Source organism: Seriola dumerili, unplaced genomic scaffold, assembly GCF_002260705.1.
Source record: "Seriola dumerili isolate Sdu_G_001 unplaced genomic scaffold, Sdu_1.0 BDQW01000104.1, whole genome shotgun sequence".
Lineage (NCBI taxonomy): Eukaryota > Metazoa > Chordata > Actinopteri > Carangiformes > Carangidae > Seriola > Seriola dumerili.
The window spans coordinates 1,074,380-1,180,376 of record NW_019174359.1 but is presented as its reverse complement, the minus strand read 5'-3'; the positions used below and the strand labels follow the sequence as shown (position 1 = coordinate 1,180,376).

General features: G+C 40.7%; 7 protein-coding genes across 9 annotated transcripts; 3 read left to right on the top strand and 4 right to left on the bottom strand.

Annotated features, from left to right (window-relative positions):
* Nucleotides 1-4,359: 4,359 nt before the first annotated feature.
* Nucleotides 4,360-5,310, bottom strand: LOC111222594 (transcription factor HES-5-like). Its single transcript, XM_022746387.1, has 3 exons — nt 5,266-5,310; nt 4,995-5,081; nt 4,360-4,890 (listed from the first exon to the last, which is right to left on the bottom strand). Exons 1-3 carry the CDS (start codon nt 5,308-5,310, stop codon nt 4,360-4,362), a joined length of 663 nt encoding a protein of 220 aa, XP_022602108.1.
* Nucleotides 5,311-10,247: 4,937 nt separating this feature from the next.
* On the bottom strand, nt 10,248-11,988 carry LOC111222593 (transcription factor HES-2-like). Its single transcript, XM_022746386.1, has 5 exons — nt 11,935-11,988; nt 11,634-11,729; nt 10,930-11,386; nt 10,413-10,548; nt 10,248-10,278 (listed from the first exon to the last, which is right to left on the bottom strand). The coding sequence occupies exons 1-5, from the start codon at nt 11,977-11,979 to the stop codon at nt 10,248-10,250; spliced, it is 765 nt and encodes a 254-aa protein (XP_022602107.1). The 5' UTR covers nt 11,980-11,988.
* A 2,657-nt stretch (nt 11,989-14,645) lies between these two features.
* On the bottom strand, nt 14,646-21,444 carry LOC111222587 (pre-B-cell leukemia transcription factor 1-like). Its single transcript, XM_022746378.1, has 8 exons — nt 21,079-21,444; nt 20,352-20,425; nt 18,675-18,919; nt 17,640-17,830; nt 17,198-17,333; nt 16,821-16,962; nt 16,326-16,420; nt 14,646-15,411 (listed from the first exon to the last, which is right to left on the bottom strand). The coding sequence occupies exons 1-8, from the start codon at nt 21,318-21,320 to the stop codon at nt 15,331-15,333; spliced, it is 1,206 nt and encodes a 401-aa protein (XP_022602099.1). The 5' UTR covers nt 21,321-21,444; the 3' UTR covers nt 14,646-15,330.
* Nucleotides 21,445-22,107: 663 nt separating this feature from the next.
* LOC111222618 (G-protein-signaling modulator 1-like) lies at nt 22,108-25,014 on the top strand. The gene is made up of 5 exons (XM_022746409.1): nt 22,108-22,294; nt 22,743-23,279; nt 23,518-23,683; nt 23,929-24,158; nt 24,317-25,014. Exons 2-5 carry the CDS (start codon nt 22,761-22,763, stop codon nt 24,455-24,457), a joined length of 1,056 nt encoding a protein of 351 aa, XP_022602130.1. The 5' UTR covers nt 22,108-22,294; nt 22,743-22,760; the 3' UTR covers nt 24,458-25,014.
* Nucleotides 25,015-27,009: 1,995 nt separating this feature from the next.
* dnase2 (deoxyribonuclease 2, lysosomal) lies at nt 27,010-37,127 on the top strand. 3 transcript variants are annotated; one of them, XM_022746363.1, is made up of 7 exons: nt 27,010-27,184; nt 28,711-28,808; nt 28,992-29,163; nt 30,037-30,142; nt 31,225-31,389; nt 34,225-34,443; nt 34,666-37,127. In XM_022746363.1, exons 2-7 carry the CDS (start codon nt 28,711-28,713, stop codon nt 35,034-35,036), a joined length of 1,131 nt encoding a protein of 376 aa, XP_022602084.1. In that variant the 5' UTR covers nt 27,010-27,184; the 3' UTR covers nt 35,037-37,127. The 3 variants fall into 3 exon arrangements, with proteins under 3 accessions (XP_022602084.1, XP_022602083.1, XP_022602082.1); XM_022746362.1 differs by having other exon boundaries at nt 27,010-27,190; XM_022746361.1 differs by having other exon boundaries at nt 27,010-27,273.
* Nucleotides 37,048-67,947, bottom strand: LOC111222575 (ral guanine nucleotide dissociation stimulator-like 2). Its single transcript, XM_022746360.1, has 20 exons — nt 67,775-67,947; nt 65,696-65,865; nt 55,462-55,509; nt 55,007-55,090; nt 54,747-54,913; nt 52,976-53,032; nt 51,208-51,404; nt 50,664-50,773; nt 50,002-50,217; nt 48,798-48,901; nt 47,393-47,477; nt 43,742-43,801; nt 42,567-42,653; nt 42,435-42,467; nt 41,831-41,952; nt 41,621-41,707; nt 40,853-40,946; nt 40,430-40,654; nt 40,080-40,194; nt 37,048-39,476 (listed from the first exon to the last, which is right to left on the bottom strand). Exons 2-20 carry the CDS (start codon nt 65,852-65,854, stop codon nt 39,295-39,297), a joined length of 2,232 nt encoding a protein of 743 aa, XP_022602081.1. The 5' UTR covers nt 65,855-65,865; nt 67,775-67,947; the 3' UTR covers nt 37,048-39,294.
* A 7,089-nt stretch (nt 67,948-75,036) lies between these two features.
* Nucleotides 75,037-90,094, top strand: LOC111222638 (PHD finger protein 1-like). Its single transcript, XM_022746433.1, has 15 exons — nt 75,037-75,114; nt 75,327-75,408; nt 76,124-76,210; nt 77,260-77,354; nt 77,864-78,012; nt 78,505-78,600; nt 80,506-80,574; nt 80,975-81,098; nt 82,463-82,530; nt 83,107-83,238; nt 85,219-85,297; nt 86,889-87,004; nt 87,601-87,687; nt 89,268-89,551; nt 89,612-90,094. The coding sequence occupies exons 1-15, from the start codon at nt 75,037-75,039 to the stop codon at nt 89,734-89,736; spliced, it is 1,671 nt and encodes a 556-aa protein (XP_022602154.1). The 3' UTR covers nt 89,737-90,094.
* The last annotated feature ends 15,903 nt before the right edge of the window (nt 90,095-105,997 follow it).

Below are 105,997 nucleotides of genomic sequence, written 5' to 3'. Positions count from 1 at the left end.
AAGACTGTCTTCTTACAGATGACCAACTGGGAGGCAGAAGCCAGGGAGGTTTTCAGGCTGAAGGTGGAGGCGAGTGTTCAGCTGTTTCCTCCGCTGGTGAGGCGATTAAAAAAAGAAAAGCAACCTGACAAAATGTTTGGCCTCCAACAATCTGATGTCAAGGAAAAATAAAAAAGTGAAAGTAACATTATCTGCTAATTCTGGCCATCACAAAGTCAATATTTATTTGACATGGAACAGTAGCAGTAACATTACTTTCCAACATTACCTAAAAAAGATAGTAAGGTAAAAAGGAAAAAATTACAACATAATCATTCTAAAGTGAATAGAACATGATAAAATCTCAGTACATAACCTTAGGTAGCTGAAGTTGGCCATCAAGTACAACAAGTCTATAAAATATAATATTTTCAATAACATTAGCTGCTAACTTTGGCCATCACAACTCTAATAAAACATAAACAGTAACAGTTACGTTGGATAAAATGAAAAGAAAAACCAAAGTTACATTAGCTTCTAAGCTTGGTCAGTGAACATCCATTTTCCTGTTAAAATTTTAAAAAATCTATACCTTAAGCTGCTAACTTTGGGTGTCACAGAGTTAAAATTAAGGTAATGCTGTATGCCGGTAAGATTGCATGACCACCATAACTCTCTCACCTGCACAGACATCCTTCTCCCTCAGCTGAGCAAGGACCTCTGTTTATATAATCCCTTTCTCTCCTGGACAATCAGACTGGGCAGAACCAAACTTCATTCATGGGTTTAAGTCTATCTCATTTATAAAGATTAACACACAAAATATTTCTACTATCTGTAAACACCAACAGTACAAAAAAGACGTACTTGTGATTTTGTAAACAAACTTTATAATCGCTCCAAATCAGACAAATATTCATTAACACGGTATATTAAACTTATTACCACCCCCACAGTCATGGTATAACCTGTGACATCATTGATGACATCAGCAAGAGAATAAAAGAGGGAAGTGTTTGGCCGCCACCCCCTATTTTAACTCCTGGAGTTCATGGTGAGTATGGATTACCAAGGTGCTCACATTTAAACCAAAGTCTTTTAGAAATGTATCTATTTAACCAAAAAATACTGTAACAAAACAGAATGCTAACCACAAACAAACCTGTTATACCAAGTGTTTCCACTATTAAAGATTAAGTGCTAAACAAAGCATGAGATTTGTGTTCTCAGAGTTGCTGTATACACACATAAATAACAAAGTTAGTAAGTTAGCTGCTAACTTTTGGACATTACAATTACAAAGATAGCTGCTGCTAACTTTTGTCTTCAAAAAGATAGTGGTAAGATAAAATAAGAATATGTCAGTAGCATTAGCTAGAAACCAAGGCTAGCATGAATATAAGCAGTGTCACTATCATAAATCAGATATTTTAAGGCTAGCATTAGTTGCTAACCTTCCAAAGTTTTGGGTAGCATTAGTTAACCTTTGGAGAGTAGGCTAACATAAGCTGCTAACTTTTGGACCTTACAATTACAAAGATAGTTTTAGCTCTTCCTAACCTCTGAATATTACAAGGCTAGCTTTAGCTACTAACTCTTGCACAAAGGCTAGCATTAAACTACATTACACAGTGCTAGTAACATTAGCTGCTAACATGTGGAATACAAGGCTAGCATAAACCTAATGCAGTGCTAATCAGACATCAGAGGTTAGCATTTGCTGCTATCATTACAAGGCCAGCATTAGCTGCATCCGTTGCAGTTCCAAACATATGTCCCTCAAACAGCCTATGTAAAGTTGGCAAAAAAATTCAGTCCTTGTGAATTTGTAAGGCAGGAGGGTTTTCATTGTCACATTACCATGATAAAAGAAAAGCTTAAATGTCTCTTTGTCTTGTCTCACTCTGCAAATATGTTACTTTTTAAATCATGAAACAGTTTTTAGTCCATTGTAGGATGTTACCACACTTCTTGTATTTTAATAGGTTACATAATCAACACACTTATAGGCACCAATCAACACCAGGGCTAGAAATACTGCTTCAGAAATATCATTGTTAAATGTAGTATATGATTTAAATGTTAATGCTCAACTTTTTTTGTTGCTAAAGATGATAGAGCTCTGAAGGTCCTGCAGCTCTACTTCCCCCATCTACCTATAAGGAAGAAGGAAAAGTTATCAGAGCCACCACTGAGGAGTCGCACATGTCATTTATTGGCATGCATCCTGTAAGTTTTGCTTTAGGTTTTCTACTTCAATAAGGGTTGATGTTTGTACTGCTTGATATGCTTGATAACTATGAAGGTGATTTAGTGGTAGAATGTTTGAAAGCAAAAGAATAAACTGTGAATGTAAAATTAAACCCATAAAATTAAATTAATGAGACAAAAAAAAAATTAAATAAGCAAACAAACAAAAAAAACTGTAAACAAAGAATAAAATCTATTTCAACTCTTACATTTAGTTGACAAAGACTGTATTTGAATACAAATTTAATGTGTTTGCCTTTCGCATGTTCGCATTTGGCCATATTTGGATATGTTTACTTAATGTTTGCAATCAGTAGTTTTTGGTGATCATACTTTTTACTTTTTTTGGGGGATTTTGATACTTTCAGGATAACTTAATTTCAGTTATATTGCAACACTATAAAAGTGACAGATGTGTAATTAACAGGTGGGGACCAACATGGTTGAGTATTTATCACATGCAGAGACCTATTAACCTTTCCTGCACATTTGTGCCTTGGAGATGAGATGATGATTTGCCAGGCCTTCATCATTATTTCAGGCCACGCCATCGAAACAGACTCTTCCCTGGTGGTTTTAGATGTTTGTTTTAAGGCTTTCTTCATGTTTGAAGTCAGTTACACAAGCCCCCTCCCACCTGGAAGTTTCTCTATAGCATGAGGTGTATTGTAGCCTATCATGTAATTTGTATTCTTGCAAAATAACTCGTTTTGGCAGAAAATGACATTCAATAATTGTTACATATTATTATTATTATTTTATTAATATAAAAATATGAAGGCAATGAGACAGGAAACGTAACTGAGGTTGAGGTTGTTATTTTTTTTAACCCAGCAGTTTTTTGAGTGTATGATAAGAGGCAAACTATATAACTATGTTATATTGATCTGTAAATCACGTGAATTGATTGCATGCAGTATGATTGTATACAAGTATCCAGAGCTTTGATCCACACGCGTGCAAGTGATTGTCAGGCACGCGCCGTTGTGGATCAAAGCTCTGCTCTGCATTTCAACCGTATGCTTCTTTAGCGCAGCTGACATTCAGTCTGTTTTTCCTTTGAAATTTCACACTCTACATTTCTTCTTCATGTAAATACGCGCACTGTACGTGGGGGGGTTACAACTCTTCCTCGTGGGAAAAGGGGAAATGGCGCTGCATTTACAACTTTACTACCTGTTAAAACTGATACATCAGTGGAAAGGACGACACAGGGAGGAGACACTTCCCACATTCCCACGCGCACTCACCTGCGATTGAGGTGCAAATGAGTCCCAGTGAAGGAAGAGTTCCGCAATATGAGCAAGTTTTTCTACTGACGCAATTCAGGGATAGGGGAGCGTGCGGCTTACTGTTTTACGCACGTCGAAAAATACCTCATTCTTTCTGCAGTAAATAGTGATTTTGTCCATAACAATGATTCTTATCCCCAATTTAATCTATTTAAACAGGTTAAACATTTCACATTCTTTTCACTCGATTTCAAAGCAGGAAGAAGTGACATTACGTACGGGAATGGCACTTTTTACGCACGGCCTTAACACCTTTATCAATGTGAAATTTAGTTAGTTCAAATTGAACCATAAATCTGGCTTTTGACAGCCAGTCAGTTACGTATAAATGTATGCATGTGTTTAGTGTTGCTGGATGTTTTGGCAACTTCGATGTATGTTATAATTTTTTCGAAGTGACGAAGAAAGGGTTAGCCTGCGTCAAACTGTGAAATGTCGCCACATGGTGCCTTTCATCCTCACGTGTGGCAGCACAAGTCCACACCTCGCTCCTTCAGACACGTGCCAGCAAACAATTAATGAACACACAGCCATTGTTTGGTGATTTTTTCCTTTTGTTTATTTACAAATGACAAATAAAATAAATTAAGGTGCAAAAATACTTAATAAATGACACAATTATCACGAGCCGGCCTGTGGAGGCAGTAGCAGCACTGGATGTGATCATAATAATTTTACAGTATCTACAAATGTGTCAGAATTTACAGGAAGCAGAAGGCCCGTGTTCAATACATTGCACTGAAAATGTCCTTGTAGAAAGACAAATGAGCAACACATGCTGTTGTATGAATCTGAATCAGCATGTTAGAGTCATTTAAAGTTCAGTTTCTTTAGTAACTCAGGGCCAGGGCCTCCACAAAGACTGGCTGACCGGGTGGCTTTGCGACGGACTCTGTTTGCTCGCTCTACTCGCCACTTTGTGGGGCTGTTGAGGAGTTGTGGGAGAACGACGTGATTCTCCCGGGGTCTGAACACAGCTGGCCACATTTGAGACGGGCGTGCACAGTCTGTGTCCGGACCTGTTTATCAGCAGCCGAAGAATAGATCTGGACGTCTTCCTGAGAAGCAGAGATCTGGTGGAGGAGCGGGCCTCAGTTCTCCGCTGGACGCCTGCAGAATCAGAGTCTGAACGGGCGAAGCGAGCAGCAAAAGATGCGTCCAGCGCTGCTCCGAGCCACAAGCCTTTCCCCTCAGGTCCCAGGAACTGAGCGGCTCTCTGCAGGCAGGTGGAGAAGCCGTCTTGGAAGGAGTGCTTCCGGCCTCCGCCTCCACCTCCAGCTCTCGTCTTGTCTCCTTTGGCAGTGTTCTGGAGGAAGAGGACTGTGTGTTCGAGTATCTCAGCTTTCTCCACCCTGCGCTGAGTCTCCTCCTAGGACACAAACAAAGAGTTAATAAGCAATTTCCCACCCCCACTAAAATCTCTTTAATCTTATAGGCTGGACCAACTGACCACCAGAGCCACGTGGCCTTTACCTGTCTCTGTAGCAGAAGAGTCTTCAGGCTCTCCAGGCTGCGGTTCATTCTCTCTCTTCGACGTCTCTCCACCTGAGGTTTGAGACTCTACAGAAACAGAAACGAGATAATAATATTAATGAATGAATGATACTGCAAGGTGAAACTGTTTCAGTCCTTTCCAAATGCATGCTTCTGTCCCACATACAGGGCGATGTGCATCTCAGGTGAGACAGCACTGTTAACAATAATAATCTGTAATATTCCATGAAGGCATAAATAATACAAGTACCTTCTTTTGGGCCTTTGCGTCCTGTGAATCCTGAAGTAATTTCATGGTTGTAGTCCAAGAACTATCCAGCAGTAACTGCAACTGTGTCGGTCTGTCAGTCTGGGCCGAAAGTGACCACACAGGCTTCAGTGAGGGATTTTAAAGCCGTGGGTGGGCGTAACTTTAGGCTCCTCCCACCACCCTGGTCGCATGCTTCATTTCACTGCAGCCACTAAACTCAATTTGTAGACGGTAACAAAGTCGTTAATGTTTGTAAAACATACAATATTGCAAGTGAACCCCCTCTCTGTTGTGATTCTTATTTTCCTATATTTTGATAGTCTTTCACAGTTTGATAGTTGGCGTGGAATCAGTGGAAAAACAGGTTAATATTATTAAAACATGATAAAATGAAGAATGTAAAACAAATATATTCATTGATTGTCCCTGAAATTCCTTTTCTTAATTATCTATTTAATACACATTTGACAAGAGTATGAAGATGAATGCAGAGGGAATGGCGCACCAACTAGGACCCTTCACTAATCCGCAGCCACGCGCAGCTGTCCAGCCGAGTGTCAGCGGCACGCGCCCGTGAAAGGTGTTGGCAGCTCGTGTGACCCTTATTTACACGTGTGAGAGAAAACAACAAACATCCGCCAACACAGCTGGAAGCGCAGACAAATGACTGTGGGTGACTCATGCCAATTATTATGGACGCTGAAACGAGTCTTGTCGGGTTTCAGGTTGCCCCAGGCGAATTGAGACAAAAAAGGAGTGTGGAAGAGGGAAAAAAAATCTGGTGAAATCGAAAACATTTTGAATAATCGCTCATTCAGCGATTCCTTGGTGCAGAAGTTCTGTAAAATCTACAAGAAGGAAAAATGTACGGCTTGCGTAAAATCCTTTATTTTATGCGAATCGTTGTAAATTGTTTTCCTTTGGTTGTTGATGTGAAAACACAACGCAATTCAGTTAATTGATTATTTCATTTCAAACGTGATTCTTAAACTCCAAAGAATCTGCAAAGTCCGCTGAACATTTCCACTGTGTGCCCCGCGTAAAAATATCTCTTACGCGCGTCTCCGCAAGTTGTTGTGAAATAATGACATTGAAACCAAATGGCGACATAGATTTGGTCTTGAGAGGCAAACGCGTGGGAACCCGAATTCCACCTCTCCTCCAAACACTCTTTGTTCCGATGTATCGATTCTAACAGGTAATAAAGTGTGAATAGAGCTCCCTGCTCGCTTTTCCCATGAGAGAGAGTTGGAGGAGCCGCTCCCACGTCTGTCTAAACGAGAGCTGCAAATACGCATCTCACAACAGAACCAAACTGGATCAACTTGCGCTGCGCTCAGCTACTATTTTACCACTTTCCAAGCAGCATAGAAAGCAGCACGTTTCTGTAAAACGACAGGTATTTTCAACGGACAAACGTCATCATTTTACAGGTGACTCATCAAATGACTGTATAAAGTTACACTGACTCTCGTCACAGCCTGTAACGATTAATCTGAACGTCTTACGTGTAGGCTGCGCGTGGGAACCCGCGAGCCACCTCTCGCCCAAGCACGCTTTGTAAACGGGGTATCGGTTTTAACAGGTAATAAAGTGAGGATGAAGCCTCCTGCTCCGCGATGAGAAAGAGCTGGAGGACACTGTCCCACTGTCACACGTTATTCGGCGTTTGTCTACACGTCGCTGTGTCAGACGGCAAATGTGCGTCCACTAAACCCCCATTTCTTTATTGCCATTCAATTTGGAAACGCGTAACCATTTGCCTCAGGCCCCCTGTTGCATCCTAACAGTTCATCTTCATGTATTCTTATGTGCTGGAGGAAATACTCATCCTTCACTTATTCCATTATAAATAAGTGTCCTGCATTTTAAACACTACTTAAAGGACAAGTTTACAGTTTTTGAAGTGCTGCCTGTGTGTGTGTTTTAGCTATCATCATTCCTCCTGTTCCCTCTGGGCATTAAAAATCCCAAAGCGCTTATAATATAAGTGATGGTTTTCATTTTGTCCATCCAAAGTAAATCTGAAGTGAATAAGACTTCAACACAGAGACACACTGTTCATTTCACCTGGAGCCTCATGTTAGCTCCACATGAACCTAATAGCTGTTTCAATGCACATGTGGGAAGCTGCCGATTGTTTTAAGACACACTTTAAAACAGTCGTGAGCCATGTGCTTTCTTACAGAAGTATTATAATACTCCTGCAGAAAAGTTGCCCCTGTCGCTGACAAATGATTATATCTGATATAGATTTTTTTTAATACTGATGCAACAGTGTGTGTGTGCAGCATTTTACTGTTGTAGAGCTAATTTTAACAACTTTATATATTTATTTAGTTAATTTAGTCCAGTCTGGTTCCCAAGCTTGGGGGTCAGGTCCCTCCAATGTGTCACAAGAGAAATCTGAGGGGTCATGAAATGATTAATGGCAGATGATTATTATTATTATCCTTTATTAAGTTTAAAGACTTTTCTCTTATATTTACTTATTTCGTAAAATAATAGATAATTTTATGCCTCTTTGTGTGTGAACAGTTATTTAAATGAAATCACTCTTGGGGGGAACTGCTAACATTTCTGAAACATGACGAGGACCTCAGGTCACAAGCCTAACGGCCGGAAACCACTGGTTTAATCCTAATAATGTGTAGTATTTTATCATCTTAAAATATTTATTAATCTGCAAAGTAATTAGTAATCTGGCCAACGAACGTAGTGAATTTAAAAGTAAAATATGTCCTTCTGAAATGTAATAAAGTATTAAAATATAAAGACAAAATGCTCCAATAAAATCAATAGTCTGACGTCATAATCACCTTCTGCTGCTGATGTTAGTGATTATCATTTTTCTAGAAAATGTCCGGATGATGTTTACTGTCTTTTCACAGATGCGCTCTACACACTCAGCATGGGGGGGGGGGGGGGGGGACCTTCAAAGCCTCTGATCGCCTCCACAGACACGCGCGGCGGCTCCAGCAGCACGCGACAGCATTTCGCACCTTACTCAAACGCGCGCCAGCTGAGAAAAGCTTAACAACTGACTGACTTTACCATACACACAATTATAGACGTCGGCTCTGTTTAAATATATATATTTTACATTAGAGGAAGTCCTACTTGTCAGCTCCGTCGGCATGGATTGGGTTACATATCTGCCAGAGACTGCTGAGTTAAGATGGATGTTTGTGTCCTGCTGATTTATTGTTGGAAAGATCCATAAAAAGTGTGGCACGCGCCAAACCTTAATTCAGACAGACACGTCACACACATTTCCTGGAAAAACTTAGAATATCCAACCATTGTCTGAGGGAGGATTGACTAAGTTCTTTAAACGTAATGCCCTGAAATCACTTTCATACCGCCTCACATCACTGAGATAAGTGAGTCCATCAATCCACAACCAGTGTTATCCTCACTGGAAGATATTTACAGCCTGTTGAACAGAAACCAAAAGAGAGCGGTGGGTGTAAAAGAAGTAAAATGACGGGGCAGGCCTGTTGCGTAATTTGCATTTGTGTGACAAGTGTGTGTGTGTGCGCGTGGGAACCTGAGAGTCCACTGTCCTCCACACACGTCTTTTCATGATGTACCAATTCTGACAGATAATAAAAGTGCAAATAGACTGTGGCTTTCCTTTTCCCACGGGAAAGAGCCAGAAAACGGTCTCCCATGCCGTTTCACTTCAGTTACATCAGATTCGCCCACTAATGTAAAACCGGGAAATGCAGGGGTGCAAAAAGTTTAAAAAATAATTAATTAAAAAATAATAACATTTCATACATATCAAATTAATAGTGGATCCTCCTCTGCAGTTCGGGTTTTACCTCGAAGTGTAATTTCTGCACAACCAAGTTACCCATTAATGAATTTAATGGTTTATCCATCATGTTGCTTCTCGGCTTTATAAAAATGTGTCTCTGAATTCCGGCCTCAAATAATCAATTTTGCAGTCTCATAATCCACAATCTATTTATTTATTTATTTCAGTCTATGATCAAACTGCCACGACAGGACAAACGACCTCGGACTCTCCACACAAGATGAAGAACTTCAAAGTGCAGGAGGCGTTAATAAGACACGTTTCGTTTCCTGCGGCCTGACACCGGACACGCGTAGAAAACAGATGGAGACTGAATACTAATCACAGTGAAAACAGAGGCGGACATGACTGCGCTGGTTGTCACGGACAAGCTATTTTTGACCTGATGTTGAAGGTTCTCATGAGAACAAAGAGTATTTAGAAGAAGTACAGTACTCGAGATAAACTTGAGAGTGACTCTGCTTAGACTTTACATGTAATGACAGAACATGGCCTAATGATGTAAGAAATGACTAAAGAACTGCACAGTTACAGTAATGAAATAATGTTGTCAGCTCAGTATAAGACCAGAATAGGTGATAGGAAACCTAGTTACGTTCTAAAACTAAACAAGACTTGTGAAATGGTTTAAAATAGTTTATTATTTAACATTTCCGCTGTAAATCTTTCCTGCTCTGGACTATATTATCTTTTTATTTTTTTCTTGGTTTAATCCAAAGGCTCTCAGGCTGAGTGAATGAGGTGTGAACAGGGCTATCTTTGATGTCTCTGAAGTGAGAGCTACTGCTGAACTCTTCCTCCTCATGGCCAGACTTCACACCTGGAGGATGTAGCTCTGCAGGAAGCCACGCTTCACACCTCAGACTCTAACTAAAGAGAGCTGTCAAAAGGCAGCACCATACAAAAGGCCAGCAGCGCTTTGCATCACATTTTAAAAGGATCGATGACACCACGCATTTTAATTTTAAGAACATTTTTTTATTATTTTTTTATATATAAAAAGGAATACAGCTCACCATAGGGAGACATCCAGAATAAATTAGTGTGCAAAATAGACAAGATATATATTTAAAGAGAATACAAGTTATATTGTACGCAAATGTCATTCAGGCCAGCAGACATCATGGCACACAGGTGAATGTGAGATGCTGTATGGGGCTCACCCAGCCTCGAGCCCTGACTTCCCACACCTGGAAACGTGACGGACGGACACTCAATCATTATCCACTTCAGTATCACACTCTTGAATCATGATAGCAGGTGTAGCAGAGGGTTGTAGCAGTGTGTGAAGGAGGAGGCAGACTCTTCTCTCCATAATACTCACCTCTGAACTCGCTCCTCTGCACAGCAGCAGTCCCGGCCGGACGGCCCCCGCTCAGCCACGTGATCCAGCTCACGTCTGTCCCAGTCTGGGAGAGTCCCTGTGCCTGTGTCAGCAGAATAGACGGCTGTCCCGCTGTCTGAGCTCATTCAGAAGCATTAAACAAGAGTCGTGAGTCAACCCTATCACACATACAGCACATGTACAAATGAGATTTTTTACATTATTTACAGACTTTGAGGCTGTGGGTGAACACCAACACTGTTATGAGTTATCAAAGACCGTGGTTTGCAAGACTACAATGCAGATATTCTTTAAGAAACAATACAGGTGGCACCAGTGAATATCATTATAGTAATAATAATATATATTATATTATTATTCATTTGTCAGAGTCATTAAAAGTTCAGTGTCAGAGGTGATGATCAGGGCCAGGGCCTCCACATAGTCTGGCTGAGCGGGCAGCTCTGGGACGGGCTCTGTTTGCTCGCTCGACTCGCCACCCTAAACTCAAGCTGACTTTGTTTCTGAGGCTGTTGGGGAACTCTGGGAAAGCCTTTCTGGACCGGACGTTGGTAGGGATGAACAACTGAACTGTTCACAGCGTAGGCTCGTGTATCCAGTCTGTGCTTAGACTTTTGCCGAAGCATCCGAAGAATGGACTTTGTCCGTGGCAGAGAGCTGGTGGAGGAGCGGGCCTCAGTTCTCCGCTGGACGCCTGCAGAATCAGAGTCTGAACGGGCGAAGCGAGCAGCAAAAGATGCGTCCAGCGCTGCTCCGAGCCACAAGCCTTTCCCCTCAGGTCCCAGGAACTGAGCGGCTCTCTGCAGGCAGGTGGAGAAGCCGTCTTGGAAGGAGTGCTTCCGGCCTCCGCCTCCACCTCCAGCTCTCGTCTTGTCTCCTTTGGCAGTGTTCTGGAGGAAGAGGACTGTGTGTTCGAGTATCTCAGCTTTCTCCACCCTGCGCTGAGCCCCACCCTGCAAGAAAACATCAGGATGAGTTAATGGAGTCTGCTGAGGCCTGAATGTTGCATAATGAACCGCTGTCTCAATCAGTTTTCATTTAAATCCAATGTCAAATATTATGGTAGGCCATTAGGAATCTTAACATGTTTTCATTGCCGTGATACAGTTTCCTACCTAAATGTAATTGTACCCAGATTTCTTCTATTTGTTACTATGTTCTCTCAAAATATCAAGTGCACTCAAAGCTTTTGTTTTTTACCAGTTGTTGTGGCTCCTGCAGCAACATGTTTCTCAGACACTCCAGACTGCGGTTCATCCTCTCCCTTCGACGTTTCTCCACCTGAGATTTTATGAACTAGAAGAGAAAAAAAAGAAAACATTGTGAAGTTGACTTAAGTCAGCTGTTCAATTTCATTCACTCTCATTAAAAGTTTTCTCTCCTAACATTGATTTTTGGGACAAGATGGTTCTTACTCAACTCTAAATTTTGCTAAACCATGTAATTTGAGCCATAGTTGTAGCTGAGTAAAAACAGCAGTTGTTGTTTAATCTTATTTTACCTTTCTGTCGTTTGTTGCATCCTCCGTTTCCTGTAACAGTTTCATAGTAGCCGATGGTCCAATGCTGTCTGTCCTCATCCAGTGGTCAGAGACGCTCCTTCTCAGTCTGCAGCTGATCAGGTAATGAGGCTCTAGTCCCACAATGCTTCTTTTACCGCCTCCCTGCCAGACCCTCAGACCCCTCCTACTCTACCACCCAGATGTTACACTACACCTCCTCCCCCTCCCAGCCACACCATCCGCTCCCACCCCCTCCCCGGTCCCGTCGTTTGTTATAGTCAGTAATAGAGACCATTTTAGATTTAATGTATTTATCGTAGACTACAGTTTATTTTGCTTGAGATACACACAAACACAGAAGAGTATGAAACCTTACACATTACGCACAGAAACCCCGTGCGTTAAAAACCCCCATACGTAAAATCACAGGAAAATACAGGAGTCGAAATGTTACCCTAAAATATTGAATATTTAAATTCATGGTTTCTGTTTTTAGGATGAGAAAGCATTTGCCCCCCCTGATGAAAACGCTTCTTTTTATCTTCGTTTAATTTGGATTTGGACTTGTAAGAACTTTGCAATTGCTTTTTGAATCATAAAAATAACACAAAATGGCTTTAGCTTACGTAAAACTAGACTCTTAACAAATCCAAACATGGACAGTTTGTTCGGTCCAATTGGAAAAACATTTTTTAATGATGATAATTTTCATTTTTCGTAGGTATCTCCTGCTCTAAAATGATGTTTTTATTGCATGTTAATTCTTTATTATAAAGCCTGCTGTTCTAGGGGGACTTTCAGTTTCCCTGTGGTATCAGTGACCTAATATAAGATTGGACAGAGCAGTAAAATCAGTACGTGCGCCACTGAGAGAACATGAACCATTTGTGTTGAACGCACCATTCGAGGTGCGAGTCACTGAAGGAGTTGACACTTCTATCCGTCTGTTCTGCTGGTTTATTAATGCCCCACAACTTGTGCCGCTCCCCTCCACGGCGAAACTTCTGCTGCCAAATTGATAAATTATAACCTACTTCGGTCTTCTCACAGTGTAATCACTTATTAGTTGTGTCTCAACAACGTCACTTTTGAATGTTTTTTTCTTCTTCTGCTTAATGCATCTTTCTTTTCGTTTCTCTTCACACCAAGCGTGCGCTCATTTACAGTGCCGACGCTCGCGTCCACACTTCGCCATCCACACTTGGCGCCTTTGCATTTGTTAGTCAGTCTGCGCGGTGGAGCTGTAACAATGGTTAACACTTTACATTCACACCTCTTTGACACAATAGGCCACGCGTGCCATTTGGGCCGCTGTCTCGTGCTGGCGGGCCTTTTTTCAGCGCCGCAGTTGTTTGACATTTGCTTGTGAAAGGTCTTTGATGCTTCCTGGCGACCGTGGGAAAGAAGAGTGACAGTGACGACGCGCAGCTTTTTTGTTTTATTAACATTTGAACCAGCGGCTCCCAAACTGGAGACCGCGGAGCCTCAGGGGTCCTCTGCTGGCGGCGATTAATTAGCAGCCTTTAACTACATTACAGCTGACGCACACGGTTATAATCCTATTGTATTTAACTCCACACGCCACAGCCCCGTATCTCAGCTTATCCGTGTGGTTAAAAGAGAGGCCTGTTCATTTTACTGCGTCCAACAGCTCCACGGAATATTAAAACAAACACGTTAAAGCAAAGAGACATACAAATAAAATGAATTCATCTTATCCCAGACTGACACCGTGATGCTGAGATCAGGGCTCTGTGGTGGTCAGACCGTCTGCTGCAGGACTCCTTGTTCTTCTTGTCTCTGAAGACGGTTCTCCATGACTCCGGCTGTGTGTTTGGGTTCATTGTCCTGCTGCAGAATGAACTTGGGACCGATCAGATGCCTCCTGATGGTAGACTGCAGAGAGAATGATCAGTTCATCCAAATACAACAGAGCTGTGTTCACAAAATTAAAAACTTACTTGTAAAAACACCAACATCTCCTTCCAGAAAAAAACATGTACATATTACATGGCCGGTTATGGCATCTTGGGGAAAAACCCTCTTTGGGTAATTGTTATATTGTGGCATGATTTATTAGTGAATGTCTACTGTTCTACTATGTTGTGCATATTTATTGTGTTGTTTGTATGGATGTCTTTTTATCCACAAGGAGAAAAGATAAATATTTACCTTTCAGGCTCTAACTTTGGCTCATTTACAACCCTATTAAAGAGTATGCCCCCATCAACATCAGCTCATTATTCAGAACATTTCTTGGTTGATATTTAGCTTATATTGATGTAAATTCAGTAACTGATTTAAAGTTAATTGAGTCTTTTGAGCTGTTGCCCAATTCATAGTCCAACCACACTGGACAGTACAATAGAATGCAGTTCAGTTTTAATTGGATCTACTTCTTCAGTAGAAGTGCTCTGTTCACAAGATTAATTGGCTGTTATTATGAGATATTACGTTATGATAAAGATGCATCACTGTTCATTTCTAGCACCGTAAATTAGATTCCATTCACCTCTGTTGCATTGGGGCAAAGAAAAACATCAAAACTTGAGTAAATAAAACCAAAAACTATTTTGATGGCTAGATACCGTTGTTGGTTCAATTATTTTGTAATTTGAGTGAACCAGCCCTTTAATGCAGCCCCTTTATATAAATCAAGCTTTTGTATTATGACCATGACTCAACATAAATCTGTCCCGATCACCAGCTGGTTGTGAATACAGAGAGTCTTTATTGTAAAAGAGGTAGAGAGAATACAGGTGTTTCACTGTACAGAAAAAAAGACAGCACTGTTGATATACTCATTCAAACCATTAATATGGACTCAGGCACACTTCATTCATTTTACAGGGACACATAAGCCCGGTAGAAAAAAAAACAAACAAAACAGAGAAACAAACACACAAAATCTTTGGATTTTTCTCTATTGCCCTCATTCACTAAATGCATTCTCTCTTTCTGAACTGTTAAAATGAAAATAGTTGTAGCACTAATAATAAAACAGCAATAATATTAATAATGATATAGTGTGCTAAAAACAATGATAATGCAGTCCCACCCCTCCCCATCCCCTTCCCAACCACAAACACACCTCAGTAACATGTCAAAAGTAGTGAACAAAACAAACCCCACAACCCCAATAATAAAACCACACTTGCATGCACACAACACACACACATTTTCACTCTACCATCCGTGCACTCAGCTAATCATACAAACATAATAATGACCAACGCTGAGCGGTAAGAAAAGAAAACAACGTACATTTAAAATAACCAAACCAAACAAACATACAAAAACAACTGCAGCCAAGTGGGAAGTATGATATCATTCTTTCTGTCTTTTTCCGTCATCAATCTTTCCGTCGCTGTCGTTCCGTTCCAGTGGGCGTGGCCATCAGTCAGAGTTTTCCGAGTGGTCGCTGTGGGGAGAGGTGCCAGACGGGGGCGAGTTTCGACCCTGCCAGTTCCCGTTTGCCTGAGAGATAGAAAGAAAAAGATGCGTGACTTATGTCTGCATTTTACTTTGCTCGACGTTAATGTGTCACTTATCTTATCTGTGATTTTAGCCCCTTGACCACAAATGGTGTAAAGTGTTACAGCTGACTATTTCACACACTCAAAATGATTCAGATTAATTTCCTTTCTTCTCTGCAGCTACCAGTAACAGAGTACATATGAATATAAACTTCAAAAGACTTTAATTTGATGTAGATAATACATAACAGTTAACACCACATAAGGTTTCGTTATGTTACATTTCAAAGTAATGCAGTTGACAGCGACTTGTCTTTGAAGGTGTGTTAAGGTGCTTTTCGGAAACATTACAGCCAAAGAATTCAACGTTCTGAAAAGCAAAATCTGGTTGTTTTATGATAAACGCGTTAGCTGTTAAGCAGCTGGCCGTCAATTCCGGGATGTCTGACTTTCCAAAATCTTCAACACATCTGCACCAAGAGAAAGCTGCAACAACAACTGCAGAGTGTGATGATGATGCTGACGAACTGTGATGATGATCACTCTGAGGCAAGTTTCAAGTCTCAGAGTTGATTTTCAAAAAGTTGATTTAAAAAAGAAAGTCAGACTTATGCACCCGAGAAATAAAAATAGATGAAATTTAATAAATGTAAAAAAAAAATTTAAACCCTAAATATTATTAGATTAAAATAAAAACAGATAAAAGACAGTGACATATAATAACATTTAAAAACATGAAAACAATAACATAAATGAATAAACATAATAAATAATGGCTGCAAAGTATTCTAGGCTAGAAGTAGGTTTTAAGTTTGTGTTTCATGGGATTTGTTGACAGAAAATAAAATACACAATATCACCAGTCTCATCATTTCAATGTGTGTTTAACTTCTTTCATAAGTGGTGTTACGTTACCTGCACTCCCATTGGGTAGGCGGACTGCTCGCCATTCACAGGTGGAACCCCAAGGAACAGGTCAGCTGACCCGGACAGAGAGAAGGACCCAGACCCTGAAGAAAGAAATAACAAGACGGCAACCTCAGTACTTGTGAGTTTTACATACAGACATTAACAGTCCTGTTTTTTGAGTAGGGTTCTCTGAAAACAGTATTGCATAACATATTGACTTGTGGAGGATTTAAAAAAAAAGTAATAATAAAAAAAAACTCCTGTGATTAAAAAAAACAAACTAACTAAAGTAAACGCAGCAGACCTGCTCAAAAACACACTAAGATTAAGATGAATCTTTCTGCTGCAAAATGACTCTGGTTCTTTACAAGCTCACAAAGCCTCGAGTTATACATTGAGCTCAACACGTGCTGGGTGGAGACAAATTGAATCAGAGAAGGGTGGAACTAACAACATATTTCACTGCCTCAAGGCAAATAGTTTTATATCGTCTGCGAGTACCTGTGGAGTTGGGAGTGTGCGGGGAATCGTCGCCCTGTCTGGCCCCCAAGGCTGTCTTCATGGCATAGAGGTTGGCCTCCTCTTGGAATTTGCCAATGTTTTTCTTATAGCGAATTCTCTTGTTGCCAAACCAGTTGGAGACCTGGTAGCAAAAGAAGAAAAATTCTCTGTGTTTATCTTTAAAACTGACATGTTTTTAACAGTGATCATCAGATTCAAATGCAGAGACTTGTTTTAACATTGTCACTGAGGAATTATAAATGGTTTGTCTTTAAGATTGCATAAGAACAGATACCAATTCTTCACTGGCACAAAAAAACTCAGTTATACACTCACAACTGCAAGTTCCTACAAGTGCAGTACACTCAGTGGTTTACCTGAGAGACGGTGATTCCACACTGTTTGGCAAGTTCCTCTTTGGCTTCTTCACTGGGGTACGGGTTGGACAGGTGGGAGTAGAAATACTCATTCAGGACCTCTGTGGCCTGTTTGCTGAAGTTACGCCTCTTGCGCCTGATGAAACAAAAACAGGTGATGAGTGTTGGGGGGAAAAAAAACAAAACTGACTTTATTTTGTTAGTAACATTTTTGTCACAGTTACTATTTGGTCAGGGTTCCACTCTCTTTCTGCACACTCTCACATACAGGTCTGCATGGCTGTTATGTTATTAGAATATCCTCCACAAAAACAAACACCTGGGAATGTGCACAAATATTTTCACTATCAGTCCACACCAATTATTTTTTTAACAATGATAAAAGAGACTTTTCGTAGTTTCCTTTTAAGCAAGAAAAAAAAATCCAACCCCACACACCCACCTGGCATCGAGGAAGCGGGACCTCAGTATCATGACTGCCTCACAAGTGCTCTGCTTCAGCTGGGTCTGGATGGAGCTGAACTTGCGGTGGATGATGGCCACCATGCGCTCTATCTCCCGCGGGGTCACGGGCCGTGTACGTGACTGTTCTCTCAGCAGGTTCATCACATGGGTGGTGAACTCAGTGCACGCCTGGGAGTGGCAGGCAGGAGAGGACAGACAGTGAAGGACAGAAATGTGCAAAGCAATGAAGCTGTGCAAATCATTTTATATTAGTTTCCTATGGTTGATTTTTTAAAAATTCAATAAACATGTAAACTCAGTGGCCACTTTAATGGGTTCACCTGTACAATCTAAATCAATCCAATACAACTGGTCTGCCAAAAATTCTACCTTTTCCTTTTCAAAGTTTATAATATTCAGGTTTAGTTGATTTCAGAAGTGAGTAAATTCCATGATACGTTTATTACTGAGGTCATAGTTACAGGTGGGGTTGTATTGGATTACATATTGAGATGTTTCTCATTTTTTTTCTCCCCATTTATATACAAAAAGGGGCAGAATATAATAAACAACTCTAAATAAACATTAACATGTTTAACTATAATTACTTAAGTGCTTTACATAATTTGTTTGTCCCACTGGTAAATTCAGCGTCTTAATGCTCCATAAAAAGGTTTAAGTATAGTACAATAATAATGATGATGTTGAGTATCATCACAATAGCGGATTTCAAAGCAGATTTGTATGGCATTTATTGAACAGCAGCACACATTAGAACTTAAGTGTAGACTGGAATATGTGTTCCTCTGATAATCTTTAAGACGCCTCCTCTCATACACAGATGTGGAACTTATACCTGATGTGTTTTGATCAGCAACATAAGGGGAAAAAGTGTATTCTCGGGCAGAGAAAAGTTATGTGCTGTGAACTCTAGACCTAACATGCCAATGGATTAGGCTTCTGGCGAGCAGCTTTAGTAGAAGCAAGCGTGCACAGGCAATGTCAGCGCTCATCTCCTGTTGCGACACGATACCTGCTCATACTTCTCCAGCTCAGTGTGGTAGATACTGCGAATCTGGCTCAACTTGCTTTTGTAGTCGGAGTGCTCGAGCGAGCTGTCAGGTGACATCCCTCCTGAGCTGGTGGCTGCAGACACGGCAGCAGCAGCCCCGCCACCCTTCTCCGGCCCCGCCACACCCTCTGCCAACAACATGTTGTCCAACCGCACCAGCTGAGGATCCTGGGGCTCCTCCTCCTGATTATTCCTCATTGACAGGCCTGTCAATAAGACAAATGTCAGTGTCTATTGGTTCTGTTTGGGAAATATTGACAGAAAAAACTAACACTTGCATCCTGCAAATACGTGAATTCCCTCTATCTACCATTTTCTTAAACTGAAGCCTGTAAAACTTATGAATTCAAGCATGCATTTCCTGTGATAGTGCAACTCCTGGGTTCACCTTTTAAACTTTCAGCCAATAAAAACACTGATGCACTGTGTTTGAAAATGGAGAGGTCCTTATTCTATTTGCCATTACCTTGTTTATTGAATCGCTCTCATACACTGTTTACGGTTTGTAATCGCTTTTCTCTATTTTTATTTAATACCCATATCAGAACATCCTGTTTTGGAGCAGAATGAGGGGCAGTTATGTCAAACTGAAAGTCTCCATTTAACAACATCTTTGCAGGAAGCAGTTTTTAAGTTTACGTTGTTAAAGAGTGGCTTGCCTTTTACAACAAAGTATAAACTAAAATTGTTTTTATATCATAAATGAAATCTGGATTTCTGCAGGGTGATTTTATTATGTCACTTTTTTCAGTACTTCCCAGCAGTGTGTAACAATAATTTCTCTCTACCGAGAACCAGAAAAGTGGAGGGAACTTGGTGGACGGTTTATCCAGTGAAAAAGGATTGGTTCATTTAATGTAAGCTTTTGCTAAATTCAACAATTGTTTATGAAATGATCTTCCTAGTTAGCAGCAGTAGTAGTCTGATAGTGCGGACTGAAACTATATGGAAAAAAACTGAGCAGCCTCCTGCAGTACAATCCATTATTTAATTAATCCCTCTTTTAGTTTATAATTGAGTAAAGTCTCCCACATTAAATACAAAAACATTTTATAAATAAACATTACTGCCTGTGCCATGCAAAAGAACATATCTAACTTTTGTAATTAAAATTTAAGACCTTCTAAGACATTTTTGAGGAAACTGAATCCAGTGCTTTGAGACATATCAGTAGCAGCATTGCTCACCACCCTCTTACTTTCCTGTAACATAAACTCTTGCAAGGAGTTAACTATGCTTAACTCTAGTGCTGCACAGCTATTAAACAACCTGTACATTGTGTTGTATTGTCCTGTAACCATTACATGTCTGTTTGGCCAGCTGTTGCCTTTTGTCTCTATTTTTATACCAAATTGAATTTTATAGCTGTCTAATCATGTTTATCTTCCTGGCAGTTTGTTTTTGACATAGCAAGGAATAATATTGAGAGTTACTGACAACCAGAATTATATTCATGTGTGTGTGTGTGTGTGTGTGTGTGTGTGTGTGTGTGTGTGTGTGTGTTTGCCCAGTAAAGTTGTTTATGATTTTATTGGCTTCTGATGACACAATGTCAACACAATCTAATAACGCTGTAATGATCCAGGAGCCAGCATGATGGCAAACATTAACAACTCTAACTAAATAATATTAACGTACCGGTTTTTTCCTTGATCTCGCACAAAACACTGAACAACGCAGGTTTCATTCGGTGACAGTTGAGTGCATGTTTCCTGTACATAAGAAAGCACAACAAGCTGCGTGTAAACAGAGGTACAGTGCTAATATGCAAATCGACCAAAACATAAACACAAATGAGTGACGGTCCAACTACCTTTGGCATGGCTAACTTAGCAAACGTTAGCTCCTGGCTAGCTATGAGCTACAAAGGCAACTGTTCACTGGTAAGATGCCCGTATACAGTAGCAAGCGAATTTTGTCGTATTTTCATTTGTTTACAATATATATAAAAAACTGACACATGCAAGAAAATGCTGTTTTAACGTTTGCATTAGCATTAGCTACCTGTTAGCTACCTATTGTAGCCTTAGCTAGTTAGCCTTGGTTAACGCAGCTTAGCAGGCTAACAATGGCTACGTTTAAGACCAAAGCTGCTAAAAGAAATATGTGTTTGTAACGAGAGTAAAGAAACATTAAGCACTGGCAAACGTAACAGCAAATGATTCTGAACTGGGTATTACATAAACAACTTTGTTTTCGTTAGCTACCATAAGCTAATTTGTTAGCTAGTGGCTAAATAATCTAAACAATAGATTGAAGTTCAGGAAACTTTGCGACTACGAGTCGGACTCGACAAAGGGGCAAAACAAAAAGCAGCTGCAGCATCAATAACCTTAAAAATAAAAAAAACAAAGTTGTCACTAACTTTGCTTGTGCCTCGTCCAAACTTTGGTCGGTGATGGTCATTATTTGCTGCAATATGTCACCAATATCTCTGCGGGTTTCATGTCCGTTTTCTGTGCCCTCGAGGCCCGAGTCCCCTCCGTCGGACCGGTGCTGGGAAGGTTGGTGAACCGAGTTGAGCGCATGCATCCCAGGGTGGCCGCTCATGCCGACTCCCCGGCCGTTGGAGGGCCCATTGCCTGTCAAAGGCTGCTGCTGCAACATCTTCAGCGACGCACAGTGGCGACGACTGCTGCCCAACTGTGCTCACAGACACGCAACACGACCAGACACGATGCATCGCACAAGGCACGGTCCCCTAGCGATTGACAGGAAAGGTACAAGCCATGTAAACACACTGCAGCATATAACAGACGGTGCTTTTGTGCTTATGAAACCACATCAACAAAACATCTGCACGCTCTGCATTTACACAATGCAGAAGTGTGTATGCGCGCGCATACACAAAGGCGCGTATGTGTGAATTACAAAGTAATAAGATCTAGCTAAATAAAATGGAGATTATGTGCTCTGTAGCCATCCTGCTTGTGCTAAGCCTGGTTACAAGCTCATAGACAGACGTTCCCATTCAAATATTTACTTCGTAATTTCTGAGGTTTAAAGTGATGATTCCACTTAAGACAGTTTCTCTCACTTGTTTGAGTCGACTTCTCCTTTTAGCTGCAAGTCAACAGGATGTGAGCCAAAACCACAACAGTGTCAGAAAACTGCGCCTGTTTCAACATGTTGCAGTTGGTTCTGACATAATCAAACGAGCAGCAGTTAAAGTAGCAGTTGCTTACAGCTGCTTTCACAGCTTTAACTTAATCTCAAATAATAATAATAAAAAAAAACAACCTTTGGCTGGGACCATACTTCGACTAAATAAATGAATGATGGGGGTTCCCTCTGCTTTTGACAGTAATATTTCACAATAGCATGACTTGTCAGATGTGGGCCAAATAAATAGGGGTGGGCTGTGGTAAGAGGAACAGGAAGAGAGGAGCCGAGAGAGAGAAGGTGGAAAGGCAGACAGCAAGAGCGAGAGCTTGTCACGTCGGCAAGTGAAACCCTTCATAGCAGTTTTTTTTTCTTCATAAAGATTTTGACAAGACAAGTGTCAAGCCAAAAATGCTGTGCTCTGTCTGTGGTGACTTCAGAGGATGATGCTTTGAAGGGACAAATTTCATAAGACAAAGGTAAGAATAAAATTACAGAATTTAGATTTACTGTATGACACACAAAGTTAGCGTCTGTGGGTAAAACAAGGAGAATTAGTGAAGCTTTTGGTAAAATATACAACAGAAACCACAAATCAGCAGCAAGAAGTTGACATCTCCGCTCAGGTTGTCAAACTCAATTACTGCCATTCAGCTAGGAGGAATATATTACTCACAGATGGATTTTGAGTTTAAACATCTGTAGTCAACATGCTGGAACCTGCCAAACTTGTTTCTCATACATTTCTTTGGAAGAGAGAGACACAGATTCTGTCTAGCTGTCTTCATGTTTATTCCAAGCCACTTCAGGGTTGATATGTGTGATGTTTGCTGATCATTCTTCTCAGAAGAATTAATAATGGGGTTCTCAATGTCTTTGACCTAAGATCTTTGACCTAGCCCCTGCCTCTGTGTATCTTCTTGTCAGGGTTTGACAGCGAGATTAATGGACTGCACAGAGATCAAAGCTGAAATGGCTGAAGAGGGGCTGCTGGAACCTCTCGTGATCACTGAAGAGGGAGACATAACTGAGGGTGTTGCTGAAAGAGGAGCAGCGAGCAGTTCGGCTATAATTGTACAGAGCTTCAGCGGAGAGTCGGCTCTGAGAAAGGAAGAGGAGCACACGGGAGAGGACAAGAATGAAAATGATATAGTGAGTAAAATGGGTTTAGAGGAGCAGCGCCTGGAAAAACAACACACCAGCACGGAGGACGACCAGAGAGGAGAGGTTGTTGTGGACAAAGAGGATAAAATGGAAGATGATAAACCAGTGGAAACTGAGAACATGAACGATGGACAGAACAGAGGTGATAGTAAGAGTCAAGGGGAGACAGTGATGAGGATTAATGAAAATCCTGAGAAACCCAGTGACACACAAGATGAAAAGGTTATGGACATAAAGAGGTTAAATTCATCTGAGCAACAACCTGAAGGGACGCAGAGCGAAGAGGAGGACTCAAAAAAGGTTTGTGTTTGTAATGTTCTTGACTTTACCTACCGGCCACCATGTTCTCTGTGAGAAAACACAGTCTAGTGATGGAAAAACAGCGGATATCATTTTGTTACTGAGCATGTGGGAGTACGTAGGAGTCAAGTGAATTCTTTTGCTGTGCCAACAAACAGTCTGTGCCACTTACTGAGAAACCTTTCCTACCTCCCTCATTTTTTTTTTTTTCTTCTGCCACCTACCCACGTTTTCCCAGGCTCACCGGTTAACCCCTGACTTCCCAGAGTCACTGTACGAGCTGCTCTGCACTCTTCAGGAGGGAAGGCGGCTCAATGATCAGCGCTGCTCCTTCAGGCTGGAGAGTGGGATGCGGAGGCGTAGGTGCCACTCTGAGCCCAATGCAAGCAAACCAGCCAACAGAGGTGAGAGCACTTTGAGCGGCTATATGTGCTTTCAAGTTGATGGAACTGATGCAGCTGTTGCAATTGTTTCCATGTAGTGTTGCTGACTCATGTTGATCAAGCTGAAACAACATGAAACTGCTAGTTCTTTGTGACTCAAGACTGTTTTGAAACGTGTGCGACTAGCATTTTTCCCTGACCACTGACCACTTGATGTCTCCTGCTATCTGACCATCAAAAGCTCTTTTTCTCTCATTTCTTCACAGTTGTTTTTTCCTCCATGACTTCACTGCAGAGAGAGGAGTTTTTTGAGCTGGTGGCCACCGCTCAAGCCCGCCGGCTGGATGACCAGAGGGCGCAGCTTGAAAGGTCACCACCACCAAAACCAAAAGCCAGAAGTTTCAGAGGCAGCATAAAGCAACTCTCTTTTGTGAAAAAGCCGACACCAGTTCCTGTGCCTAAAGAGGATCTCTATAATATGATTCTCACGACACAAGTAAGCAATCGCAACTAGTTTGTTTAGATGATTTGATTATGGTATAAAGCTATAAAACTGCTGAGAAAGGCACAGAAAACATCTTGCAAAACCTCAGTATCATGTCAACTTCAGGACAATTCCAGGCTTTCACTTACCCGCTTTCCTTCCACCCACAGGCCCAGGGCAGGCTGGAGGACCAGCGCAGCAGGGCTCCTGGTCCCATGGATGATGAGGACTTCTTCTCCCTGCTCCTGAGGGTCCAGGGGGGGCGGATGGATGAGCAGAGGACTGAACTACCGTGCCTCCTGCAAACCTGAGATGGAGAACAAAACAAAAAAACAGAACAAAAAAAACTGTGGGGCTACTGTGGAAGCCATTCCAGTATTGCAGCCTTTTTAGTTTGATTTCCTGCTAAAAGAGGGGTTGAGTTGACCCTGATGATGCTTTGTTTTAGGGAATTATTACCCCTCTTGATGGTGTTGGTCACTGTTAAAGCTGTTGAGATTGTAGCAAAAACGCTAATGTTTGAGCTTTTAACATGACTATAGCAATGTTCATGATGAGACTGAGAAGTTTACTTCTAGGTAGTTTGTATTTTCATTCATCCTAGTAAATAGGATGAGCAGATATTCTTTCTTATTGCCAAATGTTGCATTTTAGTGAATGTCTGCAATGAGTGGTTGAATGGTTTTGTGTGTGTTCCTGTTCTCAGTGTGGAGGAGGCGGGCTACCGATCTCTGTTGTTCTCCTTTTTTGTACAGTTGACATTAAACACACCAGGAATGGTGGTGGGGAGATAGAACCTCCAGGGCCACAGAGCGCTTGACTGTATATGGATTATTCTCCTCGAAAAATAAACAGAATGTCTGTCTGAGCTATTTGCATTTATCCATTCGTTCAATTTGTCCAAAGTCTTGTCAGGAAAAAAAATGAGCTTGAACACACACTCTAATGGGGGTGTCATTAGGCCACGTATTCTTTCACTCTTATTTAATTTTTGCACAGCGAACACAGTGGCGTGTATGTGCGAGCAGTGACACTAGCAAGGATGTGTAAAACCTGTTCTGTTATTTTCATTTTTATTCATCATTCGCTTGCTTAGGCACATTCCCACAAACTTGATAGTGTCTAATCTTTCTAAAACATCCTGTCGCACATACATCAAAATGTTCACACCCTAATAGACAAGCTTGTGACGTCCCATTTAGAGCAGGGAACAAATAAGACAAAGACTAAGGTGTTAATTTTTTACAGAATAGATTGACTGATAACAGATTTTATCTTGCTCCTAAATTTTGGTTTACATTACTGAATTCTTTTTATCGAAGGTCATGTCGACATAAAGGTAAACCTTCTAAGTGACAGAACAACTAATTTATCCATCTGAAAGCAGCTGTAAAAATGATTTCAAGTAAAATATTTAATGTGTGTGTCGTTATGAATATTAATATAGATAAAAGGACTTTATCAAACCACTGATAACAAATGTGGCAGTAACTGTGGAGTTAATCTGCCCTACAGTATCTGCTGCTAAATCGAAGGTGAGTGCTACTCATTAAAACCCATGATCCATCTCCTTGTCTCTAAAGGTCTAATGTACTTGCAGAAATTCACTAATCAGGGCCACTTTGTGTCACTAGCCAGAAGGGGCCTCCTGGAAACCTGTGACCTGCTCTGATGTAGTGTGTGTTTAGTCTACTCAGCTCAGGGGAAAGCTTTCTGAGGAAGTCCTGGTTGGTCTGCACAAGGGAGGTTAGAGGTGACAAGAGGACATTGTGTTACTTCCTCAAACACTACAATTATGGATATGTGATAGCAACACTAACCAACACTGCTGGGTAGGATTCACACTAGAAGAAGAAAACATATTGCAAGTCAAAAAGTAGAATAAAAAATGTTTCCTCAAAGGTAATTAGTTTTTTGTTGAATTATAAAAACAATAATTATTCTGTCACATGGCCTGCTTTTGAATGCCTTTGCTTCAAATCATCTAGTGATATAAAGGCAGATAAACAACTTAAAAAAAAGAAGAGGAACAGAGGAGGAGGAGAAGAAAAGCATGTAACAAAATAGAAATCATATTTTTACCAAAATTGTGAAAGAGTCAAACAGGAAGAAACAACAGCAGGGCGACTATTCAGGTTCAAGATCCACTTTTAGGATGGACATGTGCAATATATATTTATACTAGGTGTGGGTCAATATACTCTGTAGGCATTTTGTGTATGGCGTTTCAAAGACCAGATATTAACCAGGTCAGCACCTGTTTTCCGTTATTATTTGAATGACTAATTGATAGATCCTTCTAGTGTGATATTATGATATTTTACTCAGAGTTGTGAGTGTAAAACCTTTAGTTGTGTCTATGTTTATCTCAAGCCTATCAATGTCACTCCACAGTCAATACCTGTATTTTTATTATATTATATTGTATTGTATTTTTATTATATTATATTATATTATATTATATTGTATTGTATTGTATTGTATTGTATTGTATTGTATTGTATTGTATTATATTATTTTATACTATATTGTATTGTATTATATTGTATTGTATTATATTATTTTATATTATTTTTTATTATAATGTATTGTATTTTTTGGCTTTTCTCTCCAGCTCCGCCCGTCGTGTGACGTCACCGACCATCTGACTGAAACCTAGGACTTTCAAACAAGGATGAGACAGGAGCCTGGAAACTACGGAGTATTTAAATATGGGTTTCACCATATATTTCCTGAGTCATTGTTTCAAACATAGTTTACTCTTATAGAAAAACTACTTCGTTTATGTTTTTTTTGATGTGTTTAAATAAATTACAATTGTTATTTTTCTTTGGCGACATTGCCTGCCGTTGTTAGCTAGCTTGCAACGGCTGCGTAACGTCACGGTCTCGTCCCGCTCTTGTAGTCCCAGGCCGAAACAAGGATGTGTGTAGCTCGAGATGAAACTTAAGGTGTGGGAACTACAGCAGATCTTCATGCTTAAAACAACTTTACAGTCTTTTGAGGACATGAATGAGGACAAACACGCTCAGTGAGAGGTGAATGTAAGTGCTTCAATCGTGGTTTCAACGGTTGGTAACAAGCTCAGCCGTTGCGACGTGCAATTGGATTTACTGTGATTTCTATGGTCAGTGTAACTTAAAGTTATATGTTTTAAGTATATGTGTTGTTTCGTTCGTATGGCACGATCCCTCATGAATCCAGTGATGGGAATTCATGTATTTTTTAAATAAACCCATGTTTGTATGTACTGGACTATTGGAGGTGAATTTACTCAAGTACTGTATTTAAGTACATTTCTGAAGTACTTAGACTTTACTCGAGTACTTTATGTGCATGCATAGTATAGTGTGTGTGTGTGTGTTAGGGTTATATATATATTATTTGAAACAGAGCTTTTAACATGACCTGGCTGCTCCATTCCCTTTCCACTCGGCCCTGATCCCCCACATTATCATTGTTTTGTCATTTAATTAGTATTTTAGTTTATACTATTAATTTCTGAGGTTCAGTTATTCAGTGCATTGGTTGTGAGATGTGGTTGATCTTGATTTGTAGGTTTGGTGTGCTGGAAGGGTCAGCCCACTCTGAATATTTTCAGGTTTTTTTTCCTAGGTTAGTGGTGTTGATCAGCAGCTCAGTCAGGGGAAGGGCAAAGGTGTGTGTCATTAGGTCGTCTCAGCAGCGCTGAGGCAGGGGGCAGGGGTATGTGAGAGGGACAGAGCAGGTGGCAGTTCACTGTGAGGCTGCATGGGTTTATTTTTTGGAATTTCTCGCAGTTCACTTTTCTTCTGTTTGGTAATATTTTTGTTACACAAGTGTTGTACACAAGTTTACTGTGCATCACCTTGATATGTGCCTTACCTGGAGTTGGCTTCCAGTGTTGTTTTCCACATGTGCTTGTTCTTGATGAAGGTTATCAGTGTATTATTAACTTTGTACATTGCCAAGCACTCTGTATCCATGTGTGTGGCACTGAGTCCTAGGCCTTGTTGTGGTCCAGTCCAGGTGGTGCTCTGGTTGGTCTGCCTGGTCTTAGAGCCTTCAGTGATTGCTCCAATATCTTAACTCAACATGCTGACCACAGATTTCAGCTGAAATAAATTTGAAGCTTCATGTGTCTGAATTAAACAAACCAAGGAGGTATTTTCCCGAGTTACAGTGTTTTTAGTACCAAAGTCCCTCTTTTGTTACAATCCCTCCACGGCAGCTCAGCAACACTGTCCTTGGAAACACAAGGAGGGAATTTGTTACTAACAAGAGTGGACCTTGGAAGATTCCCACTTAATTTTTCTAACTGAGAATGCATTTTGCGCAGAACCAAGACTGTGGATTTTGTCCCTTATCACTCACATTAAATTGATTTAGGATGGGATCTCTCTGCAGCCAGTATGAACAGGAGAAACAATTACAGTGACCAATAACCCTTTCAATTTGCATACTGTATGGGCATGTCAGTACTGTTTCAAGATAGATTTCAAAAATATGCGAGTGTATCTTTTAATTTGCTAATGTCCCGAGTACCCTTGTAACTGCAAATGATTAATGTAAGTCTGTCTCTTAGATGGTTCTGTTCCTTTCCCTGCTGATCTCCTTTGTGCCACTAGGAGGTGGTAGCTCACCAATCAGCTGCTACAATGACCAAGGAGAGGCTGTTGATTGGTAATTCATCAGTTATATTCCTTAACATATGTTTTTTTGTTTGTTTTTTTTAAAATCCAAATAGGTGTCATAAGTCACATAATGTTCTCTAAAGCCGACATGGTAATTTGAAAATTAATTTAGTATGTCCAACAATGTAAATAGTTCTTAAACGTCTGCCTCTCTCTTTATTCTATTTGTTAGGTTCTATATGTACAAGCTGCCTAAAAAACATGGCAGTAAGTCTCCTGAGAAGGGTGAAATGTATTTACTTTTGGACAAAGGGAGCGAGGGATGGACTGAAGGGAAGGCAACAGTGAACGACACCACAGGAGCCTTGGGCAGGACGGTTGGACAACTGTACTCACAAGGAAAGGTCTGATCCTATTTGGTGTCTTTTTGTCTGTAACAAATTCAACAAACTCAGTTTTGTTTTACTGATGTTGGTTAAAATTATTACACAGTTTTCAGTTCCTTATTATTCATGCAATAAATATATGCAGGTTTAATGTGAAACGGTCAAGCCAAAGGCTTTTTTATGACAGCCAGGGATTTGTTGACATTTCTCTAAAATACAAATGATGTCCTTTAGAAATATTGATTTATCCAGTTGATCATCTTTTACAAACTAAGGACTCGACACTGCAATTACTCTAAAATTGATGCTATCTTCAAAGTCCAAAGGATAGAGTTTTTGTAATAAGATTGGATTGTTTTTGTCCTCACTTTAGTTTTATTATTTATGTATTTATTTGGATGCCCCTTTAGCTTTAGCCATAGAGTGGTGTTTACCTAAGCAACATCAGCATAAGTAGAATACCAAAAGCAGATGTCATTTATTTTTGTCTGCTTCTGCTTTTTCACTGCAGTCTCATGACTTCTCATTTCATAGACAGACTTATTAAATGCAGTTGTAAGCTTTTTTCCTGTTAGCACCACTCATCATAATTATATCAGAACAAGAAACTGAGAATGAGAACTGAAAACTGAAAACTTAGCTCGTCTATTTGTATGCAGTTTGTCTGTTTGTCCCACTGCAGCTGCTGGAGTCGCAACACAACAGGTTCAACTGCAAGATCCCTACATACAAAACATGTATAGGAATTACACTTAACTAATCCAAGTCCTGTTTTATTTTGGGTTTCAGCTTAAACGTGATGGTGCTTGTGGTTTTTGTGTTTTAATATGTGTCCAAATATGATGGTTTTTAACTTCAGCTAAAAAAAAACAACCTCTGCCCTCCTCACAGAGCAGAGAGGTAGCGTACATCCTGTACAATGACCAGAGGCCACCTGAGGACTTTGGTGACAGATGGGTTGTCAACACTGGAAGCAGCGGAGGGGGGCACACGAAAGGTGAACACCAGTCTAAAACTCCTATTGCCTAGACAGGCTGCAGAAGATTTGGCTTAATAGTCAAAATGTAATGTCTGTTGTAATGTATGAAATGATGGATTTCTTAAATCTTAATAAATCTTATATACTGGTTTCACCCAGCTAAAATGAATGTTGTCTAATACAACAGTCCTGAATGAAACCCCGCCTTCATGAAGGTTATAATGTTCAGTTTTAGAGGTGCTGATTCAACTGTGCGATCATTTCGGATGATGCAGTTTTCTGTTGAATTGTATTGTGTTACACTGACAAGTGTTCCTGTTTCTTTGTCCACCCCATTTACGTCAAGGAGTGTAGGCTAAATGCCAAGTTCTCAAATTCATAAGGCATTGATTGTCACATGTGAAGAAATTCTGAGGCTGCCCTACCAGAAGGAGGGAGGTGACATTTCAAAATAATAGATAATAATGATAGATTTAAATATTTTTTTACTATGACAATAATAATGATAATAATAATAATAACAGGAACACCTTAGCTGGTGACTGAGTGTATTGTTGACTTGTATGACCCTTTGTTACTTACTATGTGAATGTATGGGGAAATACATATAAAATAAATGGAAATCCAGTTTTTATACTTCAGAAGAGTGCCATAAATAAAACTACTAAAACTACATGGTAGATTTAACAACAGCAGAAATCTGGTATCTTGTATGTATAAGGCACAAAACGTGAAAGCATCCAAAAGTTGTGTAAAATAACAGACACCGAAAATAACTCAAGAAAAATCTGCATGTTTAAGAAAGAGGGGATCAGGACTAATGTGACACAACATTTGTGTTTCTGTTAAAGTGGTGGATTTATGGAGCAGCTGTAGTGAGTCGCAGACTTTGTGAGATTTTTTGATATCGTATAGTTTGTGATGTATGTGTGCTATGTCGACTGTACGGTTTTGTTTGGAGTAATAACCATTTGTCGTTGTCTGTTTTTCTTTTCTTTTGTCCCAAATTGTTTGTGAACTACTTTACACACCGGAATAACTTTCAGTTGTCAGTGCTTGACATGAATTTGCTGACATTTTAAAATATCTCTGCTCCTCAGGTGTTGTGCTGCTGGACAAAAATCAGGGCTTCTGGTTGGTCCACAGCACCCCTCACTTCCCCCCTGTGCGACAGGCAGGAGAGTATTATTACCCCAGCAGCGGTGTGACCAACGGACAAAACTTCATCTGCGTCTCCTACCCGCTCGACCGCTTCCAGACCATCGGTAAGACTGGAGTCCTGCTGCGTGGCCCCTCTTAGCACAGGCAGAGCTGTTATAAAAGCGCAGTCAGCACTTTATGAGGATGTTTAGATGGGTGGTGTTATCACATTACAGTTATGTGAGTTGTGAAGAGAAGGACCAGGCAGCTAATGAAAATTCATACTCTGCCTCGTGTCTGCTATTACATTATATTGTTCTGGCTCAGTGCGATTTAATTAACAAGGAACCGAAGAGTTCATTTTCAAATTCCTATCTATATTGTTGGAAAAAAATAGGTCATTTCTTGTGCAGTATATTAGAAATTCCAGTTGCTACAGCCTCTGAAATGCTGCTATTTTGTCTATAAGATTATAAATAAAAATAAGCAGATATTTTGTTTTACTGATATATTAGGTCTTTTTTATTTAAGTTTCATATTATTTATCATATCAGCCAATCACTTACCTGCCTCTAAAACCTGTCATGATATATAATATATCTTAAGAGATAAAAGTTTAAGTAGAGTTTTAGTTTCCCATGAGGATGTATCTGCTGTTTTTAAGTATAGAAATAATACAATTTTCTGCCTTTGTCAAACCATAACACACTTTTTAAGGTATTGAATCACAAATTATGTTTTCAGCGTAGTTGTGGCATTATTTATTACAAGGGGTGTCTCTTTTCGAGAGCGATTTCTTCAGTCGCTGTTGTCTCGTTGTCACCCGGTACTTGATAATCCAGTCAGGTATTGACACAACAACAGCAACAATCCCTAACCAACATAATCAGCGTAAACAGGTGTCATCACCATGTCACTGCGCTGCCTCTGCAGTTCCCTGGCAGACCCAGCAGTTGGCACAGTTGCTAAGGCAGTGCCTGGGGTAATGTAATTAGATTGAGGTTTGTAACCATAGAGATATTGGCCCTCACACTGCGGCAGGCATTTGTTTCATCAGATTCTCGCCTCTCCAGCTGGGATGTTGAGAGTGTCACAGTGTCCGGGGTGACGTGGATGCGCAGCGTTATAAATGTTGTGTCCGACAGCAGAAGGTGATCACAGCCTTGTCACGTTTCCTTTTACAACACCTTGCAGCATGAATTTGCACATTAATGAGGCGGAACGGAAATTTAACACAGCTACTACGTTTTTTTTTTTACACCGAGTTCATAAATACTACCTATCCATTATGTGAAGACTAGTATGTTGTCAGAAATATTTGCTCATTTATATTTTAATTAGCCCAATTGTAGATTTGATTAGCATAACTGCTTATGTTTTATGCATTGATTTAGAACTGAAACGACCGTTTAATACGGTGCACACTGCAACTTTACACAAAAACACACACAAGTAGAAGTAGTAGTATCGGTTTGACAGCGCGTGCACAGAAAAACAAAAGGCTGCAAAGTGAGAAAACACAAGCAAATACATGAACACGCTGCAAGTTCAGACACACAACCGCACACAGAAATGCTGCAAGTCACTCAGCGCAATGGAAATGAATAAAACAACTGATTCCACACAATGTGCCCAGACACACCTGGGACACACTCGTTGTTGCTGTTTGTGGCTCGTGCAGTTACTGAGGTAGAGTGTGATGTGATGTATCAGTGATGTTGGAGAAAAGAGCTAATGACATTATAATATTACATGTTTGTTGTCCACCTTGCATTAGCCTGTTGCCGAAAAAATGCTGTTTTTATTTGCTTGTGTTTTGTCTACTGAGCCCTCACGGCCACCGTAGATCTACTGATTGGTCAAGTGACATAAACTGAATCGACAGCGATTTCACTGGGTGATTCAAAGTCATTTATCAAGCAAGATGAAAAGTTAGAGGAATATCAGTCCTAAGACCGTCCATCCTAAAGGCGGTATGAATGTGTAATCCACTCAGTGGTAGTTGAAGCATTTCACTCAACCAAAACCAAGTCAGGAAGGGAGAAGTCAGGGGATCTATCACGGCTTAATACGACAAAGATTCTCTGGTTTCAGCTTCTCAAATATGATGATTTGCTGCTTTTCTCAGTTTCATATAAATTTGAATTAAATATATTTGAGGTTGGGACTGTTGGTCGGACAAAACAAGCTGTTTGAAGACATCACCGGGGGGCTCTGGGAAATCGTGATGGACATTATTCACGAATTACTGACATTCTGTTGAATAAATGATGAATCAATTAATTAGAAAATAATGCGCTGATTAATTAATAATGAAAGCGATCATCACTTGCAGCCATAATGGAGCTCAGTAAGCAGCTGAAGTGCACAATGTGTGGAGGTTAGAATTACAGTTAAGTGTTGTGTTGTTACTGACAACAACACTGTGTATTTTTATAATAATAATAATAATAATAGTTACAAAAACAAAATGAACGACAAACACATGCAGACAAATTACTCAAGATAAAAACAATAGAAACAATAGAAGCAGAAACACCAGTAGGCAATGCAAAAGTATGTGAAATATTTAAAAGTCTATTCAAAAGCCTTGTGAAAGAAATGTGTACGTGGTTTTTCTTTTCACCCAGTAACTGGCCAAATTCAGAAGTTACTCTCCAGCACTGCTGTTTTACATGAAGAATATTATATATATATATTGGGACAGAGGCCGTGTGAACACCTGGAGTAAATGTCGATAAATAAAGGTTGTAAAAAACAAAGGAAGGAGAATTACATGTAAGAAAATAACACATACATGTATTTTTCTCATTGCTGTAAACAGCTGTGCATAGTTGCAGGTTGTTCCTTTACAAAAATGTGACCGAGACGGTGCTCTTCATTTACTGAACTAAGCAAGTTCTGATTCTGGAGTGCCGTTAGCAGCGTTTGCCTTAAATCTCATTTGTTTGGCACCACAGGAGAGCAGCTGCAGATCAATCAGCCTAATGTGTACGATTGCGATGTCCCCGAGTCCTTGGCGTCCCTGGTGCCTGCGCTGGCTGCCGTCTGTGAGAAAAAACATCTGTCTGGTCACATCTTTCCACATGCCAAAGCCGTGTCCAATCGCAGCGTGACTTTGACCTCAAAGGATGGAACCAACTTCATCAGCTTTGCCAAAGGATCTTCTTTTGACAATGGTACGACTTTGGAGAAATAAAAGTAGTTTAGAGTTTGTCCTGGCTGCAGTTCACCTTCACGTTTAGTTTTTTAATGTGAACATGACAAGATCTAACTGTGATATTCAAATATGTCTCTTTTTGAGTGAGCTATTATGATATTATTTAACAGCATGCAGACAGTTTACAGGAAATAAAAAATAAAAACATGTTCTCACCCATCTTCCCTCTCTGCTTCATCAGACCTCTACCACTCCTGGGTGGCCCCGGCCCTCCAGTCAGACCTCTTGGTCCAGTTCTGGGTTCGCTCCACAGGCGTCCTCCCTTCCGACTGCTCGCTGGGCTGGAAGGTCCTGGACATCAGGCTCATCAACCCGGGACAGACGTTCACTTTCAAAACCAGCCAGGATCACTCCAAGTGGGCTGTCAGCCCCAAGGCGGCCGGGGACGGCGTCAAGGGAGGAGGCTGGGTGTGTGTGGGGGACATAAACCGGAACGAGGCGGAGGAGAAGCGAGGCGGAGGCACGGTGTGTCTGCAGGACCCGGTGGTGTGGAAGGCTTACCGGACGGCAGCGTTAGAGTGTGAGGCGTGTGGAGGAGGAACCAGCTGTTGATGCAGCTGCTGGAGACAGATGGGTCAACCGGGGCGTGAGTAAGGCCATTACGCTGCATCCCGTGTGTTTCTAAGAGGAATATTTCAACATTTTGTTGATTGTATATATTTCTTTCTATGTTTAGTGAAATGACCCATGTCTACCAAACTTTGTGAAAGTTTGAGATGACGCAGTCATTCCCTTAAATGTATGGTGACCCGGAGTCATGACGTCATGTCCGGGTTGGCCTCTGTTCCGCTTGCTTTTGAAACTCAGTGCCGTCTCTCAACATTTCTTTCATCGGTCTTTCATGAAAAATGAAGCTTTATCATTTAAAATTTACTTTCCAAGACAAATCAGCTCCACTACAGCAGGTGCCATGAGAAAATGAAATCTTAAGTTAAACAAAGATTTCTTTGTGAGCACAAAAAGGTTAAAAAATGAAAGTGTAGCAGTAATGGTACTTTGCATCATCATCAATTGGTTTCTAATTGTAATCCCTGCTGTCTAAAAACCTCTCTGTGCTGCTGTTATTACAGACATGTCTGAACTAACCACCACCCCTCAAACTGTTCATGGACGCCCCTTTTCTGTCCAGCCGTGAAATTTAGTCTACAATGGTCTAAGGCTTATGGGAAATGGTGTTCATTAAAGGCAGCTAAATACATAAATATGAATAATCATTGATATAAAAACTACCGTCCTTATCTAAACACACATAAAGCCACATGACACTGCTGGGACAGGCTCTGCTCCAAGGCTGCAGTTTTAGTAATCGGTGTAGACGGATTTCTTTAACTGAGGTTTTCTTACTTCTGGAGCAGAAACTGGAAGTTACTGTTTGACTTCAGCTCTCGATAACACTGGATTTAGCACAAGATGCTGCAAGAGCAAATGTTGCTTGAATTAAGATGTCTTTATACTATTAAATATTCATGACTGAAAGTAAAACAAAACATTTTTAGGCATCTTTATCTTTATCTATCAGGAGTTAAAAACTTCTGTGGTTGTGTGGTTTGAGTGGCCTCGACTGACAGTGACCAAACAACTGACGTCAGATTCTGACTTCACGTTCATAAATCCGGTGCGCAGACATGCGTGACAGCACCTCTTTTCAACTGAGTCTCACCCACTTCAGACCAGTGGGAAGAGCACAGAGAAAAACACAGACGTCTCTCAGTGAAAATAAACAAAACTGATCCAAGTTTAGCAGAAGGTGGTGTGTTCATGTAGGACTCCATTACTCACAATAAAAAACTGACTAAGAAGCTGACTGAGAAAACTTGTTGTCAGGGACTTTTAAAGCACAAAAACTGTTTTGCTTGTTCATTCATTTGTTCAATGTTTTTTGCTGTTACATCCTCCTCTAAATTTAAAGCATCCAGAACAATGCTGAAGGAGGACAAGAAGTCAGATCTGATGGGAAGCAGAGGGGTTTGTGGGAAATATGATGTTCATTTTGAAAAAAAAAACCCACAAAAACCTCAAAGTGCCACCTTAAATGAAAGCAATGGTGTTGAGTGTCTTTACAGCCGCTGGGTACTGTTTTAACTGAAACTGAAGAGACAGTGATGCAAACTGGATGAGTGCTGCTTCATTAACTCTGACTTTTTGTGTTTAAATCAACATTAGCTGGTTTGGGGGCTTGTTCTCTGGGAGAGCATCAGGCTTTGCTTCGTTGAAACTGTATGAAAATGGATTTTTATGGGATTTTAAATTCATGAACATGTGGGATTAATTGCACTATGTAACATTGAGCACATGCACACTTTTTACTGACGATATTAAATTACAGACACTGACAACATTCAGGTGTGAGGAATGCTTTAATACTTTTGTGTTTAATGAATGTTTGTATTATTAACTGGGTTTGAAAGAGTGTCTGTGTATTTCAGATCTGCTTTTCTGACATATCCAGAAATATGTTTTGTTATGTCTTGTTCCACATACATTCATTCTGACCTTGATTTTGCTTGAAGATAGAGATGCTGGCTGTCTTGAATCAGAACAAAAAGACTAGAACAGAGGTGTATTTTTTTTTTTGTAGCTGATGTATGTTCACCTTGCTTTGTTTTCCTTATCTGTGAGAAAAATAGAAATGTCAGAATTTGACATGTGGAGACAGTCTTAATTCTTTTGATGGGATAATCAGCAGCATGGAAAGTATGTCTGTATTGAACCTGGAAGATGTTACAGCACATCAGTCAAAAGCAATGAAATTCATATAAAAGTAAATTTATTACCACAAAAATAGGACATCCTGTATGTAGTGCATAAAGAGCTTTGATGTGAGACTACACAGCACTGGAGGTGACTGCATTTCCTCCATGCATACTGTATACATTCTAATGCAATCATGGGAAAGGTGAGCACCCTTTAGAGAAAGGCACTAAAGCAATCAGTCGCATAGCATTACGCTAGCACACGTCATCTATTATTACCCAGAACCCTCTCCCCGGTCCAGCCATGCTCGTGCCTCGGCCGATAAGGAGGCCTCACCAGCATTGAGCAGGGATTACGACAACCAGAGGTCACAAGACTTATGTCAAAGTCGAGGTTATGTGTTTCAAACCTACACCGAAGTTGTTCCAAAAAGAGCGATCAGAGCTGAGTCTTTGTACTGGATGTAAACAGCAGTGAAGATGTGTCCTGCTGAGCTGCTGCAAAGTCTGCATAAATTAAGTTTAGCTTATGCTCTGTTGAGAAGTTCAGACCTGGAAAACCTTAAACCTAACCGGTGGTTTATATATATATATATATATATTTTTTTTTTTTTTCTTATTGTTGTCCTTATGGGTTTGGCACTACAGTGATAAACTGAAGCAAAGCCACAAGGTTAGAAAAAGCTGCTAGTTGTTTTTAAAGCTGCAGTAATGACTTTTTGGCCACCAGGGGGAAGAAATGCACCGAAATGAGCTGTTTAGTATATTATTGCCTTATTAAGTTGTTTCACTAACAGCTGCCAACAGGAACTTCCAGCCGAAGATGTATTTTTCTGGAGTTGTCTGTCTGTCCGTCTAATGAAAACAAGTCCATATTACACTGCTTTAGTTCTAGTTTGGTCTCTAGCAACTTCTGAGAAAATTTGGCTCACTCAGATATTTCGCTTCTAGATGTTTTACTTTATCACTGTCTGTTTGCTAGAAAACTGCTGCTGCTTGAAAAGGTATTGACAACAGCTGTGACAGTGAACCATGACATACATTTCTGGGCTGTGTAACCAAACCTCTTAACCAAAACAAGCTAAAAAACCTCACTAGAGCTGCAGAGTCGGTGATAATCGGACACAGGTTCTTCACAACTTTTTCACCTTCACATTTACGATTCGATGTTAATATAAAAATATAGATTAATGCAGCTTTATGTTTAACATGTGCTGGCCTGTTTTAAAGTGGACACTGCAGGTATTTGATGTATTTTTCCTTGATGAATTAGTTACTTGACAATTCAGACATATGGACATAGAGCTCCTTGCCAGTGTAAACACAATGTTGACATCACGCAGACGTACAAAATATATAAATATATACAAAAAACATATATCTCATATGACAAGCTCCAGTGTTTTGCTACAATGATGCACATCCACTGCATCTTCTTCCATCCACGTGTCCTCCTGATGTGTGTTGTTTACCAGGACCAGACCAGACAGGCTCTGTACTTTCAGATTTCATCATGATTCTTCCCCCAAAACAGTCGTAAATCCTTCGACGGCCTCAAGGGCGATCACTGAAAACACGTTCTGACCAATTAAATCTTCTTACATTTGGACATGTCACTCACAGCTGAGGCACACAACAACAAGGGATTTCTTGGTGGTAATTAAAAACACATCTTATTCATTGAGATGGAATGAAAAAGAAAAAAAAAAAGAAAAGTTTTTTAAGTGCTACCTGACTGGGACTCGAGAGCCAGCACCAAAATCACTCAGTTAAAAGGCTTCCATTGCTTTTCCTCTGGGTGTAAATTAGTTATGCATATTGTTTGGAAAAAAACGACGAACTGACACTGTTCTTCAGCAGCAGACGGCTGTGGTGCACACAGAGGGGCAGCAGGGGGTCTGAAATGTCTGACAAACGTGGTCTTGGTCTTGGTGTTTTGGTAGAACCAGCTTTGTAGGAGCATGGGATAAAGGCAGATGTAGATTTTTTTTTGTTTGTTTGTTTGTTTTGCACAGAGAAGGCCACATTTTCTGTCTGTGAGAGATCGCCCTGCGTTCATGTCAGGAGCACGAGAAAAATGTCACTGTGCTGTGGACAAAGTCGAGGAAAATCTGACGTCAAAACAGAGTCCTGACAAGTCTCCTCCCCTTGGCCTTGATTCGAGGAAACGTGGCGCTCGTCTCTGTGCTGATCGGCTGTGAGCCGAGAGGGGTGTTCCCGCCTTTCCTCCTCAACAGGAAGTCAACACTAGATGATGTCATGGCGTAGAAGACGTTTCCTGTAGCAGGGATGACCAGTTCTGCGTCAAGAGAAGAAGAGAGACAAATAAAGATTCAATAGAGCTTGTCAACCGTGAACCACAACATGTCCGGGTCACGTCTAGGTGAGGAATGCATGTCCTTCCTTCCTTCCTTCCTTCTCTCTCTCGCTCTCCCTCCGTCATATCTCCACTGTTGTTGTCTTACAAGTTGCACTTGACCACAATTGTCTCCAAACTACAAACAAACGGCTGTAGCTGTGTCACAAAATCAATCTTGTTTATGTACCCATCTTAAAGTCAGATTAAAGCTGAGCACAGAGAAGCTCTCCTCCCTCAGCGGCCGAACGTGAACAGACTTCTGGTGTTAAACTCTGCACATACATTATTCTGCACAGTGAAGGTCAAACATGCAAGTGATGTAACAAAAAGCAAAACTGATTTCTGCACACAGAGGGACTTTCTGCACCAAACATTCAGCAAACACAACCAAAATCGTAATAATTTTCTCTCTGTATGATTTTTAAAAGTCAGATTATCATTATTATTCAGTTTTTTTTCTCCAGTTTGACATAAAACTGGCCTCAGAAACACAATGTACATTTCCAACAGGTGGAGGGGATTGGTTCCTCTTTAGATCGTTACCTCTTCCTTCAGGCAGAAGTTGGATCAGCTCATATTTGGACGCCTGTTTGGGGTCCTGATTGTGCTTTTCTAAGGCAGAGCTGATCACAGTGGGGGTCTTATCATTGCTCGTAACCTGAGGGGAGAGAGGAGAATAACAATGACACTAGGACAGCTTGATTTGCAATAATGATATCCTAGGTCCATTGTATCCTGAGGATCTGATTCTGATGACTATCATTACGGGATCCTTGCAGATAAGAGGAAGTGAAGCTTTAAGTGCACCGTGTCACAGATAATTTGGGACAGAGCATTTTCGACAATGTCACGGCTGCTGCTGTAAATTAGAATCAAATAGTGTGAATTATTACCAGTATGCTGCGGTATAGGTTTCCATCCTGCAGGTCCATCCGTATCCTGATGATTCGCATGTCGGGCCCAGAGCCTTGGATGTTATTGGGGGGGTTGTTGCCGCAGGAGGCCGATCGGCGGTGGGATTTTGTGGGAGTGGTTGGAGTCAACGCGGTGGGGGTGGAGTCATTGGTAGGAGGGGACGTGTCAACATCCAGACAGGACACAGATGGAGATCTCATATGCTGCAATAGAATAAAAGTGACATTGCTAATGATAACCAAGGACATGATTGTTCTTCTGGAATAATGACCGAGTAGAGTACAGCGCTGTCATGCAGGTTTAGACAGATGCCAAAAAGAGCTGCTCCTGCAAACAGCGTCTTTGAAACAAGCTAATATAAATGCACAGTTGGTTTAAACATATGAATACCAGTATATTACCTTTGTGAGTTTTGACAGCAGGTTGTTGACAGGTGAGGGGAAGTCAAAGAGGCTGTCACTGTCACCAGCCAGGCTGGTCCGCGACGTGCTCAAGCTGTCAACACATGAACACATTCGAATTAGGGATGCAAATAATGATTGTTTTCATTATTAATCACATTTAATCCAATTGCCTTTTTTCTGTTAATTACTAAATCACTAGTCTACAAAATGCTGGAAAACAAAATTTCTCAGGGCCTAAGGAAATGTTTGATGAACTCAGATGGTGGCTATGGTGATATGCTAATATTAGCATTTAGCTCATTTTACTACTGATTAATCAACCAATTCTTCAAGCACTAATTCATACATTCATTCTGTCATAAAATAAATTAATAAATAATGGTAAAAATGGAATCAGCAGAAGATACAGCATATTTTGACTTAGATGACAGAGTCAAGCACCAAAACGATACATTTCCCACAATGCAACGCTGTACTGACCGTCATCAGACACAGGAACTCACAGCCTCAAGCACTTTTTAGACGCTCCTTCAGAAGGACAGAAGATATCATGCCCCTGTTTTCACTCTCTGTGTAGTTCTCCTTGTGACGTGTAAATTAAATTTCATGATAAAAGTGCTGGAGCGGCCCCGTAGTCTTATCATGAACGAAGAGTCAAAAACAACCTAAATCCTACTGGATATTATGAACTGTAAGGCTCTTTGTGCTAATATTATATCATTTATAGTTTGTGTTTATGTGTGTGTGACGCTCAGCTCGGCTTACTCTGGGCACTGTGTGATGATGACTGTTGGAGTAAGGCCACGGGGGCTCGGCTCACTGGGCGCTTCGATTTCATTGGACAGTCTGTAACTGTGATAGAGATCATCACAAACACAACTTCTCAGTGACGGCAACAAACATAACTTGCTCATATTAAAAATAATTGAATGCATTCAAGATGTTTTCATAATCAGTAACTGAACGTGTGTTTACCTTTCCTCCTCCGTTAGTGTAGGTACGCTGTGATACCACTGCATGAAGGACTCGTCAGTGCTGAAAACACAGTTTTTGCAGGAAGACTGCAGGAGCCGGATTTGAGCTAAAACCTCAAATTCCTGTTAACAAAGAGCCGCATCACCGCAAGGTTTCATAATAAATAAAAAAAAAGCACACATGTTGGCTGATCTAGTATTACTGTGCAGCAAGTTTTTTTCTCATCTAGGACTTCACGGCACTTTCCACTTAATCATTTCCTCCCTCAGAAATTCTGTTACCTCTGCTCACTCTAATACGCTCTTATCTTGAAAACTATCCTTCCTATCTCTCTTCTTACTGTAGCTCCTATTATCTCAGGGTCACAGGGTTTTTGTCAGGGTGCTCCAATTCTCACCGTCGGAGTCCTTACTGCTTGCAGCCTGTTAGAGCCGTTAATGCTGCAGAAAGTGAAGCTTATTTTGCTGCTTCATTTGTCGAAAACTGTTCATTATCTAATCATCAGCTAAGTTTAAGGACATCCTCATTCAGGAGCACTGCAGCAGATAATGTATTCATCTTTTAACCTTTCAAATTTCAAAGTAATACGTATTGCAACACTCACCCTTCTCCTTTTGTCAAAGTTGATGTAGCCATTCTGCAAAGGAAGTGACAGGTTGTTAGTGTGATCATTGTAAAATACTGAGCAACTTCCAGGGGATCTGACCAGGTTTCCCCTTGATAGAGATGAACTTACATCCAGCCTGTCTTTGACAGCTGTGTCCAGCATGGTGAGGTCTGTGAGGAAGATACCCAGGTAGGGCACGGTGCCCTGGGCATTGGACTGTGTTGAGACAAAAAAAGGAAAAGGTGTTTCATCAGTTCCCCAGAGATTTCTATCCACATCGTAAAGAGCCCTCACAGCGAGGCATTTCAGAGCAGCCGCCCGCAGCTATTTTTCAAATACACACACACACACACACACACACACACACACACACACACACACACACACACACACAGGGACAGACGACAGCTCTCTGTTCCACTTCGTTGCCGCATGCTGGTCGATCCCTCTTACAACCCTCCATCAAACTCCTGATACACCCCCTGCTTAGCGCCGGTGACATCTGTATCAGCGTTTGAATGTAGCTTTTTGTAGGAAAACACTATTTTCAAGTAGTTTTAGGGTGTAATCTGTTATTAGTCTTGCAGCAAAGCCATAGAGCTTTTCATTAATGTGCTTTTAACCACTCGCATGTTGGTGACATTGAAACCGTGCAGAGCAGAACATGCACTGCACTGTATATAAAATAAGACTCGTGTCATGCCTTCTCCCTCTCTAAGCCCTAAAAATACAGATCATTTTTCTAAAGACATTATACCATATCTCTGTCCCCTAACTTTTACAATACTAATGACACTTTTGCAGGGTCTTACATCATTTCCAAATTTTCCAAGGTCTCCCCAAAGGCCTGTGGGGATGTACAATCCTTCAGGCTAAAATGGTTGGTATTCACACCAAACGTGAGATGTTAAGTTCATGAATTTTTTTGTTTTTCTCATGTGCTTGAAGATCTGAGGTTTTGCCTCAGCGACAAACGCTAAGGTTGTTTTAAGTTGCTCCTCTGTGACTGAAGCTATCTGAAATGTCTTGGTGATGTAACCCCTAAATGATTTGACACTCCAGTGAGAATAATTTACAAACGTTAAACTATGCATGTGGCATATCTGAGACTTTCAAGAGACATATTTGTACAAGTACAACCATTTACACCTGAGTGCAGACTTGTACAACAGCCGTCTTCTGTTTTCAAGTGGTTGTTAAGGAAGATCATTATCTGTAACCTAAATGTTCAACCCTTTCACAAACAAGCCAGCCTCCCCGAACGCTAAACCGCCATCATAAGTCTCCATCTCCACTCTGCTTACCTTATTAAGATGTCTGCTGTTGAGCCTGTTGTCAATGTTGGCAAACTTTGACGTCCCCTCCTGCAAGACAAAAGCAAGGGAAAGTCTTCCCTTTATTTTTGACCTTGAAAACAGCAATTGATCTTCATCATCAGATGGAGTTTGGTAGTGTTTGCAGATTTTGGGCTGTGAAACTCTTTTAAGTCAACGTCAACATGTTACCGAACAAGCAGATACGGATCAACATTATCATTCATTTGGAGTTGTGTTTCCTGTCACCTGATGACATTCAAATATTGACTCTTATTTAGCTCTGATCTGGTTTCCATCAGCTCCTGAGGGAAATATCTGCATTCTTAGCTGCTAAATGTTCCATAAGTTCAGCAGCTTGTCTCTAACTGCGTCTGTCTGCTGTTTGGTGCTGAGAAGGCAGTGCACAGTGGGTTTATCAATGCTTTCTTCAAAACAAAACAAAACAAAAAACAGTCCCTACTGTAGTTGAAAACCCAACCAATAAGAGCATGTGGCACTGAACCAAAACAATACAGCTGAGCTGAAAGACATTAAAATGCTCCTTTGAGCTGAGGGCAACTCCAGAGTCAGGGGAAAGTCATGCAATCTATTATTAACATAGATATGTCATGTTGTTAATAATGCCACTTTCAAGGTCCATTTTTCATCTATTTCTACACCATAGAGACGTTTTACTGGGACACAGAATATTCAGTTATGAATATGTGACACCTAGCATTTATAGGCTAATTTGCAATGCTTCACTCTAAATGTATAAAATATACAAAAAATACAAATTACAATAAATGCATTGGTAAACTAGACAAAAACCCAATTCTGTCATTACAACTAATATGAACATTAATTATTTTTTTATCAATTTTTATAGAATTAATAATGGTACCCTTCAGCACTGCTCCGTCTACAGCTCAGTCATGACATCCATTAGCCAAGAAATAGCCTGTCATAAACATGTGTTATTACACTGTGAAATGCTCCAGTGACAGAGTGGTGAATAATTTCTTTTCTTCTAACTTTTATTAGTCTTTTATTAGTCTGAATCATTCATCTTACACCCTGACTGCTAGTCGTAGTCATTTTAAGACAAGCAGTGAGATGAAGGGAAGCGAGTACTTGTGCTGAAAAAATCAAAGGCCAACAGAAGGCGGTGGTGTTTTTCTGGCATCAAAGCTCAGAGTGAAGCTTTCAAAATGAAAGCAAATGTTTGGATGAATTCCTTAGAGGGTATCATGGGTAAAATCGCAGCTAATGCAAAGGTATTGATGCTTGCACTGCACCATTAGAGCAAATCAAAACACAGCTAATCCTGCCAATTTCCCCAACTCTCTGACACAGTGCAAACTAAATATAATGTACTTCTTCAGATGGGTGTCTAACACTGAAGTGAAAGTGTTGACAGAATAAGGGCAGTTGTTCTCAACCAGATTAGACTGGTTTCTGGTCTTTAAAGAAGTCCTAAATCTCCAACAGTGAATGTTGTTTGCAGCTGAGGATGAGGCTCGACAGTCTTTAGCCAAAAATGTGAACCAGTGGTGGCACCTGACAGGAACATTAATAAATGTTTCTGAACTGCTGTTCAAATTATGAGATGCGAGTCACCAGGATGTGACATATCAGCCAAAGTGCAGAAGAGTCACGTGGTTTTTCAGTTTGAGGTTCAGCAGCTATGCTTGCGGTAAGCATGTTGTTTTTAACCATGCTGGCAGCGTGGCTGTAGAGAGGCGATGTCAGTCTGTCAGCTGGCCCCAGTTCACCACTTTGGTCCAGACTGAAATATCTCTAACTATTGTGTGGATTCAGATGAACCAGGGGGACCATGAACACATTCATGGTCCCCTACAGACTGTGGTGATCCCCTGAATTTTCCTCTAGCACATGAGGTTGATATTTGTGGTTTTGAGCAAAATGTCTCAACATTTATTGGATGGATTAAATTTAGATCAGATATTCATGTTCCCCTCTGGGTGAATTGTTACAACTTTGGTGACAACAACTTTATGCCAATGTCAATTTTGATTTGTATATACTTGGGTTATGATTAAACACCTGCAAAATTTGCATGCATGACTCACAGTACCTGTTAACAGCAACATGTCAATATAGATATGGTGAGCAGGTTAGCATGCTGATGTTGATTTTTCTGCTGTGCCACAGCGTAATGACATTGTCCTCGTGTAGCTATACTTTGTGTTTGGTGCTAATTAGCAAAAGTTAGCACGTTAACACACTAAACTAAGGTGGTTATCCTGATAAACATCAACACGTTAGCATTGTGATTGTGAGCATGTTAGCATGCTGACGTTAGCAAGTGGCTCAACGCACAAAGCACGTAAGTACAGCCACAGAGCTGCTAGCATGGCTGTAGACTGTTAGCGTTGTTCAGCAATATCCCGCCTCTCATGATGTTGAAACAACTAACTGAGGCTGGGAGAGTATTTGAGGGGTCAGCTCTATGTTCCCACATTTCTAAGAATGTTTTGAAAATTAGGCCCTATTTTCCCACAGTCTTATATGTTCCCATAAGCCCATGTCCACACTAACCCGGGTAATATTTATCCGGTTAGCCCTTCCGTCCACATTAGAACGGTGAATTCCGAAACTGAAAACGATGCTTTGCAAAAACGATCGCTGAGGTGGATAAATGTGAAGATGCCGTGGAACGTGGATGCAAAGCGTTCTGAAAACGATTAGAGTGGATGGAGATCGTTTTCATTGTGAATGTGCATTTTTATATTTACCCGGGTTAATGTGGACAAGGCCTAAGATTTTTCTCAAAAGGAAACCCTATGGTCCCATATTTCTTAACATAGGGCTGTGGGAACATAGACACGCTCCCGTATTTGACACTGTTTTACTCATGGATTAGCTCGTACATTAAATAGTAAGTTTCCAAACTCAGGTGAAAAAAAAACTATGTTGATATAGTACCAGAATGATGGAAGAGCAAATTCAAAACCAAGTGTACAGTAAACATGCAGTAAACAGTGTCTTTCTTTATGGAAGTAAAACTAATGCTACAGGAGTTTCATGTATCCACAGTTTACTGTTACATATTGTACACAGAGGTTTAAATCCACCCACCACCACTACAGCTGTAGTGATGGGTGGGAAAGGTGGAGAGAAAAACATCTTCGCAGATTTTTTAGCGAGGCGGTGAAAAGATAAGCTGTAAAAGCATCGAACAGCAGCCAAGAGCAACATGGATCTGAGTGAAAATAGGCCTGAAACAAGTCCAAGACATCAGAAAAGTGTTTATGAAATCTGACTCCAAACCAACACTCCTCTCCAACATTACAACCCTGTGAGCGAGAGCTCAAACTGGCAGCTTTCCAGCATGAGACACTGCTTCTACAGCTCGTAGGCCACCAGTTAGTTTTATCAAACAACACACGAGTGGTCAAATGACACGCTCTGTAGAAACTTCAGGCTTGGACCTTTTACTTTAAGTTTAAAAAAACAAAAGTGGTGACATGCTGTGTCATAGTCCAGCCTGTGCATGCCATGACTGATCAAGTTTCTCACTCTGTTCACACAGTAAGAGAAGTTCAGAGTCTGATGTCCTGTTTGTACGTCAGCCAAGAGCAAAAAGATACAGAATATAAAATTTCCATCATGTCCATTATCTTGACATCAGCTTACCTCCTTGAGGAGTTCTCGACTCTGAGAGTAGTTGTCCTTCTCTGAGAATATTTCTGACAGTTCCTCGTATCTCCTCATTGCCTCCCTGTAAAGCAAACAAATCATTGAGTTGATTTACAGTAAACATTCACTTTTCACTTATGACTGTTTTTGCAGCTTATGTTGTGAGGACAACACTACTGAAGTGGCCTGTTACCATTATGTGTTTAAAGAAAGAAACATTTACTTCTGCTTCTTTACTTTTTCTGATAAACCGATAAAACGAGCTGCTGAATTTGCTGCAGATCATCAAGAGTTGAAAAATGAATCTGGAATAACTTTTTTACAGTAATATACCGAAGCCTGACAAAGAATTTTGCTGCATGTTAGTAAAATCTGTGTTTATTACTCTACTTATTACCTAGTGTCCTTTATATGCCGTTTCCTCAGGTCAAAGTGTCTCACTTTGACTTGTCATAGCACGAAAAGCACAGGTGAGACTAACTACATAAATAATGGCTCTGTTCTGTTTACAATAGGCGTGTCACTCAGCCCTCGTGCACAATAACAAACTTTTACTTAGTAATTAAGTAATTATACTGTGTGAAAATTAGACATCCCTGTTTGTTTCAGTATCAGGCCACTATAATCTGTGGAAGACACCTGAGATGACACAGCTGCAATTCCTAGGTAACCAGCAGAGGTCGATAAAAGTCCTCGATTAGTTAATACTGCAATACCAACTGTAATACACATCCAGGTGTACTGTAGAAAATCATACTACTATTTCACACCTGATTTATGGTGCAGATTTGTGCAACTGTTGCACATCAGACTTCACTCACTGAAATAACGCTGCACAACAGACTTTTGAAAGTTTTTATACTTATTTACTCGACTACTTGTCTAAATATTTCTAAGTATTTTTCTATGGTGGAAAGCCTATCCAATCTCATCTGTTTTTCTTTTGAACCTCAGACTTTATATTCATATAACATAGTCATATATACAGTATATATATGTATATATATGTATATATATATACATATATATATGTATGCAGGTGGCACCTTTCTATCATATATTTATCTTGTTTTATAGTTTATATTTTGGATGTTATTACTTTTTTTCTTAGTTTTTACTGTAAAGCACTTTGTAACTATCATTGTACAATAAATTTTCAGAACATATTAGTTAAAGTTTTTAATTTTATTCTTTAAATATTTCAAGTTTATTTTAGTCATTGTGTCTAATTTGGCACTTTAATTGTACCTGTTTATCATCAACCTCTTTTGTTTTTCTGGTTTTTGTGAAGTTGCTGCTGTAAAACAATTTCAAGTGCAGTTTATTTTCTGTCTGGCCATAAACCTTTAAATGTCTGGGTGTTAATTCCCCCTTAAATAGAGCGAGTTGTTCAGCCACAGACCTGTCGGTGTCCTGCCACGTCTTCCTCAGCCGGTGGATGGGGTTACTCTGCAGGGCGGACACGATGGCGTACAGTGAGGAGAAGTTCTTTCTGGCTCGGCACTCCTGTTGAACACAGATGAATACAGTCATTTGCATGCACACACACACACATTCATACACATACTCATACTGTAACTGAGAACCCCTGTGGGTGTGGGTCTGGCTGGTGTTAAGTTACAGTGTCAGCCTGATGTGCTGAATAATGTATTCTGCTAAAGAGGTTTGTCCAAAGCGAAACCTGGGGTGAGCTTGGGACAGCGTTTTGGCAGAAAACCAGTGATATCTCACTTTGCCAAAGAGGATGTTGGAGTGTGTGTTTTTGTGCAGCTTCATAAGAGAATAAATGAATGAATCTGTGTTTATTCGCAGACGGAAAAAGGCTCAGAAAAAGGAATAAAACTGCTCATGTGACCATAACATCCAAGGACAGGAGCAGATCCTGTCTTTGGTGCAAGCTCCTTGAAATTATAAAAGAAGCTGATTATTGTGCACAATAACTATAACACTGTTTCAGGCTTCAGCTAATCCACATTTCCTCTTGTATAATACTGTCGTTTTTTAAGCAGATTTAAAATTTCACTGTTTGCCTTGAGGTCTTACAGCTGACTTTCTGACTCAGCACATTAGTGTTCATGAAAAGTACATTTCCACTTCAGTTTCCTAAAGGCGCACTGGAACTGCATGTACACCTCAAACTTAAAAAAAAAATGCTGATTTGAACAATCTCTCCTTTAATCTTGCAGCAAACTTGTTTCACCACACAATGCACTCGAGAAGGGAGCGCACAGCTTTGTTATTTGTTGCTGCACGGTGCAGAAAAGAACCATAAATCAAAACTTCATTAATTTGTTTTGCTTTCAGTTATTGATTGAAGTGAAATTATTAGTAGCCTAGTCACAGCAGAAGCCAGCCGAGCTGACTGTGACTTTGTGATGCTATGTGCACAGTCAGAGCTGAGAATAGGATTATGGTTAGGGGATTATGGGGGTTTATGGTAGGAAAATGCACAGTGGAGGCTTTTGGAAGACTTGAAACCCCAACTGACAAACTGTTTTTAATTCAGCGCGAACCCCATTTTCCATTTCTAGACTGTAAAAATCTATGTTTATGGCATCAAATCCTTCACTTTATGTGCTGTGACCTTGTGATTTTCTTCTACTGACCTCTGCCACGCTGATCCACTTCTCCAGCAGACGAGCTCTCTGCTGGCTGCGCAGCTTCGTGGGGCCAAGGCAGGATGCTAGCACGGCATTGGCCAACTTGTTGAACTGACGTATGGTGGCCCGGACGGACCAGCAAACGCCTTCCCTCCCTTTCTTGTCCCTCTGAGACCACAGTGAGCCGAGGCAGTGGTACGGGACCAGACGGACAAACAGCTCCTGAGATGTGACGGCACATAGAGGTATGAATAACAGCCTGTTTACATCTGTTGACAGAGGTTTCATTTCTGTGGGTGGTACCTCTCTGTGGTGGCTCATCTTACTGTAAGTACCATTTACTGTCTTTGTATTCTAAACAAACTGCTGTCGCTGGTTTCAACAGTAAAAAGTTGAAACCTGAAAATGGATGGATCCTGTGTTTCAAACAGTGATTAAAATAGAGCAAAAAATACAAAATTATTAATCATTAATTAACAGATTGTAGCTGAACTGATCTACAGACTCAACAGCCACTTAAAAGCAGGTACAGACAGTCGCATGCAAACATATTCTGTAAATGTCAGAATAAACCAAATAATTTGTCAATAACTTGACCATGAATTGTCAACATTCTTTGCTTCATGCCACCTTAAAAAAAATATGTTCAGGCTTAAAGGTGAACTCACTGTTTCTATCTTGGTGAGCTGCTCAGCAATGAGTGGTGCAGGGAATCCCAGGATGCTGGTGGGTTCAAACTTGGAGGGGTCAGGAGGCGGGATCATGAAACTGCTCTGATCTGCAAAAGGTAAGGATGTTCAATAAAACTGCGGAAAAGAAAAAGCAGTAATTGGATTCATCCTCTGGAGACCATGAATGTGTGCACCACATGTAATGGGAATCCATTTGATAGTTGCTGAGACTGCCATCCACTAGACTGGCTAAAGATTACAGCAACCACAGCCACCTTTGGCTTTCATAGAAGTGCAGCTGTAGTTTCCAGATTATTTCAGGATATTTCAATAACCTTGTAGGCGCTCCACAGTTTTGAACAATAAATTTCTACAGCTGTTTAATCACATTCCTCAAATCAAGGAAGCCACAACCAGCTCAGACTGTATTTTCTCAGCCTCCGTTTGTGATTTAAAGTGATAAAACAAGTGTAGTTCTACATGAAAACCTCATCTATCGAGGATTTAAGAGTGTCATTTAAATCCCAGTTAAAATACAGACCTTTATGGGCGTCTGGCAGCAGGGCTTTCTCGCTGAGCTCCTCGGCTATCCTGAGGAGGCGAGCGCGGAGGTCGGCTGCAGAGGAGGAGTCCTGAGGGAGCAGGGGAGCGAGGCGCAGCAGGCGATCGGGCTCCCCCAAACTCTTAAAGTCTTCAGGATACTCCGTGAGCCATGTGCTGAACACGGTACACACCGCTCTGTGGGGGCCCAGAGGGAGAAAAGGGTGAGATCAGCAAAATGCTTAAGAAAGAAATTATTCTGATGCACTATTTTCAGAGCTTCTGGGGATCTCACTTCAAGGGCCACAACATCAAAGACCCGACAATCTTTTGTTTCTAGCCTTGACCTCCACACAGATCTGACTTCTGAGGACAGGGCTGTAGGGGTAAATCAGGTCATCAGTTCTTGATTTTGATGTGAGCCAATGAAGAGATGTGTTATATAGGATATGTTTCTGGTTGTATTCCTGGTTGTAGCTGCACCGCTGGAAGCAGATAAACAAGCTGTTGCAGATTGGAATCGATTGAATATATTGATATTTTTCCAAGATGTCTAGAAAGTTTCCAAGAAATCACCTTGTCAAGGCGTTTAGACAAGCAAAGCAGCTTAGAGACGGATCTATAATTTAGGGGAAACAAAGGATCAAGATTGTGTTCTTTTAACAGATGTTGATGGATTGCCTGCTTACATGAAGTAATAAAAAAAAAAACGCCATACACATCCATCAGTAAGTAAGCCTGGGCTAGTAGCACCGAGAACCTCTCCAAAGAAAGATGGAGTGCAGCATTGGTGGGGCCATTAGATGTGTTGCCCCACCTTTCCAGACAACAAAGCTTCCTGTATACGACAACACCGCAGGCTTAAATACAAACTCTTCTTTACAGTAAAACAGGCCTGATCAGTTCCTGCCCTCCACGTCGTCTGAGTTACTCATTCAAACAGTAAGTCAGTTCAAGTACAGTGCTATTTCCATTAGTTAGCATGCATGTCTAACAATGTTATCTTCTGGTGCATTAATAATAAATATTTGTTTAATGTGTAATTCAAAATGAGCAGCTCGTACAGAGATCTCTCGACTATCTGCAGCCCCTCTCAGTGTGCAGAGTATTTTAGCACCTTTCAGCTTGTTGTTTTGGTTTTAGCTACTTTACTGTTTCAATTTGGTCTCATCAACTTAGCAACTAGGTGGTGAACATAGTAGCGTGAGATATTTTCCTGGGGAGGTAGCGGAGTCCAAAAACAGAGCTAAAAGAGAGTGAATGTTGGACTTAGATTCGGAAACACGACTCCAAATAAATGCTAATGTTGACTCTGTGTCTGCTGGATGTGTAAATAGGCAACTGTTTGCTAACATGTTAGCCATAGCAACTTTATTAAGAGACGTGTCAGTGTTTTCTTTACAGCTTGTTACTGTCTTCTGAACAGTAGTTAGCTTGACTTAAACATTTCCATAAGTTAAACAGCCTCATCTCAAATCACTGGTAAACTATGTCAAAGAAATAGCTCGTTTCTGTTGCTATCTTTTGTGCTGGTGTTTTCTGTTGTTGTTCACTTGGTTAATGATCATGTTTTACGTTAACAATTCATTTTGTTTTGATAAAATAGAACCTGAATAAGATTTTGTATCATAGTTTTAAATAATAATACTGCCTAGTAATAATAATATCCCCCCAGAACAGAAGCAAAAAGCAAAACATATTTTAGAGGGCTGCACACAAAGACACTAAAACTTCCACAGAGACGTTAGATAGCATTTTGAAAAACTCACTTGTTGAAAGATTGTCTCGTCTGGCTCCTCTCGCTGTCCCCAGGTGGATTCTCCAATCTGTGAACAAAAAGTTAGTGGAGGAGAAAAAAACCAAAACACCAGCTTCAGAGTACCATTCAACTTCAAATATGTGAATCTACTGTGTCAGAAATAATTCTCATGCTTTGTGCTAAACGTATTTATGGCTTGTTTTTCCAAAGATGGTATTTTAGCTAAGGTGCTGTCCCAATGTTTACTGAGCATCCTGGCAGGAAGTAAGTGCAACTAAACTGACTCTCTTTTGTGTTGCATCTCTGGAAAACTTTCCAAGCAGGTGTTTCATACAAATGTCTCTGTTATTCAATAAAGACTTTATAAAAGAACCAAGAGCTTTCACAAGCAAGCTTTTTTTAGCTCATGTTGCCAAGAAAAACACAAAGCTGCAGTTATTTTAAACCACCACACAGGTGCATCCTGCAGTGTGAAGTGTCTCTGAATTAAGTGACGCCATTAATCTAGAAACTGTTGTTTACATTACACCGTACTTGAAGACAAAGTGCAAAGCTAAACTAACTCCTGCTTAGACTGTGAAAATGGAAATTAGCATAGCAGACTCTAATGTGAAGATTTAAACGCACAATAGGAAAGGTTCTGCTGCTAGGGGGTCCCTCAATCAAAACAATAACATAATAACATAATAACAATAGCTAACCCTAACCCTAACCCTAACCCTAACCCAAACAATTTAAACGTTGCCTTGATTAAAATTATGGATTTTTCTAGGTTTGAAAATTGCAGGAAACATTTGGGATAATCTAAGTATACAACTCAATAAAATATACAACAAAGGTCTCGTCGTTTTAAGACATTTTAATGCGTAAATGTTAAATATTATAGCTTTAAGTTAGTATTTTATCCGTTCGGTACAGATAAGCAGGATAACCTTCCATGTAGTGGCACCTGCTTGTCAAAGTTTTCGTGTAGCTAATGAAATATCTTAACATCTACATGATGGATGTTGGCACAAAATTTGGTAAAGACATTCATGGTTCCCAGATAATGTGTCCTAATGACTTTGGTGATCTGCTGACTTTTGCTCTATGAGTTTGACATTTGCCATGAAATTTACATTCATGTTCCCTGCAGGATGAATTGCAAAACGTTGGTGATCCTTTAACTCTGCAACATCTTCAAATTCTAATATATTCAGTGCTTTGGTTTACAACCAAATACCTGTAAAACTGATATTCCCATCCTCATCTGTGGTTTGAGTTTATTGCCAATTAGCAACATGCTAAACTTAGTGAGTGAACATGGTAAACATTACACCGGCTAGACATCAGCATGGTAGCATTGTCTGTGTGAGCATGTTAGCATGCTGACATTAGCATTTAGTTCAAAGCAGCTGTGCCTAACCTCACAGAGCAGCTAGCACGGCTGCAGACTCTTTGTCTTGTTTTATGAGATCTGTTCCTCCAATTTAGCAAGAGCTGAGTTGGCACAGTCTCTCTCTTCACTTTTTTGTCTTCCTCCACCCAAACTCCCACTGGACAGGATCAGTCGGAGCTTTCCCGCTTCAAACTGCACAAACCCAGTCAGACAGGAAACTGACAGCTGCTGTGGCTGCTGTGCATCACTGCAAGTGGAACTGCTATCATAGCACTTGTTTCTCTGTTATTTTGTTTTGTTGTTGCCTTTTTAAAAACTCTCCCAGAAAACCAAATTCCCTTACCGGACAAAAACTACATTCAACACAAACATTGTGCTGATAAGAGGTGAAACTCTTTGTTACCTGTCAGTGAGGATGTCCAGCACTCTCAGTGTGGAGGTGAAGGAGCGGTAGGTGGAGAGGAAGATGGTGATGAAAGAGGAGTCTCCCATAGAAAAGGAGTGTAGGAGGTGGAGCACCAGCTTCTCTTCTGTCCCTGCTTTCACACACTGGGAGCGAGAACCTGCTGACTGGAGGGAGGCAGGAAGGAAGAAGAAAGGAAGCTAGTGTTTATGTATATAAATGAGGCTTTTTCAGTCAGTCACATACTTTATATAGCTTACCAGTGGACTGGTGGGGCCTGCATGCTGCTGTTTGACCACCACTGTGTAGATCACTCCATCCTCCTCTTCCTCCACCACAGTGGACTGTAGAGCAGAAAACCCAAGTTAAGACACTGTTCATTTAAAGGCTGTTGATACTGATTACAAGTACTAAATTTAACTTTAGCATTTTACTGACTTTACAGACTCAGACTGTCAGACTGTTTCATTATAATAATGACTGAGATGTAATTTGTTCTACTAGAGACAACCAACATCCATGTATGTGTTTAAAAAGGCATAAAATCAAGCTGCTTTGAACTCATCTCTCACACGCCACAGTGCATGGAGCTCAAACGATCCGGTTTTAGCCTCGAGGAAAGGCCCTGACACAGTTACCCTATTTTCTACTGGTACTGGTTCACACAGGCTCAGTATCTTGTGCATGTTGCAATGTGCGACACACTCGGCCTTACCAGATCCAGAGGACAGTACCAGGTAGTCTTCATCGGTGAGGGCTCTGCCTGTGGAGGAGGAGAGACACACAAACATTAATAATGTGCTTGTCTTCTTATAAAAAGGCATTATACCAAATAAGTGAATCCGCAGTAAAGCAACACATCACATAATAATTATGTGTATACTCTGGCCCCTAGTCTCTTTAATATGTAGGCAAACTAATCCTGACAATCATAGTCTCCATATGCTCACATGGTAAGACTAAACTAAACAGCAAGTCTTTATTTCACAAGAAAAAAGCCAAATAAAAATATGGGAACTTGTAAACAGACATCTTTGAATTTGTACATTTAGATATAATTTTGTTTTTGTTTCGCAACGGCAACCTCGCGACTCTGGTTGTGCAAATGTTTCTAAGTGCTATACGAAGGCAACTGGACTTGCTTGAGGCCTTAACCACTAGGCTCCACACACGAGTTATTATCCTGCTCCAACATATAATCTGCACAAGATAATAACCTGTGCACGCAAAATGAAATAATATCATTTTGAGGGCTCAGGGGTGTGTGTGTGTGTGTGCACAAGATGTAACAAGCAGTCTGAATTTTAGTTACATGGTCTAATAAATATTATGCAGCCCACACATTATCAGCGTGTACAAGCCATAACAACCTACACAGGATTTACTAATTATCCTCCAAATTCAACATGGTTTTTAACATAATATTAATCACTGATCAAACAAATAATCAGGTTAATTTGATACAGATAATAGGGCGGGTTAATCAGAGTTTAAAATCATAATCGAACAATTTTAGTTTATTGCTCAACTTGGTTTTGCTCTCTCGATCCAGCATTGTGTTTGCCAATCACACAAACACATAACCCAGAAAAACACCCAGATACAGAGGAAAAATGGATATTAAACTATAACATACACTCATGCATGCCATAAGGGGAAGTTCTGATGGTTAATTAGAAAACTTCCTTGCAGACTTAAAACGACTTAAATCCACCCAGTATTTGTACAAAGTGTTATGAACAACTAAATATTGACACACACACACACACACACACACACAGTTCTTGGACAGCAGTCTCCTGCAGCACAAGTCACGTTACAGACAGCAGATGATGACTCACAGCTCTCCAACAGAGAGAAGAAGAGAATACAGTGACATTCACTAGCACTCCAGAGACATTTGAATACTGTCAGCACAGGCACCGAGATAAGAGCCCGGTGACTCTATGCTGCTAAAGAACTGCTAATATTATAAGCCAGAGGTTTTTAATGAGTCATTAAAGGCCAGAGGTGGAAAGTAACTAGGCACAATTACTCAAGTGCTGTATTTGAGGTACTTTTCTCGAGTATTTCTATTCTATGCAACTTTACGGTATACTTCTACTCTACTGTAGTTTTTAATGCTCTACATTTATTTGACAGGTGGAGTTGACTAGTTATTTTACAGATTACGATTTTATATTAAAATAAACATATTATAAGCTTATAAACCAGTGGTTCCATCGCTTTTCTTTTACGGCTTGTGACCCCTTGAAAAAAAGGAGCAAGCAACCACTGGACTAAACTACTCTAACAAACTGTATACAGTAGTTTAAATGAGCCAGCTACAATAGTAAAATGCTTCTTAAACACTCATGCATCAGTATTAATAATCTAGTAATATAAAATGTAAGAATATATAAGTTTTTCTACAGAATGACTAACTTTAAGCTCATTTTGTTGTTAATACTTCCGCACTTTTACTTTAGTAAGATTTTAAATGCAGGGCTTTTACTTTACCCACATTTTTTTTTGACTATATTCACATTCACAAGTTAAAAATCAAAAATCAGCATCTGGGACATCCAAACTGATACAGGCACGTTTCACTGACGAAAAGAAAATCTTCAACAGCATTAGAAAAAAAAAAGCTCTTGCAGCTCTTGCAATAAATTAGCTGTCAACCAATTTGAGAATGACAGTTGCTTCCACTCTTGCAGTGTGAACTGTTGGTGGTGGGTGGGACCGCTCTTTTGTTTACATCAACTGTAGATCACAGATTGTGCATTAAACTAATACACGGATCAATATCACTTTACACTTTACACCGACACTGACGATTTCGCCACTGGGACTTTTTCCATGATAAAAAATGCATGAGTAAAACACAGAGTGGAGTCATCCCGGGCGTCTGGTGAAATCTCCAGACAATTCGAGATGGTTCATACTGCTGTGAGTCAACAGTTCAAAACGAATACAACAAAACACAACGTCTTCTAAACCCTTCTGACTGTTAATCGGCTTCACAAAAAATTAAACAAAATAATGATCTGCCTTTCGTTTTCATTCATTTTGCATGTACTGACTTATGAGCTCTCTCACATGCAAATCAACAGTGTGAGCCAAGAAACATTTTCATTCACAGAGCAGAGGTGAAGTGAGCAGAAGCTGCTGCCGGCTGTGGTCTGCTATTCTTCTGTGTTCAACCTGTGCTGTAATTAGCTGTAATAGGCATGTGTTAGCCTCTGCTAGCCTCTTTCAAATTACCTTGACTCGACTTGATCGAAGGTCAACGCTCCGAGCAGACGCTCCACAAAGGAAGCTTTCACAAAGCAGCCTACTGCACTGAAAAATATAGTCTGTTTATCAAACCTGTTATTCTGCCTGCCTGTGTGATCCCTGCTGTTTTCTACGCAAATCTGCCTGTGATTCTTTCTCTCCCATGAAATGAGCTCAAACAGACACAGACAAAAACAAGTCACCTTTCCCTCAGCAAGTCCAGACAGGTAGCAATCCCTGAACTTCCTGGAAATTTTCAGGATGAAGGTAGAAATGGCAGTTTCATTTTCCTCATTTTCTCTCATCTGTTGTTCCTTCTTTTCTTTTTTCTTTCTTAACTTCACCGTCTCTTATTTCCTCAGTTGACCTCTCTCTGTGTGTTTAGGTCTTTACCGTTTGACTATTCAAGTCTTGTGGCTATGTATCACAAAGACACACCTGAAGCAGGAGCTAAGTCCGGCCCCCACAAGCCTTGGCACACCCATTATGCACACACACACACACACACACACACACACACACACTACAAACACAGAGATAGGGATAGGCTGTGTGGATAGAACAACACTCATTTTCAGAGAGTCACTTTTTACACAGTAACCCATATACACACATGAAAACCTCACATACAGCCACAGTGTCATCAGTAGACACGTGCATGGGCACTTGCCTGCACAGACACACGCACACGCACACGCACACACACACACACACACACACACACACACACACACACACACACAGAGAGACAAAGCCCTGAAGCTATTTCCAGAACAATACCCCTTCTCTTTCAATCTCTCCTCTGTGCTCTCCTGTTCTCTTTTGCTTTGTAGATGACCTTCCCATGCAGATAAACCAGTTTGGCCGAGTATCCTGTTTAATGTGGCGCTAACCAAAGCAACAGTTCAGTTGAGAAGGACGCTATCTGAGAACAGGCGAAAGTTAGACAGCCTTCATACCTGTGCCCTGACCTGGTGTTGGAGCAGTAAGATTCCTGCGGTCTTGTAACGAGAGGTAATAAATGTTCAGACGGCCACTAAACCAGGAAGCAAGCTGTGTTTATTTAAGGGGCTAATGACATCAGAGAGTGAAGCCATGTTAACTAGGGCGAGACTTTCACAGCTGTGTATGTGTGTAAAGGGCAGTTGCTTATTAGTACGCTAACACATAGCCAAGACTGTACGGACAATATTCAAAGCAGTATTAAGTGATTTTTTTTTTGGACAATTATGGAACAGGCTGTAAACGCAATATTTGTCCTTGGATCCAAATTCTTATTGCAAACGTGTCAGCGATCCATTCCTATTTAAATATTCAGCAGACACAGAGCAACATTAGCTTGAGAATTAGCATTGTCAAAACAAATAAAAGCTGCTTAGGGTTGAAAAGATTAGTGACTGAACCAAAGTAAAGTTGCGGACTGTAAAATAGAGCGAAAAGATGCTAAAAATGCTACATAGCATAATAACACTGATTAGCGCAGCTTTAATTAGACCAAAAATACTATGTTATCCAGATAAATAGATAGTGAAAGTGTGCAAACTGAGTGCAAAATAAAATCTACATAAGATGTAAAAACAAACAAACAAACAAAGTGTAAAATGTCACTTGCACTGCTCTGGGAGTGAAGTATTTTGATTAGTCTGCTAATGTCTGCTAAGGAGCATTAGTCCTCCTAAAAAGCCAGGCTACACACGCAGTAAACTGTATTTACTCTGACTTATAAAAAGCTATTTGCAAGTTTGACGTCACCTATTATTAGGCCCTGCTAGACACATCTTATAAAAGCTTTGTCTATTTTTGGTCCTTACTTTAAACTCTGTATTTTACAATCTAAAACAGTACATATTGAAACTCTTTGATACAATCCAGAATTTATATTCTAAGGTATTTAGCTGTCAAACATAATCAATCAAAATGTATTTTGTTTTATATTTATGTTTTGGATTTTATTACTTTGACAAGAAAGTGCAACAAAAAAAAAAAGATCCTCTAAGCAATATAGCTGCAAAAACTTCTCTGTAAACCAACAGTTATGACAGGAAGTCGAAATTAAATAATGCAAGTCTTAATGCAATAAGAGAACAGATAATAACACATAAATAAAACCTGATTCAGGATATTTGCCTGTTTCATTTTGCTAAACTCAACAAAGTCTGAAAAGAGAGAGAATATGAAGAAAACGTAATAAAATTATGGAATTAGACGTGTCTTATAGATGCAGGCTTGAGAGCTGACAAGTCTCACAGCGACACAAAGAACTGCAAACAAAGGCTTTAAATATAACTGGTTTATATATAAGATAGTATCATTTCCCCTCAAGGCACAGTCTTACTGCTTACTTATAAAAAAGTGAAAGTGATTTAAAGCTTTCACTCATCACTTGTCTGGCCTTCAGTACTTTAGCGTGCTGATCCTGTGGACCTTTATCACAGCCACAAAGGAAACCATGGCCCTTTGCTCTTTTTCCTTGTTCCTTGGTATATAGAGATCCCTGAGATAAAAGTACATTCAGTGGAGCGTCAATTGAGTTTGCCTTCTGAAACCGGGCCGAATCTGGGTCAGGGAGAAGCCAGCCTTTACTGTGGAGAAACTTTTTAAAGCGTGTGTAATTTAGAGTTCAGCTGCCTCAAAGGCTGCTGGATAAGGATCATGATTATAGACCACAGTGGTGGGTGGTATGAGTTGATTATTAGTTAAAAAAAAAAAAAGGACTCTGCTGCTTCTATTCATGAATCTCGTGATTTAAAAAACGATCAAAAACACTGTCGCTTTTTCCCATATGAACTTTGTTGTAAGATCTTCTCTTAGGGCCCTAAGCTTTCCCCACCCCCAGCTGCATGCAGGAAGTACATAATAAGTGGAGACAAACACAGGAAGCAGGACGTGCTGTCGTGTTGCGAAGTTATTTTTCTTCCTCTCTCCTTCCATCACAACTTGAGGCTGAGTCAACCTCTCCTCCTGAACAACTACATCAGCTATTGGAGGGCACCAGAAAAGCAGGCAGGAAGCCCACTCTCCATTTTGACCCCCCACCCCCCACCCCCCAGCCTCAGAAAACAACCAGTTTCAACCTTTTTCCTTAAATAAATCCATGTAGTTGTGCCTCCGCTGTGCCAAAAAGCTTTGACTTTGAACAAATACACACCGCTGACGCCCTTATTTACAACCTCACACAAGCCTTTCCACCAAACAGGGGGTCATAAATACATCTTCTGAAGTTTTATTTAAAGATAACCATTGTTTTGTTTTTTTTGAGTGGTCCACAACCCCGACCCCTTCCTTCCTATCTCTCTCTCTGCTCCTCTTCTCACGCTTTCATCTATATATCCCTTGGTGCCCGTTATCTACTCTCTTTCAAGTAAAACTCTGTGGCATTCAGGTCAAAGCTGTTCTATTTCCCTTAAAGGGAAAAAAAAACTCTTCCCTTGGATACGATGACTCTGTTAGATATCGTCAGTCTGTGATGTTCTGAAAGTTAGTTCAGAGGGAATAGTTGACTTTGTGGTGTGCAAACTTTGACTTAACCTGGCACCTCTAATTCAACTTTAGTGAGTAATTCCTAGCAGTGAAAATCTGAGGTGGGCTTATGGGTATTGTAACTAACTATCCAGGCAGGTAATGTATGAACATTGTACAATATGTGGATATCAAAGGTATGTGGATATCCAAACTTTACACCTGTTTGAGACTGTTGAGCAGCTCATTTGAAAATCATGCAGCTATAACCAGGTGTTGGAACATGGCTTCAGGGATTTGCTCCTACAGCAGCATTAGTGAGGTCAGCCGCTGATGCTAGCTGATAACAAGCACCAGTATACTCCATCTGAAACGCTGGTCCCCCACCCCCAACACCTGTCTGGCATCACAATCGGTGGCTCTGTGTCCAGCAATTTCTGCAACTTCCTGAAACCAACAAGCCAACAGTCGCAGCTGCTAAGCAAGATTTGAACATCTCTCTCAGACTCTGTGTTTTTCATTCTTTCCGCAGCTATTATTCTCATTTTCCATGTGAACAGCTGAGTGTAACACCGAATGCTTTCGAGGAGAGACTTTTCTGAAAATACTGCACCCCCCCCCGTGTGACAGTCAGCTTTTCACCGTGCCTTTGAGTGTTGGTTTGGTTGTTCAGGCCAGCTATAGACACTTTTGCCTTGTAATTTTGTCAGAGAGGATAACCTGGCATTCATAGTCGGCCTCCCAGTTCATTCCAATAATGTTGGATGGGGTTGAGTCAGGGTTCTGGGCAGGCCAGTCAAACTGTGAAAACCATTTCTTTATGGACCTGGCACTACCATGTGAAAAAGAAAAGGCCTTAACAGCTGCCAAAAAGTTTTGACTAAAAAATCCGTGTGTGCTTTCTCTCAAAGATTTATCTTCATCAATATGAAAGGTTCCGGCCCAAACCATTAAAAAGAAACCCCAGGCCAAATGGTGACAAAAGTATTGGTGCACATACTTTTGGTCATGTGGTGTATCTATAGCTGCCTTCAAACAGAACTCGTGAGGTTATATTCTTGTCATGGGACAAACAGACAACGTGCCCTGCAGTCAAATGGTTTAATTCATGAGAACACCGACTGAGACGCTGGCAGCAAAAACCGCCTCATTCCCTTTCTGAAAATGTTGAATGAACTTGTCACTGTTTCATTTGCATATCATGTTTAGGGAGGAAAAAAGAAAAGCGTAGACATAAAAAAATAAGAAGAAAGAAGTAAAGTCAATGGGCTAACACTTTTTTTTGAGTACACTCTGACCTGTCAGAAAATCCCCACTCTTGTGTAGTGAATATAACTTTGAAAGAAGCCTTTTATAACAGCTGGGCTGCTTATTGGTCCTTATCTGATCTATTGAAGCTACTGCAAATACAAAAACTCGCATTTCTGCTTTCTCTAGGATGACTCTATTGCTGAGCGTCAATAGAAAATGGTGAGTATTGAAGGAAAAACCTTGCTCTTTGTAGAGATGTTTCGATAGCATTTCCTCCTTACGGACACAGATTCCGATACTTGAGCTTGTGTATCAGCCGATACTGAGAACTGATCCAATACCAATGTGTTAGAAAAAAAAACATTTTAACAGCTGTATCAGCTGTATGCTACTAACCCTGTATGGAAGTGATACGCTTGTTGTCATTGTTGTATGAAATGGCCCAGGTCAAACCCTTTGTAAAACATGAACAAATACATGAAGACCAGAGAATCTCTCTTTTATTACAGTGGAAACAACTTATATGGATCAAAAAGCTTGGGACAGAATCATTCCTGTTCAAATGCTGTTTAAACAAGTCACTTATTGGGGTCTTTTCATACTTGACAACATATGGATAAATATTTGAAACTGGCGTAGTCTACTACACACATGTATAACAGTACCTGCCAGTGGCTGCACAGCACAGCTTCCTGTGTAGGCTACTGTTTTAGAGCAGCGAAGAAGAATTGATGTGCGAGAAAACTGACGTCGCCGCCTCCTGATCCAGTATTTTAGGCAGTATCGGGGGCATTTCCGATACTAGCATCGTGATCAGAACAACTCCAGCTCTTTGAATCTGAAGGGCTGGAACCAAAACCTAAAGAAAAATCTTTTGTAACTCCACTTGATATGTTCTGATGTGTCTTGAAATTGTAAACTCTATCACCAAACAAGAGTATAGAAATGCAAAGCACATTGCCAAGAGCTGTGATTTTAACAATGTAAAAGTGTTTTTGGTCTGATTCTCATCTCAATCAAGAAAACTGAACCTGGAAACACTTTGTTTCCTTCATCTTAAAGCTTCATTGTTCACTCGAGGCTGTCACTTCATGCACCCTGACTCACACATACAAGTCTCCCTCATTAAAGAATGAGCAAGAGGCAGTATTGGATTCCACTTGACAGACTATCCTTGGAGACGGCCTGTGATACTGGATACTGTTTATAGGGAGAGCAGATGTACGCTGCATCTACCTGCCGAACCACCACATAGATTATTTACTGCGAGGTCCAGCGGCCGTCATGTGACATGAGCATGGAGAAAGTCTGCTCATTCTGACACAGTTAGTGCAACTTCTTTTCTTAGCCCGGAGGCGTTTCTTGAGGCTCAGTGTGAAGTAAAAAAAAAAGAGCTTTGTGCAGGTCATGTGTGACTTGGGCAAGAGAGTTGGTCAATAGATCGTCATGACTCAAAGAAAATCTTTTACTACCAGTGTGGAATACTGGAAGAATGAAGTTTTTACAGCACAAGCAAGAGAAGAGAAATTAGTCAGTCCCAACGCTGCAGCTTCAACGTTCTCTACAGAGAAAATAACACTGAACTGGATCTGATAAGCCCCAACAGACATCACTATCAAGTCACTAAACATTAACAGAGGTGAAAGATCGTGGGAAATTCACCTGTATCATGAACCTTCTAGCTTCCTCTATTTTAGTTCAACTTTAGTTCATGTTTCAGATGTTATTCTGGAGTCATGCATATCAGTGACACACTGCATTCAAGCTGAGAAGCTCGTCCCACAAAGGAAACACACTTTTAAATAGAAGAGTTCAGAAAAAAATGTAAATATACGAGACATTTAAGAAAGACTGTGAGTCTAGAGCTGTGCCAGCGGCTCTGTGAGGCACAGCTCAGCGTCAGCATACTAACATGCTCACAGTGATAATGCTAGCATCCTGATGCCAATATTTACCATGTTCGCCATCTTAGTTTAGCATGTTAGCATGCTAACATTTGCTCATTAGCACTAGAAACAGAAAGTACAGCGCAGGAGGATGGCAATGTACCAAAGTACTGGTTTTTATTTGAATTATAATTTTGACTGGATGAAGACCCTGTGGGAAATTTACAGGGATACCAAAGTTATTGCAATTCATCCTGTGGGGAACATGCATGTGTATCCAAAACTTCATAATAATTCTTCCAATAATTGTTGAGATATATCAGGAAAAACCAAAATTGTCAACATCCTGGTGGAGCTAAACGAAAAGTCAGGCGACCACCAAAGTCATTCACAATCCACCAGAAATGTCTACACAGCACATCAGATATTTCCGATCAACCGACATTACCTTCACTAGAGCCTTACCGCTAACATGGCTCAGAACTATTGCATTAGAACATGCAAAAATCTGTTATCATGCCATGTAAGCTCTTGTTGTGAAACTACCATATCATTGCCCTGTTCTGAGTCGTTATCCTAAGATCACTATGAAAGAATTGCTCAATTTTCATCGATTTGAATGGTTGACTTTATACAGTTTATGTGAAATATCAGCATTTGGGTCTCTGTGGTGGAAAAGCTGAAACGACACACGCATCACGCCATCTTCATCTCTCTCTTTCTGTCTGAATCACACTGTCTTTATTCCCTCGGGGCTTTCTGAAAACCAGCCAACCACATCTGCTGTTTATTCAAGAAACCGGTAGCTGAACGCAGCTCGCATGGTTTCATGGAGGACTGCTCTAAATGTTGTTAGTCGTGGTGGCCAGGGGAGCCATGACAAATGAAAAGTCCTCCTAATTCCCTCTCAGCTCCAACAGATAACTTTATTGTGTGAGCATAAGAAAAACTAACAAAGTAGGTGGTAGGAGACTTTACAGAGCAAAGCTGTGAGAAATACTACGACTTCATCTCACTCTCTACCACACCACACTTACAACTGTAAGCTCAACTGACAAAATGTGTTTCATTGAGGCGAAAGGAAAAAACACTCACCTGCGAAGTTTCCAATTCATCGCTGCCGCTCCCCCTCCGTGATTGGGGGCTCGGTGCGTCGCTGTCAAGTGGTAAAGGCCGATAGCCAATGAGAGGCACGTCGCTTGACTCCACCCCCGGCAGGTCATAACCACCTGTTCGCAAGTTACGGGGGAGCATGGTGCCAGCTGCTGCAGACAGGAAGAAGAGAAGAAAATAAGTGTTTAATGGTCTCTTCAGCAGCTGTTCAAGCAAAACATCTTGAGAGTCGAGATAAAATAAATGCAAAATTTAAAGCTTTTTCTGCTAATATTATTATATCGCCTCATGTTTCTTGTCTAAATGTCCTTTTATTACACAGTATGTTTTATATAAAGCACTTTAAATTGCTTTGTTGTCGAAAAGGGGCGATAAAAATTAACTTGCATTGCCTAGGTGGACAAATTTCTAAACTCTGACACGGGTAGATAAAAAATGTAAGACTGGACTTTTCATGATCATATTATAGACCCAATAGTACAGAAATTATTGCAATTAATAATTACTTTCATAATCAATTAATCTGTTATTTTCTTGATTAATTGTAACATCAGAAAAAGAGTCAAAAATGCCCATCACAGTGTCGTAGAGCCCAAGGAAATGTCTTCAGATCTCTTTATTTGTCTATAATGTTAAGACGAGAAAAAGCCTAAAACACTCTCATTTGAGAAGCTTAAACAAGAGAATGTTCAGATTATTTTTCACTTAAAAATGACTTAAACAATAAAACAATTATCAATTCGTTATTCATTGACTAAACGATGCAGCTCTACATTGTATGGTCAAATTAAGTTCACTGCTTGAGTGGCAGTTTGTTCTCTGACCCTGCCAAAGATCATTGTCGGACACAGTATCAGGCTCAGCTTTACTTTGGCAAAGACTGTAAAAACATAACTTTTAAATGAAAGGAACACACTACAATAAGTTAATGGTAACACAGAGGCCATTTCATAGTTGATTTGTTTAACATGCTCATTGTGCCCCACAGCAGTTCAGGATTTGCATTGCACCCCACCCCCTCCACCCCCCACACCCTCCCTCCTTCCATTTCCCTTTCCCCTCTTTGGCATTTGGATTGCCATGAAGATAGACATCTAGTAAACACTGCTTCAGGAAGAGAGGTGCAGGACGGAGAGAGATGGAGGGAGGCTGATCCAGTATAAGCATTATGGACTTGTAAACTGTGCTCTCACACTGTGATGCCACCCTGAAATTGAAACCAGTTTGACTTTGTGAGCAAAATACGCAGAATGGTTGTCGGGTGGCTGCTGTTAAGTAATAAAACTCCACGGGATCAATCAAACACACTGCTAACACTTTAATCCAGGTGAAAATGACCTCAGAGGAAGGCGCTGGACCCCTGTCTGCTGTCACAGCTCTGGATAAGAGAGAGCAGCAGCTTGAGAGCCTCAAGTGTGATATAAAAATGTGCTGGCAGTCCCAACTTTCCATTGTGCTTTTGTCTTGGACTCCTGCAGCTCTGAAGCATTTGTGCAACACTTACCTTCTCTTACATGATCATTTATCTTTGCTGTTAGGTTTGCGCTTTTGATCATTATATTCTTGCTTAAGAAGAGAGAGAAAGACACACATGCAGGCCTGCAGCGAAAACAGGTCATAAACAGTGCAGTTTATTCCCTGACCAACGGCTATGCATGAGTCTGAATGACTGCTATTCAGTGGCTCTGACCAAAGCAAACAGAACACATATGACTGAGGCACAAACATACAGCTGTAACTAGGTTACGGTTAAGTCACACCCCATAATGCTCCTTTTCTGCTAAATGCAGCCATAGGGTGGTGCTACAGTTATATCCAGTGTTAATGATAGCATCTGTCACAGTGCAGGCTGGGGGATGACAATAAAGTCTGACAGTAAGAGGGCTGTGAAAGTTTGTGCGTGCTGACACTCCTATTAAAACACACAAGTGTACCACATTGTGACATTTGCTTCCTACTGAGTCATTCAGTGACATGAAGGCCCTGGACATTTGCTAAAAAGGCGACAATTATTTGACCAAATAGAGGAAGAGAAATGAAGGAAGCTGTATTTCAACTTACTGATAGCCAAGTGTCATTCGCGGGATGAGGACAGTCCAACTGTGGTCAGCTGGATTCATGCAGCTCTGGGTGACCGCTGGTGCTATACTGGATCGGTAGCCGGCTCAGCTGTGGAGAGTCGCACCCATCTGTACCATCTTCAGCGACGACGACGACGAGGGAGTCTCCGACCTCCGCCTCGCAAACCCCCCCCACCCACCCCCTCTCTCTCTCCCCCCTATCAAATGTCCCCACGCCGCTCGTCTGTCCAGCCTTCAGCAGCTGATAGCGCACTTTGCTCTGACTGCAAACTCTCTCTCCCTCCCTCTCCCTCTCTCTCTCTCCCCCTCTCTCTCTCTGTCTGTCTCCTCTCTCTCTCTCTCTCTCTCCCTGACGTCGCAGTTCCTGTATGTTGTGCACTCAGCGCTTTGGCAACAGCTCCGTCTCTCAGGGTGGTACCGTGTGAGGAGAGCCTACTGTACGCCGGCCCGGCCACAATGCACCGCTCCACCGGGGAAATGAGGCTTCAGGGAGCAGTGGGGAGAAGCCTGGCCGCGCTCACTAACGCATCTACGCTCGGCCGGCTCGCTCGCGCGCACGCACTCACACACACACGCGCGCTCTTCTCTCTTTAAACCTACGGTGTAGGCGAAACTCCTCAACTCATCTAACCTAATCCTGCCTCTAACCATAACCCTGAGTCCAGATCAGCTCTTAAAACAACTTGAAATTTATATTGTTCATTTAATAGACTTCATGTTCATATTTATTGCATAACAAAAGTTTACAGTAACTTTACAGCTAACTTAATCCTTACTAAAATGAAATCCTTTTCTCAAACCTTATATTTAACCTATGACTACTGTAAATTTGTCTTATTGCATATCTATTGAGTACAATGGAGAATGGAGAGGACAGAATTATCCCTACCAATATTTGAGTGAACTCTTTCTCACTATGTTTGGAGTGAAGTCATATTAGATCATTCCCCTGTGGGCCCGGCTCTAAGCATGGGCACGAGGGACAATGACCCACCAAATCGTCCTGCTTTAAGCCAAAATTCAAAAATATCTTGAAAAGTATGGATATTCAGCATTCAGCTATTGTTTTTTTTTTGTTGTTTTTTTAAACGGACAACCGATAAGCTAAATTAATTAAAAATGTCAACTATTGCTTTGATTCAGGTGCCTGTCTCTGGTCTGTACTCAACACTCTGTGGTCTGGAGCAGTGTCCCGCCCACAGCACGATCTGATTGGTTAGACGTCACGAGTAATAGCCTATCACGCTAAAGGCCGCCGTGTATACAGAAGGACACAGACTGAGCAGCGGCAGTAACGAGCGGAGCCGTGTAGCGAAGGTAAGACAGCAGACATCACTCAAGTTTTAATAAACATCACAATCCTCTACACTGAAGTTACAACAACACCACACTCTGATGAACAAGTTCACCTGTCGGGCCAAGACACACCGAGAGAGAGAGAGAGAGAGGGAGAAGCTAGCGCTAACTGCTAAGCTAAAGTAACTAGCACATCTGAACAGCACGCAAGTAACAGTTGAATTAGTGAAAGTCGCTAAAAGAAGCAGAGAGCTGTGGGTGCTGGAGCAGAACTAGTGTAAGTTTAAATATACAGCAGGTAGTTTGACACTGTGATGAAGAAAACAGCAACATTAACTGTGTTCAGACAGAGCAGCCACAAACAGACTGGAGATGACACTTCACCGACGTCAGCACGTCAACAGCATAGGTCAAAGGTCACTAACTACTGTTACAGAAAAGACATTTTACCACAGGAGAAGTAAAATCACTGTGAGTAAATGTGTTACATTTTAAAAGGGGAGGGGTAAAACATGTTATATGGTGATAATAATAATATATGATAAAACTATTAAATTAAAGAGCATTTTTAGTTTAGGCTACTATGTGAATCAGTTCAGCACCGAAATCAACCAATTCATTCCAGTCAGGCACTTTGCAGTCCGTGCATACAACTGATAATTACTAATGTACACTCAGTTGGCAGTTTATTAGGAACATCTAGATAAAACTGATGTAGAGTAATACAACAGTTCTGCAGTAAATCCTCCTTCATGAAGCTTATAATGTTCAGTTTTTATTAAAATAGATTTAGACAGTTGTTGATTCAACTGTATGATCATTTTGGAGGGTGTTGTGTTTGGAGAAGAAACACCTTGATGCCACCGCAAGAGTCCTTATGTAGCAGTGGTTTTTTGTTGGCATATCAGTTATCTGGGGGGTGGAGGTGGGTTTAGAATTAAATACATTATGGGCTCATGAATTATTAGATTGTATGACTTTAGTTTTAGTTTTTCTGTTGAGAAATCCCATGAAAATGTCTCCATCAATGAATTATTTTGTTTGCTGGAACAGCAGCAGACCAGAGAAGTAGAGCAGGCTGATGAGGAAACAGGTGCATCTTCAGGGTTTTAGGTGAGGTTTTAAAATGATAATGTGATTAAATATACACTATTATGGATTAATTGTAAATTACTAATTTATACTAACATTTATATTTTTATCTTGATTTTTTTTCCTTTATTTATTTTATCTTTTTATAACACTCATCTTTTAGCACAGCTTTTTGAGTATGCGACACCTCACATGTTGTTTTTGTATGTGACAAATAAACCTTTGACTCTTTTGTAATCCTAGACCTAAAGTCAAGGTTTAATCCTGAACTAAATTAATCCTAATCCTCATTTTTATTAATCCCAAACCTAATCTCCAGTCAACAGCACTTTAGTAATGCACTTCCATAAAGGGACTCGCAAGAGATTAAAGGTCAAGGAAGCAACAGAGGCCGATATATCCTGATATCCAACTCATTGGCATCTTTCATTGCCTGCCTTCTCTTGAACACACCTGCAAGCTTCTTGGCCCAAACCCAAGCTGAGGTAACCCTGATGACATCATCAGGGTCCTTTCCAAACACTGGAAAGCTTCTCGCAGAGTCACAGAAGACATTACACAACTGGTTTCACAAACCGTACTTTTCAAGATGCGTTAAAATGTCATCACTCTGTAGTGTACAGACAGGTGACAAATTAAATGCAAAAAGCAAACACAAATAAATCAGATGCTGCCATACAGGACACATCAGGCGTCACTGAATAGTTTGATGATGAGTAAGGAAATGATTTGACTCATGCACTGTGGATTTCACAATCACCAAGTGAGCACCTGTGAGGTATTTTGGATCCACCACCATCATCAAGACACCAAATGAGGGAATATGTCCTGGAAGAGTCCTTGTCCTGGAGAATCTAAGACCAGGACCCTTTAAACTGTCCAGGTGGAACGACACTTGACGGAGACACTTAGACCATTGGGACTGTACATACAATGTGACCGGCAGAGATGATCTGAACATTACAGTGTTCAGTACAGTGAACTGATTTTACTTGTTTCAAACCCACATTATTTTTTCACAGCTGACTGACAGTTCACCTGTGTGTGTGTGTGTGTGTGTGTGTGTGTGTGTGTGTGTGTGTGTGTGTGTGTGTGTGTGTGTGTATCACCACACTAATCTGAACAGTGTCATGCTTAACTCTCTTAACAATCTTTGATTAATTAGCTGATGCTCTTATCACTGAGGGGCTGCTGTGACAGAGGATTGACTGACATTACACATGTTGCTGCTGCCTACCACCACTGTTGGGATGAAAGGTGTGTCAGTGACTACTGCAGCCATCATGTCACTGTGATCACCAAGAGTACTGTGTGTTCAGGAAAACACAATGTTTCCCAACTTTTTTGACTTATTAGATTTAATTTTATTGTATGTGCCAGTGCTAAAAAATACAGTTTAGCATATAACATATAGATACAGTATATATAAAGATAAACTTGTACAGAGAAAACAACCGGCCAGTGGGGTAGTGATCGAAAACAGGATTGTAACTGTGATATGTACAACACAAATAAAGTAACATTTAAAATGTAAAGCAGTTATGATATGTCAGTGTGTAATTATGATATGTACAACAGGACCTATACATAGTAGGCACAATACAATGATTTGATTAGTATACAGCAGGGCTCAGCAATATGGTTCATCCACAGGCAAGTTATTTTCAGTATTGGCCAACAGAGTTTTACAGACACAGCTGTACTGAGATATTTTTTTCTTGGGGGATTTCATTTTTGCATGTTTTATGTCTGACAAAAGTAAAACAGATTCATTAAACTGTTTTAATATTGTATCCAACAGCAGATGTGATTTGTCCCTTGCTAGAGTTGCAGCAGCTCATGTTAATGTTCACTCTGCAAAAAATTACTCTTCTGTGTTCCACTACAAGACTTGACAGTCACTTGCAAATCATTGATTATAATCAGATGGGACAATTTCATGTTTAATGAGATTTACTTGAGCCCTGTATCACATAACCTACAGAAGCTTTGTGAAAAAATATGCAAATATTTGATGCAAATTACAGCAGGACAGACATTAGCTTTTGCTGAAGAGCCAGATTTGACCCATAGGCTCCAATTTGCCTATAACACTATACACAATATATACAGTGTGAAAATATACGATATGTACAGTATGTATTAGTCTGAGTAAAATTCTGTAGGACTGTGGCATTTATAGCAAAACAATGGCTACTTATGATCCCTCATCACAGGTTGCACTTGGCTATGAGCTGTGAGAGGTTCCCCACAGGCTATCATATCATATCATATCATATCATATCATATCATATCATATCATATCATATCATATCATATCATATCATATCATATCATATCATATCATGTGTCAAACTTCAGTCTGACTCTAATGACCCTGAACAGCCCTCAGACTGCCAGTGCAGTTGTAGTCCTTGTATTTGGTCGCCGCCTAGCGGTTACAGTTGGAAATTGGCACTTTACCACTTTTTAATCTGCCAGGGGCCATTTTGAACCGCACGGCGGTGTTACCCACACGGCTGACTGGTGTGAGTAATGTGTAAGACATAAACAAGAAAACACACGAACAGGGAAACATAAACAAACAGAGCCTTGAATTAGATTGGATGCAGGTGCCCGTAGCCAAAAGAGCAAAACGTGTTATTCTCCTAAAGCAATTTCACTGAGTATAATTTGAATATGCTTAATTTATCATTTCAGTACCTAATGACGTGTCGACGGCTCTCTTAAAGCAGTCCGGTGTTTGTCTTTGTTTAAAGCCGTCATACTGTTTGTTTCCTGATATACATTCCACAATGTGCGTTTGTGGTTTACGACTGGATGTGTGTTTGTTCAGACTGTGCTGAGAGTAACAGACTGTTCGTGGCAAACATGTTAGATGACTGAAGTTGGTGTAATGTAATCAGAGCCATGTTTGTTCTCCATCACATTAATTTACATCCCGGATGTCCTGTGAGAAGAAATGAACCTCTAGATGCCACATCTGTCCTGCAGATGTGGCATTTGTCCACCTCGGAGTAGGCTTTCAGCAGGAAGAGCACTGGAGAGGTTTTTACAAATCTGCAAATTTTAGGATTTGTTAAAATACAAATTATGAACTTGTACTGATTTATAACGGTGCAAAAAAAAAATCACAGTATCTTGCGAGTTTTTTGGATGCACAATACCTCATTGTGCATGTAAGTTTGATGTCATATATTTTATAGTGTAATTCTAACGCTGTTAATCGGAAGAGATAATACAATGTCCAATAATCCCTCAAATGTTCCCTTTAATTAAGACGGCAAACACACCAACGACAAAAACCAGTTTGTTGAGGCAGAGGATAATTATCCGTTCTGAAAAATACAAGTTTAAATGTGTGCGCTGTTTGCTCAGCCATCTCAGTTTTAAAACTTTTCTCCATGGGTTTCTCTAAACTTGGCTGGTCCCTCTTGTTACAGACCAATTAATGAGGCGGCTAAACTCACTAATTGGCCACTTAATTGGCCCCTGTAGCTGCGCGCGCTGCTTCCGCTGGCTTTTAGCGCACCGCCATCCCTCCCTCCTGCTCCCAGACATCACAATCCCACCTTGTCACAACGATTTAGGGTAAGTTCCCCAGACGGGAAGGTGCTCTCTCCGTGGACCCCCGCCACCTAAACCCCCGCCACCTCTGGATCCCCCCCTTCTATCACTATCTCCCTCCCACTCTATCTCGGTGTTTTATGTCTGCGTCACAACAAGTCGGTCGAGAGCGAGAGGCAGGGATGATGGCGTCTCTGGCGGCTTGATTCCGGTGCTGCTCTGACAAACCCGCTTTAATAGCATCAATAGGTGGTGGCGGAGAGGGGGGCGGGAGAGGGGGGAGAGAGCAAAAGCGACGGGAACATGACGAAACGGCATCGCGGAGGACGGACAAACTAGGCTGAGAGACGGACGGACAGTCAGTCGCCCCCCCCCCCAACCCGCCCCCCCCTTCGCCTCCTCCTCCTCCACCTCCTCCTCGCTGACGGCTTGACTGACACACACAGGCGCTTGGCACAGACAGGGACATACATGCACATCATCCACTTTTTGCAAACACGCAGGCTGCGCATCCGAGCGGGCAGTAATTGGGCAGCGGAGATCCACAGCAGATGAGGGCATTTCATGTCCAGCCTGCCCAGGAATCACTGTGACCCCGACGGAAAGGAGTTCGACTTGACAGGTACCCTTCACCGGCCAGCTTACTGTACAATTTGCCTGATTTGCTTTTGATTCACAAAAGGCTACATACACTGTTATGTATCCTGCGTCTGTCTTGACTTGAGTGCATGCACTGGAACAAATGCTCAACGTGCAGATATAATGCCTGCACAGTCATTTCATGCATCTATTCAAGTTTTTAAGATGTTGGGAGAGAAGAAGACAACAGCAAAGTGCAAGGCAGATGCTTCAAGTAGCTGCACACTGATCTTTGTTCATTCAATCAAACTGTATTGCAGCAGTCATCATGCAGTGTTGTGTGTGTGTGTGTGTATTTGTGTGTGTGTGTGTGTTTCATGTGTGCAGTAATCATTTGTCTTGCTCTCTGGTTGTGTACTCACTCTCATCTTTCACTGTGGTGGATACAGGCTGTCGTTATGCTCTGGTCTAAAAAGAGGAGGAGGGGATGCGAAGGGGTTTTTTTTTTTTAACCCCTTTGCACCGAAGCCCGCCTGTCTGAGAGCCAGCCGAAACGCCGGGGCCATAAACCCCTCTGTCAGCAATGGCAGCAAAGTATTCATCGAATAAATCGGATTTCCATTTCACATGAGCCCTGCTCTCTCTCTCTCTCTCTCCCCTCTCTCTTCCCCCCCTCTCCCCTCTCCCCTCTCTGTCTCTCTCCTCAGGATGGGGGGAGTAAGTGAAGGAGATGATGTGTTGGCTCGATGGAGTGATGGACTACTGTACCTCGGCAATGTGAAAAGAGTAAGTGCATGTGGAAGTGTGTGTGTGTGTGTGTGTGTGTGTGTGAGTGAGAGAGACAGAAAGAGACTTTTCAGTGTGCGTATGCGGTGTGTTTGTGCGAGTCAGAGAGTGTGTGTGTGTGTGTGTGTGTGTGTGTGTGTTTTCACCTGGATTTGAAAAGACTTCCATTTAGTTTTGTCAATCATTCCGCTCACCTGCTATCTCCCTCTCAGGTAGATGGAGTCAAGCAATGTTGTCTGGTGAGATTTGAGGACAACTCGGAGTTCTGGGTACTGAGAAAGGACATTCACTCGTGTAAGAAGAACTCTTTTTTCTTTTTTCTTTTTTTCCCCTCCCTCTCCCCCTCAGCTAGAAGAGTAAATAGCTTCCTGTTGGGGGCACTTTGTGTATCTTGGGTTAAAAAATGCACCTAGTTTGAGGTTTCTGAATGCGTGGATGCTCAGCTGAACTCACACTAAAGGTGCTGGTTTCCACTCTGAAACTTTGCCTGAGGAGTTGCAGGAACACTTTTCTGATTCTTTCCCCTTGGGAGCTTAAAACTTCATATTTTTTGTATTTTTTGTATTTTTTTTCTCAGGATTTCTGAATTGTTGTATGAAGAAAAAAAAAAAGAAAAAAAGCAGAGAAGAGATCACAGTCACGTTCAAGGTTATGATGCTGAGTTCTCTGAGTATCCTGATGGGGGCACGTTGAGATGTAATTGGTATATTAGAGTCTATTTATGAATTTATTAGACTAATGACTCCTCAGGGAAATGGCGCCCCCACTTCCACCTAACATCAAGCGAAGGGTGGAAGTTGGACGCTTGTTAGGACCATGCTGAATATCCGCCTGTCAAATGAAGTGAAATCTGAAAGGGTGCAGGAGACACTGAAATCAATGAGGTGGCAAGGATGTGAATCAATATACATAAATTAATGCCACTGACTGCTCTCTCTCACTGTCTTCCTCTCACACATTTACTTCCTCCCCTCCCCTGCCTCTCTCTGTCTTTCTGTGTTTGCCTCAGTTGCTGCTGGAGTGGAAGAAGTTTGCTGTATTTGTGACGCTCCGCCTCTTAAAGAACCCCTCATAAATTGTCTTAAATGTCGCCACGGTAAGGAAGCACGCCTCATCATACGCTGTCAAACGGTGGTTCTCCAACCGTTCCTGCACTGACCTTGAAGATTTGACATCGTATGGTAAATAACAGTGTTGCTTTAAAAAAAAAAAGAAAAAAGAAAACACTTTATCATAAATGATAGATAGGAGTTGTTGCACCTGAATTCTGACTAGAATGAAAATGAATGAGATGGAGATGGATGAGATATAGAGGGAACTTTATTCATAGACTTTAGAAGATGTATTTACTTATTACTAATTTAAAGATCCCCTGCAGATATGTTTCACGTCATCTAAAAATACTTTTAGAAGTTTGGAATAATAATTTGTGTCTGATGTGCTTTTTCCACAAGAAAGTCATATTTAAAAATGATCAAAATTACATCTTCCCCCTTCTCCTTCATTGAAAAATACAAGATCTATGAATATGCAAATATTTTACATTTCAAAAGTTTGACTGTGGGACACAAGAAGTCTCTTACTTCACTGTAGAATCCACTCTCAGAATATGTGCACTGGCTTCCAGACAAGTTAATCATGTTCCTATGTGCACATCTTAAACTCAGATTTAAAAGAAAAAAACTTTCCCTCCTCAGCAGGTGAACTTGAAAACAGCTCTCTGGTGTCAAACTCTGCACATACAAAATCCTGCACAGCGAGAGTAAAACGTCCGAGCGAAGGAATAACAAGCAAATCACATTGTTCGAGTGGAGGAGGACTTTAAAAGTGGTGAACTGAAATACACTGAAGTGCAAGTGGGAAGAGGTTTCGCTCAGCACCAGGATGCACAAGCAGGAAATTGGCAGCGGATTTTACCGTCACGTCGTTGCAGCTCTGTCAGGCGAACACGGTTGCTGACAGTTTGTTTTGCGGAAAAATCAGACAAATATACTTCCTGATGCAAATAGTATAGTAAAGTACTTTGCATGTCGCTGAAACAAACCAGCAGAGCACTAAACATGGAGATGCTTTGCCATTATTGTCACTCCGGCTGTCTGTCTTGTAAACACGAATTAAACGCTCTGCCTCCTCCTCCCATTACAGGTTATCATCCAGAGTGCCACACGCCAACCATTGAACCGGAAGCTGACAGCGATTCGTGGATATGTCGGCAATGTGTCTTTGCAGTTGCAACCAAGGTCAGACTGCTAATCTCTCCGTCTCGCACTGGGGGGGGGGGCATAGGGAGAAATCCAGTCAAATATATCAAGCTTCGCTGCCACTACACTGTTGTGTACGGCAGGTAATGGGTTTATCTGAGGCAAAGCACACTAATTCCCTCAGTATTGACTTCAATATTAGATGTTCTACATTGTGTCCAAGAAATCATGAACAATCAATAGTTATGAGGCAGAAAAACTGCGCTGAAGTTGAGAGAAGTACATTTAAAGTCAATCAATCACATGTGCTCCAGTTCTGTAGATTTGAGATGAGAAAGCACCCAGTTAATTGTCAATCGGTCAATGTCCATATCTCATTGTCCAGACTTCCTCTGCCTCGGACACTATCTCTCACAGCTGACCTACAATAAAATGAGACGAATTGCCTTCTGCCCAACGAATGCGATCCGTCTCCCTCGCTGCTCTGACATGACAGCGATTTGAGGGGTCACCAACCAATCAGCTCTAACCTAAAATTGTGTTTTCAGAGAGGCGGGGCCCTCAAACGGGGACGCTTCGCCCGGCTCATGCAGTTTATGAAACTCCGACTCCCTTACCAGCTGTCGTCTTTAGACTGGGACCCGCAGCATCTGACCAATCAGCAACAGTGTTACTGCTACTGTGCCGGACCTGGAGAGTGAGTGACACTGCAGAGGCCAGTTTGAGTTTGAATGTACTGTTCATGTATGCTCTTTCATGGTAGACATTTTCTCTCAGCGCTTGATCTCATCTATGTCAGTGTCGTCTTGTGGATTATTTGTAAATTGCATGCAGCGAGTCAGACGTGCGTCAAACAGCATTAGCAGGATTTTTTTTTTTTGAGTTTGTTTTGACTTCCATGGAATGATATCTGAGTGATGTTGGCTGGCAAACTCCACTCGTCTGGCATCTAAAGCAGAGTAAAACAAACTCCCAGCCGCCATATCTTTATGAGTGGTTGGACCCGGTGGGAGTTTACACCTGAAGACACATTTCAGCTTATGAAACGTGAAGTGTCAGGCAGCTGCGCTCATCAGCCCGCAGCCTTCCTAAATTATGCATAAATGCAGACTTGTCAGGTGACAGATGTTAGACACATTAATTCATTCATGTGTTTAAAGTGTCTTCCTGTTTTCTTGTTGGATTGCAGGTGGAACCTAAAGATGTTACAGTGTGGAAGCTGCGGTCAGTGGTTTCACGAGGCCTGCACACAGTGTCTAACCAAGCCATTACTGTATGGGGACAGGTGCGTTATTGAGCTTTACTGTGAAAACTGCACTTCTTCATACTCACAATTATAATTCTGTCTTTCCATCATTGTAATAAATGCTGTGATAAATATCTGGTATTTGGTAAAGCCAGACTGATGTGGGATTTTTGAGGCAGATATTGATTGAGATTGATTTGACAGTGAATAAATGATGCTAATGATGTACTGCAAATAATACCTTTACATAGGAATTTAAATGTAAAGAATTAAGACATAAAACTGTAGCCTGTAAAAATATTTTTACTGCATTTTCTATCTGCACATCTGTCAATATAAATACCAATACCAGTATATTGTGAGCAGCCAATATCGGCCAATAACATCATGACAATACATTTTGTGTATTGTGTATTGTGTATTGGATTTGATATTTGGATTTCTTGTGACTTGACATGATTTACATTGATCAGTTTTTTTATTGCTCTACCACTCACCACATGTTGTTTATTTCTTGTTTGGGAACAATATCCAGGACAGATTGAGCAGAAACCCAGATGTGTTAAATGGGTTTTCATATATATATTTGTGTATATATGTACTCCAACTTCAAACTTACTAGGCTGGATAATAATTGGAATAATAGGTTGACAATTTCTTTGATCATTCGCTCTATAAAATGTCAGAAGATAATGAAAAAACACCAAACGCAATTTTTCAGAGTCAGAGGTAATGTCTTTAGATTGCTTGTTTTATCCAAACATATTCAGATTACACTCATACAAAACAGAACGTTTAAGAAGTTAGAACCATTTTACTTGATGAAAAAACTATTAATCGATTATCAAAGTTGTTGTTAATAAATTTCCTGTGTAGATGAATCGTCTCAGCAGTAGACCTCACTCTGATAATGAAGATAATCAGATGAAGACGTCTACTTGACAGCTTCACTTGTCAGAGAACTGCTTTAATTGGCTTAAGACTAAATTATTAGTGCGCATGTTAATGTATTCACTGACTCGCGCCACAAGGACAAGAGCTCCTCACATACTCGGAGCAGAGGGACAGTGACAGGCAGCAGAGACAGACGTATCATCTCTCCGGTACTGAAGCAGTTCAGATATGATGCTGGGCGGATATGCAAGCTGCTGATCGCGGTGCAGTTTGATAGGCTCATGCGTGTAATAAAATGTATCCATCCATTAAGTTATTATTGTCATTAACCATCTGTGTTAGCCGACTGGGTTTTACACCCACCCTGACACCGTGTTATTGCCGAACCTTTTCTGAGTGAGTGAGGGAGGGAGGAGGGCGGCCAGGTGCGCGCTGGGCGGTGTGAAGGAGGGATTAGATTTAGATTGACAGTCAGGGAGAGTGAGGCCGGATTGGTACAACATCTGCTGAGCAGGTGATGGAGGAAGAGTGAAGACTGAGTTCACAGTTGGAATAGTAAGCATGTGCTGCCGTCATACTGTGTCTGCGCTTCATCTCTCCCAATGACCTTCTGCAAACACACGCATACAGAAGGACAGATGCACACAATGTTGTTGTGGTATGAGCCGAGTTTCAGGGTCACCCACAACAGAACGTCATTATAGTGGAACAGATACACCTGTCCACTTATTTTCAGCCCGGGTTGATTTATATGGTAAAATATCTGGAGACATATATAGATTGCGAGGAAAGTAAAGGGGAAGCAGAAGTGTGAAGGTCCTCAAAGAGAAACAAAGACAAAAAATCAGCATGAAAGACTTGACATGATAAGAAGTCTTCAAGATAGAAAATATACTTGTTTTGGTAAAATAAAAAAATCAATCAAAAAGCACTGGCTGTGCAAGTGACAATGAAAACATTGGACTTAACACAAAAAAGACAAGTTATTTTTCAGGGTTACATGACACCTTTCTGATTTCCTGCCTTTTTTCTTTCATGCATCTGTTTTAGGTTTTATCAGTTCCAGTGCTCTGTATGTACGAAGGGACCAGAGACCATCCAAAGACTACCCATGACCTGGTAATGTTAGCAGTATCACCTTTACTGACATGTTTCCAACAAAACATAACAAAAGTTTTACACAGTAGCTATTTGACAGTGCTGGGAAAAACAACATTGGGACGTACTTCTACTTTCTCATTTTTCTTCTTCAACTTCTAAAAGGACAAGTCCATTTGATGTCAAGTCACTTTGAAGTGTTAGTAGTGCTAGTTCACATAACACAACACAGACCGATTTTGCAGTATGTAAGAAAAATGTGGTATATCTGTATAGGCTCACAAATGTTGGAAAATATTTATCTTATATCATGAAATTTTTAAAAATATTCTGAAAATTCTGTTTCATTTTTTTATCTTTGTTTTGTATTTGACCTCTTTCTTATTATCTAATTCTTTTTTTTCTTTTCTTTTTAATGCAGGGTGGATTTGGCTCATTTAGTGCTCTACCATCTCTCGCTGTGCTGCAAGAGGAAATACTTTGATTTTGACCATGAAATCCTGTCCTTCACCAATGAGAATTGGGACTCGTTGCTCCTAGGCGCGGTATTGATATCTCCCTGTTTAAGCACCATGATGAAATGATGTGAAATGCTGCCAGCCTTTATGCATTTGAGACATAAATCCTATTAACCACTATTAAAGTAAAATTTAAAGTTAAAAAAAGTATGACCTCTACGTAAGCTTAAAGGGGAACAAGAAGAAGTTAAAGAATTAGATGTTTTAATGATCGACGACAGCCCTTCCCAACCCTTTTTTTTTTTTCTGCCTGACTCACCCCCACAGTCCTGTCAGATGAGCTCAGGCACCCTCACCATCTGTTGTGTTGCAAATGTGCTCATTTCAATTGATTTTAAAGTGGACATCATTTAACACACTCATATTAAAGTAAATATTGCTACAATAGTTTTTATACAGCTGATAAGACCATTTTGGACCAGTTTCTATTTGTACTACTGCAGTATCATTTGCAGCTGGACAGTTCAGCCAATTATTAGCTATTTTATCCATTGCTTCCATTAGCTTCCATTAGCTTCCATTAGCTTACTTTAGCTTACTTTTATCAGCCTATTTCCAGTGTCATTATGCTCATTATGTCAACTGTTTATCCAATACTTTAAACTATATTTCAATTATTTATCAATTACTTTTAACTAACTAGATTAACCATTTATCCAATCATTTTAGCTAGCTGTTTCAACTGTGTGCCCGTTCCTTTAAGGTTTCAGTTTCATCCATTTATTCATTACTTTTAGCTATTTCAAATGTCAAAAAAAAAAATTATAATTTTATTCAGGTAACGTTCACACAGTTTAAACTATCCATTACTTTCAGTGAACTAGTTCAACATTTCCGCTCGCTTGCTAACTAGTTTTCTTGCGCTCTCGATGCCAGCACGTGGTGTTAAGGTTATTGCAGCTGGCTAAGACTGGAGGGAGGGTTCTACTGTGCAGTCAGTACAGTTTACTGTAGATCAGAGTTATTTGCTTGTTTGTTTTCCACCAATGTGTGGACTTTTCACATGTCCCCTTGGGTATAAGTAAGTACCCCCCTGGTTGGGATTCACTGATTTAGGACACTGTCAGTATTTGCAAACATTAGGACACATCTACAAACCGGAAGATAAAAGTAAAGATGACTAACTATTCTGAGCATTTTCTATACGTGTATCTGAGGTTTTGATTTCTAACTTTAAGCTGTTTTCACATTTTGAAATGTATTATTTGCTCTGTTTTCACATAACAGCAGAGTTTTTCAGTCATGTAGCCACAACAAGTAGTTTTCCATATCAACACTATTGCTGTCAGACACTATAAAAGAAAATGACTGTATGCATTAAAGGTTTTCTGTCTGATGTCCGTTGACTGTGTAAACACACCTTTGATTTTTCATTCCCGTCTGTCCTCCAGCTCTCTGACACGCCAAAGCAGGACCGCTGTCACAATCTCCTCAATGCTCTGAACTCCCACAAGGACAGGTAAGTCATCGCATATGATGAGAAGAATAAACACCGACCACACATGACTGGATTGATGAGTAGCACTCCATGAATAGAGGAGTCTTCTTAGTGCTTCGTAGTCGGCGATGTCGGACATGCAGGTTGAATTGAGCGAGGGGAGATGTGTGACTTTGAATAAAGAGCGACTAAAATGTAACTGCCAATTAGACCAGATGAAATTTAAACACTCTTTGGTGCTTATTTGGTCTTGTTAGAAGAGGACACAAGTCATAGGTACTTAATCACAATATCCAGTCTAGAGGCCTAATTGCTTTTAGTTTGGTCTTCATTGAAAATTTGCAAAGTACCTTGCAATTACAAAACTGCAAATTTCTCCAGGCAAAGTCTGCTCTAATTACATATACTGAATTACACAGTCACTACCTTTGAAATGTTCCCAAGCCAACTTTTTCATTAGGTGAATAAGTTCATTTTGTTACACAACTTTAAATTCTTTATTGGCATCAGAGACAAGTAATGAAGAAAACACTCTCATAATGTGATAATCATTTTTAAGACCGGGCTCACTGCTGCTGTGTCTCTGCCGTCGTCCAGGTTTGTCTCTGGAAAGGAGATCAAGAAGAAGAAGTGTCTTTTCGGGCTTCAGGTACGAGCCCCGCCTCCGCTGACGTCCGATTCGTCTCCCCTCATCACCGACCCACCTATCAACATCACACACCGGAGAAGGTCAGAGTAAGGACAGCATCTCTCTTTTCTGCTCTTATCTCAATACGAGGTCTTGGAGTCCCACAGGGTATATAGTCACTGCGCATGAACAATTAACCTAGGAATCAAAGGACTGCAATTTTCATATGCCGACGAAAGTGTCAGTGTCTTCATATTTGCCTTAAAGAGTTACCCCCCCCCCATGGTACGTATGTACAGATCTGCAGGTGGGTGTGTGTGTGTGTGTGTGTGTGTATGTGTATCCACGCTTCCTGTAGTTTGCAGATTTCACACACACTCTTTTCATTTTGAATCATTTTTAGCATTTAGCTGCTGCTTATTCAGACTGAATTAAAGAGGTGGGGGGTGGGGGTGGGGGTGGGTGCTTTTGTAAAAACCATTAATACATATTTTCAGTAATTTTTAAAGTGACAAGTCTTTCTAGTTGCCAGCAAGAGACAGTGAATGGTTGACTGGAGTGAATTATTATTTTTTTTACTTCAACAAATAGACAGGTTAGGGTTACGCTACGTCGAACTAAGTACAGAATCAGTGTATTCGTTTTTAAAGATGTCTCCTTTACTATGTTTTTACTTGATACAAGCATTCAGACTTTATATGCTTATGCATGTATATGTGCCTTTAATTCAGTATAGTGGATTGAAAACAAATAAGCATCAAGCACTTTTCTAAACAAGAGAATAAGAACACACAGGCAACAGCACAACACAATAAAACGAGATTAAAGTGACAATATAAAAGGATGTAACACATGAAGAATCAACATTAATGTATAGAATCTGGAATTCTTCATATAATAGTCAGTGGTTAGACAAAAGCTATGTTCCTGAGCCAAAAGGTTTTCTCCTGCTCCTATTGACATCAAGGGCTAAATATGTTGATGTAGACCAATCAATATGTCAATTCAATGCCTTTGTCCACAATCTGATATTTATAACTATAGGCAAGATTGCCATGAAATAGATAATAGATATCCATCAGTGTCGGAGTATAAAACAAAGTGAGTTATTCTTAAGTGTCCATGGACATCCATGGACTACAGAAGAACCTTTACTGTTTTGTATATTTTATGACCTTTTACTACCACACTCCAGCAGAATTGCCATTTTTGTACAACAAAACACTGAGATAACATCAGGTTTTGGCTCAATGTGCTGTGGCATTTTATGAATCTTAATGTCTTTGATCCTGTGGCACCACCATCAGGCCAAAATTAACACACAGAGAATTGCAAAAGAAATATCAAAATCTAATGGGAAAATTGTAATAAAATTCACAAAGCACATTAATTCTCCTCAGAAGACAAACCCACTTTATATTAGACACTACATAAGCTTTCCTTTTTGTGTCACCCTCAGGCCAAAATGTCAGCTTTGTACACAAGATACCTCACAGTGAAGTGGCCGGAGTCAATTTATTGAACAAATTCATGCCAATAGGAGGATGGATCCTTTTGATTTTAATGACTTCATGATTTCTTCTTTAGCATCACCCTCAAGACAAAATAAACATTGAAGTTCCTACTACTTGTACAGCTCTAATTATAGTGTAATAATGAATACGTTGTCTATTCCATGCAGCTTTTTCCAATCGTTGGTTGTAATAGACGTTTCAGCCTCTAGGGGGGTTTTAGACCTCAAGTCTCATTTTCATAAACAAGTTTAGTTGACAGGGAATGAGGAGGATTTTGGGAAGAAGAACCTGTAGAGAAGAAGTGTTTTATGTCTGTGTTATCTTTTTATGCCGTTCATATTTTTCAAATTCCCTGCTGATGATGTTTTAGGCTCATAAAGTTGAAAATTTGTTGCTAATATAATATATAACAATCATTCAGAGTATCACCTCACCGCTCTGAGCTCCTTGTGTTTTACACCTCTCAGTAGATCTTTAGAGAGACACACTAATAAACTAAACATTGCACTTTGGGATTATATGTGTGTGTTTCTGTATTAATTTATGTGTTGTTGTTGTTCGCTTCAGCCCGCTGTCACTACCCTGCCAGAGGAGAGTGGGGGGGCCTGAGTCACGTAAATCAAAGCGTCGCATCATAGAGACACAGGTCAGTGGCCTCTTGTCCTCAAAACTAGGGTGGGGGGAGGGTGGGGTGGGGTGGGTGGGGGGGTTGTAGTCTGGGCCAAAAAACCTCTCTCTGAAATTATTTTTTTCCTTTTTTCTTTTTCTTTTTTTATGCAGTCAGGTAAACAGCTCTCTGTGATCCAAATAACCTGTCAGTCAGGCGCTGTGATGAAGCTTCATTTCGCAGTCTAAATCAGTCTGCATGTCTTTTAACACCCAGTGCAGCTCAGTGCCTCAGTATTTTTCTTCTCTCTCTTGCTGTATGTTTAATGCCTGCTGATGCTTTAGAGTCTATGGTCGGGGCAAGAGTGGCGTGCGAGAGACGCGGTGTTGTTGTGTGTTTAGCTCGGTTAAAATGTATAATTCAAATACAAACTTGGCTGCACAAAAACCCGCTCATGTATTTCATCAACATCTGCAGTTCGGCGGCGCATTTATCATGATCATCAAACCCAATTCCCAGCGGATCACACTGAAACAGGCGACATCACATGTGGCAGTTACTATTTTTACACAGCATTCTTAACCGTGAATGCTCATTGTGCTGCGTCCTCCTACACATCACTCTGATACGTGTATGTGCACGTACAGTAATCCTGGAACAATACGCTCCACGGAGCACTCGTTTTCACTCTGGCACATCCAGGCCCCATTGTGCCCCTCTGATTGATGCTAATCTCCGTCCTTCTTGGAGGAGCAGGTTCGTTGTAGTGGGGAAAGTGAGATGGGAAGGAATGCTGATATGCGTAGCCTGGGATCGCTTCCAAATGCACTTTGCAGTCGATTACAGTTTGGCCAGGTGGCGCTGGCACCTTGACAGTGCAGCATTGACAGAGCACATCCATTTAAAGGCACAGACGCAGACTAAGGCCACTGAATAATAATCTCCCATCCTAATACTATTGCTCGAGAAGGGAATGATAATGGCAGAGGGTGATGCCATATGTCATAGTCCAGCGATGAGAAATGCAAAAACCTTTGCATGGCGTCCACCCCTACATGGTGTCTTTAGTGACTGATGGCTCTGATGATGCTCTGATGTTTTTACTTTTCATGGGTCGTAAGTCGGTGTGTCGAGAGAGCTGCCTCACCAACCAGTCAGCCCCATGAAATGTGCAATGAAGGTGATACGCTCAGGCAGGCCTTCCTACGTCTGTGTCTGATGAACCTCGGCACGATGTGATTCACAGCCATTGATGCAATTAGTGTGGATTTATAGGCATATCTGCCCATTTCTGCCCTCGGGCAATTCACGAACATGGAATTCAAGCTGCTTCTTGTTTTTTGAAGAAGACAAAAAATGATTAAAATGATTAAAACTGACAATGATATACATTTAGTTTAAGACAAAAAATAAACTAAATGTATATCATTGTCAGTTTTAATAATTTACTGTCCGATTTTTAATGTGTAAACCTGTATGTAATTGTACTTATTGGACAACTGGACGTTCCATATGCAGAATTAACTTTACGCATGAGTTAGCACTGAGGTATCAGAGCTTGACTGACTCCTGTGATGATGTTGGCATCCATACACAAGCTGATCTGTGTGTGTGTCTCTCCTGTGCCCAGGCTTGTCCACCTCCAGTTGCTGCCAACCCCATTGAGCTGCTGCCATGTTGCCATGGTTACATGGGAGGGGCCAGCCTTTACAACTCCAGGAAGTCAGAGGAGGAGCTTAATTTGAGGTAAGGGGTGTGTGTTGTGCCATTTTTGGTTTCTGTGGTGATACATTATTGATAGGTCAGCCCGATGGGTCAGCCCACCTGCATTACAAGAAACATGTTGCGAAATACTATGGGACACTATACAAAATATTATAGGAAACCATCAGGAGAGCTCTTGATGCTTGTGATAATATCGTTCCATAGCCACCTGGAGGCGAGAAGCCCCCCTGCTTCCTGTGCTAGGAGGTAATATAATGCAGATAGATTTGTTGTAAGTGCAGATGTTGCAAGTTTTCCACTTCTGCCACCCCCCCCCCCCCCCCCCCCACCCCCCCCGGGGCGATGGAGGTGGTATTATTTTCCTCAGTAGAAATTATTTCCAATAAAAACTTTTTCAAAGGTCATTTATTTTTGAATGATGTGACCAAAACAAACTTTTTTTTTTTTTTCCTCTGTTGTGTATTGTTGTGAGGGCAGAAGTCTCAGCAGGAGATACTATATCTTAAAACATGAGTCAATAAACCTTGAGATTATTCTCTTTTCTACTGTTTTGAATCACAGCTGGATGAAAATGTAATTTTGATTGAAGCTGTATCCTTTGTGCATCACGTCCACAGCTCTCCTCCCAAACGGATGTACGCCCTGTACCACAGCACTTACAATGGAAATACCGCGCTCTCCAGGAATCTCCATCACTACAACAGGTTTCTCTCGTCCTCATCTCCCACAACTCTGCTAGACATGTACATAATAACATGCAAGGCTGGTCTTTGGGCCACATAAAGATATTGATTATGAAATGATATTGGATTTACTTTCATATTTGGTTATTTAATCTATAAAAAGTTTCTCAATTTCATTCCCTTGAAATTTAGTTCATTATGATATCCATCCAGAGTCATGCTGCTCTGTTCATCCAGCAAATATTTTACTGTTGGTAGCTCAGAAGGTTCCATTTTACAATTTCAAAATCAAGTTAACAGGCTACCCATAAAGTCATGGACAAAAGTATCAGATGTTCTGCAGCTGCTTGTACTGGAGCACCAACTGACCCTCTAGTTGGTCCCTTTCAGCCTTGGCTCTTGAAGACCCTTTTCACCATATACAGAATAAGAAGTGTGAGGAAATCACAGTTGCTCATCTGAATGTACCTTCAGCATCCTTGGTTTGTGTCGTGTTAACCACATTCGAGTATTACTGAATCACCATTATCACCATTATAGCACGTGTAGCAGCATTTGTCAAGCCGCTACATATACATTGCATATTGTATGTCCCTGCCGATGAGTTTCAGCTCTAATCAGATTATGTTATCAAAATTTTTCATGACTGTTTGTTTAGACACATGAGATGATTTAGGACTTTTTCCCCACTGACTTTGGCCTCTTTGAGTTCTCTGGTGATGCCGTCACATATTGAAATGCCGATCAACAGATCTCTTACGGCTGTCAAGTGCTGCAGCATCAGCAGTCAGGAGTATATCTCATGTTTGGAGTAGTTTTTATATATTTCATGATTGAGTTACTTCAGGTTAAAACTGCATTTATTGATTTTTGGAGAGATGGAGCAACAAGCTGTAAGCACAACACTGACACACATCATTATCACCTTGTAAAGTTGGTATGGGGAACGTGTTAGCAAGCAGTTGCTAATTTATACCGCCTGCAGACATGTAGCAACATTAGCTTTAATTTGGAGGCTTGTTTGTAGCCTCAAGTCCAATATTCACTCTCTTTTTAGCTCTGTTTTTGGTCCTCAACTATGACTGAGGGAAATATGTGGATTTTTAGCTGCTAAATCTACCAGTATATTCACAAAGCTAATCACTTTACATTTCAAGTCTGGTGTTTGGTGCTAAGCAGGTAGTGTACAGTGTTTTTCATTTAGAGCTGAAGCAAAGGAAACAAGGTCGATGACAGCAGTGAGAGAGAGAGAGAGAGAGAGAGAGAGAGAGACAAAACTGTAAAATTGCAGCCATAAAACCAAATCTGACCCAAAAGATGCTAAAATGCTCTGCAGCACTGAGAGGCAGTATGCTAAGCTAAGCTAGCAAGTATATTTGGTTCATTGCTTATTAAAAAAATATTAATTACGTTCTTTTCTCGTGTGGTCTTTTAGTCTACTTTATATGTTGCTAGTGAGGACAAATACTTAAGGCTGTACATGGTCCAAGGATATGTTTTTATTTACAATAGTATTTTCTAGTGAGTGAATGGTATTGCAGTACGCTTGTGAATCAGTGCTTGTTCCTGATTCCTGTGCTCTTCTTTATTTCTTTTCCTAGCGTGGAGGACACCTGCAGGTTACCACCGCCGTGCTTCCCGTACCCCCTCAATTCCAATGGCAACCATCACCACCACCACCTCCACCAGCACCATCACAGCCACCAACACAACCACCAGCACCAGCACCAACACCAGCCGGGCCAGAAGCAGCTGGAGCCCGTCATCCTACGTGATCTGCCCCCTTACCAGGCCGGCATGGGCGGAGGGGGTGGCGTAGGTGGTGGAGGAGGAGGCGGAGGAGGCGGAGGTGGAGGTGGAGGAGGAGGAGGAGGCGGAGGTGGAGGTGGAGGTGGAGGGGGAGGAGGTGGCGGTGGAGGTGGAGGAGGGGGGATGGGAGTTGGAGGTGGCAGCGGGACAGTGGCCAGGAGCTGGGGTGGAGGGGAGGCAGTGAGGATCTTGGCGAGACGTGTCACACCAGACGGGAAGGTTCAGTACCTTGTGGAGTGGGAGAACGTGAGTTTGTACTGAGACGAAGAGCAAACACGAGACGCACTGACTGTTTTGCAGTTGCCACAGGAATACTGTGTATGTAATATGTGGCAGTGTTTAAAGTACAAACAAAACAAAAAGGAAAAAAAAAATCTCTACACGTTGCAAAATCCAGGTTGCTCTGATAGTATCACCTCTATTCATTATAACCTCACTACTCGTTACTAAATGTCCCTCTTTGCTAGTGTTTCTCTGATATTTGTACTGTTAACTTTGGAATATGCCTTTGCATTTATCATGTTTTACAGCGATGAGAGAAAGTATTTAAACCTCCTGATGATTTGTGTTGGCCACATCCAGAGCATGTCTTTAAGTGTACTCACATATTGATACACAGTACTGTGCAAGAACCTAAGATGACTGCTTTTTCACTGCTCAATTTCTAATTCTTTAATTTAAATTATACACAAATAAAACGGTAAACTTCCACTGGTTGTCATGTCAGACAGCCAGCATGCTGCTAATTTAAAGGAACAGTTTGATATTTTGAGAAATAGGCTCATTCACTCTCTAATAACCATTTGATACCACTCTCATGAGAGACAGTTAGCTTAGCATAAAGCCTGGATGCAGAAGAAATAACTAGCCTGGTTCTGCCAAAGGTAAAAAGAAATCCATCTACCACTGCCTCTAAAGTGTTATATAAGCTGGTTGTTTAATTCATATAAAAACCCAAGTGCAAGAATGGCAAGTTATGTTTTTATAAGAGGTTCTCTGTCGGAAAGGACTCGAGTAAGTCACTGTGGCTGGTCATGAAAAAGTCCTAGCTCTTAGTCTTTATGCTAAGCTAACCGTAGCTTCAGATTCAATGCACATACAGACATGAGAAGGCAAATAAGCATATTTATCAAAATGTGGAACTGTGGGTCGCCTCAGTGGCTCACCTGGTAGAGGCCTCGTCCAAACCGCAGCAGCCATGGGTTTGAGTCCGACCCGCGGCCCTTTGCTGCAGGTCATCCCCTCTCTCTCCCTGACTTTCCTGTCTATCTCTCCCCGTACTATCAGAATAAAGGCAAAAATGCCCAAATATATAACATAAAAAAAACGTGGAACTCTAATAATGATAATATTAAAAAAATAAATTTTGATTTTATTTAAAATTAAAACAATTTCCGATTCGATGTGATCTGTAGTACAAAATGACTTTGAATTACATTATTAATTGTGTAACACAAGTACTCAGTACGCATTGATTTAATGATTTTCAGGTCAAAGGATGGAAAGAAGTGGAGGTTAGAAACATTTTGTGAAAAAGTAAAAAAAACAATCTTTGAAACTTTTTCAGCATTTTAATGACTATATTATGTTAAGATTATAATCTTTTAAATTCTACAGTGGTTTCATTGATTATCTGTAAACCAGGTGTCTAAAAAAGTTCACTTTTCCAACCACATTTTGTGCAATTATAGTCTAGACATGAAGACAACTAAATGACCTGACTCATATCACTAAATTAGTTTTTAGCGGGTATTTAACTTGTTTGTTCTTTTTGAATGTAACAAGAAAAATTATATTCAAAACCAAAGCTTTCGATTGCATTCAGTGTTGATATCCAAGGGATGAGCAAGCTAAACAACCAGTAGCCAACGCCATACTTCCATCAGCCTTCGCTTTTATAACTGCTCATTCATCAACTGATGGTTAGTGCTCACGTGGAGTTCAGTGAGAAAATGAACCTAGAAGATTAGCAGTGATGAATGGGCCGTCATCAGTGAGAGGCACGATGACAGCTGGGTGGCGGCTAATGGCTGCTCATGAAAAAGCGGTAACCTTTTATTGGCCAGAAAGAGACAGAGCCGTGCTGCCAGTGTTACAGTTTTTTTTGGCTGCACAGAAGGTAGTTTATGCCTTTGCTTAAGGACTCTGTAACAGTGGCAGTTTAAGGATTTCACCTAGATTCTCCCAGCCTTTCATCTACTCAGATGTCAGTTTCTTACTTTGGCTCCATTAACAACAAATTCTCTGGAGGTTTTCGTATCTTTTCTCATGGCAGTATGTTAATAAAAGATTGTATACATGTTATTACGAGGTTACTTATTTGTTATGTTAGATTTTGTCATACATAATTTACATTTAGACTATTATATGTATTAGAAATAGGAGCCACAAGAGGGCTTTTGTTTTATAGATAGAATTATATATTCACAATATATTGCTATGATCGAATAACTTTATTTTATTTTTTTGACGTGGTTGCATAGTGCCTATATGGGTTGTGTACCTGCCGATTGGTCAATCAGACGACAGATGAACGAGGCCATATTTCTACTAAACAAGACGATGGCTCCTTGTGAGTTGACAGATACAACCACGTGGGTAAATGACGACCAGTTACGATGTTGAATAGAGGTTTTTAATCAGGACTGTGATCTAACTGTACATTCCAAACCAACAACAACAACGACAACAAAAGAAATATAGCCTATATGTTACTGAAACGTCTGTTTGAAGTCATCAGGATGGGAATTATTTTTGAAAGAATGTGCTTTTTGTTTTTTGATGAGTGTTAAATGTCAGAAAGATCAGCTGAAGGTCCAGCCACTCTGCTGCTGCTGTTCAGTTTTCATGTCGCAGGGGGTTCAACCCTTGTGTTCAAAGTTACAGTACAGGTAGAGAAGACACTGATTGGCCCCCCTCCCCCCGACTCCTAACTCAAACCCGTAGTATCTTCCAGAGTCCAACAGTATGTAATTTGAAAGGTGCAACATGGCAGCATGGTCAGTGTTGATGACGATGATGATGATGATGATGATGATGATGATGATGATGATGATGTCCCTTCTTCTCAGATGTGTTTTTAGAGGCGAGAGGGGCGCTGAAGTTGGATTTTATCTTTGTGCAAACAGGTTACATAAATCTAGAATACTGTGGTGCAAGTTTCAGAGTTTATATTTTATACAGAGGTTTATTTCAGCAATCTGTTCGATAAAACGTACACAACATATACATTTGTCAGTTTTATCTTTGAAGAAAGACTGTATTGCAGGTTTAGTTGAACAAAAAAAAAAAAGAGACAAATACAGCATTTATACTGTTATAATCAAACCAATGCAAAACTCACAGATTTTATTTCAATACAGACCTCTCTGTTGAATTATCTCCTGCACCTATGCGTACATTTCAGGCCAGTGAAATGTTGTTGCATTCAATTTTCGTCATCCTCCTCAGTGGCTATTTGACTGTAGTTTATTAGGAAGGGGTGTGTTGAACCTTTCTAGGCGATGGTGATGAATGTATTTGTGTGTTTTCTATGGTATGTCTATACCCGTCAAGTGCTTGTTATAGGTTGTACTCGAGGTGGAACTCAACCAGATTAGTTTAAAACAAAAATAGGAGGAAATAAAGACATCAACATTGAGGAACAAACTTTATTTTGGGAGAGGTAGTCTTCTTTTTCTGATTAGTAGTCAAGTCCATGTTCAGTTTGATGTATTTTTGGAGAAATTATGTTTGTACATGTATACTCTGCATTGACACACCTAATATGTAACATGAATAATAAAAAAAAAAAAAGTTTCACCTCATACAATGTTTTTTTTAATCTATTAGTAAACTCAGCTAATCTATGTTTTTAACACACGGTTGACTAGTACATTCTTGAACATTTTGTGTGACAAAATATGACACCTGAGCCAGGTGCTGCTGAAGAAGACCATGAGATGTTGTCAAAAAGTTCCGAAAAGCTAGTAAAAGTAGCTTTAGCTTATTTTATCACACATCTTGTCAGACATACTTTTTCAACATCCATAACTTTATATCCAGAGTATTTTATTTCCTGAATATATACTTTTTATATTTTTATGCATACATACAGTATATGTATGCATAAAAACGGGGGGGGGGCTGGGTGTTGCTGCTGGAGCATGATCTACACACCAACTGAGAGACCTTTTTCCGTTGTAAGAATTTCAATAAATAGCTTAAACTCGTACTTTTGTGAGTAGGACAAAAGTGAAGGATTTTCTTTTAATCTTCCTCTGAAGTCAAAAATTTCATTTTAAGCAGTTTGATAAATATGGGCCCAGGTCATCAGTAACCCCGAGGACGATCTGCGCTATGAAAGGCCCCAAAAACACACTGTAAAGATGCTATTTTAAAAGGCTAATAATGTACATTTATATAAAGTGCATCCCCTCTAAAAAGTGCGTGAGTTTTTTACTTTTAAGTAAAAAAGTAGAGCGAGGTTAGGTGAGGTTTTTCTCTCGACATTGATCGCTAACACTGTAGGTGGTAATCAAACAATGTTGGTGAGAATCCCTCTAAATTAGTCTGATGGGGATGATAAATTGCATTTCAGCCAAATATATCCTGTAGGAGGGATTAACAACCTTTTTTTCTTTTTTTTTGGAAGAAAATTTACTACTGCTGCCAACATGAAAGACAGATGTTTATTTTGTGCTTGTGCCAGTTACAATGAGTTTTCAAGACGAATGGAGATGCCAAATAATGACTCCAAGGACTAATACCTCATAGCTGTCTAAGTCCTGTGACATATTGTATTTCAGAGAAGCAGAGGCAATAGCAATTCAAATCTGGTCTCTTCTTTTATCATTTGAATGTGAAAAGTTTTATTGTACTTTGCAGCTGCTCACTTAAAATTGTGCTTTAAACATGGCTAATTAAAGCTTTTTTTGTGATTAACTTGAGAAAGGGAAGTTACTTTTTCAGTCATGTGCACTCATTGTCTGAGGGTAGATCAGTTAGACCTTTTTCATAAAAGACTTCAGGCTCTTCGTATCACGTATGCTAACTCACTGTCATACATAGACACCTCAATAATACAGAGCCATTCAGAGTGTCATTAGTAACACCTGTGCTTTTCTAACTGTGACAAGTGTCTGCCGTGAAAAAGGCCAGGTGTGTTACATTAAGGGATTTAATTGAAAATGAGAAAATGGCAGACAGGTAAAAATGGTACAGTTTTGAATTTTTTATTTAGAGGATGGATAGGAGCCCTCTCCGTCTTCTTGTTTATGATGTGTTGCTGGAGTTCCTCATGAGAATCTGTTTCTCCCTAACCCCAAACCATGTTTTTTTTTTGTACATCTATAAAATATGATGAACACTGAGTGGGAAGTATGTTTCAGTATCTTGCTTTCCCTGATCTGTGCTGTCAAATATGTCTCCTTTCTTTCCCTGGTTGTAGTTGCTGTATTTTGGAGAGCCAAAACGACGGTATTTTTAGGACTGACTTCACCACCTGGCCTCAGCTGCACCTGCACTTGCAGCTGCAGGTTTTGACCACAAGGCGGCGGTCACACCTCAACATTTAAGCCAAAAGCAGGCGCTGCTCTGGATGCTGCCTTCAACTGCCCCTCTGAAGCAGAAGGGGTGATAGCTGACAGTGCTGCACGTTTTCAAGTGATTTTGCTTGAATCAGTACAGGAGCAGAGAAGACAGCATGCGGGACAGACAGGTAAGTACCTGTAAATTAGGAAAAAGTTAGTGAAGACGAGCTCAAACTCTGTGAGTTGGCCTCAGTGCACTTGTCTCCCCTTCCAGTGGGGAGCTGCAGGTCTTAAAAAAGTCTTAAAAAGTTGCCGCTGAAAAAAAGTCTTTTTCAGTTTAATTATGTTTCTAATGTTATTGCTGAATTATTGTTGAAAAAAGCTAGAGGTGCTCTGATATACTAGCTAATAAATAACTCCTGTCCATAACGTCCCTACTGGTTTCCCTTTACACAGTATGATGGAAATTTTTTTTATTAAATTTCAATTTATGTGATATTATAAAGTCTTAAATTTAATATGGTGAGCCCTGCGGAAACCATGTGAATGCTGAATATTTACAACTGCAGCCAATTCAGCTCCATTATCGACTATGTTTACATATAACATGTTATTTCCCCCCTAAACTGCCACAACTGTACAACTTAAATGTATCGTACACGCCAATATTTACACCTCCACTTTTACCAGACGTGTTAATAACGTGAGGTTCAAGTTTTATTTTAGTTTAAAATGTGTTTCTTTATTTTTCCAATGCCACCCAAAGGCAGCACACGCTAGCTCAAGGCGCCATTTTGGCTCCGCAGCTTCTCTTCATGATGCAGTTCCTGTGTTTGGTCATGTGCTGAAATCCAGCGTCGCATGATTTTTTTTCTTTGAGGTGCTGAGGACGTAAAGGACAGTCGACGTCAAATAAAATCCAACTTTAATGTCAGTGTTTGTTATCAGTTGCCAGGTAACCACTGTGAGAGAAACATTAGCTTGTTTTCAACAGGTCTGAGTTTAAAGAGCCAAAACATTACAGTGACTAACTAACTAACTGTAGGCCTACTCACCTGTAGTAATCAATACATGGTAATAATATAACATAAGTCTATGTTATCATGGTTCTTAACGGGCTCATTAGCCTGTCAATTAGTGTAAAATACCTGTATGCTATTTTAATTTTGTCCCCTTAGTTTGCATAGTAAAGTAACATAAGATAACACATTCAAATGTTGTTTTTCTCTTGTCTTATCTGACTACCTGTTTTCAATACAAAATTTTGACTTTACTTTGATAGAAAATTGGGAAAACGAGCAGATATTCAGGTTTCAAAAAGCTGTGTTAACAGGACACTTTTTTTTTTTTTTTTATAATCCTTTTGCAGTTCATTTGACACCATGTTATTTCTCCATGACTGACCCCTAACCATAACCCTAAGGGCGTCAAATGACACACGAAAAGCTTAAAATGTGTAGACATGACTCATGAAATGTCCCTGTGGCGTGATATTTGAACACGATCACAGGAGTTGTATCGTGTTAGTACCGGTGAGTTTTTTTTTTGGCATTTTTGCTTTAGAAAAATGACTTTTACAAATAATCATTTATCCAAATTGCTGCTGAGTTATTTTACTCTTATAAATGAACAGATTAAAGGGGCCATTTGTAAGTTTTGCGGGTGGTGGTGATGGTCACTTTGATAAGAGCTTCGGCCAAGACAAGAGGTTACAATACGTCCTCTGAGCAGCGCTATGTCTTCAGGGCAGATTGGAGGCTGCAGTGAGTCGCTATCGGAAAGTGACGTGACGCTGGTTAGCATGCTGACTTCAGTAGAAGAAAAGAAATTATAGAAACAAGAGTCAACATTGGCGTTGCTTTCCACCACTGGAGACGGCTGTTGGTGAGTGAAAGAATGAAGATTGATGCTCTAGGCTCGTAATGTTTCTTCTACTGATAAGTAAACAGCTGTTAACGCTAACGTTGGCTTTGTAGCAATAGCAAAAACTTACAAACAGCTCCTTTAATCAGCTCATCATTTCAGCTCCAGAGGATTGGTTGGTTTCAGGGAGCCTGGGGAAATAATGCCATGTATTGTGGTGGTGGGTCAACAACAAATCATTGCCCCAGGACCCCTCAGGAGTTTAATCTGGCCTTGGCATCGCATTACACACACACACACACACACACACACACACACACACACACACACACACACACAGTAGCCTACTATACTGTAGCCTGAAGCAGTACAGTGAATTTACACTCACTGCAACATTATTGAAATGTTTTTTTTTTTTTCCAAGAAGCCAGCACAAAATGTAAAATGCACAGGCTAAAGATAGGTTATAGATATTGGGAAATGTGCGCGCCCACACACACACACACACACACACACACACACTGAGAGAGAGAGAGAGAGAAACGCACACGCGCGCGTGCCCAGTCCTCCACCCCCTTCTCTCTCTCTCTCTCTCTCTCTCTCTCTCTCTCTCACTCACACACACTCACTCGTGTTTCACCCTCACACCTCAACAGCAGCGTGCAAATAAACACACACATACACACACGCACACACACGCTCACACACACATTTCTGCATCCTGTATTTTTTTATGCACCGGGAACCAGGCGCTTTATAAGCGGTCGTGGATTATGATGCCAGTTTTTATAACAGCGGAATATTGGCCTCTCCTTCGGCTCCAACTGTGAATAGCAGTAAATCGCGTGTTTTTTAATTTTTATTTTTCAGATTTATTTCTAATTTGGTTCCCCGTTACTTCTGAGCGCCGAGAGACCGCCGAGACGCAAAGCCTACGTTCAATGCCGTTGGAACATGTCCTATGTTCCCTTTCAAGGTAAGACAGAGCAGATATTTTATATTTTTTGTCATCCACTGCATCTTTCTTTTCTGTCCTCCTCCCCCGTTTCTCACCATCCTCTCTCTCTCTCTCTCTCTCTCTTTCTCTCGTTCTCTCTCTCTCTCTCTCTGTCTTTCTGTCCCTCTCTTCTCCCTCTGTCTCTCCGGCACTATCATATGCAATAGGCATATCTAAACGCACCATAGCCGACAGGTGCATAGAAATAGCCTGGAGTGCCTTCTGAGATAGATGCCCACACATGCACACACGCACGCACAAGCACACTGGGATCCAGCGCAGCGTGTGTCCGTACAGACCTGTGCATGCGGCAATTATAGTATTGTAATAAGGTATGCATGTGTGCTGGTGTCACGGTCTACTCAATGTAAGAGCATTCCTCCGTTTGAGAGCAGCCACACAGCGACGATGGAAAAAAAATGTATAATATTCCTTAAAATATTCCTATAATAATCCTGTGCTGTTACAGAATACATGTGGTACTCATAAGGAGTTTAAAGACATGATCATACTTGTCTACTGTTAATTCACTGTGGAGTTTATTCTGCCCTTATAATCCTGAAAGGTTTATTATATTTTTTGGGTGTAATGTTCCTATAATATCCTTGTAGGAGTTTAGTGGACCTTTATCACTTGATTAGGTTTTTATTCCTTATGTGATTGATGGAATATTCCTGTAGGGACTTGTAGTTTTCTGTAGTGTAGTATCTTATGGAATATGTTTTGGATTTTGTGAATAGCCTCAATGGACTGTATCCTGCTTCCTGTGTGCAAAAAAACTTTGGCCCACTAAAATATGTAGATGACCAAAATGAGAGGCTACTTGATTCTTGCTGGTCCTTTATTGCCCCGTACTCGAGTGTGAGTGGGTGAAAAGGCGCTTCGGTGTACGGTAAAGGCAGATTCCCCTCGGTATCATTGCACTGCAACTGTGACTAATGCTATATGTGAGCAGGCGTGCTGCAGTGAGCTGCCTCACATCCATCCAGTCGCAAAACCACTAGCAAACTCCTTAAACGTGATGGCCAGAGTCAGAGCGGAGTGAGATGGAACGCCTAGCGCAAAGTTTGGAGGAACCGTGAAGGATTGGGGGTGTCGTGGGTTGTGTGAGTACCTGTTATCAAGGAGGGCAGATGCCAAAAACTGTAGGGATTGGGGAGGAACTGGATGTGTGTGAGTGGATGTGAGTGTGTGTGTGTGTGTGTGAGAGAGACAGAGAGCGGTGTGCAGTCAGTGTGTGGGTTCAGGAGAGAGTGGAGGTGTGCTGCATGTGACTGGTAGGGTGAGAGCGAGTGATGGTGTATGTGTGGACACAAGCACACACTCACAGACCTGTAACCCCCTGCAGAACAATACGTGTGCCTCCAAAATGGAGACTAACGTTGACCCGAAAAAAAAAAAACCTCAACTTTTCAGCTCTCTGGACTTCGCTGCGACCCTGGAGTCATCATCTGAGCTGCACACGAAAAGAGAGACCAAATTTAACTGTGGCCGCCAGCTCAGCTCCTTTTCACTCTGCTTTTCATTCCCTCAGAGCAGAGCAGATAATGGCCAAAATGCCCTCTTGTGCAAGTGCAGCCATAGAAGTTGGTTGCATAATGTTGGTGAGATGCTCTGCCACTGTGTGCTTGTGTGTGTGTGTGTGTGTGTGTGTGTGTGTGTGCAAACCCACTGTGGTAGTCATTGCCAGGAAATTGTGAGCACAGTGCTGCACCTTCAGAACCTGCCAGCGATGGCACTGAGTACTCTTTCTCTGTGATTGCACAGTAGTGTTTCATTTTAGACATTGTTTTTGGAGCTAAGCAGTGTTTAGTCTTATCCAATTTGGTACAACTGCTGAGGATTTTGCCGTAAGCAGAATTATGAAGCGTGTCGATATGGAAATACATCAATCTCCAGTCAGGTTTTACAGTTTAAACTTAATAATTGCACCAGCTGTACTTGAAAATTTGATGACACCTGTAAAGCTGTTTATTTTCTCGCAGTATGTGCTGCACTGTATATTATTTATATGTTGAAATCCAAAAGACTTCATATATTACCCCTCAAATGCATCTATTTGTTTGACAGAGAAATAATTGGCAACTATTTTGATAATCGATTAAACGTTATGAGTAATTTTTTTAGGAAGTATGTAAAAATTCTCTTATTTCCGCCCATCAGATGAGAATATTTTCTAGTTCCTGTCGTCTTCTATGATAGAGGAAATTGAGGAAATGTGGATGGACATTTCTCACAATTTTCTGACAAATTATCGACCAAATAATCAATTATTTAGTTGAGAAAATAACTCGCAGATTAATCAATAATCAAAATGATCGAATCCCTAGTACGTCGGCTGTATGTTTAAAATCAGCAACAGAACATATTGATAATGTAGCGGTTCCAAAACTATTAGTCGCTCGACAGGAAATTTATCAACAAACGTTTTTATCAGTTAATGTCGGAAATATTTTAGCGAGTCAAAACATTTGCTGCTTCTCTCTGATTCCGATCATCGTCTATTGAATATCATTTCGTTTTTTTGACGACGTTGGGCAAAAGGAGCAATTGTTACTGAAGACGACATCTTGGATTTTGGGAAATCGTGTGACGCTTTTCCCGGTGTTTTCTGATATTTTATAGACCTAACGATTAATCTGAAAAATAATCTGTAGTGAAAATAATCTTTGGTTGCAGCGGCAGTGTGTATTTTGGCCAACCAGCTCAACACATTCAGATACTCTTATCTTTCTCTGCTGTCTACCTATACATTAGCAGCTCCATGGTTACTCAAAGCGATTATGTAACACTGTGTGATATTTATTGCTGCACGGTGACTCAACATCTACAGATAAAATATGTGGTAAGACGGCTGATATTAGATATTAGTGTGACATTGATTTGCAATGAGATATAGATCCACGTAACGGGAGAAAAAGGGGGGGGGGGGGAGGGGGGGGTTAAAACAAAAAAGCCCTCAGTGATCTTGCAGATGTATTTGAGCTCACATTGATGAGTGTGTTAAGCTAATGTACCAGGCAAGCCATTTGCAGTCATGCCAAGTATCGGCTCACATGAACAGGCAGTTAGTGGGAGGCAGGCAGCAGCAGCAGAGATGGGCCTTCCTATCTTGGCTAAATCTCTTTCCTCCCTCATTCGCTCTCTTAAACTCACACCTCCTTTCAGTCTATCTCTTTCTCCTTCTTTTTTCCTCCTCTCCCTCTCTCCTCCACTGTGGTCGACCCCCCTAATGCTGAACCACCCACCCACACACACACACACACACACACACACATGTACTACACACACACACGTACACATGCTCCTCTACCCCCTCACTGTCTCTTCGCTCTCTCCCTCTTTTTTTCCCTCCTCTACTATGGCTGTATCCATGAGTGCAGATGGACACTATGGAAGCAAGCAGCCAGCCGCTGAGCTATCCCTGGCCTTGTCGATTTTACAGTAGTTTGATACAGCAGCTCCTGTCAAGCATGGCCATAGTTAAAGAGACAGCACACCACCAATGCACTGCAGCACTCCTTCTCTTTCCCTCTCTTTCTCCCATGTGACATAAGGGACTGTCTTACACCCCTCCACTACTCAGGCTGTGCCAAGGACCATCATCTGTTAGGCTATTACTGTACTGCATGCGCGAGATTCATCCAGCCCTGTGCACTAGATGATCTGTCAAAAGAGAGAGCCCATTCATTCTCCGGCGGGGAGCTGAGTGTATAGGAGATGCGTTTGCGGCGGCTTTTTCCGAGTGTTGTGTCGAATTAGCGGCCGAGTCGACCGGTGATGAGCATTCGGGAGAAGTGATTTGCTTTTAATCACACATGTAGGGCTGAATTCTCCAGCCGGAGAGCTTCTCGGCTGGTGTTGACAGATCTTTGGTGATGTGATGTTTCGCGAATCAAAGAACCCCCTGTCCAAGTTCAGGGACGTTTTAAATTTGCTGGCCGAATCCCCTCTAGATGTGGGAAGTCAGCACTTCTAAATGTCAAACCAGTGTCTGCCTTCAGCTTTTTTCAAGTGTCCCCAAAGCTTTCTGGTGAAATACGTGCGATGATGTCAAAACATTGAGGAAATATCAGTCAAGTCGTTATTCTGGCCTTCAGATAGGAAGGCAATCAGAGTTCATTTGAATGTGCCTATATAATATTTTACATATTCATCAGCGTGTGGAAGGTTTGTCATGAATAAGCGCGTAGGGTGGTGCACAGCAGTCGCACTCTAAGCCTTTTCAAACACTCATTATCTGGCACTTGTAGGTCTTTGGTCCCCTGGAGGTCAATCAATAGGTGACTCCGGAAGGATAAAATATTTCTGTACCTCAGGGGACTGTGATCCACTCATAATCTAACAAGTGGAAGCGCCGACGTCCCAGGTGAGACCGGGACACGATGCAACATGTAATCGGAGATGCATCTTTGAACACCTCTGGGGGCCGTTTGTAGTCCAGTCCCCAAAAATACGGTACGTCAACTGGATAAAGTGTGAGGAAGGCCTCACACTGTAATAATATGATATAATATAAATGTAATTCCTTACGTCATGGACCGTCCATGGGAAGCCTCCATATGGTTTATTTTTGGCCGAGAATAAACAAACCTTTAGTCCGGTTGTGTCGTCATTCGTTTTATCCAGTATCAATAGACTGAGTTCAGTTTTCATGATGATCCTCTTTTCTCTTTTTTTCCTATCTGTTGCCAAACACTAAACTAGCTTTAGTAAAGAATGCCCATGCCCTTATCCTCTAAGAGCCTTTAGTGCTTTAGTGATACTGGGGGGAATCTACATGGGGGCTGCTGGAACTGAGTCGCTGGGAGGAGTGGCTTTTTAGATTCAGCTACACTTTGGGTGGGTGGGTAATTCAATTCTGCTGCAAAGCCTGAGTGGAATGACTCAATGGGGTTTGTGTAGAGAGAGAGAGAGAGAGAGAGAGAGAGCGAGCTTTTGATTGATCTTGTCAGGATTCACTCACAGCAAAAAGGTCAGGATGAGCAGCCTCCTCTCTCCTGAGCCAATCAGAGGGCTGCCAATCCGGGATAATGATCTCCCTCTGGATATGGTTGGCTCATAAGGTTTGCAGGAATGATGTCATCCAATCCCATGGATGACCGTGATTCAGAGCGGTGAGGTTTTAGCCAAATACCCTAGGCAGTGTGAGAAGTTACTGTACATATGTCAGTAGTGTGAGTCATTGTGTGATCAATGAATAGATTTTTTTTTTTAAAGATGAATACATGGCATGAAGGGATTTTACTCAATCCTTCATTTGAGAGTGTTGAGGTCTGTATTACATTATACCTGCAGATCCAGTCAAACTGTAATTATAAGATATTGAACTGAGAAACTGAGATGACTTCACAGAGTATACTTTTTGCCATTACGGTAACTTTTTTTTTAATGAAATATTTTATGAAACACATTTTTCATATATATGTATGTGTGTATATATATATATATATATTTATATATTTATATCCTATGTTATATAATATTGTGCATAATTAAAATATGTACAGTACACTAGGGGGATTTTATCATTTCCTTTGACACGCACACTCACTGTAGTATATTTCAAGTACCTTTTAATATTCTCCCTGAAGCAGCTTGAGGGCCAGTAAAATAAGGGCCACTACCACAGGCTGTAAAATAATGGCCTCTGAAATTAATAGAAAAAAACATCTCAGTGCACTGAAGCCTGAAGCTGGATTAAACATCAGTGTCAGGCTATCAGTCTCTGAATGAGGAATCCAGCGCTCTGCTCAGTCTGGTATTCAGCGTGCTACACCGCCACTGAGCAAGACTATACTGCACTGTTGGGGTGTTTAATCAGGCACCTGTAGAGCCATTCATCTCAGGCATTTTTCTATTTTTACCTCTTTGTGTTTGTGTATGTGTGTGTGTGTATATAGGTTTGTTTGTATTGGTTTTGTATTTGTGTAATTTTTCAGTGCATGTTTGGTTGCCTGTTTGATGCTGAGATGCTGCAGCCTCCTTCACTTCAGCAGAGAGAAGCGGTCACATCAGGTCACGGAGGTTATTGTACCAGCTCAGTTGAACCAAACCTCCATTCAACTCTGGATTAAGTATGAAACACATGACCTTGATTTAACAATGGAGATGTCCTCGGTACAGTATGTTTAATGCCTCAAATTAGGTACATTTTTACATATTTTATATTTTTACACCTCTGCAAGCAAGTTATCAGCTCTCCTCAACAGTCTCGAGCAGCATGTCAACCTACCTCTGTCCCCTTCAATTTCCCATAATCATATACACTGATTTGAAGAGCTCTAAATTCAAAATTACAGCTTTTTTTTTTGAGCAGCGAAGAGGCAATTTTCGGCGCAGTGCCATGGCAACATGCAAAAAGTCTGGAAAGACTGGTAAAATATCAATGAATATTTTATTTTTACTCAATAATAATAGAAAATAAAAGCATTTCCATGACAAAGCTGTCGCGAATAAGCGAGCACCTGAAAATAAAAGGATTGCCATTTTCAGGAAATGTCACTGTTGTGTGGAAGCATGTATAGTTCCTGTGGGAACTTTATTTTGTGAGATGGGCCTCTATGGCTCACAAGCTCTCACAGAAAAATGATTATTTAGCTATTTTGATAGTAAATTCAGTAATTTCAAGCAAAAAATGTTGAAGATTTGCTGGTCCTTGCCTCTCAAATGTAAGGATGTGCTGCTTTTCTCAGTGTTATAACATTATAAATCATGAATATGGTTTGGCCTGTCGGAAGCAAGATATCTTCTTGGGATGTGGGAAATTGTGATTTTTTTTTTCAATATTTTCTGCCCTTTTATGAACCAAGCAATTAATCATTTCATTAGGGGAATAATCTGCAGGTTTAACATAATAAAAAATCATGAAAAAAGTCACAACACAAAATTAGTAAAGTTACTATGTGCACTGGCAGGTTCAGCCCCAAGCCAACTTGTCCATAAACTTAATTAGTCGCTGTAAAGACGTGCTTGTGTCGAGATCTGTATTTTACCGCACTTGATGTCATGAAAGTATCCACCACACACGGGCTTTGGTAGTTTAGTGCTTTACACTATCGCCCAACAGCAAGAAGAAGACCCAGGTTTGATCCTTGGCTCTTCCTGTGCGGAGTTTGCACGTTTGTGTGGGTTTTCTCCGGTTCCATCCCACATTGCAAAGATGTGCAAGTCAGGCAGAGTGGAGACTCTAAATTGCCTGTAGGTATGAATGTGAGCGTGAGTGGATGTCTGCCTATCTGTGCTCAACCTGTGATGGACTGGCGACCTGCCCAGTGTCCTGCCATCCACCCAGTGCATGCTGGGATAGGCTGTAGCCCCAGGTGTGCCAAAAAGGGATTAGGTGGGCAGAGAAATTGAATGAATAAATGATTAACCGGATCCATCTTTCTTTGCATTTGAATATCAAATAAGAAATATTTTAGACGTTAACAGTATGTGAGTTTATGTGATTTTTTTTTTTTAGGGTGTGAACCATTTAAGAGCCAAAACAATTACTTGATTGATTGACATTTTTCCTAGTGAAATGTATACTGTTTTTCTTTGTCCTGTGAGATTGTGCACTGAACATCAAGTTTAGAGAATGATAAACAGAGTAAAGTTAAACATGCAGCAGACAGCACAAACCTAATTAATTGGCTGCTGCTTCGTTCTGATTGGTGGGAGACTGTGGTTCTCACAGTCTCCTCAGCGTCAGGCTCGATTCCATTTTAATGTACATATCTCATTAAAATAAGTGAAGTGCTGGAGTGGGAATCATGTTGGGGAAAAGGGCGGAACATACATTATAACTAATGTGTAGCTGTATCAATACCACTGAAGTTCCACAATTCTTAATACCAAACATAACTAACCTGATGATAGAGCAATAATGTGATGATGACGGTTACTAACTAACGTTGTGAGCAACCAGCTCCAGTAAAGAGCTATTGCTACGTTAGCCTAAACAACGTAATGTTAACCTTTGCTAACAGTGTGTGTGTGGAGCGTTGCTACAACAGATGCTAGCTGTCACAATTCACTAACAGTAACAGTGTGTGTTAACGAGTGACACTCGCTCACCCTGAATTAGGTGTACAGATCTGGATGATGTTTTTGAGGTGCTGAGATAAGTTTGAAGTGTTAACTCACTACCTTGTTCCCGATGATCCGC

Excerpts from the sequence above, each read along its gene's own strand:
- LOC111222594 (XM_022746387.1), bottom strand. The coding sequence starts at position 5,310 with ATGAAATTACTTCAGGATTCACAGGACGCAAAGGCCCAAAAGAAG. Across the intron at positions 5,082-5,265 it reads ACGCAAAGGCCCAAAAGAAG|AGTCTCAAACCTCAGGTGGA; the intron begins GTACTTGTATTA and ends CTGTTTCTGTAG. Across the intron at positions 4,891-4,994 it reads CTCTTCTGCTACAGAGACAG|GAGGAGACTCAGCGCAGGGT; the intron begins GTAAAGGCCACG and ends TTTGTGTCCTAG.
- LOC111222593 (XM_022746386.1), bottom strand. The coding sequence starts at position 11,979 with ATGAAACTGTTACAGGAAACGGAGGATGCAACAAACGACAGAAAG. Across the intron at positions 11,387-11,633 it reads TGCAGGAGCCACAACAACTG|GGTGGGGCTCAGCGCAGGGT; the intron begins GTAAAAAACAAA and ends GTTTTCTTGCAG. Across the intron at positions 10,279-10,412 it reads GCAGAGGAGCGAGTTCAGAG|GTGTGGGAAGTCAGGGCTCG; the intron begins GTGAGTATTATG and ends TCACGTTTCCAG.
- LOC111222587 (XM_022746378.1), bottom strand. The coding sequence starts at position 21,320 with ATGTTGCAGCAGCAGCCTTTGACAGGCAATGGGCCCTCCAACGGCCGG. Across the intron at positions 18,920-20,351 it reads CGAGATCAAGGAAAAAACCG|GCCTGTCAATGAGGAATAAT; the intron begins GTACGTTAATAT and ends TCTTATTGACAG. Across the intron at positions 16,963-17,197 it reads GTGGAATCACCGTCTCTCAG|GTCTCCAACTGGTTTGGCAA; the intron begins GTAAACCACTGA and ends TTTTGCTACCAG.
- LOC111222618 (XM_022746409.1), top strand. The coding sequence starts at position 22,761 with ATGGACTGCACAGAGATCAAAGCTGAAATGGCTGAAGAGGGGCTGCTG. Across the intron at positions 23,280-23,517 it reads AAGAGGAGGACTCAAAAAAG|GCTCACCGGTTAACCCCTGA; the intron begins GTTTGTGTTTGT and ends ACGTTTTCCCAG. Across the intron at positions 23,684-23,928 it reads AAGCAAACCAGCCAACAGAG|TTGTTTTTTCCTCCATGACT; the intron begins GTGAGAGCACTT and ends ATTTCTTCACAG.
- dnase2 (XM_022746361.1), top strand. Across the intron at positions 28,809-28,991 it reads CAAGGAGAGGCTGTTGATTG|GTTCTATATGTACAAGCTGC; the intron begins GTAATTCATCAG and ends TCTATTTGTTAG. Across the intron at positions 30,143-31,224 it reads CGGAGGGGGGCACACGAAAG|GTGTTGTGCTGCTGGACAAA; the intron begins GTGAACACCAGT and ends TCTGCTCCTCAG.
- LOC111222575 (XM_022746360.1), bottom strand. The coding sequence starts at position 65,854 with ATGCTCCCCCGTAACTTGCGAACAGGTGGTTATGACCTGCCGGGGGTG. Across the intron at positions 53,033-54,746 it reads CTGGACATCCTCACTGACAG|ATTGGAGAATCCACCTGGGG; the intron begins GTAACAAAGAGT and ends TTTTGTTCACAG. Across the intron at positions 47,478-48,797 it reads ACGTGGCAGGACACCGACAG|GGAGGCAATGAGGAGATACG; the intron begins GTCTGTGGCTGA and ends TTTGCTTTACAG.
- LOC111222638 (XM_022746433.1), top strand. The coding sequence starts at position 75,037 with ATGGGGGGAGTAAGTGAAGGAGATGATGTGTTGGCTCGATGGAGTGAT. Across the intron at positions 82,531-83,106 it reads CTGAACTCCCACAAGGACAG|GTTTGTCTCTGGAAAGGAGA; the intron begins GTAAGTCATCGC and ends GCCGTCGTCCAG. Across the intron at positions 85,298-86,888 it reads GTCGCATCATAGAGACACAG|GCTTGTCCACCTCCAGTTGC; the intron begins GTCAGTGGCCTC and ends TCCTGTGCCCAG.